The sequence below is a fragment of the Telopea speciosissima genome, chromosome 4 (assembly GCF_018873765.1).
Source record: "Telopea speciosissima isolate NSW1024214 ecotype Mountain lineage chromosome 4, Tspe_v1, whole genome shotgun sequence".
In the NCBI taxonomy this organism is placed as follows: Eukaryota; Viridiplantae; Streptophyta; class Magnoliopsida; order Proteales; family Proteaceae; genus Telopea; species Telopea speciosissima.
Window position 1 is genome coordinate 16,108,825 of NC_057919.1, and position 128,709 is coordinate 16,237,533.

A 128,709-nucleotide genomic window follows, 5' to 3' on the forward strand; every position below is an offset into this window, starting at 1 on the left:
CTGGTCCCACCTATGAAGGTTTTGGAGCCAGAAGGGTGAGTTTGGAGTCAGTCCTAACCTTTGGCATTTGCCCTAGCAGCCTGAGCCTTTTATCATTGCTTCAAGCAAGGGCCACTATAGTAGGTAAAACAGTTTAAGGAATAAAATGAAAATGCATAGCTGGTTCAAGAACTAATTCCAAGGTCATTAGTTAAATGACCTAGAATGATTTAATTATTAAATTGACCACATCTCAAAGAAAAAGAGAAAGCCAATCTGTCTCACAGGGCTGAGCAATATCAGTGCAATGAACGCAAACTTAGAAGAATTAAGAGAACAGAGAATGGCCAAGTTGAGTCAAACAGTCACTGCTACAGATTACCATATATCAGAATAATATAACATCCAAAACCCTGAGCCTAATTGTTCTAAGTGTTTCTTTAGGTGCTACATTTATTGAAATTTTTTTCATTTTTTAGGAATTGGAAATTAATAAACCATAAAAAGAGAGGATTTCATCTTCTTGACATCTTACTACAACGATTTACTTACAAGTTGAAGTTGGAATGAATGCAAGAGTGCCAAAATCAGTCTAAATAAGTAACCAAATAAATAGCTATTGATCATTTTGCTCAAATTAAGTAAAGAAGAATAAACATACCTCCAATCAAAACAGCAACTCTTGTGGTTCCTCCACATTGGCCAGACATGTACTTTAAAGGGTTGCAACTGGAAGGAACTGTTTTTTTTTTTTTTTATAAACGAAAATGGTTAGAAGGGATAAGTACAATCCAGGTTGCAAACAAAATTAAATTCCGGCGATCGGAAAATTACCTTTCCGGCAACCAAGTCCGGCCTTGAACCCATCTCCCTCGAATCCATCGTAGCAGCGGCACCGGAATCCTGGTTTTCCGTCGTAAGACGAAGTAACTTTTGTACAATTTGCATTTTGAGAACACTGACACAGCCCTTCCAACCACCACCCGAGCTCCACCTTCTGAAACTCAAGCGAAACCGAGGAGTTCATATTCAAATCAACGAATACAGTAGAGAACAAGGATTTACAGGGGCTCTGATTCACGTATTCGAAAGTCATGAAATCATCCTTCCTCTTTTCGCTCGCGAGGCAGCTTAAATTCTCGTTCTTGGGTTGGCATGTATTCCACCCAAAATGAGACTCCACCAGCGTCGACGATACCCCACACTCGGAGATGTGAGGGTGACACTGATACAACAATAGCCCATTTTTCCATGTCAATGCGTAGTTCCGACCGAAGAGCTGTCTTAAGGGTTCAATCGAACGGTTGCATTCAGCTAGTATGTTGACCACAATACTCTCTGGGTTGACGCTCTGTACTCGAAAATCGCCGATCCGGATGTCACCATCTTCGCTGCAATTTAGATGAATTTCACAACCGTCGGAGAATCCAAATGGGAAAGGAAGTAGATTCCTCCGGCCATGGCCGCAGGATCGGTTGCAAGAAGAGTTGGAGGCGTGAGCAGCTGCTCTTATGGCAAGAATGGAAATCAATAAAAGAAGAACAAGATTCCGATGATTTAGTAGCATCTTCAATTGCCAATATTCATTTTCTTTCTTTCTTTCTTTCTTTCTTTCTTTCTTTCCTTCTTCTTCTTGAAGCTTGACGAGTCTATGTAATTGATTGCTCCCGACAGCCAAGATAGTTAAAACCCAAGCTCAAAGTTGATTTTCTTCCACTAATCGGTAACTCTTTATTGCTGCTCTGGCCCAGTTGATCAAAAGCTGCATTTTGCTAAAGTCTACTAGTAGTAATCTTACCTCTTCCTGCAGGTCTTGAAGAAACTCCGAAATTTCTCTGCGATAACGAGCAGAGAAACCACTAAACGTTTTGTCTTCACTCCTCTCTTCCTGTACTTCCTTCTCGCCTAGCGCGGGTGTCTTAAAAGAGAAATCGAGAAAACAATGGAAACTAGAACGTCCAAAAGTAGAATACGTAACAACCTAATTTAATACATCAAAACCTTACATATTCATTAATGCCCTTTGAAAAAGAAAGTCAAGGTAGGCCAAATTCGTATAATTAATCGCCGCTCCATGAAGACCAAATATTTATTTGACCAGTTTTAAATTTTTATTATTATTCACTGTGTGGAGAACTGTTGACGTTGATTAAGGTCGGTGATACTTGTAGATTTCTCTCATGTGACAGAAGATTTTATACCCATTTTCCTCCGCCAAAGGATCATACCCAAGTCGTACTTGAGCACCTGAACCCAGAATTTGCAGGGAAAGAAAACAGAGTCATGGCTTCCTTTTCATTCTCAGCATCTTTTGCTCTGCTATTAACCAGATTCAAATCCATACTCTATTACAATGGCAACCCCAACTGCGGTTTAAGTAATCCCATCTTTGTCGATCTGATTGCTTCCTGAAGCACCATCATTCAATGAATTTCCCAACTGGGTTTCATCAGTAGTACCCAAATTTCTTGAGTCGGCGCAATCGAAGAACACCCCCAAGATTAGTGGTGGTGGTAGAGGTGGAGTAGAGAATTACAAAATAACCTTACGCCGCTTTGTTATTCTCGTCCTATAGCCTTATAGGCCAGGGCATGGATACATTTCTATTTGGGAGAATGTTCTCTGTTCTCTGTGCCGGGGGTGTAGCCTGCTCCCAGACACATGGGGATCGGTGCAATGACCACCCTGCCCCTTGAGTGGCAGGCCCAAGTGTCTGGGAGCAGCCTGCACTACGGCACAAAGAACATCAACGCTTCCTATTTACTTGGTTTTCTTTTCATAATCGACCTTAAACAAGCTAAGTGACTAATCATGTAATAATCAGTCCTTAAATGGGCCATAAACGAGTTGTAATTGGGCTAAATGGACTTAAGTGGTCTAATCGACCTATAAATGGTTAGTTATCGTTTAGTCACAGTATTCTATTAGTCCTAGTCACTACCTTGCATCAGGAATTCTAGATTATTAACCGGTCAATGCTTGAGCCTGACACATTTAGTAATTGATCGGACCGGTCTCAAGTTTTGTGCGATTGGTTTAGATGAGTCCTACTCGTGTTGATCAACTTTTGACACTACTAGTAAGTGGCATGTTTATAACTTTATACAACCTTAGAGACTCTTTTAATTTATGTAACATGCTCTTTTCTGTTAAAATTTGACCAATGAGATGAGTAAATAACCCTTCGTAATATAAACCTGCCAAATACTTTTCAGCCTAAGGTGAGGTAGAATCTCTTCGGATCCAGATTCTCTATTGTCGAGTTGTCCGATAGGACCGTGCTGCCAAGACACGGTGAGACACGTAATGATCGCCTTATCCCTATTCGAGCGGGGGTAAGACGGTCATTGCATGCCTCACCGTGTGTTGGCAGCACAGTCTTGCCAAACAGTACGGATAGAAACCGTTAAAACCGCACTTTATATAAAATAATTCTGATTTTAAGTGATTCTTATCTGATGCGTTTTTTATTTCTACCTTGCAAAATATGCACTGAATCGAAACCGCACCATTGTACAGGGGCATTTCGGTACGCCCAAACAAGTTGAGGCGTATTTGAGATATAAATGCATTTAATTCGACCAACGGTTCCTCAACTGCTTTAATAACTGTTCACTACGAATGTCTTTATCCACGTCCATGTTTAAATTTTCTGGGTGGATAAGTTGTTGTTGTTTATCCGAAACAAGGCCTTCCGGTGAAAATTACGACTCCACGTCCGCCCAATAAAATCGAATATGGAGGGCGCTACTGTAGCTCGGGTGCTCCTAAGATTGCAGACGCTGTCATGTCATGTTCCTACTTTTATTTTGGCCCTTAGGCTGTCACATTCGCTATCATGCTCTCATTTTTTTCTTAGGGTCTTACATAATCACAAGGTAGATATTTTTATATTCCCTGGGCTTACTAAACTAACGGTAGACCCCACACAGAAACTGTTAGTTTGGAATTCTTCTACTTGGATTTATAGTGAAAAAGTTTCGAATAATGCCAACTCAAAAATAAAATTGTACATCCCCTCATGTATCACTGTTCATGTGAAGGGATGATATGTCATAAATATCCTTCTCCTTTTTTCAGATTCTAAAGGGTTTTCTTAGTTCGCCCAAATCTACACTTGGACAATATAGGGAACCCTCTCCCGTATAATATAATAGAGCTAGTCTCTATCAATTAAGAGTACAGCTAAATGAAGGATCTGGATTAATATGATCTAATAACACCGTACCTTTCTGATGATCAAAGGAACTCACGTCTAGGTTAGGACAGGGTTTAAAAATTTTCTCAAATAATTTTTTGAAATTTTTATTGAAAGGGTTTATCGAAGTAGATACTATGCATAGTAAAATATAACGTATCATTATTTGCCATTGACAATATATCACTTAGTCCATTATAAGTATAAATGTGATTGGAAGAAGGCTTTAAGCGAAGGTGTTGCATAGTTGCTTGTCAAAGGCGTGGGGGAGAAACAAGAATCTAATATGTGAAAATTTTCAAGATAAAAATATCTCATTTCCATTAATGTTATTATTCTTTAATGTATCATGTAGGTGGATGGCATTATTGTTTTCATAATTATTATTATGGTAGTCATGGAAGGCTTGTCTTCACGGTCATCTTTTAAGTCAAGTGGAGTGATCACTTCGATAATGAGATATTCAATAAATTGTGTAGTTGGTAGTTGGGAGTTGTCCTATACATGAGAAATTACGAGAGAGTTGTTTGAAGTGGCATGATCATGTTCAACAGAGGTCTAGAAATACACTAATATGAAGGTTCAGATTGATGGATCTAAATAAGCTAGGGGCATGCCTAAAACAATCCTAAGAGAAGTATTCAAGAAAGACATGTACAGAGTGAGACTTGTGTTAAATATGACCTCGAATAGAGTCGATTGGAAAGCTAAGATCCATGTCGTGGACCCCATTTAAGTCGATTATTGCAGAGTTTTTGTCAACATAGATAGTTTGACTGTAAACTATCCAATGGGTGTCTTTTGTAGCCAACAATTTTTCTTAGTACTATTTCGACCAACTTGAGTATCATGACTAACTACTAATAAGGGTGTCAATCCATTCAGTTTCGGTAATTTGATCTGGTTTTGGCTCGGTTTAAGAAACAAAATATAGAAATCAAAACTAAACTGAATCGAGAATTGGAATACATTTTGACAACTAGAACCGAATTGACTTGATTTGGTTTAGTTTTGATTTTTATTCAGGTTTGTGTTCAGTTTCTTAGTGGGTTTTAATTTGGGTTTATATTCGGTTTAGGTGTTTTTTTAAAGTTTGGGCCAACTTTTTTACACCTTCACCAATAAAAAACCCTTATATGTTAGGATCATAGTCCACCAAACTTTTTCCAATCACTAAAATGGAAAAGAATTTATCATCCACTTTTGATTAAAAAATTTAAAAAGAACATAATTTCATACAATTTCTTATTCTGTTTGAAAAATATGTAATTTAGTTCGGTTTAACAGTTTTAGGCATAAAACCGAAACCAAAATCGAACCTAGAAAAGATTCTAGCTTTAGAAACCAAAACCAAACTGATTTAAGTCGGTTCAGTTCGATTCGATTTTAAATGGACGGTTTGGATTTCGATTTTCGGTTTCAGTTTTAAATTGACATCCTTCTCCTAATGAACTGTTTACCGAACGCATTTATGTCCATAGGTAGACAGTCCTCATGTGCACACTAACAAGTTAGAAACATATGGGCCTCTTCATGACATTGCTCAGCTTCACAGCCTTCACTCTCAAATATAGAAAAGGGTTTTGCTCAGGGTTTTAAAAATATCGTAATCGGGGATGGAGTCGTTCATAACCGATTTTGATCCGAATCATACCCAAAGTGATCCGATCTGACTGTTTCTAAGTTCTATGGGGGTAAGAATAGAATCAGCTCAGGAACTGGAAACCAGCCTATGAATCAGTCCGATTCAAGGTGGATTCCAAAGAAAATGACTAGAAATGCGCTGATTTCGATCCAATTCTGATTCAGGCAGTGACAATTAGGAATGGTGGAAATTGGAATCACTTTTCGCTCTGAATTGATTGATTCACCTATCTGATTCTCAATTCTTGAAACTCTGGCTTTGCTCAAATAGGATCTCGAGAACAAGGACACATGTCGATGCCTATCAGAGTATGCATGCATGGCTCTTGTCTTAAAGAATGGATCATCTGCACATATGTGCAAGTGAACACACATATAAGAGGTAACCACTTGTCCTTTTTCTTAGGGGAAGAGTTGTTTTTTATCTAAGAGTATGGCCCCTGCGCCAACATGGAGACCAATAGGAATGCACAAGGAAGCATAAATAGGGTTGGGATTTTCGCTTTTCATGGGGGTTAGGTCAGTCAATTTACCCATCATGCGTTTGGGTGTAGGAATCACTCTCTCGGACAGAGTTCTTTTTCCCATATACTTATTGGAGTCCATACAATTCCTTGTTTAATATAAAAAATGATGTTTAAAAATAGGGGAAACGATCCGCAAACAGATGATTGACCGTTTACAAAAAAGTGAGAATCCCACACATATTGTTTTGATAAAGAGAACGCTACCTGGTCATGTATGGCCCGCAGCCCCTGCGCCCAGACACAGGATTGTGCGAAATGACTGCCATGTTCTTGAGTATTTTTGTCTGTCCATGGGGTCACAACGGTCATTTCATGTGGCCCTGTATCTGGCGCCAAGGCCACACGCGACTAAGTCGCATTCTTTCTCCCTATTTTATTTACTTTAAAATATGGGATCAGACCTTTTTTTCTTTGGTAGAAATTAGAAAAAATAGTTCATTGATTAGAAGAAAGGTCAGTAACCCAAACTTATAAATAAGGATCATTTTAGTCATTAATGATTAATGGGAAGCAGTTTTCTGTCTGCGAGTGTAGCCAACGCCAGCAGTCCCATGTGTCTATCTCTCTCCTCCTTAAAACCATAGTACTATATCTCGCGATATATCGGTATCTCGGGCCTACCGAGATATCCGAAATATCCGAGATATCGCGAAATATGACCGAAATATTGCATTTTTTCTGCAATATTTCGGGGGTCCATCTCGGGGGGTTTTTGGCCATATCTAGGCCTGAAACTTCATGGACAGCCTTATTTAAGCTTAATAAACACATTTAAACCATAAAATTGTAAAAATGTGAATTCAAATTGGTGTTTTGGGCTTGCACCCTTGATTGACATACGGTCGCCGACCCTAATGTATAAATAGTTAAATACACATAGATTAGGCAGTTAATATTTAATAATAGTATTTAACTTCATCACATATCAAGTTAAAGCCAATACACATTGATGAGTGCCATGATTCTCATAAACTCCATAATATTCAATAACTCGCTTAAAGCCTTAAAGGCAATACACTAAGTGTCAAAGTTAGTAAGTCACAAGACTCGCAACTCGCAAGTCACAACTCACAAGTTCATAGATCAATGAAATCACAACTTAAGTTACAAATTACAAGTGCTAAATCGCTAATAGTAGTTCTTGTGCCTCCCTGGATCAATCCCACTCATGCCTCGCCGAGTCGACGTCCATTGCTCTCTGTTTGAAGGACATATGTGGACCACGGTATAAAATCGGAGAAGAAACGAGTGTAGTCATCCACAAGTGTCACGTAAATGGAATCATCAACATACTGTAGGTAACCTATCCTAGGATATAAACTAGGGTTACCAATCGATCCAATCCGTGAAGAAGATGATCCACTTGTGATATGATGTTGGCGCGCGCAAGAGGCGATGGCATTGGCGCATGTATGGTCGGTGAGGTTGGTAGTTAGGTCCGCTAGGGTATGCAAAGATGTTATTTACAAAAGATGATCCAAGATGTCCTGGGTGGGACGTAGTCATAGTCCCCTACCCCACTAAACCGCCCATATGATGATGATCCATATCTATATCCATCGTAAGGTTGTGATGCACCATAATCCGATGCCAATGGAGTGGATGTGCGAAAATTAAAATAATTATTTAAGAGCAGAAAAATAAATCCGACACCGTGAAGCCGTAGATCGGCCATTGGTGTCTAACATATATTTAATTCATTACTATCTAAGTCATATTACCCCTAATTATTTCCTATTTTAATTGTAGGAAAATGAATTTTTAAAATCAAAAAAAAAAAATACATATGGAAAAAAATTTACGACCTTTGTGAGGCTATAGATCGGCCTCCTGTCTAACATATATTAATATCATCACCATCCAACAAAATTTGTACATAGTCTTTTCAAAAAAATAGTTTTAGAGGAATAGAATTTACCTTAAATAGTGGAAAAAAGCTTGGATGATGAGCTTAGATGACCCTCCGATGAGTTTACCGGCGAAAATCCGACAACAATGTGCTTGAACAATGGCTAGAGTGTTGGATGAGAGCTTGGAAGAGTGGAAAAATAGGCAAAAGACTGAAATTCCTTAGCAAATGCAGCTCTCGGTCGAAATATGGACCGAAATTTGCGAAATATTGTATTAAAGCCCCCCTTCACGTGACACTTTAAGCCAAAATACCATATTTCGTCGATATCTCACGAGATATCGAGATATTGTCGATATCTCACGAGATATCGTCGATATCTCACGATATCTCACGAGATATCGACGAAATATGGTATTTTTTCATTTCGACCTGATTTCGCATCTCGGTAAGCTCGAGATATACGAAATTAAGCGATATTTCGGCGAAATATCGCGAGATTTTGAACCATGCTTAAAACAAGGGAGCAGAATTGTCTTTTCATAAGGGGAGGAGAGAGATAGACTCATGGGACTCCCGGACAAAGTTCTTTTTCCCATGATTAGTTGATGGTAATCGTGCAGACTCTTTGTTACACCAGCAGCACAGAAGAACCTCTTCCACATGGATAAAAGGTCAAATATTCTATGTTAGGGACGTAAATTACGCCCAGACACATGAGATGCATAAAATGACCATCCTACCCCTGAATGACAAGAATACCCAGCCCATATAAATAAAACTCATAAAAGTATTACTAGAAACGTTTGAAGTTTGACCTGATGTAGTTCCGGACGGCAGACGCTGAACCAAAAAAGTAATAGCTCAAATCATTATCGGGTGGCGAGTTAGTGGGGAAATTTTTTTTTTTTTGTTTTTTTTTGGTTTTCCTTTTTGGTTTTTTCTGGCATTAACTTTGTAAAAAAGGCTGCTCTCGTAGTCTCGTGTCCCTAAGATGTCGTTTGAAACTCCCAAATGCAACGTTGACAAGTAAAACGGCTAATCCAACATGTGTTATTGGTTGATCCACAACGCAGTCAACGAATAAGAGATCATGACTTTGAACCACCTTCGTGCCTATCCCCATCCCCATATATGAACCAAAAGTAAAGCTATCTAAATATCAAATGGATTTCCTTGGTGAGCTAATTAATAATTTAATATGAGAGAAATAGTTTTCTATGCAGGAGTGTGGCCTACGCCAATAGTCTCATCTGTTTCTTTCTCTTTCCTTTACAAAACAAGATGCAGAGGTGTCTTTTCATATGAGGAGGAGAGAGATAGACTCGTAAGAATGATGGCGTAGGCCACACCACACTCCTAGACAGGATTCTTTTTCCCCTTTAATATAATGTGAATGGTGAGTATATTCCATAAATGTGTGTCACATAGACCATGCATAATTGCATAGCTTTAGTTGTTCTTGGAGGGCATGGTTCTAATGAAATGGTCAAGGGTAAAAAGGAAAAGAAAAAAGTAGTTGCGACCCTCTTGGCTTTGACGAGATGTTCCCTAAAATAATATTGAAAAAGGGATTTTCTTATTTATATTTGACATCTTCAAGGTGTTAAATAATTTCTAATTTTTTTTCCCTTTTTACTATGATACATAAATTTTTAAATAAGGGTAATAATGCCATTTTACATGCATATTCGAAAAATATGCATGAAATGACCTCTTCTGATAATGACATAGTGGTATGCCATTTTTGAATTATTTTGAAAACCCCTTATATCCTTATCTAATTTTTTTTTAAGAATAACACAAGTGCCAATTAAAAGAAGATAAGTAGTTTTTTGTCCGAGAACATGACCTACACCAACACTCCCATGTGTGGAGGAGATAGACTCATGGGAGTGCTGACGTCACACTCCCAAACAGAGTTCTTTTCCTTTAAAAGAAATTGTCAAAATACGCTTAGAGATGTAACTCATAAATTCTTTTGAAAAAAAGAGGTAAGGTGCTACTTCCTATTAGGGTTGCAACAGGGTCCTAATCTTATCTCCCGATTTTTTATAGGACCCACTTAAAGCCAAAAAGAAATTTCAAACAAAAAAAAAACCAATATTGACCATATGATTGGTCAGAATTATTTTATATTTTTTGGTAAAGCTCCTACTAATCCTATCTAAATACTCTTTGCTTTTATTTTTGGCCTAAGCTTTTGTTCATTTTATACCCTCTCATGTGACAGTATGTTGGCAATTACTAGCTTCTATGATTCGAAGACTCATCAATTTTCGAACCCTACTGTTATCCGTTACTTTCAAATGGGTTTGAGGTTGAATCAAATTTTTTTTTTTGTTTTTAAGCAAACCATTTATTACAATGATTTTTTTTTTAAAACCAAATCCATTTTATTAAACAGTTCCGGTAATTAATAAAAGGTTTTAAACGATTTCAATTTGATTGTATTATCGGTTTAGACAAACGGTTTTAAGAACTATTTGCATTGAAATCCAACCGGCCACTTCTTATTCTAGTCAAAATGAATGTGGCAGATCGGAGGGAAATCCATTCTCAAATCTTAACAAACACATGATTTAAATATTCAATTACGGTCCAAATTTGACATATAATATCTAATATTGTCATGTCTTAGGGTTTTTTTTTGGTAAAAATCTTGCGTTAGTTGACATGGTAAATTAATGTACACAAGAATTATAGCAAAAAAACCGGGTGGACACAAGAATACATTATTAAATGGTTTCAAAACTGTTTGGTTAAATGGTCTTTGATAACCTGAAATTCCATACGCTTGAGAGATTTAATCCGGGTTAGAAGTAGAGATATTTTAAAGGATGAGTTTTAGGGAAAATGCTCTTTGTACTGGTGACACATGGGGGTAGGCGAAATGATCAGCCCACCCCACTGAATGATCGAAATGGTTGCTCCATCCCACTCCATGTGTCTGGGCGTAGTCGACACCCCGTTCACTCCTAGGCTGAGAACTTCGCCCCTTAAGTTTCGTTTCAGTTTTTCACGCAAGGTTGACCAGAGAGAATCTCTTTGTTATTGATGATGGGAGACTATGAGTGGATTTTGGGTTCACCATTAACTCTTACATCCTTTTTTTTATGTGGTCCAAAAAAAGGTTGGCTCAGTGGTTGGTAAAGTGTTGGGGTGAACCGTACACTTAGACGTCCTAAATTCATACCCCACTACTCTCACCTTGGGCCAGCCATCATGCCGCTATGGTAGAAGGTTAATTGTGACAGTAGGAGAGGTGGCCGTTCTGTTGCTAGGGGATTAGTTGGATGTAATTTTTTATTTCATGGGGAAAAGGAGCCACACGTCCAGATAAGATTCTTTTTCAAATTGGGCTCCCCTCCACCGAGTGGGGAACCCAATGAGACATCTGATGGCTGGGCTGTGTCACACACATCTTGATGCATGCCCAATTAATAGTTAAGATGTGTGCGACACAGTCCTGCCGTCAGATGCCTCATTGAGCACTCATTGGATGATGCCCTCCAAGAAGAGGAGCCGGATCCTTCTTTTTTCCATTTAAATATTGCTCTTTTTCTTTTTCTTTTTTTTTGGGGGGGGGGGGCAATTTTATTACAATCTTCTCAGGAGTCCCATAATTATCAAATTTCAATCCGAGACAAACTCTCAAGCATAGAGAGTAAATGCGCATTCAGAAATTCCATATTATAGCAATGCCAATTCAAAGTAATGAAATTTTTAGGTTTTCTTATTTATTGATTGGGTGTGGGTGGGGGTGCGGGTGGGGTTGGGGGTAGGGATGTAAACGGATCGGATTCGGATCGGATACGGATCGGATGTGATCGGAGCATGATATTCCCTGGTCGAATACGGATACCTCTAAACGGATTCGGATGCGGATCGGATTCGGATTTTCGACCATCCGTTTACATCTCTGCCTTGTGTAACCCGGACCTTCCTCCCCCTAGCGGATACAATTCACTCTCAATCCATATCTCTTAGATCATGATTCTCTTTTCATCATATTCTAGAACTTATTTAATCTTCAAAAACCCTTGAAATCATTATTTACTTAATTTTTTATTATTAAGTATTCGGATTTTTTTTCGAACGGATTTTAATCGGAGTATTCGGATTATTTTCCGGATATCTCTAAACGAATACGGATGTCCCTAAACGAATACGGATGCGAATTCGGATTCGGATTTCGGTTATCCATTTACATCCCTAGTTGGGGGAGTAAAAAGTAATGGTTGGGTTGGACCCATATCTGAGGCACTTAACTTGTTTGGTATTTAACTATTTATTACCAAAATATAAAACTTGTTTGGTATTGAAATTTGACCACTAATTTGGGTGCAAGGACTTCCATCACATGGGTTCAGTCCAACATATCGTCAGTTTTTTTTAAAAACAGATCAGAATCAGCTAAATAGGATGATTCAACTCAAAATCGACCAGTACCGATTCCGATTTAACCTCGAATCTATGTAAAGTTTGACTGTGTTAAACCGCCTCTTGACCAAATCCAACCAATAATGGATTGATTCTAAAATATTTCAAATTAAAATCGAATCAAAATCAGCGGAAACAAATCCCTGTGCCCAATTTTCAATCCAGATTGTAGACCTTGAACATATCTGCCTTAGGACAGAACTTAAAACTATGATATGCAGACATGTATAATGATTGTTGCTTGATCATGTAGCCGTGCACCAAGATGAGACTAACGAGAACACGTGCAAAGACATCAACATGGACGGAAAAAGAGAAGTAAAGGATTGATACAACAGTCATAATCATCATCCTTGTTCCTTAGTTGAAGGTTCAAAGAACAACCAATGCAGAATCAAATGTAGTGTGCATCCCTTGACCAACACCATAATTCAAAATTTTCTCACCTTTTTTTTTTTTCCATTCTAAAATCCAAACTAGAGATGATGATGACGACGCCGATGACAACATCTATCATGGTCTGAGGAAGATAAAGACTTTCAACCGAAAAAAAAGGGAAAAAGAGGAAGATAAACACTAAAAAATATCCTAAAATAGAAATATTTGTTACATTGAGTTGTAATCATTTAACTTGGATCAAACAAACAAGATAAAAGGTTATCAAAAAACAAAAACAAACAAGATAAAAGACAATTATTTAATATATTTATATGATTTTTTTTTTAAAATATGTATGTAATATCATTTCTGTCCCTATAGTATGAAGACATTAGTCTCCTAACAAAACTCAATACAATAACCAAATAGGTAAAACCCCTAACATTGACAAGTCAACTAGTCAACACCTAGAGTTTTTCTAAGTTTCTTTGATAACAATGTAACAAAAAAATTTTTAGAATTTTGGTCAGGTACCCAAATAGAATTATTCTGAAATTTCTCTCATATATATTTTTTTGAACAAAATTTCAGCTTTGAAATAAACTGAAATTTTGGAGCCTTATTTTTATAATAGTTTTTTTTTTTATTTATTTATTAATTTTATTCTTTTTTTCTTTTCGAATCTTTATACTTGAACTAGTGGATGAAATATGGCCAATATTAATAGGTAACTGACAACTTAACGAAAATACATTACATAATACAATTTTTAAAATATTATGAATTATTAAGTAATAATATAACATAGCAGGAGTTAAATAATCAGCATTAAATAGCCATTTAAATATTAAATAATGTTTGCCAAATGAAAGGTGAAGTAAAAAAATTAAGGATATTCAATTGCTGTGGGGCAGTTCACTTAAGTGCGAGGGAGAAGAAGTCCCAGTCTCAAATCGAAACACTGATCCTCGTCCCCCCCCCCCCCCTCCCCTTGTTAACCCCCATGGATGTGTAGCAGCCACGTTCCTGCATAGAGAACACCGACACTATTTTTTAACGTTCATATTCTTATATGATATTTATTTATTGTGTTGTGTATATTACAGCATATCTTTAGACGGGTTAATTAATGGTTGGACTTTCATGAAAAATAAAATATAATAAAATAAAACAAAAATGGTAGTTGGATCCTTGGACCATGACAAAGATGAAGGCCAAGCCCATCTAGACCTTACAAAGGTTCAAGGCCCACGGTCTCCCTCGCTCGTCTTAAGTTATCAACTACAGACAAATTCACTGTCTAAACTCAGAAGTGTCATGTTTTATATATGACACTATCCTTGGTGTCGATTGTATTGGCACCAAATCACCAAGTAGGGAATAAAATCCATAGGGCAAACCACACTGGTCCCCTCACCCCAAACAAGCAAAATAGTGCCTTGAACTCTCCTTGGGGGTGGGCACAATGACCACCCTGCCCCCCCTGAGTGGCAGGCCCATATGCCTGGACTCAGCCTGCACTGCAACACAGACAACATTTCTCCTAAAAAAATATAGGCAAGAGTTGGGCATGCCACCAGCTCCAGGTAAGCTAGCGGCTGTGCCCAATGAGGAGGGGGGGGGGGTGTCATATCTACAGAGATGTGAAGAGAAATAGAGACAAGCTGAGCATAGCATCGGCCTACCCAGCTTTTATCCAAAATTTAATTTAGAAAAAAGGTTTCCCAAACATGCCACTCCATGAATATCATTCTTGTAATTTAAAAAAATTTTGCAATGGTTTTGTAATTGTTTTTCTTTACGGTGTGGAAATTTAACCAATGAGATCCGTGGGAGGTCCACTATCAATTTCATCCACCCATGTATGCAATTTGGCAAGAAATTGTGATATAAAGCCAACTTTTTTTTTTATGAGAAAAGGAAATATATTAAAGGAGAAAACGATTACATCAAAGGAGAAATGGGAAATTCTTAACGATTACACCACAAAAACTAAGCACTAGTAAAGTTTATAGTAGCTTCAGCAAGTTCAAAAAAACTATCTACAAGATTCCAACTTAAACAAGATACCAATGATTGTACTGATAAGATTTTCAAAAAAAAAAAAAAAACCCCCTTCAATTATTATTATTATTATTTGCTATTACGGAAAGCATGGTTTGAGACTTTTGAGGAATCAGGGTATCAAATTGGCTGGATCAGCCGATTTGTATTAGTATCGGTAGAGACTGATATTAATTATTAGCCGGATCAATAAGGATCTTGAGTAAAAAGTTTTTAAAAAAAAATCTGATATTTTTCTAAAGAAAACAGAAGTAAATCTGACCGAACCAAATCGATACAGGCTGATCCGAATCGGTATTGGAGTGATATCGACAGAGACCAATATCAATCCCGATACTAATTACTAAAACCCTGATGGAAACACAGATTATATCTCCACAAAGAGGAAGTACTTTGAAATTGCGCAGTACTAAAATGTTACAATTCAGTGAAACTACATATAAACAATTCAAATGACACCTCTATAGATGTATTTAAGATTTGTAACCTTCTTTTGATATCTCTGTCTCAAAAGTTTTTAAAAAAACAGATTTTTAAAATAATTTAGAAGTGACTTAACATTATTATTATTATCAAAAACTACCATTGACTTCCCCAATCGATTCTAGAATCTAACTGTCAGCAGATTGGTGTACAAGGGTTCAACACTTCAGATTACTGACCAGCGAGAAAGAGGGCGATTAAACAATATTGAGGCTCTAAGGGGTGAGCCGCTTCGAGGAGCAAGAGCAGGGATGCAACTAACAACCAGGAATTACCAAAACCAATACCCAGGGAACGGCTTTCCATCGATTAGTAATGCATGGAAGAGGAGATCAATAACCAGAGCAGGGATGCAACTAACAACCAGGAATTACCAGAACCAATATCCAGGGTACGGCTTTCCATCGATTAGTAATGCATGGAAGAGGAGATCAATAACCAGAGCAGGGGAATTCATTCCCAGTTATAAAGATGGAAACGGCCAGACTCTCTATCCACGGATTAACAACTCACATGATCTTTCAATAGTATGGGCAGTTCTTAATAGTAGGGGCAAATTATGTTGAATCACTCTACAGCGGCAGGGGGAATCAATAGTACGGGAAACAATTCCAATACCCATAATAATGGGTCGTTCATCTATAGAAGGGAGACATCTAGAGAGACCTTTCGAGGGTACGATACCAACCTACCAAGAGAAGGAAAATTATATATATAAAAAAAAAAGGGGGGGGAAGTTTCTATATGCCTTACTAGACGGCTCCTTGCCACCTGCTTATCCCATAAATGATATGAATCTACAATGTCTCTGTCATTCCTCATTGCTGAAATAGGAGAGACATCTAATAAAGAGATATACACAACCCACCTTAGAGGATCCTTCAGGGAAGAAACATGCTCAGAAGCAAAATCTGTACCAGCCCTACCAGAATTTATCCAATTCTAATAATACACTTCTTGATGATGCTAGACAAGCCCAACAGGTCTAAGACGGATATGACTCCTCAGACTCTAAACCATTTAGACTACCACATCTAAAATATGTAAACCAATAGCCAAGGATCCAAAATATGCAGTCTTCCATCCCATCATCAGACAATGAACCTTCTATGCTCAGGAATCTGCTTCTTCCCCTTCCACTGCTGATCCATCCATCTTCGCCCATCATCTCCCCCCACCCCACCCCCCACCGAGTTTTAAAAGAACGGAATCAAGAACCGGATCGGTCCTGGCCAATCAGATTGGAATTGGCCTGGATAAGCTATTGGATAGGCTTTAAAAAAAAGTGAGAAGGTTCTCAGAGCAAGCAGCATTGATAAACTCACCAACGAGGTGTGTCAAAATGATACCGTGCATGCGAGGGCAGCAAGGTCATTTCATGTTTAGAGGAGAGAGAGAGAGAAACACAGGGATACTAGTGTAACTTGCACCAACGGCTCAAAGAAGAAAACAAATAAGAAAAACCCATTAAACTTTAGGATTGGGCCGCAATCGAACCTTGCAGTGAGGGAGAAGTAATTGTGGAAAAATTCAGAAAAATGGTGTTAGGGTTAAAGAGCTCACTCAGAGAATCAGAGAAGGTGCAGGGCAGCCAATTCTTGACGCTGAGAATGGCAAGCAGTTGAATCACATTCAAACTGAAGTTGCCAGTATTCTCAGCAACTCCTGAGTCTCCTGGAACTCTCTGTACCTCCACCAAGTGCATTATTAGTCATTAGATCGAATCTCTTTCCTCCAGTCTTCACCAACTCCCCCACCCCCTGGTTCTCTTTCCCATCCCCTCTCTTTCCCTCTTCCTCTCCTCCCCACCCCTCTGTGTTTCCCTCCTCCAGCTCCCGTTGCAACACCCCACCCGTCCCTGCTTTCCCTCCCTCTCCGCCGCCCGTCCATCTGCCTCTTCTCCCTCCCTCCCTCCTCCTTCTCCAGCTGGCTCCGATCGCCCTTTCTTTTTTTTTAATCACATTATAGTGACACGTGTCTATCATGCTGCTGCACCACCTACCCACCATGTTGACATGGTTTTTTTAATGTAATCAGCTGGATCAGCCCACATTACCTGATCCACTTACTTCCACTCTGCAACAGTGGGAATCAGAATCAGCCTCCACCAATCTGATCCCGATTCTTAAAACCTTGCCCTCCCCCCCCCCCCCCAACCCCTCCTTTTTCTTCCCCAGAGAGTGAATCTTCAAGTAGGGATGGATCTTGAACAGTATATTTGCATTCCTCATAAGAGAGTGAGCAAATGAAGTGCTTAATGAACAAATAAACGACTGCTGGATCCAGTGGCCAGGTTTATCAAATCAACAGATCAAGTAAACAGGAAAACACATGGAGCAAGTGGATTAAGAAATATCCCTAGTCGATATCAGCAGCAACCCAGAACAAACCCCCCCCCCCCCCGGTCTTGGCACTAGACCTAACAAAAATCTGTTACTCGTTACATAATGTGAGGGAGATTTAACTAAGTTCCAAACTTTACCTGTTTAGTTCTTTCTGTTTTTTTTTTTTTTTGGGGGGGGGGGGGGTGGTTTACCTTGACATAGATATTTGACTCTACCTAAAACAAGGGAGGATTGCCCATGGATTGGCCACTATTGAGCAAGCTTTGAGATTGGTCTGCTTGTTCAATATCAGTTTCTAAAACAGTAAAGGATCCACAATTTATATGACTGATTTAAAGAACAGACACAAAAGATATAGAATGGAGGAAACAACAGGAAACCATCATGAATCAAAGACCTCAGCCTTATTTAATTATTTATTTTTCACTATGAACACCTTGGCCCTGAATGTAGGTAATAGCAGTATTCAGACAAGCAACAAAACATTCAGTCAAGAAACTAACATTCACGGATAAATCATAAAGACAAATAACGTTCATGTATAAAAGAAAATATTGACCTTTTTTAGTACAAAGGTGATCTTGTCCCATATCAACAACCTGATATTAATACAACTTGAAAATCACAACTAAATACAGGGTAAAACCCCTGGCTACAAAAGGATGTTAAACATACCTAAAGTTGAAATCTAATGTTTGTGCACCCTCTTTTACAAAATATTCTCATTTCTGAATGACATCATTTTTGGGCGATATTCTGGTGTACTAAATGCACTATATCGTATGCATCCTGTAATTCTCTGTCATCTCTCATCATCTTCCATATGTTTCTTTTTCTCTTTTCCCAATCCTAATCTTGTTGAGCTTTTAAGAAAATAAAATTCATCCAATTTGAAATAATTATTCAAGGTGTACTCTATGGGAATACTACCTGTTCTGATCAAGTCATTCTGGCCTAGAAGAGTGACACATCTGGAGGTGGCCCGTACACAGTCTTCCATGATAATGGAATGACCCATCCACCGCCTTCATTCCCTAAACAAGGCAATAAGAACCAGGCAGTCCATTGTAAATTATTACTCGAGACAAAAAATGGAAAAGAAAAATATTTGGTCCTCTGTCAAGGAAAGGCAACCACACAGTCGAAGGGACCAGGTGAGGTCTCACAAGGTAATTGCGTAAAATGAAAACATATAGAAATACTATTCCATTCTTTTCAGTTTGTTGCACTATATAATTATATAACCATCCAAAATGCTTCTTAAATTAATCAAAGAAAAGTTCATACATACCAGATGTTCTTTTACTAGTATTCATTCATTGTTGTAGACTTATAGCACATACTGTTTGTGTTATGCTATACCAGATATTTAATACCACCCCCAAAAAATATAGGATTTGTGGGTTTGGGGACCCTAATACTATTCATGGTCGTTCTTTTTCACTCTTATTTGTATGTGCACCAATTTATTATTGCACACTCAGAAGTAGTAGATGCCTTTTGGGTTAAACATTCCCCAAAAAGAGACCAGATGGAGAACATTAAAATTTTCAATATTTATAGATAATCCTCAGAGAGAAAGGTGATGCATCAAACAGTTAAAAAGATCCTCTTAAACTGATTCTCATCTTATTCAGCATAGAAGAGAAGACTTTGCCCATCTATTTACTCAAAGCAATGTGCATTGGGACATAAGATGGAGAACGTCACATCTAAGATCTGCTTCTATCCACATCTAATTTAGCCAGGACTGGATCTTAAGACCATCTAGTTTAAACCAGATTCAAGATCAGCATGTGAGATCTCATTTAGATCTGGATTCGGGCCTGGCAGGACTGTAATTATTATATATATATATATCTTACACATAAACATGATTAGACTGTAACATACTAACATGAATACCCAGACCCGACTGTCAATCCATTTTTAGGGTTGGTCAGCATAATGGGTCAGATATGGTCCAGATTGGCACTCAGCTCTTGAAACTGTACAGATCCAACCCATACTATGCCCTAAGGTGCATGTAGGATGTGGTGAAGTGAAGGTATATCACCTAAGCTTAAGATGTGCATGTAGAACGACAAAGAAACCCAGATACATAAAGCTGATTGCAGTACCTTCGTGCATATTTTTGCGCATGAATTTGAAAAAAAAAACAAGAATACAAATGGACACTAATAACTGAGAAAGTTTAGTTAGGAGTTTAACAGCCCAAGGATCTAGTTATCAAGCAGTTAAACCATGACTATTCTCTCAGTTCTTACCCACTCCTGTTCTTCAAGAAGAACAATCCCCAACGAGAATATGATGCAAATAAATCATATAATTGGGCTTATTTTAGTGAAAATAAGTTTTGGGCCTTTAGTCCCATGGGTTTTCATTGTAATGGGTGGGCCTATAATGTGGGTAGAGGCTAGGCATACGGGATTACTTAGTTAAGTGTCGTTATTTCTTTATTTTAATTGTTATTAAGTGTGTTAGTTAGGCTGGAGTAGGATTCTATAAGTCCAGCCTGTTTTGAGTCAGTTTCTTAGTCAGTTTAGGCTACCTTATCAGTTAAGGTCTGGGTTAAAAGCCTTTCCCTTTTAGTGTAGGGATTCTAATTTTGAGTCTTCTATTGATTACTGAATAGCTTTTGCTGCTCTTCTTCTCCATTGAAGATCTCTTGTAATAGATCAAGAAACCCCTAGTGCGTGATGCCGTGATTAAGGAAAGGGATTGGTGTTTGATCCAATTGACACCTTGTGGTGAGATGCCTGGGTGGATCATTCAATTGTTCGGGTTCTTGTGCTGCTGATGTTCTACTGGTTGTGTTGATTATTTGATGCAGTTAAGATTGTCCAATTGGGCCTCATAAAACTTTATTTTGGCCCATGGTTGGGTTCTATAGATCTTATTAGGCTTCTTATTTTTGGGTTTATTGATGTAATGGGCCTAATTTATAAGTCTATAAAGTGGAGATAGTCTTAGTACACGGGATTAGTAGTTAAATTGAGTGTTTGAGTGTGATTAGGATACTTAATAGCTAGATGGAATTCTGTTTTGAGGTTATTTACTTATTGAGTGTATTAGAGTGATTAGGAGTCCTTTTATGAGTCAAATTAGGAATTTTAGAAGGTCTATATATATATGTAATACATCCCCCATCACAGAGAGATGATTTGAGTAAAGAATATGATTTTTTTTAAAGAGTTTTGGTTCTGTTGAGCAGTGTATACGGGATTGGTGTCCCAAATCTGATTTCTTCTCTTCTCTTCTGTTATCTTCTTCTTTCTTCTTTCTCCCAAGAATATCGATCTCATCTCTCTTCCTTCCCTTTCCATCAATCTTATTTCTTCCCTTGCAGTTGCTTCCTTTCTCAGATTTGATTATTGGGCCTACTTGCATCTGAGATCCTTAATCTGGATTTTCAGATTGCATCATTATTCTTCTGTATTCTTGTGACATTAACAAGTAAGTTAATCTGGAAATTCCTGCAACTAGAATCCTTGTTTCTAGAAGATTACATGCTACAAGTTTTTTGAGATTAAGCAATCCAACCGTTAGAATCTTTTCAACTTTTGACCTAATGTTCTTGAACCTAATTCATGAACTCGATTTGAATTTCAGCATATTCTGATCTGCTGATAATTTCTAAACTTATTACCCTTCTCCTATATCTGCTAGATTGTCCCTATAATCTCAATTATTCTTTGATTTAAGATCTTTTTTTTGGCAACAGTTTTAAGTCTTTCAAATTCAGTACTACATTAGAATATACAACATGCAGAAGCTTAAAACTGAGCAAACTCACCTCTGAAATTGTCAGTGCCTAGCCCCAGAAGTTTGCATGCTGCCTCTGCCAACTGGAAAGAATCAGGAGTGTTATCTCCTTCTGAACAATAGCTTAATATGCAAGTGACCTTCAAACCTTTTGCCTGATACCATAACAAAAGAAGATTGCATGAGGCAGACTCTCTTTGCTTCAAAGAAATAGAGCATGTCGAAAAACTTCTTGCAAGGGGACTCTATACATAAGGTTGAGAGCTCTCATAGCTGGAAGAGAAAGTTTAATTTGAAAGATTGAACAATGTGCAACAAAAAGAAATTTCGACTACAAAAACTCTGGAAAGAGGTAATAAAACATGAAAAGCACCCAATTTGACTAAGATGTACATAATCCATTCTAGAAGACTAGAACTTCATAAATATTTGTCATGAACAAATAGAGAGCAACGATATATAAGCCATATTATAATATCCAGGTTTACCTCTTCATTTTGGGGACATTGTCACATCTAATCCAAAAGTTCCAATACCAAAATAATTTGAAAACTTCACTTCATGGTTTCTGACCCCTCCTTTTTTTTTTTTTTCGCATAGAGAGAGAGAGACTTAGGTTTTCTGACCTTTTCAATCAGGATTGACCAGGATCAAGCATAAAAAAGGGTGTACCCAGTGCACGAAGCTCCCGCCACTGCAGGGTTTGGGGAGGGTCATGATGTATGCCGCCTTACCCCCCGCTTCGCATAGAGGCTGTTTCCTGACTCGAACCCGTGACCACTAGGTTGCAATGGAGCAACCTTACCATTGTGTCGAGGCCCACCCTCTAGGATCAGGTATATATCATTAAAAAGAAAAAGAACAGGGCAGCCAAAGAGGAATCTTCATCTGAAAAAGACTTGCCTCCAACGAAAAAAATAGTAGAACATAAAAAGAATACAGATTATCACATAACTACAATGATGGTTTTCTAGAAGCCCAAGGGATTAGGTTCAGAAACTCAGTTGAAAACTATAATCACCGTGACAGGTTTAGAAACCGGATTTAAAGAGAAATTTAAGGGAAAAAGGACGCCAACTGGTTACATGGTTCCTGCGCCCCAGACACAGGACCACGCGAAATTACTGCTCAGTCCCCAGTGAGTTAAAAAAGCTCATTCAGTAAAATGTTCCTGCACGCACTCTTATCGACCCCCGTGCTGGTGCAGGCACTAAACGACCAGACAGTGATCTCTTGCCCGAAATTTAATAACATAAAATCAAAGATTCAGATATGATCCAAAAGCTAGTCAAATACTCTATTCAGATTAAAGAATAGAATATCAAAACCTGAAGTTAATCCAATGGTCTGATTCAAAGTTACAAAAGAATCTTATTTGAGATAGGACTTTTCAGAACTAAGAATTGATACCAGTGACTGGGGCAACTACAGAACAACAAGTAAACATAGCCAGATTAAGCCATAACAGTAGGAAAATTCAGAATTAATATTAGAAGGACAATCTGAGTTATGAAGTAAAACAGAATTCAATAACAGCAACCAGATGTTAGGTAAACAAACCTGAAAAATCAGAAATTCTATTACTGATAGGACTCTAATGTTCTGAAGTCAGATTCAGATTCGCGGCAAGGCGACCCAAGGCGGTGGAGGGGTTGCCTAAGTGCTTAGGCAACAAGGTTCCCGCCTAGGCGACCAAGGCGCCCAAGTGTTATTTTTTATTTCCCCTCTTTTCTAACATTATTTAGTATGCTACAATATATACTTTATATCATCAAAAATCAACATTAAGCCACATCAGGGCATCAAAAATCAACATAGAACTAGAAGACATCATAACTGAAGAAGCAAGCTATTGGAAGTTTAAAACAATCAAAACATACATTTGGTTTATACTGTTCTTGGGATTGGTCATTGTCCTGGTATACCTAGTCTCACATTTGGTCTATACTGGTATACCTAGTCTCACTATTGCCTTGGAATTGTTTTCGAGAGACATTCAATGCAAGACTGATTAGCAGTTAATTTCTCCTCTCCCCAAATGCAAGAAGCTCAAGCTTACTCACCTTGCCTTTGCTGACGATCTAATGATCTTCACCAAAGCCAATCTCCTATCCATTGAGACCACTATGGACTGTTTGAATCATTTTGAAAGCTTATCTGGCCTCAAAATCAATCCAAATAAACCCCTCTTGTTCCTGGCTGGTCTCTCTGAGGCTGATAAGAGCTCTTTCCAAGCTAGGACTGCCTTCCCCCTTGGTTGTCTTCCGGTGAAATATTCGGGGCTGCCTCTTATTCCAGCAAAGCTAACTGCGCATCATTGCACTCCTATCCTTGATATTATCCGCAAGCGTCTTCAACTTTGGAAAGGCAAACTTCTCTCTTATGTTGCGCACCTTGAGCTGATTAGATCTGTCCTTCAATCGGCTTACATCTATTGGTCTGGTGTTTTTGGGTTTCCTAACTCTACTATCAAAGAGCTGGAATCTCTCATGTGTTCTTTTCTTTGGAAAGGATCAGATTCTTCTTGTTTCCTTCGCCCTGTCAGCTGGGCCTCAGTTTGCCTTCCCCTTAAGGAGGGAGGTCTTGGCTTGAGAAGAATCAAGGAGGTCAACTCGGCAGGTATAATCAAGCAGATCTGGAAGATTGCTGCAAAGAAGGATAGTATTTGGGTGGATTGGTTATATTTGGGAATCCTGCGAAATGACTCGATTTGGACTGTGATTCTTCTCCAGACGCCTCTTGGGTTTGGAGAAAGATCCTCTCCCTTAGGCATTCTGCCTATGGAAGTATCTTCTCTATGATCGTTGATGGAACCTCTACAAGACTCTTGCTTGATTATTGGCATCCTTGGGGAGTTCTTCCTTTTGTCAGCTCTAGAGAAATCCACAGGATGGGCTTTCATAGACACTCTCTTGTTGCGGATATTATGGATCAAGACGGTTGGATCCCAGCTCCCTCCAACCTAGTAGAAGATATTTGGAATGCTCTCCCCTGTTTCCATATCAGATCCTCTAGATCGGGAGAGTCTACCCTCTGGACGGCCTCTAATTCAGGTCTCTTCTCCTCCAATTCGGCTTGGGAGTTCATTAGAACTAGAGGCCAACAGGTCCCTTGGTACAGGCTTGTTTGGTTCAAAGGTCGTATTCCCCGCCACAGTTTTTGCTCTTGGAGAGCCCTATCTAACTGCCTTCCAACACAATCTTTTCTCCTCCACTGACAGATCTTAGTTCCGGCCTCTTGCTGCCTTTGCTGCAATGCTCATGAAGAAATCAATCACCTATTCTTTGAATGCCACTTCTCTTCCTCTATTTGGTCTATATCCTCGCCAAATGCAGGCCCAAAAGTAGAAGAATTCTCCCCTTTCTTCGTGAGTGGCACTGGGTTGCCTCGTCCTTTGCTGGAAATTCTATTTGTGATGCTATTGGAAAACTTGCCTTCAACGCTGCAGTCTCTCACATTTGGATGGAGCGCAATCTTAGGAAATGGACCTCCAACTCTAGATCATTCAGTCACATTTGGGATTCCATCTCCTTTGAAGTTTTAAGCAAAGTTTCTAAGTTTCCCCCTTATTGTACCTCCTCTCCAAGGAGTAGGCACATTGTTGTTTCCTGGGGCCTCCCCTCTCCCCCTTCCCCCCCCCCTTCCTCGTAAGAGGTGCTTTCCTTTGTATTCTTTCTTTATTTCCCCCTGGGGGTTTCTCTTTTGGTAATGAATATTTATTCACCCAAAAACAAAATTTGCTCTCGATTTAGAGAAATGTTTTTGTTCTTTGAGAAGTTTGACTGGTAAAATGATTTATTTTTACATGAGACTTTTTGTATTAGGTAGAACACAAAACCAGCTTTCCAACAAATCCAAGATTGCTTAAATCTGATTTATATTGAAGGAGTTATGTTCTGGTCAAACTTTATTTGATGTACGCGAATGTTGTCAAAATTGCACTAAATGAAAATATTTTTTATATATCAAAACAAATGAATATTTTACCGCATTTTTGCTTTTTAGCAATGTTTTACCATATTAAGATTTATGGAGAAAATTTCACCTACAGCCAAAATCCGAACTCCAGCATTAGAAAGTTGAAAATTTCACCTACCACCAAAAATCCAGTTTTTATTCTTGAACTGGGAGGTTGACTTTTTATCCTTTTGGAATTTGATTTTTTGACTATTTTTATTAGATTCAAATAGGGGGTATTTTCTTATTTATGAATACTATCTGAAGTAAATGAAATAACTGTTAGCATTATTAGGAGTTCTTTTTTCTTTAGTTCAAGTTGTGTATTATTTCTTTACTTATTTGTATAATCCAGCTTGAGGGGGAGTGTTGGAATATGTAATCCAGAATACCGTGGGGATATTCTGGTCCTTTTGGGATAGTTTTATTCTTAAGTTATTAAGTTTAAGTCGGCTATGTGGGCTTTAGTCCCACATCGCCTATTTCAGTCCCTTTGTAACTTTCCCCTCTATAATAAATAGAGGGGCTTACCTATCAATGAAAACAAGTTATTCAATTCTCTCATTCTGTCTTTCTAACCCACGATTCTGCCAACATGGTATCAGAGCAAGTCTGATCTAGGTTAGAAAAAGAGAAAAAACCCTACTCCATCTCTTCAATCGATCTCTCCCTTCTTCTCTCTTTCTCGGCTTCTCCTTCTTCTATTTTTTTTCTTCTCATCCTTGTAAGGGGGCAGCACTAATGAGGTAAATACAATATCCAATGATTTAGTTACTGCCCTCCTCCATTATATCTATTTTTTTTTCTATTAAAAACTGCTGGAACCATCTCTGCAATTTGGAGTTTCCCAGAATTCTTTGGAGATCAGAACCTTATCATCATAGAAGGCTGACCTTCCACCATTGGAGCTCCCTTTGCTATCTTTTCCAGCACCTTACTACCCTATTCCAATGTCCTACTTCCCTTTTTTCTTTTTCTCCATCTCTCATTAACCATTCCAGCCCCTACCCTAATCGATCTCAACTTGTCAAGGTTTTGAAAAACCCTGACTCCAATCGATTTTAGGGTTTCCTTTTTCCGATGCAACTAAATTTTTGGGGGTGATTCCCTACTACTACAAGCCCTACTCGACCTAAGTTTGGACCCTTTCTGATGGCTGGATTTGTTTCTACAGCAAAACTTCCTTAACCTGCTAATTTGATTACCTACTAAAAACCCTAACTTTCAGGTTTCAGTTTTTGCTAATTTTTGGAGGGCTGATTACTTCAACTACAAGGACCACTCGACCTCAGTATTAGCCTCTTTCCAAGTGTTTGAAGACCCCTAACCCCAATCGATCCTCCTTTTCAGGGTTTTACAAAATCCCGACACATCGATTTTAGGGTTAGGGTTGCTTACTGCTGCTGGAGTTTTTTGGAAGTTTTCTACCATCAAGAAGGACATTCTACTTCAACTATTCAAGGCTTGAAGAAGTTCTATTACACAAGATAGCTGCTGCCCTATTTTTTCTGCAATTTTTGGTGTTTCTCCCTTTTGAAGATCAAGTCTCAAATACAAATAGAGATTGGTTATTTGTATTGGAGATCCATTCAAGCTGCAGAGGACAGCATCTATTCAAATACATCATCAATCTTTAACAAGTCATCATCAAATTTTTTTTTGAAGCCCCCTTCCCTACAATCAATCTCAACTTAAAAAACCCTGACTTTAATCGATCTTAGGGGAAGGAAGGGATGTCCTATCTTGCTGATTTTTTTAGGGGATTTTTATCACCATCAGAGGAGTATTTGACCCAAGTTTCAGCATCAATCATGGATTTATTATTGAAAAAAATCAGGTTCATCTTATGGCTCGATTTTTCCAATTATCACCCTATTTTATTGATTCCTATGTGGCTGGCTGCTTCAACTACCTATTGGATCTGCTGAGTTATTATCTTATATTTGCTAGTTCTATTGATTGGCTTCTGTAAGCATGACTGGTTGACATGATATTGCTACCTTTATGTGGACTACTGCAGCCCTATTATTGAGACTGAGTATCCTTCTATTGGAGATCGAATTTCTTTCATTGTCGAAGACTCGAATCTACTACCTTGGAGATCAGCTTATTTGGGATTACAACAGTGTGTTCCAAGGTTATTGGTTGTAACTACGAACCTATTCGGTTGTGTGAAGCTCTTCTATTGGTTCATATCCAGCTTACTTTTGGAGCTTGATCCAAGCATTCATTCCTAAGTCAGATCTGATCCAAGTTTTTGTTGAAGCTTATTACATCAATTCTGTCTAGATATCTTTGACAGTTCTATTTAGCATGTGAGAGTTTATAAATTGGAGTTTTGCACACTTGTTCTTCCTTGTTTGAAGATTGATCAAGCCTTGAAGATTGGAGCCTTTCCTTACTCCAAATCAGATCTGTATACTAATCAGATTTGATTATTGGAGTTAGGTGTTTCTCCCCTGCAGGAGTTTCCATCAAAAGTGTTTGTTTGATCGTTTGAAGATGGTAGACAATTTCTATGTTGCATTGTTTTTCTCCATAATCCATTATCCCACTGCTTCTTTTCACTTCATCACCTCCCATATCATACCTTTGGCATATACCCATAACCACCTTGGAAGTTTATGGTATTCTGTAAATTGCCATTTCTTCTCTTTCCATTACCCTTAGCACCTTTTGGAAAATTCTGGAATATTATACTTTTGCACTGTTTCTTACATCATCTCCATTTTCTGTCCACGTGTACTACTACACGTGAGGGGGGGATTATGTACAGTATACCTGCAGCCATTGCAGAAAGCAGAACTTACAAGAACACTTGGTGCAAAACATAGAAGATCAGTGTTTCCACCATTGCTATTGGGTATCCTTCATTATTGGGTTGAGTTTGCCGTAAGGGGGAGATTGATATTAAAGTATTGAAGATGTTTGGTTATTGCCTGCCTATATGAGGTTCTACAGTTGGGTTGATTTTTTCCGCTGCTTGATCTTTTCTGCTGCTTGATTCATCTGCTTGTTACCCTAGTTACTTATCAAGATTATCATTCAAAGAGTCATCACTGGACAGCAATAGAAGATTGGTGAAAGCGGCCTTTTTTGGAAGACATTCCAGTCCCGGATTGCTGATCAAGTTTGCCCAAGTTTTGAAGATCTATTTTTTCAAGTTCTTGAAGGTTTATTTGGGAGCTACATTCATATGTCAAGCTGGATTCTACTGCAACTTAGTTTTTTCCCATTTTGTTCAAGTTGGGCATTAGTTTCTTGTATGCGCCAACTTGAGGGGGAGTTTTAGTTCAAGCTGGGTATTCTTTCTTTACTTATTTGTATAATCCAGCTTGAGGGGGAGTGTTGGAATATGTAATCCAGAATACCGTGGGGATATTCTGGTCCTTTTGGGATAGTTTTATTCTTAAGTTATTAAGTTTAAGTCGGCTATGTGGGCTTTAGTCCCACATCGCCTATTTCAGTCCCTTTGTAACTTTCCCCTCTATTATAAATAGAGGGGCTTACCTATCAATGAAAACAAGCTATTCCATTCTCTCATTCTGTCTTTCTAACCCACGATTCTGCCAACAATAACAAATATAAAAACATTTACTGGCATAAATAAGGGTCTAAGGGTCTAAGGCGTTCAACACCACTAAGGCGGCAGTCGTCTAGGCCCCCAAAAAATCTGCCTGGACGCCTAGCGGCGCCTTGACAACTATGATCAGATTTTAAATCTGTAGTGTTTTTTTTTTTTTTTTTTTGGGGGGGGGGGGGGGTAGATCTGTAGGTAGGTTCAGAAATCAGAATAGGGTCCAATTGTGTATATGAAATCAGAATTGAATTCTTAGCAGTATTAAGTAAGAAATTTGGATTTCCAGCAGCAAAATATAAGGTATAACTGGACAGAATCAAAGAATTACTGAGCTGATTGATGGAGTAAACAGTGAAGAAGATTTGAAAGAAAGGAGAAGTAGAAGAAAGATATGGACCAAGCATCCCACCTGGAACAAGGCTGACATTCCATCAGCTCATGGTTCAAAAACTGAGTTTCAGTACTGGTTTTGCCCAGTCAAAAAACCGAGTTGGGCTGAGATCTCTGCAAGTTGGTGCATTGTATTTTTTTTTTAACTCAGTAGCTGGTTTTGGTTGGTTTTTTACCAAGTTTGGTCATGAAACTTGGTATACAGCCTATTTTGGGCCATTTAACACAATGACACTATCAGAATGTCCCAAATCAAAGTCCAAGTAGGAGTTTGACTTTGGACCCTAGTTTGGTAGGCTAGGATGTACTATTAGGCCCTATTCTACACGTAATTTAGTAATAGAAAGCAATCAAAGCATACAATTAGATAAAACAACTTAAATAAATATTAGAAATGCAAAAGTGTAAAATACATCAATCTTAACATATACGTCTATCATCCCAAGTCATATTGCCGAATCAAGTATTCCACTGAATGTGCCACATACGATTCCCATATCATAGTGCTGCTAAAGAATCACACATAGTCTTCTATACAAATCATATATGTGTTGCCATCAACTAACTGAAGGTGCCCTATCCTAGGGTATGGAAGAGGCAATTGCGATGGGATCGATCCACTACTACTGTCACTAAGTTATTGAACTACAATCGGTATGTATGGCTGGGTTGGGACTATGAATGTCGTCCACAAAACTTGACCAAGTGCTCCGACTGTTGAACTCATGTGCAGAGTGCATTGACTACGGCTGGCCAAACTAACCATAGCCACTGTATTCGGAACCAGTGCTCTCATGGCCATACTCATAGTCATACTGAGGCTACGATGCATGCCACGATTAACGCTCACTAGTAGTGTCTATACTCATGCTTCGAAACTTTCAAGCATGATACTCATGTCCTCATCCTGAGCTTGTGATTGTTTGCGACGCGGGCGTCTCTTGTACGTAGATTTGAACACATTTTTTGGAAAAAAATAGATTTTGGGAAAAATGGTTCACCTTGGACTTGGAATGTTCAAATCTCCTTCAAATCATAAGATTCTTGATGTAGATCAACGTTTCCATGCGTTTGATGAAGTTATGCGATGATTTCTATCAAAAATTGCGAAGCAAAATGAAGTTTTGACTCAATTTGGCACAACAGAGGCAGTAGGCACCGAGACGATCTAGACAATTGAGTCGAGTTCTGTACATATTTATATGGGGGTTAGGTGAGATCTCGGTCGAAACGAGATCTCTCTCTTGACCGAGATCTTGGCCGAGATCTTGTAAACCATGCATTTCGCCAGCCATCTCGTCTCACCATTTCAAAAAACCGAGTTATTAGCGAGATCTCGCCGAGTTCTTGTTCCATGCATCAGCCATCCTTAGTATCCCACCAAGGGTTGTTGCATCCCACAACAGAGAATTCTGAATCCCATAGAACATAGAGGCAGCAAAAGCCGATTTTATTCAATAGCAAAATCATGAGAGGCTTTAAGCCTTGCATTGTTTATATAAAAACTAAAAGTGTACTTACAATAGGAATGGAAAATGTACTTCAACTAGGAAACTCTATCCATAATAGGAATAGATGTCCCTTATAACTAAAACTCTACCTTAACTAGTTAGAATAGATGTCTCACACGATTAAAACTCTATCCAAATTCCAAAGTAAGAATAGAAGTTCTATTCAGGCAAGACTCTATCATACCCTTAACAACCAAGTAAATAATAATTATTTAATGAAATAAAATACCTCAAACTAACCTAATAAAGTAAATCCTGTATTCCTACCTCCTACCCATAATTTAGGCCCATTAAAGCGGCCTATTACAAAGAAAATCCATTGGACCAAAGGCCCAACATATATATAACCCAACCCAAGGCTTATCTTATTTCCACAAAAATAAGCCCACATCTGTGATTTATCTGTATCATACAATCCCTCCTAAGGTACAAATACAATGAATCTCTTGAAAGCTCATCCCTTGCAAACAAATCAGCTATAGAGTTACTATCTCCAAGCCTCCATAGGAACATAATATTCCTTGCCCACAAGGACCATAAGAATTTGATGGAACCCATCAATAAGTAGCTCTGAATCTTCCGCAAGGATCAGATCACACGCTGACCCTAATTTATTGTAGTTCAACGATTACATTACAATATTACATTATATTTTAACATTGTTGGACTTCAAAACAATACCTTGCAACAAGAGAATATTGCAGCAAAAGGCAAACTGGGGAAATAATCTTCATCTCCTAGTTCATCTTCGATGGATAAATTGTCTTCTAGCAAAGAATTTCCTTTGGCCAGATCATCAAGATACTTCCAGCTCCTTTGAACCGGATTGTACTCTTGCAGCTTTTTCCACCCTATCCTTTCACAATCATTATCTGTTCCATCCATGTTGGCAGTTGAAAGGTAATAAATCTGCATTTCACTGAGACAAAGGCAGTAGTCATGCCAAGACAAAATAGAAAGTTCAAAACTTGGGCAATAATAGAGAACTACTGAGTACTAACTGATGAAATGTTCCGTTCACATACCTTAACATATCAAGTTTCTGCCTTTTTCCTGAGTCTAAGCTAGAAAGCACAATAACATGCTTCTTCCCAGTGGATGCTGCAAAATTGGCCAAATTCTTCGCAAATTCAACCATCATTCCCTGTGATTGTTGATAAACCATTAAGATAATATTTCAGTACTTAATGGGAAAAGATTCCTTGGCTTGGATTTTTTTTTTTAATAAAAACAAAAGGTGGTTACTGTCCCAGAATTTATCTTTAATGACTAAAAACTCCTGGATGTGGGCTCCACCCACAGAGAGCCATGAAAGGACTGTGCATAGAACTAGTTCCCCTATAAATGTAGCTTACACAAATTGCTCAATAGCTTATGAAAATTGGAGGACAATAATCCCTATGGCTGTACTTGAGAATCATATCTTCATGGAAGGACAGATTCATGCTCCCTTCCTAATTGAATAGATTGATTCCCAGCTCCAATCAGGAGCACTTGGGATTAAACAAGATTGGTATGGAGAAGGCATACAAATTTGTTACCGGGACTTTCCTTGATTACTCCCTTCATGGGATAGATTTTGAAGTTATGTGGGAGGAATTGGATTCATGTCTTTCCTTTTTGCATACAATGAATGGATCTCCATTGTGTTCATTTTGGAGTAACACAGCTAATAAAAAAAGGAGATTCCCTTCCCCTTCTCATTACTGCTGTCATGCAAAGTGTTAGTCGTATGCTTCAAAAAGACCAAACATGGTCATGGTCCATAAGGATTTCAGTCTAGTCCTCAGGAATGATGATATCACACTTACAGTTTGCTGACAAATTCATCATGTGCAAAACAAACTAATAGAATATTGTAGCATATGATGCCTTCTCCTCTATTATGAGGCTTTTAGTGGTCACACTTCATTTTTTCAAAGAATGCACTCATTCCCATAGGAGAAATAATTAATATTGAGGAATGGTAGGTATTATGCACAACTGAGTGGAAACCGTGGACTTGGCTGTATTTTGGATGCAAACTTATTATCTGCCTTAAATCTGCACTCTAGTGAAAAAGGATTCAAAGGAAATTGGCCAGATGGGGAACTGGATATTACTCAGAAGGCAGCAAGCTGACCCTGATATGCAGTGCTCTCACAATTTTGCCAATTTATAATATTATATATCTCTTCAATGTTCCAAAAGTCATTGTGAAAAGCTGGAGTTGCACAGCATGAGATCCTCTGGAACAGAATGAATGGTTCTAAGCATCCTTTTCCCTCCAGATTATCCAGTGGCACCAGCCTATTAATCAGACCAACTTGAAGTAACACAAAGTGCCATAAAATAATAATTAGCATGACATTTTTTTATGCAGATAAAAGTTAAAACAAAGAATTGGGCTTATTTTAATGGAAATAAGCTTGGGTTGGGTTATATATGTTAGATTATATGGGCCAGAATACCGTGGGGGTATTCTGGACTTTTTCTCCTTTTTTATTATGTCTTGTATGTGTGGTTTAGTCCCACATTGCTTATGTAATTATTTTCCATACCTCATTATGAATATAAATAGATGTGCTTGGGATGATAATTAATCATCCAAGCATTCAGCCTAATTCTGATCTCTTAACATGGTATCAGAGCAGATCTCGAATTAGCCCCCCCCCCCCTCTCTTCCATTCTCGATTTCAGTTCCTTCTTTCCTCTTTTTTATGCAGACCTTGTAGGAAAGGGAGGAAACAATATGTATATCATACAGGAGCTCTACAACGGCGGACTATCCAAAGGGGGACACGGGTGGATAAATAATTTTTTAACACCTACCCGCTCCCAGGGGGACTCGATACCATGACCCTTGACTGCTCTGATATCATATTAAGAGATCAGAATTAGGCTGAATGCTTGGATGATTAATTATCATCCCAAACACATCTATTTATATTCATAATGAGGTATGAAAAATAATTACATAAGCAATGTGGGACTAAACCACACATACAAGACATAATAAAAAAGGAGAAAAAGTCCAAAATACCCCCACGGTATTCTGGCCCATATAATCTAACAATTTATGTGTTGGACCTTTAGTCCATCGTGTTTTCTTTGTAATAGGTCACTTTAATGAGCCTAGAATATGGGTAGAAGGAAGGAATACGAGTTTTACTAATTAATTAAGTGGGGTCTAGTTAGAGTTCTATTCCTATATTTTAATTGTAATTAAGTGTTAGTAGTTGGATGGATTAGGGACAACCTTGTTTTAAGCTTCTTTCCTTTATTTTATGCAGAGTTTTAGTCAGTTAAGACTACCTCCATAGCAAGCTATTGGCTGGAGGAGTTTTAAGCTTAGTTTGAGCCTGTTTTTGAGTCATCCCAGCACACAAATTTAAATGAAGAAGAAGTTTTCAGCTCCATTGGTATGTAGATTTCAGGCTAGCTCTGGTGCATTCTGAAGTGTTTCCTTCTGTATATTCAGGTGTGCTGCTGCTGTGATTATTTTAGCAAGGAAATCTGATCGATTCCAGTGAAGCTTGTTGAGACTAGGCACTCCATTATTGGTGCCCATACCAAAAATTTTAGACCAGTCCCATGAGCAAATATCTAGTAACAACTAGGTCCTATCTACAAGAAGCCAAATTACCACAGCTAACTCCCAAGGATGGGGGAAATAATACAAGATATTTAGATTGGAAAGGAAAAAATATTAGATCATCAACAGATCCAAAAAACTTCAGAAAACAGGGATCACAACCGTATTGGTGCATGGAGAAGGGCTGGAGACAAACAAAAAAGGAGGGAAAAAAGCCCTCGGTGATGAGAAAAACACCACCGAGGGTGGCGGAGAAAGGGAGTCGCGACTCCCTGCCTCTTGGTGACGCTATAAGGGAAACCGAGAGAGAGGGAGGAGCAAGGGAGGTGGCGGCGGTGGTGAGATGGAGGGCCGACAGCGGTGGTAGGTGGTGGCAGTGCTAGGGAAAGAAGAGAAAGAGGAGCGAGAGCGACGGCGGCGGCGGGAATCCCTAGGTCGATTCAACCTGCTCTGATACCATGAAGACTTTGGGAATTGTGACTTGTGTCTATGAGATACAGCCCACCTTTATTTATAATAATAAGAATGAGAGTACATAGACAGTAAAGCCCCTAGGGCAACACAGCATAAAACCCTAATGACAATTCTACCCTTATACCCCATATTACAACAGATATTTATATAGGCAAACTTCACAACAATTGAGCAGGCAAAGCAAATCAAGAGGTGAGTGTGGGTTTCTCTTTCCCCCACTCCCTCCCCCCCCCCCCCCACCCAAAATAAATTTTGGGGAGTTCCGGTCTTCTTTACATTCTTCTTTTTCCTGGCCTTTAGCTTTAACAAAATTCAGTATAATTCAGAAAGAAAAATCTTGAAATCTCTTTATGGGTTCCTTCAACATGTTCCATTTATTTATTTTTTATTTTTATTTTTATTTTCGAGGTAGCGGTGGGGTAGGAATTAATGCAGCACAGTTGGATAACATTAGTGAAAGAGAAGGGAGAAAAACATTGGGGTTTGAGGCAATACCTTAACAACAGGGGATCTTTGCTGTATAAGAGTCAATGCATTAGAAGGAGAATCATAAGCTGCAAGCAGAAAGTATAATGTTATGCTAGGCTTGTCATATCAAGAGCAACAGAATGGTGTATGTTTCAAAACTTGAATCACTCTATTATCACTTGAAAGTAAGTCCATCTTATTTATATCCAAAAAAAAAAGTCCATCCTAACTGTGATATGAAAAGGTTTCTTGAATTTCAAATTCAATGGGCTCCCATCACACATTCAATTAAGAAGAAATTATTCCCATAGAACAACAATGACTTGCTATCAACAACTTACCATTGAAAGGCAAATATACACAGGGAGCTAGCATACATCATAAGTTCTACTTCCGCATAAGAAGTTTCTAGTGCGAAAGTTGCAGGTAAGAAACTTAAAATGACAATCTTTACCATCTGCAACAACTGCATTGCCTTCTACTACAATAAACAAAGTAACAGTGCCCATTTCTTCTCCACTTTTTTTTCCCTTTTTGTTACAGACGGAAGTTTATGATTATCTAATCATGTAGAGTTTTTGCATGTGTTCAATTTGTGACCCGACTGAATTATGGTCCTTAATTTTCCTCTTTCATTAAAATTTTCTAATCGATAAAAGCAACTACTACTCATCATTAAAGGTGCCAATTAACAAAGGGGAAAATTGCGCCAACAAAATTAAAAAGAAAAATACAGGAAGCCCTTGCCCTTTTTCTATCCTCTCTAATCACGTTTACAAAATCCCTTCTCAAGTCTGAGCATGTTAAAGTTTATCTTACAATCATATTACCAGGACATAAAGAAGGGGGGTGGATAACTAGAAAAAAAAATACCTTCAAGAGGTAAAGCAAGAAGGCCTTGGGGATCAGGTCCATAGGCGTCGTTGCCAACGCAGGGAAGAACAAGGGGGTCGTCCAAATAACCGATTTTGTCCGCTCTCATAGAAGAGACTAAGAGATCAACTGCAAGCTGCCCGACGTTTCCAATGGATAATGCAGGCTGAGCCCAAAAACAAAAACAAAACCTTAACCATGATTTTTATTAAAATCCAAGTTCTTGATGTTAAAGTACGAGATGGAAAACAGTTAAAAGGAAAAACACTATACTTCGTTAAAGCGAATAAGGGAGCAGATACACATGAGAGAGAGAGAGAGACTGTGTGTTAATATGAGATGAATCACATATATTGAGGAATGAGAGATACCAAAATGAGAGTGGAGCATTCTTCGTGGAGGCTTTTCCCTTCTTCCAGTACGAATTCCATCACTTCGTCAGGGGATAGAGAGAATTCTCAGAGTGTCACAGAAGGCGCACGCACACGCAAGGGCTGATCGTTCCCAACTCCTCAAGTCCTGCACCGTAACATAGCAAGTGGAAGTGCTTGACCTGGGTTGGCTTAGTTAGTTCTTTGATCAAATAACTACCTCCAATCCTACTTTTGGTTTAGGCCCTTGTCGGTAACCTAGATGGGCCTCGATGCTTATTAGAGAGGTGATATTACTTATTAAGCCTTTACCAAAACAAAAAAGGATATCTTATTAAGCAATTATTGGGTGTGGGTTTTTAGTCCCACATTGGGTGTGTGACTGTGGTCTATGTTGTTACTCTACAGTCCTAAAAGTCGATTAACCTTTTGCATCTGACTTGTGGAGTTTGAAAGTAGTCGATGCTTAATTCGTAAAGGAAGAGCAGTTCTCTTCTAGTTAGATAGAGAGTTGAGTTTGTTGGCATCTAATGTAATGGGTATCAAAAGATACTGTCCTTAAGGTTTTTAAATGGCTCTATATACGTATATGTGTGTCTATTTGTATGCATATGGATATATCAATATGTATGTTTATGTGTTTGTATATGTTGACCCCACACACACACACGACCTTGACCCATACAATATAAAAATATATGTCATTGACACCCACACTAATCCAACTTGGCTTGGTGCGCATGTGTGAAAAGGCACCCTTTACCCAACTCAGACATCCCCAACAAAGGATACTTTCCTTTTGAACCCACATCCTTTATAAGTTCTATACATTTGTCCTCACTTTTGTTTGTGAGCAATGCACGACTATTCTCTTAGTTGTTAAGTTCAATGCAATGACACTGAGGGAAGAGGAAAAAGAAAAACAAAGGAAGGATATGTATTTTGAACCTTAATTATAACATTTCTTATCATGAAAGTAATATGAATTATATCAAACATAAGTTTCCCCAACTTACTTATGTACATGCCTGATGATTTATTTATTTATTTATGATAGAACACATGGTTGATGATAACGTATAGGATAAATGTAAGGGTGTCAAAGTTCAACTTAAATTGACCAAAACTGACCAGTTCAATTCAAACAAAATTGAACCGATTTTTTATTTGTTTGATTTGAGTTGGGGTTTAATGGAATTGGTAGAAATTGAATCTGGATAGATTGAATACACTGATCGAAACCTAAAACCAAACTGAACCGAGCCAAATAAAATACTAAGATTAGATTGATAGTAAACCTATAAGAAATCGAAACTCCCCCTCCCCCACAAAAAAAAGAATGAGGATTTTCCTACAAATTTCCGTATGTATCCATGTAAATTTGAAAATCGGATCGGATAGGGCCGAGTCCAATTGTCGCCTGATTACAAACTGCTATAAAAACCCAATAGGAAACTGGACCAAATCAAAACGAAATAGAAAATTTGCCTTAACTGTTTGGTTTTGTGTTGACCTGATGACAAATTGAAACCAATTCAGCCTGATCAAAACTAGACCGAACTGATTAATTGACACCCTTCGGTAAATGTAAAGATTTTATTTTAACTGAGAAGGTATGGCTCTATGAGTATAATGTATAACCATTAGGCATTTCCCAATCCTACCCTCCCTCATGTTCGAAGGCCTAGTCCCTACTCCTAAGCGTGGGAGCACAGTTGTAAACCCATAAATCGAAAGGCATTCTTTGTCTAGGAGCGGAAGCATTTGTTTGGGTGCCATTTTCATTTCATGGGGCCAATGCGATCATTTTGCCTTCCTATGTGTCTGGGCGCAGGGTCAACACTCCGGGTCAGAGTTCTTTCCCCCACCCCTACCATAAATTTTGGAAGAGCAAAGAACAAAAAAGGAGAAGGAGGGGGAGGGGGGGGGTGAGGAATTATCATATCACTGGGTCGTTTCGGGTCCAATCTGCCCGGCCGAACGGATTGACCCGTCTGGCACATCGTAGGCGGTTCAGGCTCAGCCTCTCAGGGTTTAGAAAAAAGAAACGATGAATTCAGATTGGTAGAACTAGAACGCCTCCATCCCGAAACCCCAACCTGCAAGCTGCAATATTTGTCTCAGACAAAGCGGGAAGCCAGTGAGAGTTTGGAATCGATGTCGGAGAGAGATGATGACTCCGATGCGCCCGAGGAGTTCACCTCCGAGCAGGTCCATACGCCTTACTTTCCTACACTCTCTCTTTCAATGGAGTCTCTGTTTTAAAATTCTTCTTCTGTTACCCGAAAAATTTTGTTACTTGCTGTTCTGAATGTAATTCCTTTCCGTCACATTCTTTTTGGTGTTTTTGTTGTAAAATATGCAGGGCATGCAACAAGATGAAGAGATACGGATAGTTCAGAGTCGAAATAAAGCCAGGTATGCTTCTTCTTTTCCGATTACTCATCAAGAAAAGCTTTTTCTTGTTGGCTACTCTTTTTTAATTATTACTACTTATTTTCTGTAGAGTTTTATTATGCATATATTTCTCATGGAATCCATTGGGTATGATAACGCAAATTCTCGCCGTCCTTAGTAGTGTTTGTGAACTGAACGTAACAATATCACAATCGCCACTGACTCTGTTTTCAAGTAATCGTTTACATGTCTTTGCCTATTTTTGTGGCTTAGTAAAGAAGAGATATCCTTATGGGGTGTTATTACAGTACCTTGAAATTTGTATTTATGCTCCTTCCAACTAAAAATTGGTACCAATGTAAGTTTTGATCATCTGCAAAGATTCACGGAGTTTCTGAGCTATCAGCTATGCAATATTGGAAACTATCATAGCAACATGAAACTTCTGGAGAGAAGTGTACTTGAGCTATCTCAGCTTTATTAACAGGTACTTCATGTTTCTAGAATTATAGTGCTGTGCATGTATGTTGTAAAGGGCAGCCAAGGGAGTTTGGTTGCAAAATCAAGTCATTTGGATTATAACAATTAACATTTCACGCTGTCGCCCTTGGATTTACATGTGGTGATTAAGTAAAACAAAAATGAAGTCCATCCTAATTTGACCTTATGAATGATTTAAAAATATCAGGAATTTTTAGAAATCATTGAATCTGTGTAATGTTTACTTCACTTTTTGCGTAGATCCTTCTGTACACACTTTCACCATTTCGTTAGTTTTTAAATTTTTGTTTTTGCTCATGTTTGTCACACATCCGCCTCTAACCTAGTTATGGACGTAAAAATCTGGTTTTCTTCCCTATTAATTACAATATAGACTTCTTCCCCCCCCCCCTTTTGGTTCATATGGTTATGTTTGGTATTTGAGGGCTAATATTTTTTTTAAAAAATTTTAGTATTATTTTAAGTTAGTTTAAGGATAATAAGTTGTCACCCTTGGATTCTCATTTTATTTGGGAAGTTGGAATAAAGTTCCAGAACTATTTATGTCACTTCTCTTTAGGCCAATTCATAGCAATCAAAACTGTTACACCCCCCCCCCTCCCCAAAAAAAAAAGAAAAAGAAAAAGAAAAAGAAAGTCAAAACCTGTCTATTAGGATGATTTTGATGTAAGTTCAAATATTATTCTGTTACCTTTCAGACGAGCAAGATTATTTCAATCCAAGTTGAATTAAGAGATTTATGGCCAAAATGTTGGCAGGAAGACCATCTATGAGAGGGGTTCTATCTTTCAGAGCTTTAATTTAGTCAGAAATCCAAGTTAGCGTCTTGTTGAACAAGAAATAGGGATGGATGGTTATTCCCTTACCTATAAATATGCAATCACCTTTCTTTTTGAGAAGAAATTTTGAATCCTGTATGAAAATCCAAATTTCATTTATGGAGGATTTGTAGGTTTGAAGATGACCTTTTTGTTTTTGAATAATTGGATTCTCTCTCTCTCTCACACACACACACACACACATTTTCTTCCTTATGTTATCCTATCTAACTCTGTGTCATTTGCTGTCAATCCCAATAATTTGTCTCCATCCTGAAGCTGTTGATCCTTCTTCAGGCCTAAATGGAAATTTCTCAATAAATATGCAAAAGTATCTTGAGACTCAAGAATGTATGAATTATAATCAAGGCTCTTAGATGGCGGTTGAACAATATGTACTGCCTTTCTTGATTAACACCATTATTTAGGGATTTGGGAACCAGTTGGAGAAATATCAACAAATGAAAATGTTAACCACTTCCCTAGATCAGAAGGATAGACTTGTTTGAGGGGGAAAATGTTCTGTGAGAAATGTCTTTTCATGTGAGAAACGTGTTTCTTGAAAAGTTTAATGCTTTAAGTTTTTTGTTGAGGAAAAGGATGTGAAATGCATATCGTAACATAATTCATTAAAAAAAGATAAAAATAAGAGAGTTGTAAAATAACTGAGTTATAGGTTTCAGCTAAGACAAAGAGCAATGCTCTTCCCAGGGGGCTGAGAATGTTCAATAGAAAGTGGGCAGTTGTTTTCATTAGCTGCTGTAGTTGATATATATTCTGGTTGGCAACAATGATTAGGTGACATGGCCCTTTTTTTGGGGTGGGGGAGGGGGGGGGGGTTGTGGTTGTGGTTGGGGATTTAAATAGGAGGATCTCCAGTCTCCACGAATTACATGAAGATGAATGAATGTAAGTTTCTTAAAGAGGAACGCTTTGCCTACACTTTGAAGGTTTTGTCGTTCCATAACCTTGCATTACTGTGACACTGGATAACTTAAGAGCCAACTTACTGCTTCAAGCTCCGGGCACCAAGCTACAGTGAAGGTTAAACAGCCTGCTGTCCATGCGGAAAGTGAAACTGCTAGCATTCAGCATGACAACAGGTGCAATGATGGCATTCTCCCTTCTAAAAACCATCATTAAGGTTCCTAAGACCTTATGGAGTCACTTAAAGCCTGTAAAGTGCATGTCAGGGGTTATAGGTGCTGCTGTGTACAAGGAGGGTGATGGCATACCCTTCTCTTTAGGAGGATCTTTAGTCTTTGGCACTTTTCCGGAAGGAAATATGAGCAACTGGGCCCATTGAAAATACATATTTGAGTGTACGCTTTTAAAAATGCATACGGCCTTAGATCACTGTTCCAGTGGTCAGCTTTCTGAATTATCCAGTTGGATGGCCTGATGGTCCAACCTGGAATGATCTTCATGCTTCAAAACCATAGACCTTATGGCATTTTCAGTCTTTGACCTTGACAGTCAGACCACAACCTGGTTGTCTGGTCCAATTATTTTTTAAAAGCTGTGTTGAACTTTGAATTCACAAACCATCAGTTCTTCCTTCACATCATGACTGGTCTAGTTAATATATATGTATGCCCTCATTGCGAATTGTCTTTTAAATTGAGCACTACTGTTCTGTGGATTTATCTTCTTCTAATCCCCTGGAAATGTAGATCTCAGTTACCTCAAAATCCTCAAGCTTCCTAAATATCAATTGTTTTAAGATCTTATCTGCCTTAAAACTGAAATATTGCATCTTATTATTTTCATTTTCTTTTAGAAAAGTAGTTCTTCTTCACGCAGGAAGTGATGACCTTTAGAAGAGCCTAACTTAAAAAAGTATTTTAAAAGATTGTCATTGGACTAGTGGCAAGGATCCATGTAGCAGACCCCATTTAGCTGAGGTTCTCCTGAGTCGCTGGGCTGTTCCTCCTTCCTCTTACTTTCATCTTCTATCTTTCTTTTTTGTATTTATTTTCATTTTTTTTCCTGTGTCAACTTCCAATTTTCATGTCTCGTCTCATTTCCCATCCCCCTCTTCCCTTTTCTTGATCCCACCCCCCTTTTTTTTTTCTTGTTTAGGCAGTAGCTTTTCCTACTTTATTTTGTTTGGATCCATGTAGCCAACCCCATTAAGTTGGGATAAGGCTGAGTTTGTTGTTGTTTAAAAGATTGCCATGGAGTCAACATGCTGAATTCACTGCTCATCAGGATACGAAAATGACTAACATCAGCTGTTGTATGATTGTATAACTATGCATTATTTACCAAGAAGGAAGGAATGATTTTTTGTTTGTATAAAACACTATCTGAAAATTACTAACATCAGCTCTTGTATGATTGTATAACTATGCATTATTTACCAAGAAGGAAGGAATGATTTTTTGTTTGTATAAAACACTATCTAATTCATATGCATCCATGTGTGTGTGTGTGTGTGGGTGGGGGGGTGTTAATCCGTTTGGCAAGAGAGCTTCTGAACCTGAAGTTTTTTCTGTCTTAATCTGTCTATGATGTCTAAAAGTGTTGATTTCATTTCCATGGATCTTATTTTCAGCAAACACCCCCGAGGAAAAGGGATTTCATTGAATCATGCATGATCTTAAATTTTTTATTATTAATTATCCTTGGATCTGTAAGTAATTTCTGGTATCTTTGTAGGGTTGCCCGGGAAGGCAAAGAACGCCGGAAGAGGTGGGCTGAAAGAAAAAAGCGACAACCATCAGAAGGTCATGGAAGTGTTGAACATGAAAAAGAACCAGATCAACATGAGGAGGGCCAGGAAATACCTGGAATGCTTCCGAACGACATTGTCAATCTACTTGCAGCTCGTGAGAAGTATGTGATATTGGCTTCCCCTGTGTGTGTGTGTGTGTGTGTGTGTGGGTGTGTCTGTCTGTCTCATGAATTCGTCTACATGCAGGAAAGTCTTCTTGTCAGACTCTGAGGAAGAGAAAGTTGAGGAGAAGCCCCACCCAAAAAAGAAAAGGCACCAAAGCTCTGGGTTAGGAACCTCTTTCTTTCCTTTCTGAAGTGATAGTTTCTAATTTCTTTGTGGGAAAAGGCTGGGCACACCGCTGGTGTACCGTAAGCTAGCACCCCGTCTTTCTCTCTGTTGGCCCCTTTGAAATGACCTCTGTCCCCTCCTATATGATACCCATCCCGCCCCCCATTGGTGCTCCCTGCTAGTTTACCGCACATAGGCAGTGTGCCCAACCCTCTCCCTTTCTTTATTCATGATAGTTCTTGGGTTGAATCTAATAGCCTTTGATAATGGTTTGCAGGCTGGAGCCTGTGATTTTGAAAGACATACCCCCAGCCCAATGCTTGCAGAACTCCTTGGACTTCTTGAAGCAGAGGAAAATGCAGGTTTCTAGATCATCATCAGTTTTGAACAACCCCGACCAGGCATTACGTCTCCTTTCGACATGCGGCTTACTAAATAAGAAGTGAGATGTTAACTGAGCTTTTGTAATTTTTTCAATAGTATTGTAAGTTGTATTTCCTCGACATTTTGCAACTAATTATAACAGCTTGAACAATTGGTGGGGCCAAATTGTGCCACATGTCACTCTCCGTAAGCTCGTAGTCTCCCTTTGTTGTCATATGGGTATTTCAAATCAACCTCCAAAATGAAACAGTCCCTTAGGCCTTGCTGTACTTGTTGCACTCACTAGACTATGTTGGGACACACTTAGGTTATGCTTGAGGAATGAAATTCAGAAAACGTTCAAAACAATAAAGCAGCAGGTGTGAGAGAGAGAGAGAGAGGGAGGGAGGGAGATGCTCATCCAACATAGGAATGTTCTAAACAAAAACCCCGTAGAACATGTTCTGATCGACTTTTAAACACATAAATTGGTGTGGAAAAAAATAAATCTAGCTTTGGCAAAAAGAAAGCTAGACACAAGTTTGGTCACCAATAATAAAAAACTGGGCTGATGATCTCTGTGCCGTAGCACAGCCTGTGCCCAGACACATGGGCCTGCCATTCAGGGGGCAGGATGGTCATTTTGCCCACCCCTAGGTGTCTGGGTGCAGTCTGCGCTGTGGCACAGAGAATATTTGACCTAAAAACCTACACATATAAGGTTTCATCTCACCATGCCGCGACTTGGCTCAGTCTGATGGAATCCAACCCTTGAAATTCATATTTGACCATATAAATCTCATTTTACTTTTTTTTCATAATCAATGTGAGACGTAAGATTTTCCATTACTTTGCTTTGCTACATGTCATGTCTTCAAACTTGTAAGAGACAAAAGTAAGGGAAAAAAAATTATTTAAAACTTATTTTCTTTTGTAAATTCATTTAACACGATATGGTGGTTCCTTCCAATGGACCAAGGGATGGATTGAATTGATTCTTGATCTACATTATGTATCTATAAAATGGAGCGAATCAAAGTCTTTAAACAAGGTGCCACCATATTAATAGGACCCAGTAGCTATACCTTTTGTCAAGGATTGGCTCAATGGAATCTGACCATTTAAATATCAAGTTGGTCTAATGTGGCAAACTACTGTTGAATTAGCTTACCAAAGAATGTCCCCTTAATTGATGAATAGATTTGTTTTTTTTTGGTGAATAATTAATGAATAGACCACCTCAAATCAATTGTAACATTGAACTTGTGGTCAAGATCAGGTTCATCAGTGGGATCTGACAAACACATGTATTTATATAAATGGATTCTGACCGCACAACTTGGCCAAGCTTCAAATTTACTTCAACATCATAGGCCATATTAAAGGGCAGTGTGTTCTGTTGTTTTGTTCTTCCGTGAGCACATAATTACATTGTAAGTAGTTCCTTCATTTGATGCGTTAAAAAATAAAAAGAGAATAAAGGTCCTAAGGGTGGATGGATCTACTTTGCCATAAGATCGGGTGTTTCCAATCATTGGGTGGATAAGTGACTCTTTGGATTGAAAAACATATGGATTGAGATTCCCTTCATCTATGGTGAAAGAATAATTCCTTCATTTTTAGGTATTGTTACCATCAGATGGCTATAGGCATGGTTTTGAGTATCGGTATCGTATTACCCGTATCGGGTGATACATACCGGTTTTATATTTAACCGATTCTGATACTATGTCGAAACCATATTGATCACTTCACTCATGATGAATGAATTCTTTCTTCTTTGTGGGTGAAAAAGGGAAACTTTCATCCAAGAAAAAAATATACCACCAAGTAGAGGTTGACGTAGACTACATGCACACAAACAAACACCACACTAAGAAGGCCTATATGTGGGAGTGCAGTTGGTTCGTAAAATTGAGTTTATTGAGGAATCCTATTGTAGTTGTTCCAGCATTTCTCCAACTAGTGACTTGAAGTATATGTGGGAGGATCAACTATCAAAATGGGCGACCATGAAAACTAATTGAGAATAATTGATTTTTTAAAGATAGAATAAAGTTTTCCTCCACCCTATGATGAACATTCAGCCACCATGCACCCTAATCTCCTAGGGTTCACAAGCTCCTATTAAGATTTAGTATGTTTTTCAAAATATCCTCTTGATACCCCAACGTGTATCTGAACCCACCTCGGTAAATGAGATAGGACAAAGTTTTCCTCCACGCCTGGTGAACATTCATACCCTCCCCGATACCCCCGTGTGCATTTGAACTCACCTCTGTGAATGAATTCTCATTGATCATGGCTGAAGAAATACTTGATCCTTTACGATCTGTGACACCTAAGATCTGTACCTATTAAGTTTTTCTTCACCTAGGGTGAAATGATCTTAAAATATAGCTCCTAGAGGTTAATTGCATATTTAGCAAAACCCTTAATAAAACTTCCTTAAAGTTGACAAACCCAAATGCAATTTCCCTTCGTGAGTATTAATAAACTATGTACTGCAGTGTTTAATTTCTTGTTGTATTACTTGTTTAAACTAATTAATTTAGTAAGCTTTATACCCACCAAAAAATAACTCATTAATCAGGTCAAGGGAGCTGCTTAAGATCTAAATTCAAATAATCAAGCCTTTATTTACTACTGTACAAAGTGAAGAAAAAAACAGCCAAAGAAACCCTCACGAGTGGGAATCTGAAGCAAGAGTGGTTCTTTTTTTTTTCCAAGGAAACCCTCACGAGTGAAAGCAGCACCTACCCCCCCTCTCTAGCTGGGGTGAGAGGCTAGGGAGCAGAGAAAGCATCGTCGAGCCAACTGCGGTGGCGGGTGGAGCTGGATGAGAAGGGGGAGCTGACCAGCGCCTGGAGGGCATTCCGGAACTTGTTCATCCGTTTACGGTGACGGATGCGCCGGAGCACCTGGTCTTTGTTGAGGGCCTCCGTGGTGTGAGCTGGCTTCAGGTAGAGGTGGCCGATCACTGTATGTGGGATTTCTGCTTCTTCTCTTTCCTCCTCCTCCTCCACCACCACTACCGTGTTGCTGTTCACCGTCCCTTCTTCTGAGACTAAGAGGGTTGATTGGTTTTTGGAAACGATGGACGCCATTCTATCTGTCCAATAACAACTCCCAAAATAGAGAGAGAAACAGTAATTGGTTATTTTTGTCACTTAATGTAAACTCTAAAACTGTGAAGTTAACCTAAAATGGCTTCTCTCAAGTATATGGGTAAACCGGGGGAAAGGGGGGTTGATTTTATAGGGAGAGGGGAGGGAGGGAGTAACTGTGTGTTTAGGATTTAATTTTTTAGGAGTAAAGTTTTCAAATGGGATTTTGGACTTAAGTGGAATATTAAATATGGTTGATTGGTCGGTGACTTTCGGTAAAGCTTCTAATGACCAAAAAAAACAAAGAAGATTGGTCGGTGAGTTGGGTCATGTGAAGAGGTTGATGGTATTGGACTCCGGATTAGTTCTGTAAATGGATAATCGAAAATCCGAATTCGATCTGCACCCGTATTGGTTTCGGAACATCCGAATTCGTTTAGAGATATCCAGAAAAAAAATCCGAATATTTTGATAAAAATCCTAATCCGAATACTTAATTATAAAAAATTAAGTAAATAATAATCTTGAGGGTTTTTAAAGATTCAACAAGTTCTAGAATATGAGGAAAAGAGAATCATGATCTAAAACTATGGATTGAGAGTGAATTGTATCCACTAGGGGGAGGAAGGTTCGGGTTACACAAGGCAGAGGTGTAAACGGATGGTTGAAAATCTGAATTCGATCCGCATCCGAATCCGTTTAGAGGTATCCGAATTCGATCAAGAAATATCCAAATCCGAGCCGAATCCGATCAGTTTACAGGCCTACTCCTGATCCACTCCTCATATGGGGAGAGGGGTTACCCGCCCCCCCTTATCTATTTAATGGACATGTGTCTAAGCCATTGTTTCCTATAGGGTAGCATGGCCCTATGCGTGCACGGATCAATGAGAGGCATAGCATCAATAGAGGCATCATTTCGCATTCATGGGGGGTGGGGCAGTCATTTCACTCCATGTCTGGGCAGGCCACGCTCTCCCATAAAAACCATTTTCGTTTATTTTTATTAAAGGGAAAATAACAATATCTAGTAGCATGGACACAATCCAAGATGAAATGATCGCTTTGCCCTTGGTGAAATGCAAAAATCCCATCCTTGTTGAAGCCCCCATATGCCCTATGATTGGCCCCATGCTGGCATAGAGGCCACACTGCCATGCAGAGAACCATCTCCCTTTTTTAAATATCAAAAGGGGAAAAAGACTCTGTAAATGAGTGTGACACCTGCGCCCAAACACAGGATGAGGCGAGGCGAAATGACCGCCCTGCAGGTCTACACCCCATGAAAGGCGATATTCTTGTCCCTCTGGATGCTTCCATGTGTGCTCCCAGCCCTCATGCTGATGCAAATGCCACTCTCCCGGATAGAAAACTCTTTCCCATGTAAAAAAAGTGGGATATCCATGCTCGAATCTAGGAGGAGAACTCAACATATGTACAGAAATCACATGTAATTTACAGTTGATCAAGGATGGCATACAATTCAATTGTTATCCTTTTTATCAAGAAACGTTTGGAAAAATCCACTAACAATTCTTCTTGCTAAAGAATTAGGAATGCATCGGCATAGCCGTCCATTAACATAAGCAATCATCCCTGAGAACACAAAACTGCAAATCTCCCCTATCCAGTTAAAATTCACTCTTTTCTGCTCTTTGTTGGACACAGGGATAACCTCCTTCTTACTCTCAGCACCCTCTGATTTTTTCTTCCAGTTGATGGAAGCCATTAGATTATCAGATTGCTCTCTCAGCATTCGGATAGCAAATCTCACAAACAAATGTTCACACAAAGTCATCACAGTAGGTCCAAGTTTCCATTCCTGTATAAGACTATTGGATGAGAAATTTATGAAGAGGATTAAATTATGTTAAATCATAATCATAGAAATGATTTTCAAGTTCAAGAGGGAATTCTTGCAAGCACCAACAAAATATGGAGGTACTTCACAGAATGAGACTATACATAAGAAGATTTTGAAATCTTAGAGTGAATTATTCATGAAATCAGGTTGCTCTGCCAAAGATTAGTATCTGATTGGAAGCTATTCCGCAGTTCAAAGCAGGGGGATGCAGCAACAAATGCTTGTATGCTTTCTAATAACCCTTAAGGAAATCTTAATTAATTGACAGATAACAAACTTATCTGCTTGTTCCGAGTGAGAGGATACAGAATTAGCATATGACTCATGACCGTCATGAAAAGATCCAAGCATGGTTTGTCAGTGATTCCTCCCAACCGCAAAGGTTCTTCCATGTACATTACATAGGAACTGTTTGCTGAGGTTGGCATCTCTTCTGATTTTGTAGAGTACTACTTTTAGGAAGCACTTACTTTGATTCTTACGGAAAATGAATATTTACAGCCAATGCTCCCAACAAATAATGAAAAGTTATTATTAGAATGAGAATGCTCAGGGGACATCAGAAATCCATGAGAAAAGATACAAATGCACCCTAAATTATGAAGAAATGGAAAAGAAGGAAAAGATGCGAAACAACTTTTCCTCTAAAATCTGTTCTTAAGTTAGACTACACTTGATGAGGCATAAAACACCCCACCAATCAGAAGCGGCCACATGGCCGAGCCGAGGTCATACCAAGAACCGAACCGAGCTAAGCGGAAGACCAGGCTGACCCGATCTGGGTAAACCCTACTGCTTGGCCGAACTCGTCAGACACTTCCCAGTCAACCAAACGCTGAGCCGAACTTGTACGGGTCCGACGAGGCCGACCTAGCAGGCCGAGCTCTTTTGCCGATCTCTGGCCTCACGGCACGACAGATTAGTACTCACCCAAAAATCCCCATCACGGTTGAGCTGCACGCCTGCCGACCCCATGGTCCTGGCCTATGCAGGTCGGCCTCGATTGGAGCACCGCAGGGCGGCAAAGCCCACACAACTAATGATGACCCTCAGGTCATGTGGGCCGAGGCCGAGCTCTTAGGCCGACCTCTGTGGCCGAGCTCCGACGCCGAACTCTCCACGAAGGCTACCAGAGCGCCCCACCGGAGATCACGGCGCCACGTAAGCACCACCCGGGAATCATGGGATAAGAATCGAGTCACGATCTCATCGCGATACCGAATCACACTCCCATTAGGACTCTTACCTTAACAAGAGTCCGACCCCGAAGGAAATTCTCCACTCTACTCCGCTCCGCGGGGAAGAGCCTTACCAAACAAGGACTCTTACCATACTAGGACTCCTCCAACCACCTCATCTCCCTCTATAAATACTAAGGTATGGAGCTCTATTGCTCATCTCGCTTTTTACTAGCTGTTACGCTGTTGCACTGGTGATCTAACTTGAGCATCGGAGAGTCCTAGGCCGGAGCCACACTGGTTCTCTTGTGCTTATTACTTGGTCCTTGCAGGCTCATCCGTGGGCGAACCAAGCGTCGGAGATTTCCACACGCAACAACACTATACTGATAGAAGTTTATGCAGGACCATGCTGCTTCTGCTATTTATATTAAGTCCATTTTCCTGCAACTAAAAGGGCCAAGTGCAACTTGGGTTTTTTATGTGGGATGTTAATGGAAAATGTACTAATCAGGGGCCTGGTAATGGAAGTGGTTGCATTAGGGATCAGCCAAGTAAGCATCTCACAGCCTAGAGTGAACCTCATGGCATGTGGCCAAAATATTTACGCTGAACTTATGGCCTCACAGAATGGGTAGAAGCTCTTTGAGAAATCACATTCAAATAACATAATTGTTGATCATGACTCAAAAGTTGATACCATGGATCGAGGGGATGTTCCCCAACTTGGCATGCTTGATACTGATAGTGGCCTGGTTTAACATTTTAAAATTTATTCTTTGACTCAATGCTAGTTTCTTCAGAGAACCTCATAATGATCTTGTAGTATTGGATTTGATTGACAAATACTTAACTATATAAGTCAGTGAGCATATTCCTCCTAAAGTCGAGAAACTGTCTTCCCATAGGCCTACTGTAATCTTCAATATTACCTTATAGGTTTTCAAGTTGACTGGGGACTGGAGACCAAAAAAGCTTTCTTGTAATTTTCATGTGTTATTTGGATCTCTTAATTCCTAGTTTGTAGTTGATGCAGGAGAATCTTGGAGTGGGCCGACTCAACTGGTGCACTAGGTTCATTAACGAGAAGAATTGATGCCAGAAGGTCAAGATGCAGGAAAAATCTCGTGCATGAACATGAAGACATGCAAAAGAAATGCAAACACTGAGAATAAAAGACGTACTCTCTTTTTGCTAAGATTTATGTGAAAACTCAGTATTTCTTGAGATTGCATGTCTTCCAATGAAATGTCTTGGATATGTAAGTATATAACTAATAAAAGATACTGGCTGAAAATAAACCATGAAACAAAAATATCATTTAAGAATTATCCAGGAGAAGCACATGAAATCCAAGCAAAGGACAGAGAATACTTACACTTTCTCCTTGCAGATGATGTAAGGAGCGAGAAGTTGTTGAAGATTCTCCTTTCAATAAGCCCTTGCTTACAAGGAAGCTCTTCATGCGGTCCATAATCTTATTTATGAGGGTACTGTTTGGTGGAAGGTTTTTGAGAACAACCTGCCAAAACTGGTGGATTAGTCATGAAAGTTTCTGAAAATCAAATATAGCATTGGTGGTGTAGGTGGGATGGGTGTTATGTTGGGCAGGAGCAGTTAGACATGGTGGAGCACTTAGAAAGAGTGTAGTGGTTTTTGAAATTAACTTCAATGAAGGTTGCATGCGGCACCACACTGCTGTTGCAGAATCTAGTCAGCAAATATCTGATACTGATAGTTCCCTTCTAAGTACTAATAAAAGTTTCAGCAAGCACTTATTTGTAATACAAACAAAAGTGCCTGAGAAAAGCTCGAAGTAATTTTGCAGCATGCAAGATGAACAAGTCAGAAGGCCTCTATACCTTTAGCCAAAAAAAGTCAGAAGGCCTCCACTGAAGCTATAAGGTATTTGTAAATATTAAATAAATAAAAAAAAGGATCTGGAAAGGGAATCACCTGATTTTCAGTAATTTTCACTCTGATATACTCCTGTTTGTAGGTTGTATCCAACATAGCTTGTAAATACCCTTCGATATATAACTGCAATTTAGTTTCCGAATAAGTTATGTAGGCTGAATTCAGAAATGGAAGCACAACATAGCAGCTAATAATCTTATTCCGCTATTAGGAAGAAAGAAACATATTTTTACCAATTTTTTTCTCCCCTATCTGTGTGTACAGTGTGGTAGCTGAGCAGTATTAGAAATGCACTTGGGAAAGCAATTTTCCCAAGATAACTTACTTTAACATATGACTATAAATTAGAAATACCCTTGATCAAAAGTTACCTCATCAATTTCAGGACTTCGATCAAGCTTAATTTCTCTATCAGGGCCTCCCCCCATGAAAGCAGTTCCCAAAAGTGATGGCTCCATTGCTAACTTCAATATCCCTTGGTGAAAGCCATTTACCTAGAGAATACCACAGAAAGCATCCAAAATTGATGTAAGTGTTTTGTACTGAATTCTAATACGCTCATTAGAAAAATAAACCAGCCAATAGAAGTATTAGAGAGTGCAAAAGAGTTGCATTGATGATAAAATTAAGGATGATCATACCATTCCATTATAACCACTTGCTTCTGCTCCCTTCAGAACAGAGTCTGATATTTCAGTAACAGCAGCAAAGAGTACATTTGACCCTGCTGTTCTCATCTGTAGAACAAATTTTGACTGATAATCTCTTCAAGACTCATTCAGTAATACTGTTCAATCTCTATAATTTCACAACTATAAACTTACAGTTTTGCTCAGGTCATCAGAATATCGTTTTGTCCCCGAAAACCCTTTAATATTAATGCATTTGCTGATGAATTTGAACATTCCTGTCAAGAATGCAGGCATTCATCAAGAAAAAACATTGGGATGAGATTCAAGATTCTGGCATTGTAGAGATAAGAATAGCACAAAGATAAATCTGAAATAAAATACCTGTGGAGGGATATGAAAAATCACTAATGAATCAGAGCCCTTTGGGACCAACTGTTCTGAAAGCAGACTACATTTTCTCTCTTTTCTTTTTTTTTTTTTGGTAGAAAATTTTCTCTTTCCTAATAGGCTCCATCTTTGAAGCCACAGTCTTTCTTCTAACTAAGATTTATATTCCATGGTTAAACTAAGATCTGCCGACCACAAGCTATACCATTCATCAAGCAACGTCCTTTCCCCAGAACCCTCTCTATCTTCCACAAGACTGTGTTATGTGCCAAAAAAATGCATGCTGAGTAGACTCATATGATGGTTTGACATCTTGCATCATTCTTGCACACACTACACTAATGCATAATTAAGTACCCTCGTAAGGTATTTTCATAAACCCAGATCTCTATGGGAAGAGTCAAGTTTTCTAATATTCCATTTTGAAGATTGGATAATTGCAATTCTATACAATCTCAATGAAAGAATTAACCAATTTGTAGACTTCAGATCCTCAGAATGCGAACTATCATGGAGCCAATTTCTTTTTTCAGTACTATCATGGAACTGCTTGATTTGGTAATTAACCGCTGCAGATACCAAAATCAACACTCACAATCAATAGGCAGGTTCATGAAATCTTCTTCAGGTTCTAATGGAGAGCGAGAATTACCAAATCTTATTTTTAGCCCTAACCCAACAAAATTATCTCTACTTGTATATTGTAAAATGTAACCAACCTGAAGTGTAGAGAATTCCGTTTTTATGATCCAATATATTACCTTTTTAATTAAGAGCTTTGACCATGACAACATAGGCCCTACTTACTGATGATAATGTTCTTTAGATTCCTAGACCATCAAGGAGTTAAGGTTCCTAAAGTATGTTGGTAGTAACATGCAACCCTTTGTGCACAAATATCTTACTGGTCAATTATCACTATAATAGTTTAACTGGTCTGTGGTAGAGCAGGTGAAGAAACTAATTAAATTGAGAAACATGAGAGAGCCAATGAACGCTACAAGAGGAGCGGACAAAGTCGATAGTACTGCTTGGAAAGTGCCTCTCATAGAAAGAACCAGGTAATTCTGTGATGGAACATGGCCTGAATTTTCACCCCTCTCCTTCTTTAGTTACTCATTTCTGCTGGCAAGGTCTTCAAAATAGTTTTGAATTCATTTCTTGGAAGATTGAGGAACACTTGGAATTCAGATGAAGAACAATTCCGTTGATGGCATGTTTCATCAATAGCATCAATAATTTCCAAGATCACAAGTAGCCAAGTAGGTTGTTGGGTCCTGAAAAACAGCCAAACCTAATACCCGCAATACAAATCTAAATGTTCTTCTACTGTAACTGATAAAAACTTGTGTAAGATGCCTTTACCACTGCAATGAGCCATTGCCCATGTCAGCATCTCCTCCTCCTTTACAAATGTTGCCTGGCAACCTGAGGATCATGTCTCAGGTTGTCGTAGGGCCACTCCTAGTTTTCCATCAAGAATATAATAACATCTAACTCTGCCTTGCTTAGGTTCATGGGTTACAATATCTCTGTACAGTAGCAATGGGATAAATTCAAGATAGATAACAATGGCTGGTTTTGGGGTTGAAATTTGGTTAGGTATAGTTTAAAGGTTCCTATAGTGTAGAACATAAGAACCATTCAGAGATTTAGGAATCTGTTGAAGTTCCATAAATAATGAGAAAAATTTATGATTTATTCTTTGTTAGTTGCAGTTCATTTGGTAGATGAGACTAACAAAAGAGGCAGGATTTCAAGTTCTAAAGTATCTAGAGAATATGAATAAATAACCAAATTAAGAGAAATAATATATAACCTGAGGGCTTTAATTGCAAGTCAATCCAGCTGCTGTGTAACCTGATTCTCGGGTTCTGATGACAACTGAGTCATTCCTGGTTGCATCTCATATTTAAGTAATAAGCATCTCACTTTCCTTCTACCAAGAGACAGAGAGTGATATGACAGGAGTCTAAATTTCCATCTCAAGGAATGTAAAGGAAGAGGGGTGACCAGTGAGGAGTGGGGGGTTGCTGGGTTGGGGAGGGAGGGGGATACCTTTGAAAAAAGTAGCATGTACTGTAAAGTGTAAACTGTTACTACAAGGGTTTTACCGTTTTAATAATCCGTTCCCGATTCGGATCGACCTGTATCGGTCAGATCGGACGGTTTTACTACTATATTTCAATAAAAAATGATTTATTTACATGTTTACCCTTGATCATTATTCCTGGATCAATATTCTATCGGTCAATAATCGGTATCAATCTCTATCGATACCGAGATGAATCGGCCGACCCGATACCAATTCCTTGAACCATAGTTACTACTTACTGTTGGTGCTCGAAATAACAGATGAACTTCATAGTCCTGTAATTTTAAGGGTGTGTGGCAAGATCAGGAGAGATAGAGTAAGGAATGATTGTATTAAAACCGGTGGAAGTTGCACCAATCCAAGACAAGCTTCATAATTGTCGCTTGAGATGGTATGGTCATGTCCAGCAGAGACCTTTGGATGCACCGGTAAAGAAGAGTGACTAGATTCAGTTTGAAGGGACTAAAAGAGGTAGGGGCAGGCCTAAAATGATTATTAGAGAAGTGGAAAGAAAAGATATGCATGTGATTGGATTCGATCCTAGTATGACCGCAAATAGAGTTACTTTGGAGGACAAGGACTCATGTAGTTGATCCCTTCTAGGGGAATGTTCCTGGGAAGCCTTTTACTTCTTTTACTTCTTTCTATTTCATTTATTTATTTTACTGTCATAGCCTCTATCGGATCCATGTAACCGACCCATTTAATTGGGATAAGGTTATAGTTGTTGTTGTTGTTGTAATTTTTTTGGTTTTTCGATTCAAGATAGAGCATACAGAAACCAAAATCGAACTGAATAAATTGACTTTTGGTTAGCTTTTTATTTGGTTCGACTCGATTTGTATTCAATTTAAGCCATATTTTAATTGTTTGCGATAACTTTTTACATCTTTACCAACAAAAAACCCCCTTATTTGTGGATTTTTGTTTGCTGCTGTGCCATCATGCTGCACAGCAGCGGACATGTGTACACAATGGGTCCCACTGTGTATACATGGCCGCTGCTGCGCTGCACGATGCGCACATCAGTGCCTCTGGTACTGGAGCGGATAAAAATCCCTTATTTGTAGGGCTATAATCTACTAAACTTTTTTCAACATTAAAAAAGTAATTTTAAGGGAATCAATCGGTTTCGTTTTCCGATTCAAGATAGTACTTTGGTTTTTTGTTTTTTTCTATCTAAAAGTAAAAACAAAAAGGCGCCCAGTTCTGCATTATTGCTGGGCCCGAATCGTGGGCTCTTTGTCCCCATCACTGTGAGCACTTACTCTAGGCAAGACAAAACCAAGGCGGCCCTTTTTTTTTATGGAATTGGAGAGCATTGTGAGCACTTACTCTAGGCAAGACAAAACCAAGAAGGCCCTTTTTTTTTATGGAATTGGAGAGCATTGTGAGCACTTACTCTAGGCAAGACAAAACCAAGAAGGCCCTTTTTTTTTATGGAATTGGAGAGCATTAATAACGGGGAGGGGAGGGGAGGGGAGGGGAGGGGGATAGGGGGTGGTTTGAACTCATGATCTCTTATTTGAAGAGTTGATCTGAGGAGTTAATCTTTTGCCAACTTAGCTGACCCCTTGGTGTAAGAAGACCCTTAAGAAATCTGCCTCGCACAAAACCACTCACTCTTACAACACATCCCCGTACGGGATTAAAGTTTCAAGACTCAATCACAAGATCGGAAAAGAGCATCTCAATGATTGCAATTTACTCACCAGGTCTTACGTTTTTACAGACCAAGACCACGGTATTTTGATAAAGAGGCCAGATCTAAACAACGTAAGTGTGGCATAAAAGAAAATGTAGTCAGTTATATATGGACTGCAATATGAAACACTAAATCACTTCTTTTATGGACTGCAATATATGCTCTCGTGTCAACCTTGCAATCAGTTACCAACTTGTATACAGAAGGAAGACAGCATATCATTTCATAAGATGAAAATTTTGTACATAATATGCCGTACTTCGTTTCTTCATGGATTGCAATAAACTCTCCCACGAAAACTAGAGCTCAAAAAAGCAATCATGTTTAAGTCTTACAGCCGCTCGAATGTAGGAGGAGAACTACATTATGTACAGAAATCACAGCTAATTTACAACTTATTTACAGTTGACCAAAGGATGACATACAATTCAATTGTTGTCATTTTTATCAAGAAAACTTATCAAAAATCCACTAACAATTCTTCTTGCTACAGCATTAGGAATGCATCGGCATAACCGTCCATCCACATAAGCAATCATCCCTGAGAACACAAAGCTGCGGATCCCCCCTTTCCAGTTGAAATTCACTCTTTTCTGCTCTTTCTTGGACCCAGGGACTATCTCCTTGCCATCAGCACCCTCAGCACCCTCTGATTTTATCTTCCAGTTGATGGAAGCCATAAGCTTATCAGCTTGCTTTCTCAGCATTCGGATAGCAAAACTCACAAACAAATGTTCACATAAAGTCAGCACTGTAGGTCCAATTTTCCATTCCTGTATTATAAAACCTATGGATGAGTTATTTATGAAGAAGATAGAATTAATGTAAACATAATCACAGAAATGATTTTCAGGTTCAAGAGGAAATTCTTGCAAGCACCAATAAGATATGGAGGTACTTCATAGAATAAGACTAGACACTGAGGATTTTGATATTTAAAATCTTAGAGCGGATTATTCATAGAATTAGGTTGCTCTCTCAAAGATTAACATCGTTAATTGGAAACTATGCTAAAGCTGTATACCAGTTCAGGAAGCAGGTCAAAGCAGGGAGATGCACAGACAAATGTTTACTCTTAGGCCCCTTGCTCAACATTCCATTTCTACTTCAATTGATGATGGGGCCTCTACTAAGCTCTGGTTGGATAACTGGCATCCAGCTGGTGTGCTTCTTCTTCAGGTGGGAGACAGAACTGTCTACAGTCTGGGCTCTGACAGATCTGCCATGGTCTCGCATATCATTAGAGATTCTGACTGGAATCCCCCCTCCTCTCCTCATGTCCTGGATCCTATCTGGGCTGCTCTTCCTCACCTTCGCAGGCCCCCCTTGGAAGGGGTGACATCGCTTCTTGGACAGATTCTCAGTCTGGCTTATTTAGTTTGAAATCTGCTTGGAATCTCGTCAGAGCTCATGGAGATATAGTCATTTGGAACAATGTTGTTTTGACTCGCCCAGATATCACGTATGCAGTTGGGGTGGTGAGTCAGTTTATGCATGCCCCCAAGCGTGGGCACTTGGATCCTGTACACCGGATCCTCAGGTACTTGAAGTCCTACCCAGGAAAAAGTCTTCTATATGCCAAGTACAACCATTTGAGAATTGAAGGCTATGCTAATGCTGATTGGGCTGGATCAGTTTCAGACAGACGATCTACATCAGACTATTGTACATTTGTGGGTGGTAACTTGGTCACATGGAGGAGCAAAAAGCAACCTGTGGTGAGCAGATCTAGCGCAAAGGCAGAGTTTGTGGAGATTCCTAGCAAAGGAAATAAGGAGGGAGGAAAAGGCATGAACAGGTTTGTCCCAGGCAGTTTGGACAATGGAGGAGAAGTTCGGGTGACAAGAGCACATGTCAAAGTACTTGAGAGGTTTTGGGCCAAGGGATATGTAAGGTTGAATGAGGAGAGCTATGGGGCAATGGTCTGAGATGCTAGGGGGGTGTCAAAAGAGGCATGGGAAGATGGGAAGGCAGTTAACCAAGCTTCATTGACAAGGAATCTGTCCAATTTGCAAGCAATTCTGGAGTTCATGAAAGCAGTTCCTAACAGAGAATGGTTATTTTACCTTTCCTAACAGAGAACCTGTCCAATTTGCAAGGAATCTTAATTCTTAGTTTGTAGCCTTTTATTATTTGAAAATTTTTGTTTCTGTCAGAAAACTAATCACTTCCAATAGGTTCAGTTACGAGAAGAATTGATGCCAGAAGGTCGAGATGCAGGAAAAATCTGGCACATGAACATAAAGAGGTGAAAAAGAAATACAAACACTGAGAAATAAAATCTGTATTCTCTTTGTGCTTAGATTTATGTGGAAACTCAGTATTTCTTGAGGTAGCAATGCCTTCCAATGAAACGTCTTGGATATATAATTAATGAAATATGCTTGTGCTGAAAATAAACAACGAACCAAAACCATCATTAAGAAGTTTCCATTAGAAGCACATGAATTCCAAGCAAAGGAAAGAGAATATTTACGCTTTCTCTTTGCAGATGACGTAACGGACGAGAAGAAGTTGAATGTTCTCCTTTCAATAACGCCTTGCTTACCAGGAAGCTCTTCACCCGGTCCATAATCTCATTTATGAGGGTGCTGTTTGGGGGAAGATTTTTGAGAAGAACCTGCCAAAATTGGTGGATGCGTCATGAAAGTTTCTGAAAATCAAATATAACATTAGTGGTGGAGGTGGGTTGGGAGTTTCATTGGGCAAGAGCAGTAATATAGATATGGTTGAGCACTTAAAAAAGCAGTGGAATTCGAAATTGAATTCAACGAAGGTTGCATGCGGCAGCACACTGCTGTTGTAGAATCTAGACAGCAGATATCCGATACTGATAGTTCCCTTGTAAGTACTAATAAAAATATCAGCAAACACTTATTTCCAGAATATGAACAAAAGTGCCTGAGCAAAATTCGAAGTAATTTTGTAGCATGCAAGATGAATTAGTCAAAAGGCCTCCATTCTTCTGGCTAGGCCATCAATGCTTTTTCTCCTTGACTGAAGATGTAATTTTTTTTTTTTTTAATTTTTTTCAATGTAAAAAACACAAAGGGACCTGGAAAGAAAATCACCTGGTTTTCAATGACTCTCACTCTCAGATATTCCTGTTTGTAGATTGTATCCAACATAGCTTGTAAATACCCTTCGATATATAACTGCAATATGGTTTCCAAATAAGTTTAAATTGGCTGAATTCAGAAATGGAAGCACAACAGCAGCTGGGAATCTTAATTTCCTGTTACGAAAAACAGAAATCTCTCCCCTATCTGTTTGTGCAGCGTGGTAGCTGAGCAGTATTAGAAATGCACTTGGCAAAAAAAAATTTTAGAATTTAAAGCAAGAAAACATGGAAATATTCCAAAGATAATCTTATATGACTATAAATTAGAAATACCATTAAGTCAAAAGTTACCTCATCAACCCCAGGACTTTGATCAAGCTTAATTTTTCTATCAGGGCCACCCTCCATGAAAGCAGTTCCAAACAGTGATGGCTCCATTGCTAACTTCAATATCCCTTGGTGAAAGCCATTTACCTAGAGAATACCACAGCAACCATCCAAAATCAAGTTAAGTATTTTTTACTGAATTCTAAGACTCTCATTAGAAGAAAACCAACCCACAGAAGTATTAGAGAAAGCAAAAGAGTTGCACCCACAATAAAATTAAGAATGCTTATACCATTCCATTAAATCCACTTGCTTCTGCTCCCTTCAGAACAGAGTCAGATATTTCAGTAACAGCAGCAAAGAGAATATTCGACCCTGCAGTTCTCATCTGCAGAAAAAAATTTTGATTGATAATCTTTTCAAGACTCATACAGTAATACTGTTCAATCTCCATTATTTCACGACTACAAAACTTACGGTTTTGCCCAGGTCACCAAAATATCGTTTTGTTCCCGAAAACCCTTTTTTGTCAATGCATTTGCTGATGAATTTGAACATTCCTGTCCAGAATGGAAGCATTCATCAAGAACAACAATGGGAGAGTTTCAAGATTCTGACATTGAAAAGATAAGAATAGAACAAGATAAATCTGATAAAATACCTGTAAAGGGATATGAAAAATCAGTAATTTATCAGAACCCTTTGCAACCAAATGTTTTGAGAACAGACTGCATTTTCTCTATTTTCTTCAATCTTTGAAGCCACAGTCTTGCTTCTAACTAAGATTTATATTTTACTCCTTCTGTCCCACAAAGACTGTCCATTTTGACAAATCTCACTGATGTCGTTGATTACCCACTAATATTGAAAGTTTCCAAAACTATCCCCGCTAGTCTCTTTATTGTTCATTTTGTTTTGCTTTTTAAGTTCTAATAGACCACAAAACAAAGGGTAATTTGGGAAAGAGAGAAAAGCTTATTCCATAAAATGGTACAATGGACTAACAACTTAGGACAAAAAAAAACTAAAAACAGCACAGTTTTAGTGGGATGAAAGGAGTAGAGTTCATTCTTGCTGGTGACTGTTAGAATGTGTGTCTCGGTTGGAGGTCCTTGGGTATTCATGGACCTCTGTACTGTGGGATTATGTTTCTAAGTAGTTTAGTTTCTTATTGTTACCTTTCCTATTGTAATTAGACTTTAGCTTCCTATTGTGATTAGGCTTTAGGCTTAGTTAGCTAAAGAGTTTTATTTCCATTATGTAATCAGTTCAGTTTACTAAAAATACAATTGGCTGGTGCGATAGATAATTCTATTTTCCATCGCACAGCCTTCTCTCCTATCATACAACTTCTTCCATCTTGTTCCACTCCAAACCGTAAATCCAACTCTTTTCCTAATTCCCAAAACCCGAAACCCTAACCCTAATTTTCTGATTTTATACCATTAGCTTCCCCTAGCTTTATCATCTATCACACTCACCTATTATTCTAACCTAAACCCTAAAAATTGGCCTAAACTTCAATTCTGCCCTATTGCAACTGCAGAACCAGCAGCCCCTTGGTTCCTTTATCACTAGATCCTAGATACTTGGCCTCTAGTAGGTCCTTTGCCTATCTAGAGCTACATTACCCCTTCTGCTGATTCCAAAGAATCCTAAAATATGAGGAGTGGATGCGTGAGAATGATACCCTCCTTATCTGGTGTTGAACAGCATGGATAAGGCTATTGCAGCAAATGTCATGTTCCATCCCACTGCCAAAGGAATGTGGGATAATTTGAAGTGAACCTTCTCCCAAGAGAAGAATATATCCCGTGTTTATGAGTTATATGATACACTTGTTACTTTCAAGCAAGGGGACAGGTCCTTAAATGAATACTTTAAAGCCTTTACAAGTATAAGAGAGGAGCTCAATATTCATCAACCTCTTACTACTAATTTGGAACAGTTGCAACTTCAGCGGGAAGAATTTTATGTTGCAAAGTTTATGGTCGGCTTGCACTATTGCAACCTGTTGGTTGCGGATTTAAAACTTGGAAACAACCTCTCATGTGATTTTTTTTTTAAATATCTAAAAATTCCATAAATCTTATCATACTAGAACATCACTAAAACCAAAAGAGCGGCATAATCATCTATTGTTTGGATATCTAAAAATTTATTTTCATTCAAAGCGACCTTAATAGCGTTTGCACACACCAAATAGGGTTTTGACCGGAACATTACTCTATTAATATAAATCAGATTTAAGAAGTTTAAGACTTGTTGGAAAGCTGGTTTTGTACCCTACCTAATACAAAAAGACTCATTCCTATTGCTTATTTAAGTTGATTTACTCGAATTATATGTGTTTAAATACTAAGATTGTATGAAATAGACCATATTAGTATATATATACAGTGTAGTCTACCAACCTGAGGTCCGAAGTCAAACTACCATTTTTGGTCTGATTTTTAAAAATCTAAGGGTTCCACTATGTTTATAGGGCCTAAAATAGGCTGTCCTACAAGTATCATGACCTAATTAGATCATATAGCCCCCAAAACCCAAGTTTGAAATTTAAAAAAAAAAAAAAAAACAGTTATGACTGAAATCTTGGTTTCGACTGAAACATCTCAATTTCGGGCCTAACCAAAACCATGCCCAAAATCGAAACCTCGAACCTTGTTTCTAGGTCAATAAAGACCATATAGGGATCCTTATTGCAATTTCTAAATCTTTTATGGAGTCTCCTAAGTAAATAATAACTTATGTCGTGGATCTTCTTGGCATAAAACCAAATTGGTTCCCCGTAATAATAGTTTTTTTTGTCTCAGGTGGGTTTCAATAACCCTCTCACATAATTTCACAGTATGACTCATTAGTTTTATGCATCTATGGTTATTGCAACCCTGAATATCACCTTTATTTTTGTAAATTGTAACTACAATCCTTCTCCATTCATCTAGCATTTTCCTTGTGTTCATAATCTTATTAAACAGCTTGGTTAGAAAAGATAAACTACAAATTCCTAAGTTCATCTACACTCCTATTGGGACCTCATCTGAGCCTAGTTCCTTTGCCTACTTTCATCCTCTTTATAGCTCCTTTTACTTCAGACACCCTAATCTTTCATACATATCTACGACATATGGTGTCTTGATGAGTAATGCAGCTTTCCTAGACATTATTACTCGAAACATCTTTTCATTTAGTAGGTTGTAAAAATATTTTTCCATCTCTCCTTAATGTCCTCATCCCTTATTAGTATTTTACCATCTTCACTTTTAATACATCTAACATGGTTGAGATCTCTACTCTTCCTTTCCCTTATTTTGCCTATCTTATAGACAGCTTTCCCCCCCCCCCTCCTTTCCTTTGTGCTCAGATTGTTATAAAGATCTTCATATTTCTTCACCCTTGCTTTTCCCACAATCTTCTTAGCTTCATTTCTAGCACATTTATACCTTTTTAGATCTTTTACATCCTTGGTCCTTTCACATGTCTTAAAACTAGCTTTCTTAGTCTTAATGGCTGCTTGAACCTCATCATCCCATCAACATGTCTCCCTAGAAGAATAATGTTTTCCTTTCAATTCACCTAGGACATCTTTAGCAACCTTCTTAATACAAGTAGGCATCTCGTTTCGCATCATATTAGTATCTTCATCCCCACTTTCCTTGTTTGACCCCTTTATCCGTAAATGATTTCAAGATATCGCCTTTGAAGCTCCACCACCTTATCCTAGGGCAAATAAGCTCACCTTTCTTACGATTCTGTGTAATGGGGCACATATCCATGACTACTACTAATCTATGTTGTGTGATTAGGCTCTCCCCTGGTATATCCCCATAGTCATTACATAACAATCTATTGGAGTTTCTAGTTAGGAAGAATTTATTTGGCTACTATGATTCCCACTTTTGAAGGTAACTAAATGCTCCTCTCTTTTAAAATTACCATTTTTAAGGATACATAATATAATTTTTACGAGCACAATGCTAACCATAGTAGAACAAAAGAGTAGAAATTATCATACCTATGGTGAATCCCGGAAGACTGATAAAGCCACTTGAAGGATCAAAAAATACATCAAGCGAGGATGAGGCAGAATCATCAAAAATAGAAGCAAAAGCTGGTGGGAGCAATGGACTTCCTTTCGCAATATATATGGCCCGCAGAGCATACCTAGAGAGTCAATTCAATCTATAAGGCAAACTTATTTGAATGATGAAGCCCTATATAACCCAGAATATACCACATGTAGCACAGGACACGAAAATTATCTAAAAGGCTCACCACGAATAATGCCGTGCACATTTAATGAACAATTCACGCACTGTAACCAAAGCATGCGTAACCAGGACTCCATTGAGCTCGACAACCTTTTTCTTTACAGTGGGAATCTATGAAAAAGTATCAACAAAAAAATCAAGCAAAAATAAAGCAAAGGTAAGTGAACAAAAAGGGAAATGTAAGTAAGAAGATGGTGTTGCCAGGAAGACAAAAGCAAAAGAGCAATTGTCAAGTGTATAGAACCAGACAAATATTATTCCATGAAATATTCAGAAACACCTTTATCACGCTATGCAGTAAGGATCTTAATGTCTCTTGAGATGAGGTATAACTTGAATATGAGTCTCCAGGAAGAAAGGTTGCAACAATCTTTACCAGTAAATAAAAGTAAACATTAGTTGGCTGTTAAAATTTTAGTAAACAATGTAAGGATCAGTGAAGACATAAAAGAGATGGACAGTAAAAAAAGTCGAACCTTTACTGGATGGATCTCAAAATGTTTAAAGTAAAACTGTCGGCTCGGAGCATTTGAGTCACTGAGTGATGTTCTCCAAAATGGGACAAGTCTCATCAGTGTCTCCTCATCAAGGTTCAAATCCATGGGCTGTGGATGAGCAGAATGTTTTAGTCAAACGATATTCTTTTTTTCCCTTTCTGTAATTTTCACAGCTACTTCTATGCAGAAACCCATATAAATGCATATTTGTATGAGAACATTCAGTATTGAAAATCCTAATGCCAATTGTTGTTAACTAACAATAGAAGATGGTTGTAACTTGTAAGACAATACAAAGATAAAACTATAAATGTGCCACCCAGTGTTACCTGCAAAAGAATGGAAGAGTATTTAACTTGTGTAACATTAGAGTTGGTCGAGAGTAGGATGAAGACAATACGCAATATGTCACTGTCTATGTCAGAGTAATCCAATTGATTTCTCCGAAGCACTGCAGCGAAGGGTGCTCCTATCCATTTTTCATCCACATTTACTGACTGCATTGTTCAGAGATGCAAAAGCTATCAGAAAATGGAGAGAATACACACTGAATTGGATTATTTACTGAGTACCTACTTTAAAGCATATCATTGAGGTCACTAGATTTTGAGAAGGATTCTGGAATGGAGAAATTATTACCTGTACTCTAATTTGATTATATTTATGTTGAGCAGTAAACATTGAGTCCACATTAATGTTTCCAAGTCTTACAACTAAAAGCGGGGAAAAACTTGCCATCTTGCTTGCATCTACATCCTACATAAAAATAAAGTACAAGTACCAATTTTAAATAAATAGAACTGTTTTACCATCAGCCTTAATATAGTAGAAAGGGAAACATAAAAGAGCAGGACAGAAAAACAATAAAACAAGACAGCGATGCTCAGAAAATTGTAGGATCAAGCCCGCCATATTGGATTTGCAGGCGCTACATGGACTATTAAAATTAGAGTACAGGTGTTTGCTCCATAAAGACTTGAAATGAGTAAATATAAGATCAAGAGATTCCCAGCTATTATCTAGCTTGTGCTTGTTCAGGAGGAGGGCTTCTGATAGTTCATGATCATACGTCCTGGGACCAATAAGTAATTTGTGATCATGGATTCTGATACCAACATGTACATCAATTTGTAGGGGAATAAATGAGGTAGCCTTGAGTTGATAATGATGTGAGACCCAGACAAGGAAAAATAGGGCTAGGTGACATTAGCAAAGCAGACTATGCAAAATAGGAGCTGCAACCATTTCTCACCAGTGCTGATGCAAACACTGACATGATACACATGCATTTCAACGTAAATCTATGATGTTTTTTTCCCCCCTTTTTCCAGACAAAAAGAGAAGGGGTGTTAGTGTGTGTGTGTGTATGTGTCTGTGAGGACTGAGGATTAATAGAATTGCAGAGTTAACTACTACAATAAGCTGGAATGATCCATAGAGATAAGGACAATAAAGAAAACTGATGTTTACATGAATACATACAAATATTTTGAACAGTAGATTCAGTGCAACAACAATAATATAGTTATTTATACTAAACTTGACCTCATTAGCCGATCCCATTAAGTTGGGATAAGGCTGAGTTTATTGTTGTTGTTTTACTCAACTCAACCTCATCCCAGCAGCCTAGGGTTTAGAGAAATACTTATATGATGTAAAAATAATTTTAAGACACTTAAACACATAAAAAATGTAGTAAACTCCACCTCGAGTTCCCGTACCCTAAGTTTTGGGATTGATTGAATCCGGCACCTCATATTGGTGTTGGGTTCTGATGTTGTTCCCATGTCCATGAAAATAGCTAGTGACTCTAGCTATCCACAGATTTCATGGTATAACCTAGGTGACAAGCATGCCCAAGACGAGCAGTTCCCTTACGTGTCAAGTCTTTGGCCCTCCAAATGTTATATATCTTGAGCATTTCTTGTTTATAATAAGTTTCTATCATATCATTTTTACCCTCTTTATATTTCATTTTTAGGCATTTAAAAGAACACACATGACACACCCGGAAAATATGGCTCAGCTATAAATACGGTGCTCACCTTGGCCCCCACCTAGGCACCATAACAGCTATTGTAGACACATACACACTAATATTGCGGAGGTTAAGCTAGGAAGGCCGTAAATATCCCCCTTTGATTTCCTCCAAACAATCTGTGGAAACTCGCTAGAGAACACTCAACTATATTCCTATTTATGCAAACAAAGAAGATAATGCAACCTTCTACATCAGGCCAAACATATATTATGACTGGTCAGAAAATTTAGTGGTCAATAATCAAAATATTTTAACTGAAGACTGACCTCTGTTCTGTTCTCGAACAAGTGGACAGAAAAGTAGGAAACTCTCAGTCGAATCTTTGCTCTTGGCTGAATCACTGAATCTTCTTTACAACCATCAGAAAACTTACAAAGTCGTAGAACCCGTGTAGGACCATCTGCATATACTTCAAATCCCATCTTTGACATCTCCAGTTGATGGGGTTCATCTAAATTAGTTCTTTGATCTCCTAGCTTCATTTCCAAAGGTAAATGAAATCCCAGCCCTCTATGTTGCCTTTTGAAGAATGGTCTCCAAGCCCGGATCTTGTCCATGTTAATTTCACATAATAGATGCAAACCTACAGAAGTAGACCAAAATACACAATAAGGTGATTAAAGAATCTCACAAGACTTCCCTAACGAGAACCAACTTATAGTATATGGATGGTAGAGGCAGACAAAATATAAAAAACATAATACTGATCCTTCAGGACATAACAGATCATGAGAAGTATCATAACAGATTCTCCAATCCATTAAATGCCATTGTCATTAAAAGAATAATTTATGCAATCCCGGGTCATGAAACCATGCTCTGGGATTGCTGTGGGCCCACAAGAATACCAGAAGTCTCAAATTAAGAGTTTAGTGACAGACTGGTATCAGGAGTTCGAACTCCCTCATAAGGCCATGGCTAGGTCTGAATTCTAGGCGATAGATCTTTCAAACCCAGGCCACTGATAATTAGTTAGCAGGTACCAGAATAATAGGTAGTTAAGAGAGATTTATCACAAGAACGGACCTGGCGGAAGGCATTCAACCAGCAACAATAGATTTTTCGAATCTCCCCAACAGAAAGTCCTCTTGGCCTCAAGCTTGGTAGGGTAAGTCGCCTATAGATAGTGTTGAATTATTTATCCACCCGTGTCCCCCTTTGGATAGTCCGCCATGTTAGAGCTCTTGTATGATATACATAATGTTTCCTCCCTTTCCTACAAGGTCGGCCTTTAGAGGAAGCGGTTCCAACATGGTATCAGAACAGGCAGGGGTCACGGTATCGAGTCCCCCTGAGAGCGGGCAGATGTTGAATTATTTATCCACCCGTGTCCCCCTTTGGATAGTCTGCCGTGTTAGAGCTCCTGTATGATATACATAATGTTTCCTCCCTTTCCTACAAGGTCAGCCTTTTAGAGGAAGCGGTTCCAACAGATAGGCATCCTACAACCAGAATCTTAGGACGAATGTGCAGGGAATGAGAGAGATCAATATCAGTCTTTGAGCTATTGTAGAACCGCTAAAACAGAGCAAGGGAATGAGTGAAGTGGCAAGAATGTGGAGAAACAGAAAACAGAAACGAAGGTAATGAGAATAGAAGGGAAGGAGAAGGAAAAGGAGTATAGAAGACTCTCGGCGAGGGTAGAACTGAACCAGAGAGACAGGACCATTCCAGTATTTGATTCACATGGATTCTCCAATCTATAGCCACTAACAGCTTTTTGCACATAGTATCAGCCAAGTTACATAAGGAAACTGATTGAATAATCCCTATATAACATACTAAATCCAATAAGGAATTCTAGGAAAAATCTCTCCCCTTTGTCAAGCATGCAATGCAATTAAGTACATGAAACCCAATTTCCTCCACTGTTACTATACAACAGAGAAATGGGGGCCCCAGGCTCATATTTGTAACAGCAAACCCAATGACTTTGGTCTATTGCTTGCACATATTAGTTAAAAATCTCATTTTTCAATAAATTTATCCTCAGCATAGATTCACTAGTTCCCCTAAATTCACAAAACCTTTCAACTAAACCTAACCTAAATACATCTAAATCATAGGTCTGAGATTGGACACTTCCTTGTGAAAGGTCTTAGTTATTAAAAGTCTATGGTTAGGAAAATAATGTAATCTTATCTAGGGAAAAACTAGGGAAATACAAAAATCTTGGCACCTGAACAACTTTACTTGTAAGCTGAAAAAATGCAGCATAAAATATGTTAAAAAATTTGATCACAGAGCAAATACTCAAAAAATGAGACATAAGAGAGTGAGAGAGTTAAGTTCCTACAGGAAGTGAAGTAACAAGTTCAAGCCACCATAATTTTGATTGACTACATTTGTAATGCCCTGCATTACGATAACACTGCTTTAATATTAATTTATTTTGTTACTGGTAAGAACAGTACAGGATTTTGTAGAAAATACCAGCACTACAGGGTGTTGTTCAGATTCTTAGGTAATATAATAGTCCTTGAATTAATATTATAATGTTATTTGAATTGTTTATTAATTTATTAAGCATGATATCTAAGTTGAATTATTATAATATTATTCTAGTATGTTCAGAATATTTTATTTATAATTATCATTGCATTCTTTACATGATTGTCGTCTGAATAGTGAAAACAAGTAATAAGCAGCTGGATTAGTATTAGTGAGCCACTTAGAGGTACTAGTAGTGATTAGGAGCTTAATTAGAACTTAGAAGTAAGCAGGTGTGTGAGCAGGTTAAGTGGTAACAGGTGTGTGAGCAGCTTAAAGGTGAGTAGTACTTAATCATGATTCGTGGAGGATTTAATTATGATTAATGAGGGATTAGAGGTGGCTTAGCATGATTGGACTATGTGTCCAACTTAAGGGCTGCCACATGGTGCATGAAGAGGATGAGGTTGTGATATAATTAATAGCCACATGGCAAAAGGGTGAGGTGTAATCAAGGGTCAGCCACTTTGTTTGACCAAGTCTAAACAGCCACCATTTTCATGGCCAAGGTGGTGGTACCATTGGCAATAGGAACCCAGCCACATGGCTAGAAGGAGGTGGTGGCCATGGACCTGATTTGACTAAGTGCACTAGTGGATCACATGGTGGCCTTAGAGGCAGCCACCATGTGCATGCTTAAGTAGGTGGTGGCAAGGCTGGGACAGTAACATAGTTGATGTAGATTCCAAAGGCTGCTGAGTTCTTGAGTTAGAGAAAAGAAAGAAAGAAGAAGAGGAAGATGAGGAAGAAGAAGGAGAAGCAGAAGGAAGAAGAGGTAGGTTATTAAGTTGGATTTTGTTTCTTTTGATGTTAATTAGGTTGCCTAGCTAAGGTTCTTAACAAGCTGTGGTTTCTGAAATCATAGGTATTTGAGACTTGTACGATTGGGTTCATAGTTTGAAGTAGAATTTGAAAGAAGTTTGAGCAAGAGGATAGAAGTATCTAGATTTCAAAGGTAAGTTCAAAGGTTAGACTTGATTGTTGTTAACCGCTACTGTTTTGATGAGTTTCTAATAGAATTTAGATTCTGTTCTAATAGGGAATTAGAGTATGGTAAGCTGAGCCAGTGAATTGAAGAACAGCTGACATATTTGTCAAGGCGGCGCTTAGGCGTCCAGGCACCTTGATTGACTTGGGCACCTTGGTCATCTAGGTGGGCGCCTTGGACGCTTAATTGGTTTCGCCTTGTTTTTGGACCTTCTCCAATACCTTGGGTCACCTATACGCCGTGACTATGCAGCTGAGAGAAATTGATTAAGGAAGGAAAATTTGAAAAATGATGTTTATAACTGTTAAAATATATTGTAACCCTATATGTATGATTATGTAATTAGCATGATTCACCTCATTGGGCTTTTAGCTCACCCTATTTATATGTTGATTTTATAGATGACGAGGCTGGAGGGTATGTATGTATAGCTCCAGACATTGTGGGTTGCAAGTGCCCGGGGTGCTCGAACCTTAGGGATAGGGCTGAGTAACCGATGAGGACGACTCCTTATACTTTCTGTGTAGATACTGATGTATAGGATGTTAAGAAGGAGCGGAAATGTAATAACTTTTGAATACAGAATATAGATATCTTGCCATCAGTCTGTCTTTTTGACTTTATACATTCAATGAAACTCTCTTGTGTTTACTCTTTGATTAAGACTTTCACTTTGTATGTATGTTATAAGAGAGTTGTGTTAATTGTACTGGTATAATGGATAGTCGTTTGACCACCGCCCGTGAGGGCAGTGCCTTTTGCCCTGACCAGGCTTGGAGTCGTTACAACATTGGAGTAGAGGGTGCACATAATTCAATAAAAAAACTTGGGACCTGAAGAAGAGGATAAGTAAAACATATAAGCTGGTAGCACTACATACCAGAAATTTGGATAATCAGCTTATGCGGCAAATTCAAGTCATCCCAGACATAATCAACTGATTTTCCAGGTCCTATAAACTCCGACTCCAATGAGTTCTGGAAAAGGAAATTTAAAGTTGAAACAGAAAATGAAATTCTTTAGTATGGGATTTCCCATTCATACTTACTAGGTAAGTAATTAATAAAGTGAGAGAAATTTAATGAAAACCTTCTGGTAGTATGTGATGGGTGCATCTAACAAATTTTCTATCCGATATGGTAGATTAACATTTGGCGGTTTATGGAAATGCAAAACTAGCGTAGAACCTTCTTCTACCACGTGGACTGCTGCAAACTCTGTTATCTTGTTTCCTTCCATAGTAATAGAATTTGATTGATGATCAATAGAATCCATGGATCTTCTGAACTTGAGGAAAAAACGTCCTAGCGAACCAATGCATATTGGCCCAGACCAACTCCATCCATCCTCATTCAACCGGAATTGGATGAACATTTGCGAATCATCATTTGCATTTCTGTGCTTTCTGAGCAAAGAATCAAAGAAGCTGATTTCTTTCCTCTTGCTTGGTCTAGTCAGTTGTAATGCCAACTTCTCGTTACTATTAACAGTAATTACATCATCTGTGTGATCCTATCAACCACAACAAAAGTATGTCTGTATAAGAAAATAGCATCTTTGGAAATTGAACAATAGATATCAAATATACACTGGTTACCAACAAATGAATGAATGAAAAATGGATGTAGCTAGAAAATACCTCCAAGTAACATTGCCGAACAATGATAACCTGTAGTGATTCATTGAATAAAACATATCTCGGGACCATGGATACCACTTGGGAGGGCACAACTACTCCACTTGGACATGGTTTCAGTGACAGTCCCAACTTTGCAATACGTTTAATGTCAGCTCTTTCTTCAACTTCCAAGCATACCTCTGTAAACCCTGACAAAACATCCAAGTCTAGCTGTGCTTCAGATGCATTTTCTTCCAACAATTTGAGGTGTACCCTGTTGGACCTGGTGAAAGAATTTCTATGAGATATCCATCACAAGGCATAAAGAAGCATAAGATTAGCAAGAGTTTGACTTTGTATCATAACTAAAATTTCTTTTAAGTATGAGATGCGCAGGCATCTTGCACCTATGTTACCCCAACATGTTAAATGGGAACAGTACCTAATTCTTACTTTGACCTTTAGGAATTATGCTATGTTTGGTTGTCAAGAAAAGAAAAGAAAAGGAAAGAAAAACATAAAAAGACAAAACACATGATGACACAATGATTAATTTATGTGCATCTCTCTCTCCTCAAATTCAAAAAGAACTTGAATTTTTTCTTTTCTTTTCTTTTTATTTCCTGCCAACCAAACATAGCCTAAATAGTACACCTGTGTCACACCTCTGATGCAGTCGAGGAAGCAAAAGAATGGAACAAAGTATGAAAATTTAAGATAGACTTACTGTATGGCAAATATAATTAAGCAAACACAGCAACCCAGACTCGAGCCTAGATTGAAATAGAGAAAAAATCTAAATAAGCTGCTGATATATTAAATAGATAACAATCGAATGACTTGCTCGGTTTTTCAGAGAGATGATATAGGTATCAACTTGGACAAAATCCCTACTAACCACTCTTAAACAAAAACATAACTAACCCCTACAAACTTCTAATAACTAGGGACAATAAAGTAATGTCAAACACAAGTTGAAGGGACCCAAAGGCTGCGTTTATTTCGCTGTAAATATTTCCTGGAAAATAATTATTATTTCTAAATTTGTGTTTATTTATTTATGCCATTTGACATTTTTTTGGAAGGACATGACCAAGAAGCACATTTGAACATGATTGAGTGAGGTGACAAATCCAGCTGCATGGTGGGTGGAGTCCTCCATGGATGCCTAAAGTACCAATGATCAAGATACCAGCATTATTTTGGGAAAACAACATCCTGAATCAACTTTTGGTACTGTATTTCTGTTAACTATTTTCACCATTTTCTAATCCTCATGCAATTTGCCATTGATTTTTAACAAATCCTGTAAACATTTTACAGCACAAAAACCGCAATCAAAGTATAAAAAAAAAATCACTAAGACTGAAAAATAAAGTGGCAGAACCCTCTTCACCAAAGATTTTATCTGCTGCTGTAGGGTGTCTTTTCTAATCTCTTCTCCTAGCAAAAACAACACTCACAAGGACTGTTTGGCCTATATGTCCAGCTGCTGCCTCATCTTCGACTGATCAAAAACTTGTTTGACCTTGGATAGACACAAATATGCACAGGTGCAAAAATAATAGTTCTGGAAAATTGTAGGCCATAAACTTAAAAGCCCTAATCAATGCTGAATCTTACTTGAAGAACCATGATCTGGATGATCTTGGGGGCAAAAGCAATCCAAGCTCAGGAGGAAGATCGAAACCAAACTTATGAACTCCTTCCCTGCATAAGTTATAGGCTATTACATATCGAGTTAGACAAAATTATAACATTACATATTATCCATTAGAACTTGATGGTTACCTAGACAATCGATTCTGGAACGGTTGAAAGCAAAAGAGGGTAAGATCAGTGCTATTGTGCAGCGTATAAGGCGTATATATTGTAGCCTGCATACGTATATTATTTGGTCAGTTTCTCACAATACAACCAAGATAGACATTGGGTAAATGTATATAAAGAAGCATAAATAGTGTCCCTACATGACTATTAATGCAGTTTTTCATAATTCTAAGACATTATGTGGAGCAACATATACACGATAAGTCAACAAGAGTAAAGAGGGTGTTGAAAACATTAGCTCCTACGAGTAGTCAAGTAGCTACTCTTGTTTGGGTGGTGGCCCTAGCCCCTAGGTAAAGCACTCACTTTGGACAATCTTCAATCAAGGGTCTTGCTGATAGCAAATAGGTGCAGTTTGTGTCTCAAAGAAGAGGAAACAGAAACACACGTGTTTTTGAACTGTATGGGGGCAGGAATGGTGTGGGAGTATTATTTGGGCATGTTAGGAGTCCACTGGTTGTGGCCAAGCACCAAAGGACGTAAAACATATGCTTTTGCATTGGCCGAGGAGTCCTTTCGGTAAAAAGGTGTTGGTGTTATGGAATCTGTGCCCCTATGTTGTGCTATGGGGTTTATATAAAGAACGAAATAGAAGGATCTTCAACGACCACTCCAGATGAGTCCCCAGATCTTGCTGACATTGGCTTTTACCTAATAGATTGGGCTCTTTCAACTAGGATTTATCAGGTGCCCCGATGGGGTCTTTTGTTTCCAATTGGTTTTCCTTATTAGAAGAGTGATTTTGTATGTGTGGGGGGGGGGGGGTGGAATGTTAATGGTTCGCTATTTTTGGGGGGTTTCTTTTTGCACAGTTGCAGATATACATGTAGTGTATACATCACCACACACAACTTCAGTCATGAATGGAAGCATCTTTATTGTTGCTGATAAAAATTTTAAAAATAAAAATTCTAAAACTCCCTACGATTGCTATATGATCAAATAAAAAGTTGGGGGGGGGGGGGGAAGACAAAGCCTTACCTAATCAACGCAAGGACAAACAAAAAAGAGGAAGATCCCCAACAAAAAAAGTGCACTAAAGAAAGGGGAGACACCAGAACAAAAAGCAACCAAAGCCAACCAATGCGAAGAAAACTATCCAGGATCCATTGGCTCACAACAAAGAGCATGACCTCTGATATCCGAGCTTAGAGGTGTAATCCTCTCTGGGCAGGCCAAGGAATAAGCAATGTAGGGACGCTTCTTAGGAAAAGGAGGGGAGCTAGGGTTATGGCGGCGAAAAACTCGAAGGGATGAGGGAAGGCAATAGACTGGGGCACAGAGTGGGGGAACCCAATGTTGGAGATTAGGCCCAAATGTGGTTGAGCCGGGACACACGAGGTAGAGCAATGGATCTAATGGCTAGAAGGATCTGGCCCATTAAGACCAGCAGGATCAGCCAAAGAGAAGCGGATGGTGGGCTGGGCCTAAGAAGGAATGGCCAAAGGAGTAGGGACCACAGGAGAGTCCACCACAGGGGATCGTGGGACTAAAAAGGGTTTGACTAGTCTTTTGAGGAAGGGGGTAATCCCCAGGCTCAAAGGGTCAGGCCTGAGAGAAAAACGACAGAGGATGGCAGCTGGGGAGAGAGACGTCAAGGAGAGGGAGAGGGTCCCCAGACTGCAGAAGGGTTTCAGCCTTTTAGGGCAGGGGAAGATCAATCGCCAGAGAAAGCGATCTTGACGCAGAGGTCTCCTTTTCAAGATCAACTGCAGAGTTCTCCCACAGATAGCGACTGGTCAGGGCACTTCGATCAGATGGAGAAACGAGAGAAGAGGAGGGGTCAGCATCACTGTCAGAGCTCGAGGCTAAAGCTGCAAAACTGTTTCAACCAAGGGGCAAAGCTGAGTTTAGGTTTTGCCCAATAGACAAACCGATAGGAGAAGTCAAAGTCGGAGATTCTCTCGGCCGATGGTGTTTCCGACGGGGTCTGGTTCTGGTTCTTCCATGGGAGGGTAGTCTATGCGCCAGAATGGTGCTTTGGTCTTTGGTAGTGCCTGGTTGGTCGACAAATCACCGCTAGAAACAGGGATGATATTATTGGCAATGGTTTCTTCAGGGATCATAAGGGAGTGAGTTCTCCCACTGGAAAGCAGCCAATTCTGAGCAAGAGATTTCCATTATAGAGGTACCTTCAATGGTGGCTTCATCCCCAGCAGCAGAGGTCTTTGGTTGGCAGAGAGAGGAGGCGTGGCCGAATGTTTTGCAGATCAGACAGTGGCGCGGTGACCAATCGTAGGCAACATTTTGCACAAAAGAGTGACCGTCTTCTTCAACGGTGATGGTTGAAGAAGAGATTCATCTGCAGAAACTTCAACGCAAATACAGGCGAAAGCGAGTCTATCCTTCCTACTAGTTCTGGCATTTGAATGCAGGGGGGTACCAGGGACAGACCTGACCAAAGTTAGGCCTTCAGAGCACCAATAATGGAAGGGTAGCCCAAAGAAGGAGATCCAGAGCGGGATAGAGGAGAGGTCAACATGCTGGACCTGGATATGGGAGTCCATTGTCGCAAAAAAAATTTGGTTTTCGACCCACCAGCCACGGTCCTCCTTCCAGGACACGATTCTTATCATTGGAGTTAGAGAACTTGAAGATGAACAAACATTCCCCAAAAGGAAAGTCTCGAAAGGCCCAAGCGGTCTCCACTGTTTGGAAAGAGAGAACTTTACAATGTGGAATGGTGGGCGGTTATCAATGAAGTGTCCAATGAGAGCATTTTTCCACAAGGAGGCTTCATCATCAAGGAGACCTAAAGGGCAGAGTGCAATCTTAGAGCCATCGACAAAGGAAGGGGAGACAAAGTGCAGAGGGAGACCATCTGAACAAGAAGAGCGAGCTAGACCGAAGAGGGACTTCCAAGCAGGGCGAAGAGGGGAGGTAGAAGGGGCGAGAGTGATGCAAATTCATCACCGCAATGGGCTTCTTTTATTAGGAATAAGTCTAAGGTTGGGTTATATACATGTTGGGCCTTTGATCCCATGGATTTTCTATGTAATAGGCCACTTTTATGGGCCTAAAATTGGGGTACATGAGTTGCGGGATTAGCCCTATACTTGGTTTATTTTCATGTTTTTAATGTTTTAAATTGAACCGGTCCAAAGCTGGTTTGAACTTTGAACCACTGGTTCAATTTAAGTGATTTTATTAGTTTTTCTTTTAGTTGTTTAGTTGGGTTGGATTAGGACTCTATTTCAGTCTATTTCAGTTTCCTAGTCAGTTTAAGTTACCTAGTAGATTAAGGAATGGGTTAGGCCTTTCCTTTTTAGAGTAGGAGTCTAATTTTGAGTCGTTTATATAAGGTTGTAAGGGGGTCAAGTATTGAATACGAATATGATTAATAAAAATAGCTTTTGCTTGCTGCCACTGTTGCTGCTGCCTTGGTCCTTAGTGAGTGTTGCCTTGTGGACTCTATCAAGGTGAAGGGGTTGGTGGATCTCCAATCGACTCCTTGCATCTTGTAGATCGGGAGCTCTCTTTTATCCTTCAAAGCTACTGCCATTGAAGACCTGCAAATCCAATAAGTACTTACAATTTTCTGCAATCAACCTTCTTCTTCTAATCCTCCAACCCAAGCCCTACTTATCCCCATCGATCCATCTAACCCTAGGACATTCACAATTCTGTCCAGCTCCAGAAGATCATCCTCTCCATTCGATCCCAATTCCAGTCCCATCCTAACACTTAAACCCTAATCCCTCCTCACCTCCATTAAAACCCAAAACCCTAAAAATATGTTTAGACCTATTCAGCCATCCAAACCTTACCATATTGCAATCGAATCATCCCCTCGCTGCCCATAACATTCGACCCAAAGCCCTGGCCCAAATTTCACTTCTAAACCCTAAAACTCATCACACTCATCTTCCCCAAAACCCAAAACCCGAAACCCTAATTTTCTAAATTTCAAATTTTCATTCAAACATCTTTAAACCTTCACTGTTAGGTTCCTATAAACCTGCCTAGCTTTTCTAAATAAGATCCAACCCCATTACCCTAAGCCTAACACTAGTTTTGACCTAATTCCTCAAATCTGCCCCAATCAGCCAGCTGTTTAGGAAGGTCCTAGTTACTTGGCTCCTAGTAGATCTATCATCTATCTAGGACTACATTAGTGGGATGGCTGCGGAGAGTGAGAAGGGGAGGGAGGAGCAGAGGAGGACAAAGAGACCTAGCTAGAGGGGCCAGTCATGGAGGCCGAAGAAAGCAGGGGTCACATGACAGAAAGAGAGAGAACAGATTGCCCCTTTATTCTCACCTGCGGCTGGCTTTTTCACCCCGATTTCTTGCCGCAGTTTCAGACCCTCATTCGACCAGAATCTTGTTTACATTTGACCAGTGGAATTTGAGTTCCAACTATTTTTTCAGATCTGGTGTAAACAGTGCCCTGTGATCCTATTTATAGAGTGGGATTGAAACCTACTGAAAGGATAATCCCACTCCATCAACTGCTAGAACTCTCCATCCCAGGCTTTGTTCTGTTCTATACAACTGAACTCAACTGCGTTTCTTTTCTTTTTATAAATATATCTTCTATTTTGCATAAAAATGATAGAAATGCAGGAAGAATGGATGAGACAAGCAATCATCTTTCATCATGATAGCATGTACAGGATTTATGAAACAGAAAGAGCTTTTCATCCAGTGACTTGTTAGAGCACAAAATGCAAAAATAAATTACCTCCAATATGCCCCTCTCTCCACGTGATAATCTTAAGGAAGCAAATAACTTCCCATCGTTGAAATCCAAGTCTATATCCAAATAATGGACATCGGTTTTCTGCTTGTGCAGCTTCTTAACCCAATCACCACTGTTTACTGGTTTGCAGCTTGAATTAAACGCAGTTAGAGTAATTGTGAAATATATTATTGCAGGATTTGCATACAAATTAGAAGTCGACCCGCATGGCAGAGTTGCTTGCTTTCCAATACTTTCACTGCCTTTAGTGATACATAGATCTGCAGCAAACACTCAAATTTAAGGGGAATTCAAAAAGATTAAAAATAAAAAATAAAAAAATCATAGAGGACCCTTGATCAAGCAGTGTTTGAATTTTTTACCTGGATGTTTTTCAGTTAAAAGCACATGTATCTCTGTTTGTAGGAGATTGCAGACCTGAACTGTAGGGAGAAGAATGATTTCTTTTTGTTCCTGCAATGCAACTGGTTCTTGTACATCTATAAAATTAAAAGGTTTTATAACAGGTACTCTTCTCCCAATGCTCTGAATCAGGAAATGAATATTCGTGAAAATTCCGCCTTCAAAACTGAGAGAACATTGTGCTGTACTTAAGGAGTATTTCACTGGGTCAACACCAAAGGTCTTCCTGAATTTGTAGTTTAATTTATCAAATATTCCAAAGAGTCGAACGGCCTTTCCACCTTCCAAATCTTCAGACCATTCTACTGAAACTGGTTCTCCCGAATTTCCAGAGTATTCTTTGATCTCAGGTCTAAAAGAACATAGAAAATTACCTGAAAGTTGACACATAAAATAAGTAAAAACTTCTCAGGGGAAAAGCAAGAATTCAGACAAAATTAATAAAGTAACATTTCCTGGCTTCTGCTTAAAGCAAGATCGCAGACATAATATAGAGGGAAAAAGGCATCTGTAATAGTACATACATTTAAGAACATTAAGTTTTGTTGAAAAACACATAACATGGACAGAATGGAAAGATCTACTACAGAGCGAGGTTAAATAAAAAAAAAATAAGGTGGTTACAGTCTTGCGAAGGTGAAAGTTCCAATTAGTGTTAGGAATAGTTGTCAAGGCACTGCCTAGGTATCCTGGCAGGTTTCCAAGGGCTGGGAGTCGAGCATTATTCTAACTTAACAAGGTGGTGCCTTGGGACGCCTAGGCATTGCCTCACCTTGGGACACCTAGGTTTCTGGGCAGTCAAGTTTTTTTTCTTCTACATAAGCTATTTCTCCCTGTAAATAATGCTGTTTCGAACATTTTTATTGGATTGTGTACAAGTTTGTGTATAGGTGAGAAGAATGAAATCATTTAGTATCCAAAAAAACAAATTAATTAATTAAGAAAGAAATCGAACTTCCTTAGTTCACTTCTCCTGTTTACTTAGGTTTTTCTCCCCTCTAAACAATGTTGTTTCTAACATAATGCTGTTGCTGTAATGCTGTGATGATGCTGCTAGATATAGTGGCAGTGCATAGATTCAATCTGTATTGTTGTTGCAGTAATGCTGTAAGCATAATTATATTATTGCTATACTAGATATAACGGATACAAAAATAATAATAGGGCAGCTTGTCGCCTAAGCGCTTAGGTTGCCCTCCAATGCTTTGGGTCGCCTAGGCGCCTTGACAACTATGAGTGTTACTGAAATTTTAGTCAGTATTACAACTCAGAGACTGAATCCATTGGCTGAAACTATTCAAATACTAATCCAAAACACTTCACAAGAAACTCTTAGACTTGATCATGAATCTGAAAATTTTTTGGGTCAAATCTTGAAATTTAGTTGAATTTATATATTGTATTAGACAAAGGCAGCATTTCATGGTTTTAAAAAAAGAACTGTTCTCTCAAACTTGTAAGTCTGAATTCACAGGATTCTTCTGCCAAGTATTGCCATCATAGAAAATCCATGGGATGGTGATCACATCATCCACATGTCTGCTTGCAAGCTCACCTGATCATATCAAATAGCAAAAAAAGGTTTCCAAGGGTATTTATGGAAATACATATATAATAACTAGAATACCCTTTTCTGTTCATGCAATCGGTCAGTTTATCACCTGCAGTCATGAGCGGGTGATGCACAGTGATTATCCAGATCTATATGTCTATTCGATAACGAAACCTCTACGAGCCAGATGCAGGGTTCTCATCAGCCACATACCCCATCCTATATCGCAAATGTCACTATGAGTAGTACCAACTTTTCCAGGTAAGTAAATAGATTTTTCAGATATGGGATGCGAAGTCCCCAAAAAGCTCGGAAAGAAAAAACCAATATACAAAGTACTGCAACCTGGACACTCTGAACAGAAAAGCAGTACAAGTTATATAGTTAACTTCCAAATTATTTACCAACTACATGACCAAACAACCATCATAGCTGTCTCCAATTCTTTTGATTTTGTGCTGGAAGTTTTGGAAAGGTACATGTTACCACATCACTCCAACGTTCCAAAGCAATTTAGCAAGTGAGCAGGAACTAGCCATTTATGAAAGCTAGCTTCATGCTTAAGAAGTCCCTTTGGTTTGGAACATGAACTGATTATAATAATAAATTGCAACAAATATATCTCTCAAGGTTAGATCTATTTACTCCTCCAGTATGACCCCTGGCACCCTAATGGGGTCCTCTATAATTTTTTTGGGGCTAGATCTATTTACTCCTCCGGCATCCCCAAGTCTGCCCCCCCCCTCTCCTCCATTATCTCTCAAGGTTCTTGGTCCCCCCCCCCCCACCTCTCTTCCCCTCATCCTCTCCCAGATCTGGCATTCCCATCCCCCCTCCCCATCTCATGTGGACAAGGTTACTTGGCTCCCCTCCCCCAACGGCCTTTTTAGCTTTAGATCTGCCTGGAACTTTGTTAGGACTCATGCCCCTACTGTCCTTTGGCACAAGCTAGTCTGGTTCAAAGGTTACATCCCTCACCATAGCTTCATGGCCTGGAGAACCCTTATCCTTTGCCTTCCCACCCAAGCCTTCCTCTTCCTCCAAAGAATCCATGTTTCCCCTTCTTGTATCTTTTGTTGGAGCGGTTCCGAAGACATTGACCACCTCTTCTTTGCTTGCCCCTTTTCCTCTACCATATGGAAGAAAGCCCTATCGTTTATTTGGCCTCGCAGCAGTAGATCCTTCCCCTTTGCTAGAGAGTGGCTATGGCTGCTCATGACTTACCCTGGCTGTTCTATCTGGGACACTGTTGGCAAGCTTGTGTTTGATGCCGCTCTTTACCACATTTGGATGGAGAGGAACCTTAGGAGATGGACCTCCAAATCTCGGTCTTTTGACTCGATTTGGAAAGCCATCTCTTCGGATGTCTCTTCGAAGTTGAGTTTTCTCCCTCAAAAGCACTTTTTTGACTCCCCAAGGAACAAGCATATTGTTGATTCCTGGGGTTTAGATAGTGCTCTTTTACGGCCCTATTCCCCCTCTTAGTTTGGTCTGGGTGATGGGATATCCAGGCATAAAGCAGAAAAAATAGTCCCACATCGGATATGAATGGGGATGTGGGTGGGTTAATAGGTACTTGGGTACCCCCTCCTTAAAGGCTAGCTTTTGAGGATGAGACCCAAGTTCCTAACAAGTGGTATCAGAGCCGGGGCGTGGAAATTCCCGTTTGGCTAAGGATTCTCGGGTTTGATCTCAAGTGCCACGTCAGCTCCCGCGTGGAGGGGGAGAACGAGATCTCAGGCTCCACGTTTGCCTTCCGCGTGGAGGGGGAGATTGTTGGGATATCCATGAATAAGACAGAAAAAATAGTCTCACATCAGATATGAATGGGGATGTGGGTGGGTTAATAGGTACTTGGGTACCCTCTCCTTAAAGGGTAGCTTTAGGATGAGACCCAAGTTCCTAACATGGGGCTTGTTTCTTCCCCTCCCCCCTCTCCTTTTCCTTTGTATATTTCCCCCCCCCCTCTTTTCCTCTCGCTTTGGTAATAGATTGTTTATTCACCCAAAAATATATATATTGAACGCCAGGCAACTCGGGTCTCGGTACCAACTTGGCTCTTGGAAAAACCGAGTAGAGTCGAGATCTCGCCGAGTTGGTGCATTTTTTTTTTTTGTCGAGTTAGGTAAATACATAGTAGATGGGTCATTTCCATGGGTCAACCCGAGATCCGAGATCTCGCCAAGATATGTCGAGTTCTGTTGAGTTAGGTGAGGTATTTAAGTGGTAGGTGGGTTAAAAAATGGGTCGAAACTGAGACCCAAACCGAGATCCGAGATCTCGGCGAGATATTGCACTTTTGAGACTCGCAAGTAGTATCGTCTCGGTTTTTTCAAAAACCGAGAAACTCGGCGAGATCTCGCGAGTTCTCGAACTATGACTCCTGGCTTTAGAGAACAACCACAGATCTTTCAAAATATTAAAACTTTACAATATTTTTATGACTCCTCTAATGAACAGATCAGTATAAACTAGAAAAACATATCTTATGCAACCAACAGCTTACAGATGTAGAGGCTCTAAAAACAAGGGCCAGGAGAAAATGAGGCAATCAAAGGTCAGAGAAACACCAGAAATAACAAATATCTGTCGAAGCCATGGTCAATTATCTGGAACTTGAACTTTCAGCCATACAATCATCATAGTATGTCATCAATGTGAACGTCAAAGGGGTCAGCTACAGGTTCCTAAGAAATCCAAAAAATGCAGAGAGGGGAGTAGAAGGTTCAGACTAAATCAGTGGATCAATTAGATACTGAGACATCGTTTGAGATATTCAAGATCACAAATGAGTTGGAGTCCAACTAAACCACTTGCCTGCACTTCTGCAATGGAACATGTAGGGAGAGTAAGGGATTAACGAACAAATCCCAGGTGGTTTGAGAAGACTTCACTACAGTGTTCCTTCACTGTCTGAATTTCCCATCCATCCAAGCCCCAATACATGAATGAGTAACAGCTAATAGCACATGCAAATCTGCGCCAAACTCATTTTGTAAAACCCAAGCTGTAGTAAGAATGAATTTCTACTCACCTCCATGCAGAGAGTAATATATCTCAAGGGGGAAAAAAGTAAGCTAAAATGAAGAAAAGCAACTATCCATTGAAAAAAAAAAAACTAGGTTTTTGGAAAGATGAATGAGTCAAAACTCAAACTTGGAAAGACAGCCACCAAGAAAATGATTAACATTCATCATAATTTGTGAGAGACAAAATAATAAATAAAAATGACTGATGTACATCATACTCGGCAATAGTCTTAAAATAATAAAAAAGATAATAAGAATAGTTCATGCTTACCAAGGCCTAATGAAATCAATGCCTTCTTTGATCCGCCAGATGATTTGATTGCATCAAATGATGCCATAGAATCGTCAATTGTATCCCCCATCCTCAGCAAAACCGAAGCAGATTCAGTTTCCTTTTGTTGAGGGCGCCGAAATCGTAATTCCAGAGAAAAACCAGTTTCATTGTGTATCTTTAATAGGGGAGAAACAGTAATAGAAAGACCATCCTGTAAGTTACTCAACCCCCCCCCCCCCCAAAAAAAAAGAAAAAAAAAGAACAAAAACAAGTTAGAACAACAGAGACATCCTCAGACATATCTGTCATGAGAAGGCTATCTCAATTCTCAATACCTCAGTTTCATTTGAAAAATCGACAACAACAAATGGACCAGGGAAGGTTCTTGAATCTGTTTCAAGGATTCAGAAGAAACGTTAGGGGCAAAGAGAAATCTGATGATGCAGAGAAATTAAACAAGGATTGGCAATCTGATGAAGTTTATAAAACAAATATGTGACAGCAATGAACAGCAAATCTATCATATATCTATCCCCAAAAAAAATCTATCATAAGGAAACTAGGGCATAAGAGACAAGAGGAAAAAGTCAAATCAACTCAACTAAGCGGTATCCCAACTGGAGGGAACTTCTTTCACTACAGTTTTTGCCACATTCAGTAAGGGTGAAAGGGTTTGGCTATTGTGCATTCTCCAGATTTACCCAACATCCTCCAAAAAAAATACTTAAAATATACCTTCGGTTTTAGCCAAGTTCTTTCTAGCCTTGCAAGATCAGATGGGACAACTACAAATTGGAGATATGAGATCTGAACTCCCTCATACTGTTAAATCCCCTAGACACTCCTAATAAATCACATATGCTCAACTGCAAACTGTAATTGAGTCTGTTTAAATGGTTTTAACTTTTGGTTTTTCATATAGGATCTGACGCAATTCCCCTCTATCAAAGTCTAGTCCTAATGAGGCAAAGGTGCTACTGGAGTTACACAGTCTAATTAAATTCTCTAACTAGCACAATAACCAAGCAAAGCAATAAAATATACAGCATACAGCAAATTAATGAAGGTACCTTGTAATGATAGTATACGTGTTCTCCAAGCAAGCACTCGGGCATTCGAAAGAGAAACATGAATTGGAGAAGTTGAAAACAATCCAGGCATGGCAAGCTGGATGGCCACAAAGGATTTATTTTCGGGAAGCTGATTTCTTGATACTACAGACCTGAAACCATGGAATAATCACGAACGTTAATCAGTCCACAAAGAATGTTATGGAAAAATTTTCCTTGGGTAGGGGAAACCGCTTGCAATCAAGACTCACCACCTAAACTCGGGGCAAGGACCCAAAATAATATGACTCCCAAAATAATCAAGTCAACACCAAAAGAACTAGGAACCAAACAGGTTATGGGATTAGAAGGTGCTAGTCACCAACACATATGGTCAAACCAGTCTAATTAATGTGCTTACAGATTTTTCTATTCATTAGGTTTTCCATGCTCCTAAATCCTAATGCTACCTAGATTTATCTATGAAAATCTTACTCAGATTAGTATTCATGTTATACATCTTCAGATTCTGCTCCTAATGCAACTAGTCTCAAGGAATGACAATTTTCCCTACAGAGATAACCTTTTTTTTTTGGGGAGGGGGAGTGGTTTGATGGCCAACAACAAAAGAGGTATGATTGATAGTCAGAAAGATATACACAGAAGACAATTGTATAAGAGTATCTCATGCAGCCTATTAACAAAAACATACGAGAATACAGAAAGATATGCCTCTAGACAGCAGACTATCAAATCTCCAGGATGACCGGTCAGTCGAATGCCCAATTTAGTGCAGTTGGTTCATACTAGACAAAAATGGAGATTGTGTGATGTAAATACATCACTCACTAAAAGAGGTTTATTTTAATGGGAATAAGTCTAGGGTTGGGTTATATACATTTGAGCCTTTGATTCCATGGGTTTCCGTTGTAATAGGTCACTTTTTATGGACCTAAAGTCTGGGTAATAGTGTTGCAGACGGGATTAGCTGTTTTAATTCCTTAGTTTTATTTTATGTAATTAGTGGTCATGTGATCACTTAAGTGATCATGTGACTTGGTTAAGTGGTCATGTGACAACTTAAGCGTTCATGTGACTATTTATTTGTTTTGTAAGTTGGGCTGGATTAGGACTATATAAGTCCAGCCATGTTTTGAGTCTATTTCCTTCAGTATTTCAGTTTCCTAGTCAGTTTAGGTTACCTAATAGGTTCAGGATTGAGTTAGGCCTTTCTTTTCAGCGTAGGAGTCTATTTTTAAGTCTTTATATAAGGTTGTAAGGGGTGCAAGCATTAAACACGAATTTTGATAAATGAAAAGTTTTTTAAAGCTCTTCTTCTCAATTGAAGATTTTTGTCTTGTGTTTGATCAAGGCTGGTGGGATTGGTGTTTAATCCAATCGACACCTTGCGGTATGAAGCCCGGGTGGGTCGTTCAAGCTCTCTTTGTTCTCCAATGGTGTTCTACATCCAAGTTCTGGTTTTTATTCAAGGATTTCATTCAAGCAAGCTGCTGTCTAAGAAAGTCTGCAACAACAGTAAGTTTGAATCACCCAAACCCTATCCATTCTTCTTTTAATCCTCTAAACACCCCAAACCCTAAATCCTCCTTTTTTTGTTTTTCCTCAAAACCTTAAATCACCACAGACCATTCCAGCCATCTGGATCGAATGCTCCTCTGCCCCCTTGGAGAACTCGATCCAAGTTGCAGCCCTAACTGACCACTCTAACCTTAGAAACCCCACTCGCATCTCTTTCCAAAAACCCAAAACCCTAGAGATTCCTTTGATTCTGATTCTAGTTAACAGGCCTAGACCCATTAAACTTTAACAAGACCTTCACTGGAAGACTCCCCAACATCAACTTGACCTAACCCAACCATCAAACCCTAGACCCCACTAAACCCTAACCCTAATTTGACAAAATCACCTATTTTGACCTTAGCTGAATTACTGCTCAGATCAGATCTGGTTATTTGGTTCCTAGTTTGACTATTCAAACCTAGGAATACATTATTGTGGAATTTTGTAGACAAGGGTAGTTTCAGCAAAAAAGAGTACTTTACACAAACATAGAATTAAAGACCTAAACCACTTCAGAAACATTCTTGTAACCATTAAGTATCCTCATTTCAGTTTCCATGAAGTGATATGGTTTTTAAACTAGAACCCTATACCCAACTATTCTGTATCCAAGATTCTAAATCTCAGTCAAAGCACAAAACTGCAAGTTTCGACCAAAACTGATCCGTACCAGGATTCGACCTTGTTTGGACAGGTTTGGCAAGTTTCACAAGTTTCGACACTTGGTTTTGACCAAGAGGCAAGAACTGGGAGTTTCACAATTTTGACACTGCCAAGGGGGATTTTGCCAAAAACATGCAGTTTTTTGCCAAATCACTTGATTGTTTCCTACTTTTTGGCATTCTTCTAAACCCTTTAACAGCTTGGATTTGTGTGGTTGGAGCTTTAAGGTAATGGTTTCCTCCCCCCCCCCCCCCTCCTCCTCTAATTTTTGGAAGAATTAGTACAAAGACATAGTGTTTGGCACAAAATATGTCATGGGGATACATATGTTCTGCATTCAGAGGAGCATCAACGACATCTTCAGTGGTATGCAGCTCGTGGATTAGACCCGGCAAGAAACTCCATATATCAAGTGGTGAGTGTCGTATACTTGTATTTCCCTAACCTAATGTATGTTTTGATGGTTTTTATTGCATATTTATATTTGCAGTAGCTAAATTATATGTAGTCAGTATTTATAATAGGACTAGCGTACAATAACGTTCAGCTTATACTAGCAAACTTGGGTCTAAACCATGAGTACCATTTTGGGTGTTTTTTGTGTGAAACTAATTCACGGAATAGGTGTAAAATGGTAAAAATAGGCAGCACAAAAAAATGGTCAAAAACCATTTTCTGGGCCTCAAAACCTAGATTTCACATGTAGCCCAAGAAAATCCTAGGTTTCAGTCGATACCTAGGATATCTCGGTTTCGGTCAGTTTCGGCCGGTGTCGAAACCGGCCTCTAAAGTGACACCTCGATCCTTGTCTGTATGCATAGATCCATTTATCCCTCAACACATCTTGTTCAGCATAACCAAGATGACCACTGTCAGGTCAAACCAGTCCCATTCTTTATCACACATTATTCAAATTTTTCCATATGTACATAGAAGTGAATAGAAAAGGTTTTCATAGAAAGATTTTATTTCAATGTTGGAAAACTTTAGGAAAATATTGTGGAATCAATAAAAAAAGCATGAAAGATAAGTACCTTAAGAAAATTGAAGCACACTGCTTTGCAGCTATTATTGCATCCTGATTATCACAAAAGTGACAAATAAGGCTTAAACCAGATCTATTTTCTACCTGCCACAATAGAAACCATCAACCATGCCATCTCTTATCCTGAATGCATTAAAAGAGCTTGAGAAGGAAGGCATATCAAGTAGAGCAATTCGATTTCTTGTAAAGGGATATGAAGTAAAATAGCACAAATAAATGCCAAACAAATATACATAAGATGTAGAATTATAGTGATGGACGAGGGAGGATGGAAAATCCCTATTGTCTGTCTTCTACTATTTAACAGTAACCAATTTATTATGACTTGATAATGATTTCCATAACATGAGCACATATGCATCTATTGCAGCCAATAGGCAAGGCGACCAATCTCCACCTCCCCCAAAAAACAAAAAATAGTGGTACATTACATAATAGACGGGGTAGGGAAAGGGCCAACTTTAGTAGCCATATAGATGCATATATATATATAGGGATTTGCTTATTGACAACCCTTAAGGGGTCAAATAATTTGTAACCTTATTTTTTTGTCCTTTTAGCATGCCACTTTTTTTTTCAATGAGGGTAAATCCAGTCATTTCACATGTGTACTCGAAAAATGAGTATGACAATAACATCTTTTGAAAATGACATAATAATAAGTACTTTCACATTATTTTTAAAAGTACTATTATACCTTTGACTAAAAAAACTTTTAGGAATAAGACAAGGTGCATTATACCTTCCAGTCATTTCACATGTGGTTGTAGCTTGCACTCTCACCAGGTGCATTGTTTTACCTTTTTGGTTTCTCTAGGGATGAGTAATAGGATTAAATCAACTCATGACCTTTTTATCTCCAGGTTTTTTAATGCTTCCGTCATTTCTTCCCCTACTTTAAGACCGATTCAAATGTTATGGATAAAACCAGATCCGGGTTGGCACAAGTTGAACATTGATGGTTGCTTTATTGGAAATCCAGCGAATGCTAGTGCTGCTGTTATTCTAAGGAATGACTCTGGGAATCCTTCAGGAGCATTCACAACCTTTCTGGGTGTGCATTCAAATTTCTATGCGCAGGTTGCAGCGTTCTTTTTAGGATTAGATCTCGCAAAAAGTAATGAAGTTACTCATCTCTGGATTGAAAGCAATTCTGCTACTGTAGTCACTTGTATTCATAATCAGAGAATTCCTTGGATGTTTCTTCAACAATGGGAAGCTGCTAAACATTATTTATCCTCTGTATCATGGAAGATCATTCATTGTTTCAGAGAATCAAATGCAGTGACTGATAGCCTGTTATTATAGCCAAAAAAGGAGCGGCCAGCCAAGCATCTGCTACGTGGAATACTTTTCCTCCTTTTGCTTGTAACAAGATCTTATGGGATGTAATGGACCCTCCTAGATATAGATGCGTATCTAGCTGATTTTTTTTCTTTGGTTGGTTTGGCTTGTGTAATCTGCTGATGGCAATGCCGAAGGTGGAGAGCAAGTACACTTGGCACTTTCATTCTAAGTTTTCTCAGGATTATTCTTGTACATCCTTTTATACATTAATTCAATCATTGCTGACCTTTAGCAAAAAAAGGAATAAGATAAGGGGCAATCAAGTCAAGTTTTAAATACACCTATAGAGGAGTCATTTAGACAGTCCCATAAATAAATAAATAAATATATCATAGTTGTCACAGCGGTTAGACGACCCAAGGCATTGGAGAGGGCAAAAAATCAAGGCAACACCAAATAGGCGTCCAAGGCGCCCGTGATGCAGATTCATCACCGAAATGGACTTATTTTATTAGGAATAAGTCTAGGGTTGGATTATATACATGTTGGGCCCTTGATCCCATGGGTTTCCTATGTAATAGGCCCCTTTATGGGCCTAAAATATGGGTAATTAGGTTGCATACGGGATTAGATGTTCTACTCCTATACTTAGTTTTATTTTCATGTTTTAATGTTTTAAATTGAACCAGTCCAAAGCTGGTTTGAACCAGTGGTTCAATTTAAGTGATCTTAGTAGTTTGTCTTTTAATTGTTTAGTTGGGCTGGATTAGGACTTTATTTTGAGTCTATTTCAGTTTCCTAGTCAGTTTAAGTTACCTAGTAGGCTAAGGAATGGGTTAGGCCATTTTTAGTGTAGGAATCTAATTTTGAGTCTTTTATATAAGGTTGTAAGGGGGCCAAGTATTGAATACGAATTTGATGAATAAAAATAACTTATGTTTGCTGCCTTGCTCTTTTGAGTGTTGCCATGTGAGTCATATCAAGGTGAAGGGACTGGTGGATCTCCAATTGACTCCTTGCGTCTTGTAGACCGGGAGGATCTACCACTCATCTCCTTGCATCTTGTAGATCGGGAGGACCTAATTCTGATCTTCAAGCTGCTGCCATTGAAGATCTGCTATACAAGTAATTTACTGTTTTGGCAATCAACCTTCTTCTCCTAATCCTCTAAACCCAAGCAATCGATCCCCGCTGCCAATAATCAATCCTTGCTGCCTTCCTCATCCAACATCTAAAGCATAGATCCATTAGAACCCTAAAACCTGCAACTATTCTTCTTCTCTTCTAGAAGGTCACATATAAGGTGATTTTCGTAAGAATTCTGCCCAGCCAAATCTAACCGTTAGAATCATCTCAAGTTTTGACCCAATGTTCTTGAACCTAATTCATGAACTCAATTTCAGTTTGGTGCAATTCTGACATGCGGATCAATTCCTGCTGTGAATTTCCTATTCTGCCCTTATTGTTATATTGTTCTTCTGAGGTCACAATTAATATACCTATTCTGCTGATCTGTTATTGCTGATTCTTATAAACTAAATTTATATTCGATTACTGAACATAACCCTAATTTCTGATCTTTGAATTTCCTGGTTAAATTACTGTTTTGCTCTTTTCCTAGTTGTCTAGGATTACGGAAATATATTTGTTTTGCTTCAAGCAGTATGCTGTAGTAACATAAAGAATAAAGAACCTTGCAGCAATTAGCGAAAATCATCGAGCTTTTTACAGCATATGGACCAGCCAATTTCAGCACTCCAACCATAAAGAGAATTATGTCCAATGAAAGCTCGGTTAAAGAAATGTCCACCTACAGCATAGAATAGGATTGTTTTCAGTACTTTATAAGCAACAATACTAGAATAATTGGATGAAAAAAAATTTATTCGATCAAGTTTTCAACCTGTTTCACTCTGAAGTAGAAATGTACAGGAACTCCACTGGAAACAGTTTCTGAACCCTGTAATGCAAATCTTGAGCGGTAGTAAATACACATGTCAACAGGGTAAACCATTTCTCTCCTGCATTTACAAACGCATGCTGAGTAGGGAAGTACTCTTCTACCTTAGCTAAAGTTCAACTGAGACATAAAGGGAATGATTATAGCTTTCTTTTGTACTTTGACACTCACCATGAGTTTCTTTGGGCATCAAAATAATATGCCACTGCAGCAAGTGTGCTTATAAGTCTGAATTTAGATGATAAAATTTGTACAATTAATTGAATATTATCGATGCAGCACTGAATGAGTGGAAACCTATCATTTGCATCTGAAAGTTCATGAACAACTGTCAGAGTAACCTTGTCAATGGTAATATCTATATGTTGGAGACTGCCAGCATCCCTAGAAGCTTGATCTTTGACCACATGTGAGTCCTGCAAGTTGGTTACTGAAGCCCCAGCAGAGTCCATATTCAGGCTTACAACTTCATGTGCAGAAGAAAAATCACTGAACACCTTCATCTTGATTGGATGTCCAGGCTTCCTTACAAACTCCGGAACCCCATCAACAAAAGCCACAGCACAATTACTCTTCTTGTTCACAAGTTGAAAAGTATTTTTAGCACGTTGATTGTAAGGCTCTAGGTCATTATCATCCTCACAGCTCTCAGGATTATAAGTATAAGTAAGTATTCTCCAAAGTGCTCCACTATCACTAGCGCTTGAGATGTCGATAAAATCTGACCCCGGACGATAGTTCAATCGTAATGGTTCCCCTGAATCGCTTTTAGCATGCATTGATATTAAGAAGAACCATGTCCTTTGTTTACAATGCTTAACCTAAAGATAAGCATTTTAGAAAATTCAGAACGCCATGTAAGCTCCATAAACAACAGAAAGAAACAATTAATTAAATTAAGCAGGAAGACAAGTAACAGAATGTGTCTAGAAGCAATTTTTTTAGTAACATATTTAGCAAATTAGTACTGTATATGCCTACTTTGAGGATAACAGCTGAGACGATTAATGAAATTTTCAGATTAGTCAACTCCTTCAAGTTTACTATTCTCAACTCAACACCATCAGATAGATCAGAAAAGAAAGAGATATGTTGGATTATATTCCAGACATTCTAATGCAAAGTAAATCTCGAACCAGGGAAAAAAACAAGTGGGGGATCAATTGCAAAAAGATCGATGTTATAGGGACGAACAAGAACCAATAACAGAAGATATGACTTGGGCATTCCACCTAAGCCTCGATCAGCTTCCCACTGACCATGCAACAAAGCCTCTCCCCTTGCAACTGCATCTCACAAAGAAAAACAGCACAAAGCCTCATCTTTTCTTTTGTCTAAATCGTTGGGGGAGGATTCCCTACTCTCATTTATAATATTGAAGTAATCCATTAAAAAAATAGCAACTCTATGTGATGTAGATTCGTCACCGAAATGGGCTTATTTCTTTAGAAATAAGTCTAGGGTTGGGTTATATGTATGTTGGGCCTTTGATCCCATGGGTTTTCTATGTAATAGGCCACTTTTATGGGCCTAAAAGAGGGGTACATAGGTTGCATACGGGATTAGCGCAATATTTAGTCTATTTTTATGTTTTTAATTGAACCGGTTTAAATTGGTTGCATCCAATTGGTTCAATTGGTCTAATTTAAGTGAAGTGATCCTATTGGCTAAGAGGTTCTTATATCCTATTGGCTAGTAGGGAATCTTCTTTATTTTAAGTAGTTTAAGTTGTTTTTAAGTCATTAGGACTCTATTTTGAGTCTATTTTAGTTTCCTAGTCAGTTTAAGTTACCTAATAGGTTAGGAATTGGGTTAGGGCTTTCCTTTTTAGAGTAAAAGTCTATTTTTGAGTCTTTTATATAAGGTTGTAACGGGGCAAAGCCTTGAACACGAATTTGATTAATGAAAAGCTTTTTGTTTGCTGCCATAGCTGCTGCCCTACTCTGTTGAGTGTGCATCCTTGTGGTTCTATTAAGGTGGAAAGAGACTGGTGGAATCCGGTTGACTCCTTACGCCGTGACGGCTGGGAGGATCTTCTTCAATTCAAAGGTGGTTCTATCCTTCACATCTGTTCAAGCTGCTGGCAGTGGAATCTCCAGTAAGTTTGACACCCAATTTCTTCTTCTAACCCTCTAATCCTTTCCCCCAATTGATCCCCTTTATTTTTTGTTTGAATCCCATAAACCCTAACTCCATTAAACCCTAGATCTTGCTGTCCAGTTTTACAGAATTTTCAAAACACTTAAAACTCTATAATACCTACATTATTAGAGTCCTATAAACCTGCCTAGCCATACCCCCTAAGCTCCCTTTCCATTATCCTAACCTAAGCCCTAGATTTGACCTAAAACTGCAATTCTGTCCTACTGAAACTGCAGAACCAGCAGCCCCTTTGTTTCTTGTTATTGGTCCTGGTTTAATTGGCTTCTAGTAGGGCTTTACCCTATCTAGAACTACATTACTATGTGTGGAGGGTGCTTAGCCTCTAAGAAAGAAAATAAAAATAGACTCTTTCTAGAAGGAGGATTCTTAGCTATTACAATAAATAGAGTCTTACTAATTTGGCTATTACAAGAAATAAAAGTAAGTTCATTGCTATTAACTTAACTAAGAATTTGTTTTTTAACTATAAGAATGAAAACTAAATCAAATCTTCAGCCAAAGAATTCCAACAAGATACTCCCAGATCCACACAATATTCCAGCAAGTTATTCCAAGATCCATGCACGATCTTCCAACAGGGGCCCACCAGATCTTCTATAGAATAAGCCATGTTAAACCGTGGGATAGGTTAGGTATGTTTCACGATAAGGAGAGTCCTCTATCGTGGACTCTAGATGAATGCTACAGTTTCTAGAATGTTATCTAGTTACTTATGCTATTTCCTTGTATTCCTAGTTTGATTAGATGTATTGCTGTTTTCTTAGTTAAGAGTTTATTTATGATATGTATTTTCCTATTCCTAGTAGGAAAGTCTTCTTGTAATCAGCAAAGTTACAAATAAAATCAAAGGGGGAAGGCCTAGCTAACGATTGCTAGCCTTCTCCATCAGTCTCTTTCTCTCATTCTCTCTTCTATCTTTTTCTTGTGGTTGCTGGTCTATAGATCTGATATTGTAACATGGTATCAGAGCTCTATTAATCAGTGATCATCATTCTCAGTTTCCTGATTTGATAGCCTTTCAAGCATGGAAAAACATCTCGGTTTTGCCAGCTACCGAGACGAGATGGCCAACAACTCCAAAAAATCCCCGGTTTCAATTCATCTCAACCTGTTTCGACCAGGTTTCGAGCAAAACAGTCCATATTTCAGAAGTTTTGACCTGAACACCTATATAAATTCATTTATCCCAATCGAAACTTGAGGACACCTGGTTCGAAACCAGGACAGACACTTATTTATGCCAAATATCATTTAAGTAAATGTTTTTCATTTACTTAAGATGTTTTCATAAATAAGCAAATACCATCGTATTTGAATCCAATACAAATAGTTAAAAAAGAAATCAAAATCCAAAAGGATAAAAAGTCAACCCCCCAGTTCAAGAACAAAAACTGGATTTTCAGCGGTAGGTGCAATTTTCAACTTTAAAATGCTAGGGTTTTTCTCAAATTTAAAAATTACATAAATCTTAATATGGTAAAACATTGCAAAATCATGGTTTTCTCCCCCCCCCCCCCTCACACACACAAAAATAAAGAGAACAATATATCCAATATTGTTTGAGATAGTAGACAATAATCATTACAACTATGATGGAAATAGAATCACTTCATCTTAATTTGCACCCTAATAGCGTGTATCATTGTTTATATAACAGGGCAAAATCATTTAAAAGGATAAGAATTAGTATATCACATTGGTGTCCACAAGATAGCAATATATGAGTACATTATCAAAACTGTATCTTCAAGAACACTGTATGAGTTGAATGCAATGTGAAGAAGTGAAGACCTACCCTGAACATAGCCCTTTCTCCAACAAGAGAATAATGGAGAACACCAACTAACTGGTACTTGTTTACCACAGCTTCAACTGCAAGATACATATGCTGGTGGACATCTTGGATTGCAACAATGGCTCCTGTTAAAACCCATGATCCTTTAGTTTGGCTAAAGGTCTCCAAGTTTGTGAAAACAAGACCACAAATTCAAATGGAAAGATGTATGAAAGCAAAATACCATCAGGAATTGTATCTCCAAAATCATTTTCCCGTGCTAAGTCCTGGGACCAACATCCTTCTTCCAGTTCACCAGCAGTCTCCCCACTGAAAACCCCCGATAAGGGTGAAAGAATAGAGAAGAGCATCTGAGGAAATGAAACAAGGGAGCCAAGGACAATAAGATACACCTTAGATACCCAACATACTCTGAAAATAAATATCTATAGGTGGATAGCATTCCCAAAATGAAAATATAGAACTGCCTCCTGCAATTAATTTTTTATTGTGTTATATGAAGTAGTGATGCATGGTATTTGAGCTCAAGCAAAAGAAATATTGAAAAGCGGGATGAAGGAAATTGTGAGATCACAAAGATCAAAAACTTGAGAAATAAAAATCATATGAGCGGGGGAGCAGCCAGTAAGCTTATCACACACCTAGTATGGCCACTGAAAGCTTATAGTCAAACAACCAATCGCACTGACTGATGGGAAAATCAAAACTGAGAAAAAAGAAGAAAGATAGTAGGGCATTGCTCACCTGTATGTCAGACAAAGAGATTGTGAAATCAAAACCAGAAATAGAACCACACCCAACCCAATCATGTTTCAAGCATGGAGGACCCACTTCATCCCTTGTCACTGCCTTCTCAACCAAAAGGGAAGATTTTGCATGTTTCAAGATACAATTATTCATATGATTGATCAAAGGAAACGAACGGCCTAAAGTGTTTTCCTCTGAAGATTCTCTTGGTGGAACAGTAGGACTTGAAGAACTGGCTTCATCAAAAACCTGTGGGGTGTTCTGTGAATGATGAAATTCTAGAGCAGGATCACCAGACGGAGAGTGAGATAAAAAACTAGATGAAGCAAATGGGAAATGGGAAATTTCAAACTCCTCCATTCTTTGATCCACAAAACTTTCATGAAGACGCAGGGAAAGGATTGTCAGACGGGATAGATCAAATAAGATTTTTCTTCTTAAGTTCACATATTCAAGGTTCAAATGAAAATCAGCTTCTAATACAAGTTCCCAAACTCCACCTGCAAAAAAACGGAATAAGCATGCTAAGATATTTGATCAACACAACAAGAATCATCCATAAATAAGAGAAAAGATGCATACCAGAAGATTCATCAGTAGCAACAAACACAAGATAAAACTCAGAATATCTAATTGTAAAAGCCTTCAACAGCTCCCATTTGGTCTCTGGGGATGCATTGCATGTCTCAGACGACAATTCTGGGGATACTGTGCCTTCAGTACTTGTCTGTATAGGACAAGTTCTCAATCTACTAGTGCTGTTTCCAGGTTCAACTCTATTATACTGCTTCGCTGATGAACTGTACACCCATGATTTCACCATTGAAGAGAGACTCACGATGCACTGAAAGTACACCGTGAAACAATGAACAAATGTAGACAAAGCCGTAGTTTCAAGGAGTGCATGACCACCCTGTCCAGAAACATCATGTTTCATTCTCATTAGAAACAGAAAGCGGCTACAATTCTCAACATAATACAAAATCACAACCGGAAAAAAAAAAACCCCTACTTCCAGAGTCTTAGTGTCAGTGCCAGGGGGAAGAAAGGTTTAAAGAGGGTGATCTAGAATACACCTAAAAGACACATAATGAAAGGAACAGTCATCTCCATAAGTTAAGAAAAGCACATCAAGAAAACAGCAATAGAGAAAGACGGGAAGTCAATAGCATATCGCCAAATAAAACATGAAAGGCAGCACAAAACAGATTACTAATGTATTTCTAGATCACTATAAGCACCTGGATTTTCCATGAGATTGCACGGAATTCTCCACAAATAGAAAGTTGAGAGAAAAGCTTCTTTGGTTTATGTGCTCCAAGAAGAAATTTCTTTAAAGCACATTCTCCCATAAAAAACTCGCCAAGTTCAACAGTTATGAGTAATTGCAGACTTGGTGATGCTGCTTGAATATTTGAAGTAATCAACCGACTGCGTCCTTCATGATTAAAACTAGAAGAATGGACATTTGACATTTCACTAACAAGTTTCAAAGGAGAACTCTGCATTATACAAGAACTATTAGCATCAGAAGACGATCTGTCAAGTCCATCTTCGACTCTTCCCAAAGCTAAGGCATTCCTATCAGAGGTAGCCCATAAATTCAGTGCACAGCTGGAAAGGGAAAATTCATATAAACTGTTAGGAGATTGATGAAGAAGATCTTTCAGCTCAGAAAGATCATTATAATGTCCCAGCTCACTCCAATATTGGAAAATAACAGACTGGATTCCTGCCAATTCAGTGAGCACTTCCAGTTTTCCTTCCTCCCAGGATATTTTTATGCATGATTGCTGTAAATTGGTCGCAATACCACGTCCAGCCACATCATGCATGGTCAGCTTTTTATAACTGGAAATACCATAGGCTTTCATATACTTTTCGATAATATTGTTTCTCCTAGAGTCATGCAGAACAAGATCCAGTGATCTCAACTCAACAGTCGCATCAATGCATAATTGTGTGCTCTTAAGAATCAAGGAGACACCCTTAGCTTCTGACATTGATGTATCTCCATTTGCTTCCAGTTTAGTAGATCGCAGGTCTCTCTGCATAAATTCTTGAAAATTTACACCACCATCAGAGTCAGGACTGGTAAAAGTATATGATACTGCAGCAAGTATATCTTCAACTACCTGTTTTTTGGGGGGTCCATTAACCATAAAATGGATTAGAGTAGTGGACAAATGCAAGCTTTGACTACGTTAACTAAAGCTGCATCTTCTTGTCTCTGAAAATCTATGTTAAGATACTCGAGGATCACAAGTAAATATATGTAACAATGCAGCAAGAGGGAACTGAAAATGCCCTTATATTTCTTCTCAATATTATTAAAAGAAAGAAAAGGAACAAAATAAATTGCTGAGACAAAACCCAGATCAGAACAAAGTGATGTATATACCAGAACAATATAAACCAAGATATTGAGAAGTCAATGTCTTTAAAAAAACCAAGAAAAAAAAAAAAGCACTAGCATTTACAATGCAGAAAAAATACACATTTCAAACGGATAATCCAATAACCCAAGTAGAACATCAAATAGGCTGAAGACAAAATAAGGAAATCAATCGAAGATGCTACAAACAGGTGAGATGTAAAGAGGTGCTGAATATTGAATCACAGAGGATAAGAATATGCAACTCGCTGAAATTTTGTTAGTTATTGTCGAGGAACTCATCCAAGGAGCCTTGGCATCAAACATGTCATGATCATCCCAAAATTACAAGAATATTTTTGCTCACAGTGGAAATTGACGGTGAGCTTATGAATCTTGATCTCACATTTTTTTGGGGCGGGGGGGGGGGGGGGTGTGAGAATTCTAGTTTCACATTTAATAAGACTAAATATAAACAAAGAGAGTTGCATCAATAAAGGCATTTGATCATAGGCAGTTAAATGTTTGTTAGTAACTTAAAGCCTTAGGACAAAAGATTCCAAATTGGCCTTACCGAAAGAAGAGGTGAAATGGGCTGCCACTCGAGGCTCTCCCTCCCTGAGTTCCGACCTTCAAGGCCAGTTTCCCTGTGGTGGTGCCGCCACCACCCAGGTCCTCCCCTTGACTGACTTCATCCCCTAACCCTGATCTCCCTTCTTCCTCTCCCACCCCTCCTCCGATTGGTTTTACTTGGAGTGCGATCTCCAGCCATGCTCCAACCCCAGCGAGAGATGGCCTCCCTCTCCATTACATTCCCCCTTCCATTTTCGAGAGCTTCAAAGTTGCCCACTGCCCTCCTGGACTGCTTGACGATGAAGCCAGTCTTTGGCATAACTCACTTGTTGTCCACATCATAGGCTTCACACCACCGTTCCACATTGTCATACTGTCCTTAACCAAATAATGAAGATTGCAAGGGAATATCCAGATTTACCTCATGGACAACGGATTTTTCATCTTTAAGTTCTCAGACAAAAAAGACAAGGTTCGTAGTCTTGAAGGTGGTCCATGGCAAGTTGGGAGGAAAGTAAGAAACCTATCTTTCTCCGTCAATGGAACCACCACTTGCAGCTGCATCGAGTAGACCTGACAACCATCCCCTTATGGATCTCTCTCCCAAACCTGCCTCTTCATTTCTGGTGCATGGAGGGGTTGAGCATAGTGAGTTCGGTTCTAGGAACTCCCCCCTGTACTCATGCTAGAATTCAGAGGAAAGATCGCCATGCCTACGCTCGCATTTGTATAGAAGTTCCAGCAGACGAACCATTGCCTTCTCCCATTACGGTGAATGATGGAGATGATTTCTCCTTCCAACAGGAAATTGTATACGATTGGAGTCCCCCTCACTGCTTGGTATGTAAGCTCTTTAGCCATGATTCCAACCTATGCTCGCCCAAGACTGTTTCGGATGTTCATGAAGACCTCCCTTCAACCTCTATTGCTGGCATCCCCCACCCCACTTGAACCATCCCTTCACCCTATATCCTCCTCCCCCATCGAACCTCACCCAAAATTCTAACCCTCTTCGTGATACCCACCCTCTTAGCAAAGGTAGATCAATATCTCACCGTCACAGATGGCAGGGCACCAGGGGTATTCGGGCTTCAGGTTCTCCGAGAGGACACTCAGCCAACCATCAGATCTTACCAATGGTCCATAGCTCAGCAGTGACTGTCGGTCACAACCGTTTCACTTCCTTGCAGTCTGACAAGGATGCTGCCCTCAGCTCTGCTCCTGAGGCCTCATCTGCTCCGACCATAATCAATCCGGATGTTCACCCTTCGAGCCGTTGCTCTCCCATAGGTTCTTCTACAGTCGATAAAGCAAGATCCCCTCCTGGGATTCAATCTTCCTCGTTTCAGACGAACACCAGTATCCATCTTCAGCAACCCACGATACCTAAGAAAACTGCATCTTCAGTTGACAATCTTACCCTTTCCCCTTCCATTACTTCCACTACTACTAGATTTCCAACGCTTTCCCCTCTTGTGGGGCCCAATCATCACTCCCCTCATGTTCCTTCCTCCCCTTCTAATGTGGGTCCCAGACCTCCCTCGTTTTCTAACGCCTTCAGGACTTCTCCCGCCCTTCTATCCACTCACCCTTTTAGTCTATCCACTAATGAGCCTTCTGACCCACCCATCCATTCCATTGTCCCTAACCCATCTGCCCCTTCTATCTCCAGGCCCATTTCTCTCCTTGGTCTTGGCCAAGTCCCTGTTGTCCCTCCTCTCCCCACCCCCTCGTGTCTACCACCGGCGCGACTTAAGTTCCCCCCTCTTAACCTAAGAAGCGGCCCCTCGGGGACTATCCTCTCCCTCCAAGGAGAAGTTTTTGCCTCTAAGTATGGATATCTGCAACCATATCCTTTGCCGAGATAGCTTGTCATGGCATAGTGGTCTTCTTGCAGATTAGCCTGTATGTTGGATTATGATTAGGTTTTTCCTTTTTGTCCTGTTGTGGTTCCTTGAGATTCTTCCCCTCCCCTCTTGCAGGCCCTAGCCTCCCCCTTTGTAAAGGCAGGGTCTTGTATTTTGTTTGCCCTCCCCCCCCCCCCCCTTTCTCTTTCCTTTGATAATGAATTTTTTATTCATCCAAAAAAAGACTAAATATAAACAAAGGGCAAACATAAAAACTTGAAAGAAGCAAGAATAATTAAAACACCAATAACTAAATTTCAAATTGAATAGATACCCTTCTAACCAATTAAAACTGAGAAGGCTTATAAGTAGAATCCTTGACAATACTAGTCTACTGAGTAAGGGTAAGGTTTTAGGGGCTAATCCAAGTTTAGAAAAAGCAAATTAACTTTTTCTACCTTAATTGTCTTGACCAATTTCTTGCCACTCATAGATCCAACATAATCTTCACATTGGTGTCTTCTCCTATCGACAGATATTCTGTTGAATTGTTTTTGAGGGGCTTATAGCTCTCTGCAAGCTGTGTTATATACTTCGCTTTTGTTAGAAGTAAGGGGGAGTCGTGAATAGGCTAGCGTCAGCCCCTATTCACGATTCCTCTATTGGGGGTATTTTTGTCTATGGGTGTTATTTTTTTTTACCCTATTTAAATAATATGTTTTGGGTGCAGTCAAACTAACGGCTGCAGCCCCTATTCTGCAGAATCTCTTCTTCCTCCTCCTCTCTTCTTCTTTCTTCTTCTTCTTCACTTATCTTACATGGTATCAGAGCTAGGACTGTAGAGGTCGATTATTCATCCTTAATCCTCTCTCTGTTCCTGTGTTTTGATTTGCATAAGCTTGCGGATTTGAAGACTCAAGGTTTTGGAACTTCTCGTGGTCTCATCTTAAAGGGGATGCAGCACCCTTTGCTGCAGTTTTATGGTTTTATTTGAGACTAGTTCATGACTATATTAAAGAACTAGGTCTCAGTTGTTTATGTTTTGGATTTGGATCGAGTTATTGGCTGGCGTGTGTTGGCTGTGATTGATTGGAGGTCATAGAAGGTTGTATCACCTTGCTGTCCTACAGTTTCAGAACTGTTTGCAATTTCAGAGGTGTTTGAAAGTAAGAAGTGGTTGCTGTCCATCAGTTTGCAAGTTCAGAAGTGGTTACTGTCCATTAGTTGCACTCTATCCGTGACTTCTCTGTGAAGATTTAATTTGGTTTACTTCAGCATGGGTGATGCAAAGACTACTGTGACAGAACTGTCCACCTCTTCTCATCGCATTACCGAAGGGAAACTTGAAAGGATTTCTAATTTTCAGCAATGGAAGAAGGTGATTCGATTGGCCTTGACGGGGCATGATCAACAGGATCATCTCACCAAGACAAAGCCTGAAGGAGGCATGACATGGGATACGGTGGATGCAAGAATATTCAGTCAGATGTTGAACTCAATGGATAATCAAATTGCAGACCTGGTTACTCACATTGACACAGTAAAGGACTTATGGGAATATTTGAATGTCCTCTATTCTGGGAAGGACAACTTGTCTCGGATTTATGACCTGTCCCAAGCTTTTTATAAGGTGGATCAGAAGACTCTGACTGTAACCCAATATTTTGCGGAATTCAAGCGACTATATGAGGAGCTGAATTCCATTCTTCCTATCACGTCTGATGTGAAAGAGATGCAGCAACAGCGAGAGCAGCTGGCAGTTATGGTATTTTTGGGTGGACTTCGAAAAGAATTTGAGCCAGTACGGTCTCAAATCCTCGGTGGGGATAGAGTCACCACACTTTCAGAAGCTTTTTCAAGACTTTTACGGGTTTCTCGTGAGAACAGCCAAGATTCCTCTCATGGTAATGAGAGTTCAGCCCTTGCAGCCTTTCCCAACCATGGGTCCAGTGGTGGGACAGGTACGGGCAGCAGTGATGGTAGCCGTGGTCGTGGGTCAGGGAACAGTAAAGCACCCACATCCGATACTTCAGAGACTTCAGGACGGGTGCGCACTTGTCATCATTGTGGCAAAGCTGGTCACATTCAGTGCTTTTGTTGGAAGCTTCATGGTAAACCACCTCAGTTTGCAAATTCAGCCAGCAGTGATCCGGTGGTTACCCCTCCTTCTAAGCCTGAGGGTAAAACAGTGACTATGTCTGATGAAGACTATGAGCGGTTTACACAATTTCAATATTCTCAGTCATCTCAGTTCTCCACTGCTACCCTAGTTCAGCCAGGTACTGCTATTGCATGCCTATCATCTACTTCTCGTCCCTGGACTATTGATTCAGGTGCTTCGGACCATATGACTGGAGCATCAGGTATTTTTTCTTCATTTCGTGAATCTTCTTCCAATGTTGTGTTAGCCGATGGGTCTCTTGCTAAAGTTCGGGGTACATGCACTGTGCATGTTACCCCCTCTTTGTCGTTGTCTCTCGTTTCTTACTTGCCCAAATTTCCTTTCAATTTATTATCTGTTCGAAAATTTACCAAAGCTAACAATTGTTCGGTTACCTTTTTTCCTGATTATTGTGAGTTTCAGGATCTCCAGTCGAGGAAGACGATTGGTAGAGGTCGCGTATCTGGGGAACTGTATCTTCTTGACGACGCATCCACTGTGGCGTGTTCGAGTGTGGCACTTCCTCCTCAGATTCACTGTCGTTTGGGTCATCCTTCATTGCAAAGTTTGAAGATTTTAAATATTCGGTTTCAGTCCTTGTCTAGTTTGCAGTGTGAGTCTTGTCAGTTTGGGAAACTTCACCGTGTAAGTTATCCCCCTCGAGTCAGTAACAGGGATGTCCAACCCTTTTCTTTAGTTCATTCTTATGTGTGGGGTCCGTGTCCTGTTTCGTCTGTGTTGGGTTTTCGTTACTTTGCCACTTTTGTAGATGACTTTTCCAGAGTTACTTGGATTTATTTAATGAAGGATCATTCTGAATTATTTTCCATTTTTTGTACTTTTGTGCTTGAAATTCAGACTCAATTTACTACTTTGAAAATTCTTCGAAGTGACAATGCAAAAGAATATTTTTCTACTCCCTTTAATGAGTTTATGGTTCAACATGGGATCATTCATCAGTCCTCTTGTGCGGATACACCTCAACAAAATGGTGTAGCTGAGAGGAAGAACAGACATTTGATGGAAGTTACTCGATCTCTTTTATTTGAGATGAAAGTGGCTAAAGTTTTTTGGGCTGATGCTGTTTTGACTGCGTGTTATCTTATTAACCGCATGCCTTCTTCTGTTTTGGGTGGTGGCATTCCATATTCTTTGTTATTCCCTTCCCATCCGTTGTTTGTCTTACCACCACGTGTTTTTGGGTGTGTTTGTTTTATTCGGGATCATCGTCCTGGTCGCTCTAAGTTGGATCCTAGAGCTCTTAAATGTCTTTTCGTGGGATATTCTAAAACCCAAAAAGGTTACCGGTGTTATTCTTTTGATTTGCGAAAGTACTTTGTTACCGCTGACATAGTTGTCATGGCGTCCTGGCGTTGGGAGAGGGGGCATATCGAGCTACGCCATGGTGGATGTCAATATATCGTTCGATATGGCTTCCATGGCGACGCCATGGCGTCGCCATGGACGCCATACCACGATATGTTGGCATATCGGTCGATATTTGTACATATAAAAGTTAGATTAAAATTTTTTTTTTTTAAACCATTTAATAGCTTAGATGCTTTGCTCCAAATCACATACACTAAAGAAAGACTATTGCTATCAAGCTTCAGTAAATAGGTTAGCCTATCATTTGATTTTTACTATTGCTTTCAATTATTTGATAGGTTAATCTATATTTTCAATTTTTCATACTTTCATATACACTAATGGATATTAGTTACACTTTCATGAATTAAACCATAGTGGCATAGTATATTAGTAGTAGTGTAGTACACTTTCATGTTGATTTTTGATGTTATAGGACATATATTATAGCATACTAAATGACATTAAAAATACAGAAAATAAAAAATTAAACATGGTCGACATGCTCGCCATGGCAACGCCATGGCGGGCGACATGTCGATATATCGACGTGACACCCTTCCACCGACTTGGATCGCCGTGACGCCGTGACAACTATGACCGCTGATGTCTCCTCCTTTGAATCTACTCCATTTGTTGCATCCTCATTGCCTGCTTCAGAGATGGACGATGATCTCCCTCTTTATGTTGTCAATACTTCTTCTCCTGTGCAGGATCCTTTGCCTCCGGTGCCACCTCCAACAAAACCACTGGCTGTTTTTCATCGTCGCCCACCTGATGCGCCAATACATCGCATTACACCTATGGAGAGATACAGTACCCAGGCAGCACCCTCTACCACGTTATCCTCGCCTTCAGATCCCACTTCAAGTACTTCCTCCCCTATTACTGTACCTCCTATTTCTGATCTTGATGTTCCTATTGCTATCCGTAAGGGGGTTCGAAGTTGTACCAAATACCCTATTGATCGTTTTGTGTCCTATGCTCGTTTGTCCTCTTCTTTTGTTGCTTGTTTGTCTACTATTGACAGTTATCCTATTCCTAAGTCGGTGGTAGAGGCCTTGGCTCACCCTGGGTGGAGGGCTGCCATGACTGAGGAGTTATCTGCTCTGAAGGACAATCAGACATGGGATCTTGTTTCTTTACCCTCTGGTAAGTCTGCTATCGGTTGTCGCTGGATATTTGTGGTGAAGTTTAATCCTGATGGGTCTGTGGCTCGGTTGAAGGCCCGTCTTGTTGCTAAGGGCTATGCCCAGGTGTATGGTGTGGACTATCTGGATACTTTCTCTCCGGTTGCAAAGCTTACTTCTGTCAGCATTTTGATTTCTTTGGCTATTATACATCACTGGCTGTTATTTCAGCTAGATGTCAAGAATGCGTTCTTGCATGGGGACCTCCTTGAGGAGGTGTATATGGAGCAACCTCCTGGTTTTGTTGCTCAGGGGGAGTCTGGTAAGGTGTGTAAGCTGAGGAAATCTTTGCATGGGCTGAAACAATCACTGCGAGCTTGGTTTGGCCGCTTTACAGATGTTGTGTTGGAGTTTGGTTTGACTCGGTCTAAGAGTGATCACTCAGTGTTTTTCAGGCAGTCAGATGCAGGGAAGATATTTTTGGTAGTTTATGTAGATGATATTGTTATTCCAGGGGATGACTCTTCAGGTATTGAGAGCTTGAAGACATATTTAGGACAGCAATTCCAGACTAAGGACCTGGGACAACTGAAGTACTTCTTGGGTATTGAGGTAGCACAATCAAGGAAAGGGATTTTGCTCTCACAGCGAAAATATGTGCTTGATTTACTTTCAGAGACAGGATTACTGGGTGCTAGGCCTTTGGATATTCCTATGGATCCAAATGTGAAACTCATGGCAGAGGATGGGGATGTTCTGGATGATCCAGAGAAGTATCGAAGGCTTGTGGGGAAACTCAACTATTTGACTATGACTAGACCTGACATCTCTTTTCCTGTCAATGCACTGAGTCAATTTATGTCCGCCCCTAGGACAGCTCATTGGGAGGCAGTTATAAGGGTGTTGCGATATATTAAGAATGATCCAGGGCGTGGTCTCTTGTATTCTAATCATGGTCATAGAAGGATTGAAGGATTTACTGATGCGGATTGGGCAGGATCTCCTATTGATCGAAAGTCTACTTCGGGCTATTATGTCTTTGTTGGAGGGAACCTAGTTTCATGGAAGAGCAAGAAACAGACTGTAGTAGCTCGGTCTAGTGCAGAGTCGGAGTATTGGGCTATGGCTCATGGCACTTGTGAACTAATGTGTATTAAACAGTTGATGACTGAACTTGGACTTGGTGATGATTCTCCTATGCTGTTGTGGTGTGACAGTCAGGCTGCTATTCAGATTTCTGAGAATCCAGTGTTTCATGAGAGAACGAAACACATTGAGGTCGATTGTCATTTTGTTCGTGAGAAGCTGCAGCAAGGGATTATTTCCCCTCGCCATATTCGCACTGGGGAGCAGCTTGCTGATTTGTTCACCAAGTCTTTGGGGAGTATGAGAGTGAATTACATTTGTACCAAACTAGGCATGATTAACATCTATGCTCCAGCTTGAGGGGGAGTGTTAGAAGTAAGGGGGAGTCGTGAATAGGCTAGCGTCAGCCCCTATTCACGATTCCTCTATTGGGGGTATTTTTGTCTATGGGTGTTATTTATTTTTTACCCTATTTAGATAATATGTTTTGGGTGCAGTCAAACTAACGGCTGCAGCCCCCCTTCTTCCTCCTCCTCTCTTCTTCCTCCTCCTCTCTTCTTCTTTCTTCTTCGTTTTATCTTACAGCTTTCAAGTACAAAACTCTGCACCATGGAAAGCATAGCGAGTAAGGATGCCAAATGCATTATAAGCAGTAGCTTGCTTCAGTTTCTTTTAGATGTCCAGTTCGTGCATGTAGGAGGACAGGATCGGGAGTTCGTTTGCTTCATGGTTGTTATTGACAACAGTTAATTCTTAGTTTACTAATAAGTACTTAAGGGACCATTAAACTCGGTCTGTTCCTGTGCGCTGATATTTAGCTCATTCATCTCAATCTCCAGTGCCACAGTTCTTTGCCCCTTTTAGGGAGGACATTCCTTCCCTGTATCTTCTTTTGCTTTCTTTATACAATAACTCAAGTCACCAATCAAAAGAATTTTATACTGAATATAAATAGCCCTTCTCGCAAAACAAATCACTATTGAAAACAACGTGTCTTAAGGAAGGGAGCATTAATTCATAACAAAAAAGACGAAACATCCAAGCATCATAAGAAAAAATATTAGTTTCCGAGATCATTGTGGGAAATGAGAGAGAGAATAACGACAGTTTGACATCCTATCCTAATTCAAGGGATACAAGATTATAGATTCACCTTGAAGAAAATGGACAGCTCATCAATGTACGATAAAACAGTGAACCCCGTAATCATCATACACAAAGCCACTGATAAAGCAGAAAAGGATGTTGTGAATGAGTAAAAAAAGTCCCTGCAAGAGATTCATTATATGTCACACAAATCTGCAAAGGTTTTCATATACCATGATTCCTATGAACACAACAATCTTTCTAGATGAAGGCACTGTAAGAATTAGTCATGAAATGGCTTAATATATTAAACAGAAACCACAAAAGCTCTAAGAATTCATGTACCAATAAATGGCCAGTGTCAAAGTGTCTAAAAGCAAATGATCCACGCTGCCATCTAGTTGTGAACAAATTTTTACCAGATAATAATTAACTGTTGATGAAAGCTCAAAAGGAGGTCCATATATTTTTCTGTTTCTTTTAATCAGTAACAATATGAGATTTTATTAGAGGTAGTATGTTTCTGGCACAACCTTAAACAGAAGGGTTTCTCCCACACAAGCTATTACTGCCACGTGACAGTTCCTCTAATACCCAAATTTGATGGATATGTTGTCCACATCATTATCTAGTTGTAAGTAAAGTTATGGACCAATTTGACATCTCCACATGTCCTTATAGTTCTTTGAGAATCAGATAGGGTTGGCAGTCGATCTCTTCCCTTTGCTAGTTAGAAAGCCAATCTATACAACCAAAACATAACATTGGCAACTGGCTATTAACATGTAAAGCTGAAAAAATAAGAAAGCAAACAAACATTAAAAATAAAATTAACGGTAACAGTAATAATAACAAACAAAAACAGTTCGTGACAAGAACAATACTGATGCAGGGGAAAAAATAGAAACAACACAAATACTGCAGTCGCATCAGAAAAAACAAAAAAAAAAAAACCAGCAGCAAAATGAACACAATAATAGCAGGGAGTATAAGTACTCAGCAGTATTTAGCAGAGTAATCTGGAAGATAATATTGAAGAAGAACCAAGAAAATTTAGCTGGACTCATCCAAGCTCGTGTGAGGGCTGTTGGTTCAAGCAAGCAATCAGAGCTGCGGAAATATTTACAAGAAGATGAAATAACACCGAAGGTGGCAGGCCTTTAACATTGCTCTAATATAGCTTACATAGTTGTCAAGGCAGTGGAGGGGGTGCCTAAGCACTTAGACGACAAGGCGCCCGCCTAGGTAATTTGGTCTTGTATTCATTCTAGAATATTCTCCTCCATATTATAAATAAAGAGGGCATGTGTCACATGAGAAACAAGTCATATTTTCCCAATCTCGAACATTATAACAGCAATTGCAACTTTTCTGGAGACCTTGAATGGTCATCTTTGTAAGTAATGCCTCAAAAGGTTATCACATCTTTATGCGGCTATTTTCATCTGTGTCATTATATCACTTGCTGACAGATATTACATTTTAATTCATAATTCAAAATAGCCCCAATTTGCTTTTTCTGCAATCTTCTGGGTGATTTAATTCATAATTCAAAATAGACCTACTTTGCCATCACTAATGACTCTTCCATGTGCAATGCCTTGTTTGTTTAAGATTAAAAAATATGAGCATGTTGCATGCGCTTGTTTTTAGCATATAAGTAGAATTCTATAATTTCTAATATGCTATTTGGGCCTTCGTTATTTATTATAATAGTACTAGTAAATATAATGGATACATAAAAAATAGAAGACTAGAACGCCTTGGTCACCTAGACATTGCCTATCGGCCACCTTATTGCCTAAGCGCTTAGGAAGGCCCTCCAACACCTTTGTCGCCTTGTCGCTTTAACAACTATGATGGCATTGATTAGTATGATTGTAAAGTTATAATGTAATCTACATTTCTGCTTATTAAGTGTATACAATGACATTTTTTGACAATGTATTGGGGATTTGCAACGTTAAATGGTTTCACCATAGATCGAGATCTCGATTTTCCAAGGGGTCGAGACAAGATGGCATACGAGTTGAAAAAGTGCAACAACTCGAGGGAGATCTCGCAAGATCTCGAGAATCTCAACTCAAACTCCTTTATATGAGTGTCAGATCTCGAGATCTCAGTCGGAATTCTTAGTATACAGACACCTACCTATGCAAACCATGGTATACAGACACCTATTTATGCCAGAAACCAGGACAAACACTTATTTATGCCTAATATCATAAGTAAATGTTTTTGTAAGCTTTCCAACAAATCCAAGATTGCTTAAATCTGATTTATATTCAAGGAGTTATGTACCGGTCAAATTTAATTTGGTGTGCGCGAATGCTGTCAAAATCGCTCTGAATGAAAATATTTTTTTGGACATCAAAACAAATGAATATTTTACCGCACTTTTGGTTTTTAGCAATGTTTTACCATATTAAGATTTATTAAATTTTCAAATTTGAGAAAAACCCCAGCATTAGAATATTGAAAATTGCATCTACCGCAAAAAATCCAATTTTTGTTCTTGAATTGGGGGGTTGACTTTTTTTCCTTTTGGAATTTTATTTTTTAACTATTTTTATTGGATTCAAAATAGGGGGTATTTGCTTATTTATGAATAATATCTTAAGTAGCATTTACTTAAATGATATTAGGCATAAATAAATGTTTGTAGGCATAAATAAGTGTTCGTCCTGTATTTGTCATGCTCTCCCACTAAGTGAAACTTCTATTTGGACTTTGTTTTTGCAAAATCTGATAGTGGCATTGTGTTTAAATGGCCTAAAATAGGCTGAGTACCAAGTTTTAGACCCAAACTAGGTCTAAAACCCACTGAAACCAGGTTTCGAGTTGAAAAAAAAAATGCACCAACTCGACCGAGATCTCGGTTTTTCCCAGGGTCGAGTTCTGAGTTTTAGTACCTTGGGTTTCACAGCTTGTTAATTGTGTAATGCTACCAATTTTATATAAAGATCTTTATAACAATCTGAGCACAAAGTAAAGGGGAAAAGCTATCTATAAGATAGATAAAGTGAGGGAAAGGAAGAATAGAGATCTCAACCATGTTAGATGTATTAAAAGTGAAGATGGTAAAGTATTAATAAGGGATGAAGACATTAAGAAGAGATGGGAAGGTTATTTTTGCAGCCTACTAAATGAAGACACTTCGAGAAATAGTATTCCGAAAGACTGCATTACCCATCAAGACACCACATGTCAATTACTACATACGAAAAGATTAGGGTGACTGAAGTAAAAGAAGCTTAAAGGAGGATGCAAGTAGGCAAGGCACAAAGCCCAAATGAGGTTCCAATAGAAGTGTGGAAGAGCTTAGGAACCTGTGACTTATCTTGGCTAACCAAGCTGTTTTATAGGATTATGAGCACAAGGAAAATGTCAAATGAATAGAGGAGAAGCATCGTGGTTCCAATTTACAAAAATGAAGGTGATATTCACATCTGCAATAACTATAGAAGCATAAAACTAATGAGTCATACTGAGAAATTATGGGAGAGGGTTATTGGAACCCATCTGAAACAAGAAACTACTTTTACGGAGAACCAATTTGGTTTCATGCCAGGAAGATCCATGATAGAAGCTATTTACTTACTTATGAGACTCATGGAAAGATTTAGAGATTGCAAGAAGGATCTCCATATGGCCTTTATTCACCTAGAAAAAGATTATGACTCCCTAGAGAGTTAATCTGGCAAGTGCCAGAGAAGAGAAGTGTCTTAAGTAAATGTGTGGAAATAATTAAAGATAGAGTAAATTACTCCCCCCTCCCCTCGATTATGCTCTAATGACAAACCCCTGCCCTTGGTTTTGAGTAATGACTCTCCCCTCCCCTGCATTCCCAAGATTCTAACAACCGTACCCATTCCGTTAAAAAGGGCTGTTAAGTGATGGGAAAAGACTCTAGTACCCTTTTACAGTTTGTCTAAAAACCCTATTCTAACTTCTCTCTCCTTGCTCTATCGTCTCCCACCCGTGGAAACAAGAAAGGGAAGATGGAAGTGCATCTTTCACCTACTAAAATAGCCATTACCGCAACAACCTGCAACACATCTCTCTCTGCAACTGCTTGGACGTGCATCTTCCATCTCCGCTTGGACCTACAACCAACTCCCATCTCGGTTATTCTCTTACGGCTTGGACCTGCAACCAACTCCCATCTCCCGGCTTGGATCTGCAACCAACTCCCATCTCGGTTATGTCGTCGCTGAACAACTTGATGAATGATATTCTCTGCATCAGCGATTGTCGCATTAACATCACCTTGAACCTCAACCAAGAAACGACGAAGCAGCTCAGCTGTCATGTAATTCCCCCTTTCGGAGTATTACTTGAAGGCATTTCTCACGTCCGCCTGTGGCCCTGCCTCGCTATTCCTGAACTTTCTCGTAAAGCAGAAAAGCATCTTATAGCTCCCCATTTCCCTAATTACTCTCAAAACTCTTAAAAATCAGAATTTAACTCAACACAGAGCTTTGTCCTTCGATTTTACTGCTCTATAAATAAGATAATAAAGTGAAAGATCTCTAAATTCGTCGTTCCTCTTTTTTTTTTTTTTTTCACTCTGCTACTCTTCCTCTTCCTTCTTCTCTGTAGATCGATCAGTCACAGCAAAGACGCAAATCTGAGGTAGTTCTTCCAATTTCCACATCATCGAGGTAGATCGATCCCAAGTTGTCTGGTACGAGAATCATCAGAAGCGAAAAACCTTGATTTTTCAGATCCTGGAGCTCCTCTGCATTCAATTAATAAAGGTACTCTTTGGATCCTAAAATCAACATTTTCGGAGTTCCTTCTCAACACCTCCCCCTCCTCTCCGTTTCCTTCTTTTTTTTTTTCTTTTTTTTTTTAATTACTTCTCTTTTTCCACAGATTTTTCCTATTTTATTAGGTGGGGATATTATTGGAACATTACAAATATAAGGGCAGTTTGGGTTTAAATGAATATAATTAGGGTGATGTCATCACTTAACAGCCCTTTTTAACGGAATGGGTACAGTTGTTAGAATCTTGGGAATGTAGGGGAGGGGAGAGTCATTACTCAAAACCCAGGGGAGGGGTTTGTCATTAGAGCATAATCGAGGGGAGGGGGAGTAATTTACTCTTAAAGATATGTATGATGGTGTGATAACAAGTGTAAAATGGAGGGGGGTCAACGTAGTGAATCCTAATTACAATTGGGTTACATCAAGGATCAGCTTTCAGCCCTTATCTGTTTGCACTTATCATGGATGATTTAACCAGAGACATTCAACATGAAGTTCAATGGTGTATGTTTTTTGCTGATGAGACAAAAGAAGGGATTAACGCCAAGTTTGAGTTATGGAGATCAACCTTGGAATCAAAAGGTTTTAAGATAAGAAGAATGAAGACAAAATATACAGTGTGTAACTTTGGTTACACTAGGACGGACACTGAGGAGGTGAAAACTGATGAGGGAGATTTCGTAAAATGATTATTTTAGGTATCTGGGCTCAATCTAAATAAAGAGGGTGATATAGAGGATGATGTTTCACAGAGAATTAAAATAGGATAGATGAAGTGGAGAGGTGCATCCGGATTGTTGTGTTATCGGCGTATTCTTTTAAAACTTAAAGGAAAATTTGTATAGGACAATCATACGACCAACTATGATGTATGGTGCAGAATGTTGGCAGTTAAGACGCATCATATAAATAAACTCAATGTAGCGGAGATGAGGATGTTGAGATGGATAAGTGGCAAAACTAGGAAGGATAAAGTAAAGAATGATCGTATTAGAGTTGATTTGGGAGTAGCTCTGATACATGATAAGCTACGAGAAAGTCATTTGAGGTGGCATGGCCATGTTCAACCAAAGTTCAAGATCTCGTCTTGTCTCGCCATTTCGGGCAAGTCGAGATTTCCAAAATACCCGAAAGTTACCGAAATTTTGCCGACATATGGCATTTTTCTGTCATATTTCGGCAGTCCATCTCGGTGGGGTTTTGGCCATATTAAGGCTTGATACTTCATTTACACCCTTATTTAAGCTAAATAAACACATTTAAACCTTCATATTGCCAAAAAAAGAACTCAAAGTGGTGTTTTAGGTTTGCACCCTTAATTGACAGTATACGGTCAAACCCTGATGTATAAAGAGTTAAATACACATTGTTTAAGTATTATACCGAAATTTGGACTTTTTCATTTCGTATGGTCATCTCGTCTCAGCAGTGTCGAGATATCCGAAATATCGGCGATATATCGCGAGATTTTGAACCATGTGTTCAACGGAGGCCTTTGGATGCCCCAGTACAAAGGAGTGATTTGATTCAGATTGAAAGAACTAAAAGAGCCAAGGGCAGACCTAAAATGACCTTGGGAGAAGTGGTGACGAAAGACATGCATACCTTAGGCCTTGTATCAAGTATGACCTTGAATAGAGCTGATTGGAATTTAGTTGGGGTAAGGCTCAGTTGTTGTTGTTGTTTCCAATTTTATGGTTCTTCATTCCTATCTCATATTTTAATTTATTTTCTTTTAAAGTTGTATGTTATAGGACTAATTATGTGTAGAATAGGGCCAATAAGCTATATAAGGGAAAGGATACAGTAGGCTACGATATACACTAAAAACCTAGGGTCTGAAGCCAAACTACCACTTGGGGTCTTTTTTCTAATCTAATGATTCAAACATGAGCAAACATGCTTAAATAAGCACTACAAGAAGTTTCAGAACAAAATTGCATCATTTGGCCATCGAAATGGCCATTTCACGGTTCATTTCAGTTTCAACCAAGGTCAAAATCCTTGCCGAAACCGAAATAAGGAACCTTGGAAGAAAGGTTTCAAAAGTCAAAACTATGACGAAAGAATCCACCAAACTCAAGGTTTTGAATGCAGTTCTTAGGGAAGGTCAAACACACTATGAAGCTAGACTGCTAGAGTTTTAGACGACGTATCAAATGAAAAAATGAAGAAGCATGAGAGTAACAGAGAAGAAAAAGATTTATTTTTGTAAAAAAAACAGAGCATGAGAGAGAGAAAAGAAAGAGGAACATGGAACCGATTCAAAAGACACAGGAAAAGGGTTGAGATTTTCCTTTTTCTATCAGATTCTCACATAATCCTGAAAACTCCTACTAAAATTTTGGCCAGCTACAAGGGCAAATCCTGGTTCAAAACAGAGATCTAAATAGCTTGTTCAGAAAGATGAGAACAACAGGATTTGTAGAACAAGGCCAGACCTACGAAATCCCCGATTAGAAGCTCGTTGGTTCTTCTCCTTCATCTGTTCTCAAACCTATATAAGTTTAGAGGCTTTTCTCTGCTTCTTAAGATACCATCCTTCATTCCTTCTTGTAATCTACTAGTTCTGGTTCTCTACAGGCCTGTGACTTTCAAGAAGCAGGGTCATCACTCATCAATCCCATGCTTAGTGTGAAGGCATTTGCATAACCTTGATTCTTTTAAACTTCCCAACAGTAAATTTCTACTAGCTAATGAAAACGAGGAACATCATCAAATGGAAATGACAAGAGCACAATATTGAATTTGCATAATTTTGCTACTAAGACATCTATAAAACCAAACCTTCAGTAAGAAATTACTCAAACTGCATTCGTAAGTGAGTACATTAGAATTGACAAGGACCAGAATAACAAAATCGATTTGAAGAGATGCAACATGGTTCCTGTAATGACCAAATGTATGTATCAATAAAGTTATGAGCAAACCAGCTGGAAGAGTACCCTAAGTTGTTGTTCATCATAGCCTTCTTCGACAGTAATAAACAGAAATCTCAAGTCCAAACAAAGTGCCCATGAAGAACAGTCTAAAACAAGTTCAGCCAATAGATAAGTTCATAGGATATTCAAGATACATAAGAATTGCTAGCTCCAACCAAAAAATATATCAAAAAACTGAGAATGAAGATAAAACTCATACTTGAGCACATGCATGGACAAATAAATGAAGTTATGTCAAGATTTTCAACCAAAGACAAAGGAAGTGCACAAATATCAAATGGATATGGGATTTTCTTATTGACACCCCTTAAGGTGTCAAAAAATTTGTAACCTTACTTTTTTGTCATTTTAATAAAACACATTTTTTTCCAATAAGGGTAAATCTTGTCATTTTATATGTGTACTTGAAAATGTGCAAGAGAATAACAACCTTTGATTATGACATAATGATAAGTTATTTTCTAATTATTTTAAAAACTCTTTTTTACCCGACTTTAAAATTTTTTGGGGAATAAGATAAGAGCAATCAAAAGAAGGTTACAAATTCTAAATAAACCTATAGAGGTGTCATTTAGAAAGTCCTAATGGATATTGTGCATATCAAATTTTCATGTTTTTTAACAGGAGAAAAAGGAAATGGAACAGAAACTTCAGAATGCCTACCTGCAGGATGAACACTGGAAGGTTAACTGTGGTAATACAAATACTTGACACTGTAGATTTTTTTCAAAATCCTCCAAGTAAACATTTAAACCATTAATTTTCAGGCAAGAATCGAGTACAATCTGCCTTTGAGAGACATAATTATCATTTGGATCTGCTTTTGGAATATCTACCGGCCGAGGTCTCTTCAACCGGCGGCACTCCAATCTCAAACCATCTAATCTTGGTTCACCAGGCCGGGCTTCCGACTCAGCTCTGGATGTTGGCCAAACAGCAAAGTCGATGCCATGGAGATCTAACCCAAGGAATAAATCACCAGGATCTTGAGTAGCAACATGATTGACATCCTGTTCTCTGCCACCGAGCATACCTTCTTTCAATGATAAACGGATATTAGCACCAGCTACGAGTACTCCAACTTCTATGTTTTTCTCCGGAATCACCCTGAGTAAAACCATCTTCATTCCACCACTGCAGGATTCATAATAATCATTCCATTTGATTTCTGTAGACTCACCATCAATTCTAACAGAAAGTGGATTAGGCCCTGGCATCTCATTGCTTCTAGTAAAAAGAAGAGAATGCTGTAGCTGCCATTGTATCAGAGCAATAGACATTACAGATGAGTACCCCACATGACAGTTTAACTTTCCCATGGTCAAAACACATTTCAAAAGCCCATAATCTGGCTGCTTGAAGCATGGATCCATTAAAGAGCTTTTGATCTCACAGAGAAGGAAAGGGTTCTCCAAATTTTCGGTGTTACTTCCCCCAATTTTTTTGCAAGTTCTTTTCCACTTTAACCATATTTCTTCTAAATGATTTTCCAAAAGTAAAACAGAATGCGTACAAGTAGAATCAGCAGAATCAGTCATATCTTCTGAGACAACAAACTGTGGAGCAGGCTCGCTCCAAAGAATTGCCCCTGAATCATTAATTCTCCCAATTATATGTTCTTTGAAAGAGTGGTTTGTTTCTTTCCTCAAATTTTTCTTCATTATGGGAAATCTAGAATATGACAAGGGGATAACTTTTAAATCCCCACAAGCCAAGGATAGAGACTGCTTCGTGTTGCATGTTGCATAAGTCAAGAACAATGCTTCAGTTGCCAGACAAAATGAAAATAAATCAAAATGAGATATTTGAATATGCAACCCCAAATTTTCAGTATCAAGATGGTGAAAGGAACTTGCAGGGGAGAGAGTAATTGAAAATTTTCCAAGGTATAAACTGAAACAACGCTGGAAAGAGGAATCTTGAGAAACAACTTCAGGAAGCCCTTCTTGTTGATCTTGATCCAAGACCTTACTCAGGAAAAGAAAACGTGTTATCGAATAGAATAAACAGGACATCATTTTCCAAACAAGAGAGAGCAATGAGAAGAATTTGGTATAAATATTCCCTACTAACTCAGAGTTGTTACATTCAGCACGCTGTACATGCAATGCTGCTCTGTGACGTGCTATTCGCCGTGCCCGTGCAACAGTCTCTATTGGAAGCTTCTTCTCAATTTCAGAAATTACCTTCCACTGGTGCTTAACAGAGCTCGCAAATTTTCTATCCTGTGACATCCTAATAGCAGATCTTTTGACTATTTTCTCTGAAGAATGTCCAACTAGAAATAGCAAGGACTCATAAGCACGGACATGACGTAACCATAGGCCAGCAATATCAACTAACTTATGAAAGGAGAACCTGGAACTTGAAGTCAAACAATCAATTCTCCTTGCAACTGTTTTCCATAGTTCCTTACCATTTCTAGCATACTTAACTGTTTTTGAAGATGAAATATCAAAAGCAATAAGGATAGCAAGATCAGCTGGAGAAAATGTAGAATTTAATTCTGGTATACAAAGATCAACGTCTACAACCTGAAGATTGATCAGTCTCATAGAAGTGAAAAGATTCCAGGAAGCAAATACACAGTTAACATGGTCTTCTCTCTTCATCCTAATCTCCAAACCTCTACCATTAAGAACCAAAGAGCTGTCCCTTTGAGGCACAAATAGTGCACCAACAAGTCCTCTAAGCAAACAAGCATGCTCATGGCTCTGACCTTCCAGACTAAGCTCCTTTATCTTCAATGAACATGCACCATCTATGACAGGCAATTGCACTTCCAAATGAATATCATGCATTTGTAACCGACAATGCTTGAGTATAACATTTAAAAAAGAATTGGTAAGCTGATTTCTTGCAGAATCGATGACGGAAATCTTTCCAATGTTCTCATGCAAAGCAGTGCCCTGAAGTTCACAACAAATGTTTTAGTAATTTTTTTTTAGAAGTAAAACCATTATATATCCATTACTTCTGCTTGCGAGGAATAATGTGTGGTGCACGTGGCCGTGTTTGTAGATGTGTGTGCGGCTGAGGAATTGTTTAGACAGAGAAATTTTTATCCCATGCTCCAAGAGAAGATATGAATAGTGAAAATCGTAGCAGACTAGGTGTAAGTCACCATCCAATCAAGGATCACCTCCTGGACTGGACCTGAACCCAAATCCCAGTTGATAGTTTTCAGACTTTTTAGACGAGTAACCATTGCACATATAACCATTCTAAAGGGGATAGAGTGCCCACAACCATCAAAATCAAGAACGCAAATAGAACTCACATACCTGTGGGTCAATGACAGAAAGAATCTCATTCATCTCCTTTCTAGATGAGTCAGTCCAGTTCGGCACCTGACGCGAACATGTCTCCTCAACCGGTTTCCTTGGGGATTAAAAAAAAAATAACAGATAAAAGAATCCGTCAACCCAGGATAAATAAGCATAGTCGTTAAGAAGACGTTGTATCAGAGATCTTAATCTCAAATAGCACAAACTAAAGTAGAGACCACACCTTACTGAAAGTGTAATATCAACCCCATGCACATCGACTGAAAAGGCGGGAACCGACCAGTAAGAAATTCCAACGGTCATATGTCTAACCCTAACGTTTTCGAAAGATAAGCATGAGGTCTCGTCGATTAGCTGGTTGAGAGCAAAATTGTCGAAATGGAGGTTTTCCACACTCCCATGTGACCTCAGGAGCCCTAATTTGAGCTCCAACTCTGGTTCTTCTCGCAGCCATGGCCGCAACAGAGAACAGAGCTTCGATCGGATAGTGCGATCGAAGAACATTTCCAGAAACAAGATTCGAAAATTCAGGGCAAAAGTTGTCCGCGAAATCGTCCTTTCTCCATTAGAGAAACTGAAATTCTGTAGATCAAGTGAAGCAGATGTTCGATTCTACAGTGGTGATGCCAATCGCGGTTATGGCAAATGGCGGTAAAAACATAACAGAAAGAAGCAATCAAACACTATCTATCTATCTATCTATCTATCTATCTATCTAGTAGGCCTATGGTAAGTGATCGCTCTCTCAGGGAAATGCACTCTCTCTCCTCTGTATCGGTTTTGCTATCCTACCATCTCTCGCGTCTTGGAACTGTATGGCGGCCGTATGGGTCTGTGGACTAGAAAGGGCGGCGCAAAACTGCACGGGTCCTAGAGAATAGTTCGTCGTCCCGCTCTAGCTACCAATCCGAAGTCGATCATATCCGTCCATTCGGGATTTCGGGGATCAAGTTGCTCGGCTTGTTTAGCAGGTTTGTCTAACAAGTAACATCCCAAGTCCGTACATGCAACACAACTGAAGCCCATTTTTTCAATTTCTCTTTGTATGTGTGGGCCGTGGGAGTGGGTATGTGAGTCATCGAGCCCAATAATAGGAAGTTTGGAATAGAAATGGAGAATATGAGCCCATTACGAAACAACAGCTACCATGACTAAGTGGCACTATGGATGTATATATATGGGAAAAAGATTGCTATACTGTCCTTGCATAGAGTCCTTTATACCCTCCTCACATTATAACAGTGGGACCTACATTGATATTTCTCTCCACATGTCAGTACATGAGTCTATGTGATAGAAGACCAGGCAAGCATCCAACGGGTATAATTTCAGCTTAAAATAAGTAAAGGAAGTAGCTGAAATTACAATAGATTCCATTTTATATTTTATATTCATCTCCATTTGATCGAATTTTTTGGTAGTTTTTCTAAAACTTTGAATCAGATTTTCAACAACTTTCTTTGTTTACTTAGGACTAAAGTGTTACAAAATTTAGAAAGTAAGGGTGCATTTGTACAAATGGGCAATTTGAGGAGGGCACTTGAAAAAAACCCTTAAAATAAAATAATAGTACCACTACATGAGAATTTTAATCTATCAAGCCTGTAGACTAAAACAACCATTATACATCATACTCGAATACCAGAGCACAGATCATAAGGTGATATGAGAAACCCTAATAAATAACAGTTTTTTTTTTTTATAACAATAAATAACAGTTGTGACAGGAACTAATTAGAAATACTAGTATGTCATCTAACCAGGAGAACTGAAACATTGTAAGAAAATCTTTAATCATAATTATAATAGCTTACAAATTAATTGAAGATGATTTCAATTGGGTAATAATTAAGAATAGGGGAAGAGAACGCCACCCGGTCGCACAATGCACACTGCCTTGCACGCTAACTAGGGGTGAAACAGGGCCAGGTTGGGCCAGGTTTTTTAAAACCCTAGCCCAACCCTGAGTCCTCTTAGTTCAACCAAAGCCCAACCCGGCCCAAGGTCGGGCAGAGATATCTCAGCCCAGACCCAACCCTGCAGGGCTCAACCCAGCCCAACCCAACCCTGATTGACCCTGATCAGGCCGGGCTGGGCCGGCTTGACCTTGAATGACCCTAATTTTTGCCATTTATATCATCCTATGCATTAAAAAAATGAGACACATGTGCTTGGGTATTGGTTTGTTTCGTACTCAATTGACTATTAGGTTTTTATTTGGATTAAAAAACTTAACCCAATCTTAAAATTGTAAATATTTTCATTCAATAGACGATTAGCCTTTTTTGGGTAAACCAACAGATAATTAGATACTAAACAAAATTACAAAATGTAAAGCATAACCTAACACAAGGCCTGGCCAGGCTGGGCTTAACCAAAAGCCTCAACCCTGGCCCAACCCGACCCTGACCTAGGGCCTAAAAATTTAAACCTTAACCTGCCCTCAGGATTGACAAACCCAACCCAGGTCCTGTTCGGGCTCAGGGCGGGCTCAGGCTGACAGAGCCAAACTTACACCCCTAGCCCTGACATAGGGTCATGTGAAAATGACTGTCGCACCCCCTTGGAACCCCGGAAATGACCAGGAGTGCGGCAGTTATTTCGTGGGTCCTGTGTCAAGGCACAGGGACGGTGTGTCTGGCGTGACCGAGTGGCGTTCTTTCTATGATGATGGCTTAAAATATATATGGGTAAAAGATCTCTACTTGGTGGTGTTTCTTACGCCCTCTAACAGGGCACCGTGAAATGATGTCTCTATCCCCCGGGTAGATACCCAAGCATGCTCCCCCATTGGCCCAGACGCTTGTGTAGAGACCACACGACCAAGTAGAGATCTTTTGCCCAATATATATAATCAACAATATCATCACTTGCTAGATCTTTCTGTTGATAAGCAATCGGGTTACCCGAATGCACAGCAGAATCAGATCGGGTATTTACCTTTGCATTTAATTTTGAGATCTCTTCCCATAACAAAAATTAAACGAGAAACATAAATTACCTGAGAACTGCAAGTGTAGTTCCTCCTCCAGATAATAGTTCCTTCACACTCGAGCAACGATGAGAAAAGGTTCAATTCTTGAATCCCCAAATCAAAGCAAAGCCAATACGATCACTCACAAGCGAATTAGGGTTTAAAAAATCCTAACCACACACCATCACTTAGAGAGAGAAAGAGAGAGAGTTCGGCCAAAGGGGGACTAGACCAGTTCGGCCATGGCAGACTGATCGATCCCTCCTGGAGTGCTTGTATAATCACAACCCCAAACTTGTTGGTGAAGAAAACTTGATTTGCAATCCAACTTGCTTCTAAAGAGGGAAGATGTAGAATTTAAAAATGATTTTGGGGTCCCTTTAATTATAATCAATATTTTATCAAATAACTAATACTGTAATTAATAGACCAACAACCAATTTTATTTTTTCAATTAAATGTCATGCATAATTAAACTCTTTAATTTGCACATTAATCCCTTCACTAAATAATATCTCATGATGGGCTTATAAGGCATGTAATTAAAAACAGTCAAACCCCAATCCATTGTACATGTCTTTAATCTAAAATCATGTGATCACAATCGAACAACTAAAATTACGATTAAACATTATTTAAAATAATATAATAAAATATTTAATAAATAAAAAATAAATTTTATAAATAATTTACAAAAATACCACTAGATCCAGATTCCAATCAGATTGATCACATGCATTCTCTTTACTTGATATTCCCTAATCAAGGGTAGTGGATTCCATGTTGAGCATTTCTTTTGTTCACGATGCATCATTACGAATTCAGCACATCGATATAGTCCACATGACATTAACCATTGTTATACCAAAATCCGAAATGTAACACCGTAACGATAAGGATCACTCAGGTCAGAGAGCCATTGGTAACAGGTACGCATCTCTCCTTAATACGACAAGCAGTAACACATGTGATAATTTATACCAGATTCTTTTCTATACACACAAATAATGTGTGTTACACTTATGCCCTGAGAACCACTTTTCTAATGACATACAATGTAACGACCATACGAATATGATACCCAACCCTATCCCTAGTCGAGAACCATTTTGGATATGGAACAAATTTATAAGCTCGTAAATAAATTCATGCAATAATAATAATGGAGAAAGAACACTAACCGGTCGCGCAACGCGATGTGTACCTGCATCCAAACACAGCCGTGTGCGAAATGACCTATGCATTCCTGATCCTTTCCACCTTTCCAAAGGGATGCACTGGTTCACTTCGTGTGTGACTATGCCCAGGCACAAATACACACCATGTTGCACAACCAGGTGGCATCATTTTTCTCATTAATGGAAATTAAATTTATTTATTTCAAAATGAACCGAATTTGTTGGACACACTCAAACACTTACTTATTTCCATAGCTTTTAGTAGACGTTGTTCTTTCTTTTTCTCATATAAGGTTTACTGTGAGAGAGCCACATGTAGATCTTGTATGGTTACAGAGAAGCAACCCTACTATACCCCCATTTAACCAAAATATCCATCACGAGAATGCTTGTCATATATTGATTGGTCCACAAGAACAAAAGCAGAATGAGTCTCATGCAATAAGTGCCAAACGAAACTCTTGATGTCTTAAGATAAGATAGATTAATACAAATTAAAATAAGGCACGAAATCAAGAATAAGTTAAGGTGGGTTAACACTATATATAGACTTCTTCTCTTGATATCTCTCGACGTGTGGCCTTACTTTAAACTAACGTGAGTGACTAATAAATATGGTCTTAGAATTTTCTACAACCACAAAACTACGTGAATACCTTTCAGATGGTTTATGTGATCTCATTCTAAGATTTTAAAAAAATTAGTACTTTATATTTCTACCTTCCCACTATCATAGATTGCTAAATTCATACTACTTTATGTATATCTGATGTCCTTCATGACTTTTCTATTCACCTAACAATACTAAAAAAATCTTTAAAAGGTAAATGACAAGTGTGTTTGGTATCTTTAGAACAATCACTTAAAAAATCAAAAATGAAGTTGTCTCCTCCATAGTTGGCGTATCTTATCATGTGTTATTGTATTGCATTATATAATTGGGATATTGAGATTAATGTGAGAATGGGTCCTCCAATAGATACGTACGAACCCTTTTCGATCTCATTTACATTATAAAAATTACATGATTGAGTGAAGAAAAATATCTGCATTGTCAAGTGTCAACCTTAAGGAAATGACAATTAATCCAACTCTAAAAGTAAATAAGTAAGGCTAATCAACTATAATGTAAATTTTAAACAAACAAAAATGGAAAGTTATTAATTAACCATCCACCCTATTCAACTAACTCAAAAGATTACTCAAATATAAATATAAGCCAAATTCTCCTTCACTTTACCAATTATTATTTGGATTGTAGTAAAAGGAAAAGGATTCCTACATACTCAATGTAGAAACCCATTATTTATATATCCTTTGTTTTTGCCACATGGACAAAATTTTATGATATTTCAACCACCGGATAGATGGAATTTTTTTTAGATAATCTACATATAAAAATTGATGATCTATCTCAACCAAATACGTCTCCATGTATGGAGATTCAGAAATTTATTACAATGACTAAGAGCATCATGGTTGTTAATCGTAATTTTAGTGGGCATGTAGGAACCCTACAACATGCATGTAGAAATCCTACCCTAACTAATAAAAAAAAAGGTCAATTTGATAACAATTAAATTAAATTAATCCAAATTTCAAAAAACAGTGGGAAGGAAAAATAAGCATGCATGAGTATATCACTAATGGGGTGTCAACCGGATGGGTTCGGTCGAGCCTCATAGTGCTTAAAGCCTGCATCGTGATCACATGTTTATATAATTGGGCCGGGCTTGAACGAGCTCGGTCGGGCCTCACGGGGCCTAAAGCCTACATCATGATCGTTCGTTTATATAATTGGGCTGGGCCTAAATGGGCTCGGTCGGGCTCAGGCTATAATCGAGTGATATAGTTGGGTCTTAAACGGTACAGAACTGGGCTATGGGCCTATTTAAATATAAATTGACTTTAAACGGTCCAGCCATTTCCGAGTAGTGTGATGCTTGATTTCATTCCTTTCCAAATATAGGATTCTTGAACCTATCCTCAAAAAAAAAAAAAATCTTTGATTCATGACTCCACCTAAGTAATGTTCTAACTTTCAAAATCCTGACAAGTGACAACCATTTCAGTCGCTTTGTTTGCCTCGAGACTTGTATGCCTTTTTTAATACTTTGAACTATAATTTCTTATTTTCTTTGTGTTCTCCGGGATGCTATTGGAGTTGGTGAGGAATCCACTATGGTAATTAGTGCAACATTTCATGTAAAGTATCTCCAATCTAGTAAATTCCATATAATTTCCTCTTAATTTTTATACACAGGTAAATATTGACACAACCACACAAGGGAGATCGGAAGAGGGAAGGGGAGGGGTAGTTTACAAGTTAAAGTTACGCGTTAGGTCAGGCCTAGAATCAATCGGTCCAACACCCAATCAGACACTTGACAAGCTAGATCCCCACATCGGGACTTTCCAACTAGTAAACATGTCGGACCGGACCTGGAATTGACACCCACATCACTAATAGTTGACGAAAAATGTGTATTGACTAGTTAAACAAATATATTATTGTCAGATTCATCAATATATAACCGACCCCATGTATAGTACAAGGCTTAATGAATTATGATGTGTGAATTAAAATTATCAGTATTGCACTCATTCATGTTGAATTGTCCAATTCAAAAACTTAAGCTAATTAATAGTTAATACACATTTTTTTGTAAAATATTAGTGCCGCTAAGCAAGTACTACTTTGCAACTTCCACTACTGACCAACCTTGCAATGTACTTAATAGCATGCAAATACGTGGAGGTTAGCCGGCCTCGATTAACATATCAACACGTTTACCAAAAAAAAAAAGATTAACATATCGACACGAACACCTAAATAATTGAATAGATTTTACCCTCTGCTTGTGTGTTGGTTGCACGTGTAACAATGCTATTGGAGGTTTACAAGAATGAGTAACATTAAGGTATAGACTTTTTAAAAAGGTGACATTAAACCGAAGCACGTGGGGTTATGTGAATGGGAACCGAGAAACCGAGTAGTTGGGCGGTTTGTGTGGGCGGACCATTTCTATAGTCTTCCTTCCCTACACATTGAACTTTTTCGAGTTCGTACAGACACTTATACGCTACAGAGTTTGATGAGAGACGTGCAGCAGGGAATTCCTCCTTTGCAACTGAAACCAAATCGTTCAAGTCACTCTATACCTAACGGTTCAATTCAACATTTCAACCCATTCACGTACGGGGAGGGGGAGAAGAACTCTATGTTTTCGCCGCGTGCCTAATTAGTTTGTTGCCATACTGTACCTAAATTTTGAAATTTCAACGGTCCATAATCTAATATAGTCTCCGCCATAAATTCCTAAACGGTTCGGACACTTTAGCAGTTTGACCTAAATTTCCGAATATAGGGATTTAACACTTGGCATAGTTTTGTAAATTAATCAAATCAACTTCAATTTATTAAAAGGTATTACACTTGTCAAGGTTAGCTATGGCGCGTATATTGCGATTTGGTCTATTTTGCATAACGACCATGCTACGACCATAGTGGTTTGGTTTTGTGTCAGTTTTTTCCTATTTTTGGGGAAAGCTTCAGATCTTTTCGATATTGTGACACTTGGCCATTTAAAGAGTGAAAAACAAATAGATAGATATAATAAGGTCATGGGAGAGGGTTCCCTATAGTGTCTGACAACAGACGGAAGGGCATTTACGATAAATCATCTCTTCACATAAATAATGATATGTGAAAGCGTGTGCAATTTCATTTTTGAGCTACTGTTGTATATAATTTTTTTGCTTAAAAATATTCGTCATTTGATGATTTGGGTGTTCTTCTGCTATTGATGCATTCTTTTCAAATCCTAGCTCATCTAATTAACAATTAAAGGAGTTTGACCCATGGTTCGTAATCCTAGGATCGATCACGGGATTGGTCAACAGTGGTCAAAAACTGGGATTTGTTGGATCGATCATGAAATTGGCCAATATCGGTAAAAATAATAATAAAATTTTAATAAAAAATAGAATAAGTGTTATACTTGTATAGTTTAAAGTTAAAATAAACACATGTTGTAAGTCAAATTATGAATATAAATGTAACAATTTCAAAAAGAAACTTTTAAAGTTAAAAAAAAATTCACCCCTTGCACGCATATTGGATCGGATGAACTGACCGTTCCTCTTGATCTAGTAATTCGTTCAAAGATTGTTCATCTCTTAGGATCAGCCATGGCCAATATCGATCCGATTTGAACAAACCATTCCCGAGATTACGAACCATGGTTTGACTTCTAAGACAACTAATGGACTATATACGGTCCCGGACAAAACTACTACAATGGAGCTTTAAAGTTTATTATAAACTAGAATTTGGCTTTACCTGCAGATTCTCTGTAAAGTTCTTATTTTTGGTATTAGCTGATAATTTAGTATTATCGGAGATAAGGATTTTGAGCTAAGCTGAGTTTGCCAATCATTTGAAAAGTGACAAGTATGAATATTTAAAAGGGAAAAAAAAACTCATCCAATAAATAAAAACGAAGACTACCATTACTTCCAAAATTAAGAAAAGTTCCGGACTGAAGCTTCTATTTGGTTTCCGGGGTGGGACTTAATGTTAGGGTTTCCCCGCCTAGCTTATATATGGTCGTTTGGTGAGGAAAACTTAGCAAAAAAATCCTTGCGCTAGTGAGTGTAGTATGCATCGAACGGTTGGAGTTGTCCTTGAGATACATGTCAATAAGTTCCAATTGTTTGATGCACGCTGTAGAGGAAGCCCAAGTATTTATAATATTTTCTTTTAAAATACACTTTACAGTTAAAACATATTGGAGGTTACTCTTTATTTTTGAATATGAGACTCTGTTCTCCCTAGTGTTTATTAATCTCTTTACTTTTCCATCTCTAACATCCATTAGTTAAGGAATAGAGCAGTCTTTGAGATAAGGCTAAAAGCTTTTTCACAGTCACACTGACCATGAATGCCATTTTATTATAACACACTTAGGTTGCATTTCGCATGAAATTGACCCACGATAGAGCGCCCATTCGCTTCACGCGTAGGGGGGCAACGAAGGTCAATTCATGAGACCGCAGTGGAGTGGATCAATCATTGATAATAGACAGAAAGAGTACATTGACACATATTGCTTGATCGCTTGACGAATGGCTTTCTACGACGTTTGATATGCTTTCTCATAGTAGATTTTGGGTCTAGAATGCATTTTAAAACAATAAAATAGAGAAAAATCGGACTTCAGAATCCATACCAAACACTGCCTTAATCTTGGGGCATTCTTAGCATTATACTTTGATAATACTTAGATAACAAACTTTAGTGTGGTCAAGGAAGATGAGTGCATACTCTCATTATCATTTCTCTATGTTATACAAAAGCAAATTCAAGTTTCAATATGTGAACTGCATGCACCACGGTCGCTTAAGTCAAACATTAATTTCATTTGAAAAATTGGTGTCATCAAGCTTATCTTAAAAACTTAATCCTTTTCCACTTAACTGCATGATTTACGATGTATATAAATAAGTAGCAATGGCAATATACATATTAAAAAAAAAAAATAAAGGTGCTTCTTGTTGTCGAAAATAGTGAAATGAGAATTATAACTTTCTTTTGATTTTCCCTTGTCTTAATCTCTAAAGTTATTTAATGTAGGTGATAAAGTATAAAACACCCCACCAATCAGAAGCTGCCACATGGCCGAACCGAGCTCTGCCGAAAATCGGGCCGACCCG

General features: G+C 38.8%; 4 protein-coding genes across 13 annotated transcripts in view; 1 reads left to right on the forward strand and 3 right to left on the reverse strand.

Moving 5' to 3' along the window:
• The window catches only part of LOC122658184 (wall-associated receptor kinase-like 14), a 3,334-nt gene extending 1,780 nt beyond the window's left edge, over positions 1-1,554 (reverse strand). Inside the window, exons 1-2 of the mRNA XM_043853095.1 lie at positions 814-1,554; positions 641-718 (exon numbers count right to left, since the gene is read on the reverse strand). Of these exons, the coding sequence (XP_043709030.1) occupies positions 641-718; positions 814-1,546 (811 nt within the window). The 5' untranslated portion in view covers positions 1,547-1,554. The remainder of the gene's footprint in view (positions 1-640; positions 719-813) is intronic.
• A 16,741-nt stretch (positions 1,555-18,295) lies between these two features.
• On the reverse strand, positions 18,296-36,979 carry LOC122658880 (proteasome assembly chaperone 2). Its single transcript, XM_043854029.1, has 7 exons — positions 36,874-36,979; positions 36,503-36,668; positions 35,657-35,715; positions 32,139-32,257; positions 31,795-32,032; positions 21,707-21,830; positions 18,296-18,944 (listed from the first exon to the last, which is right to left on the reverse strand). The coding sequence occupies exons 1-7, from the start codon at positions 36,931-36,933 to the stop codon at positions 18,865-18,867; spliced, it is 846 nt and encodes a 281-aa protein (XP_043709964.1). The 5' UTR covers positions 36,934-36,979; the 3' UTR covers positions 18,296-18,864.
• Positions 36,980-38,944: 1,965 nt separating this feature from the next.
• Positions 38,945-44,085, forward strand: LOC122658881. Its single transcript, XM_043854030.1, has 5 exons — positions 38,945-39,084; positions 39,239-39,291; positions 43,251-43,427; positions 43,513-43,593; positions 43,874-44,085. Exons 1-5 carry the CDS (start codon positions 39,031-39,033, stop codon positions 44,040-44,042), a joined length of 534 nt encoding a protein of 177 aa, XP_043709965.1. The 5' UTR covers positions 38,945-39,030; the 3' UTR covers positions 44,043-44,085.
• A 4,417-nt stretch (positions 44,086-48,502) lies between these two features.
• LOC122658879 lies at positions 48,503-119,528 on the reverse strand. 10 transcript variants are annotated; one of them, XM_043854022.1, is made up of 37 exons: positions 119,066-119,526; positions 118,840-118,936; positions 116,219-118,464; positions 107,909-108,023; positions 97,458-98,351; positions 96,799-97,129; positions 96,214-96,716; positions 95,693-95,819; positions 95,470-95,594; positions 91,683-92,332; positions 91,455-91,572; positions 91,245-91,361; positions 88,254-88,348; positions 84,997-85,148; positions 84,262-84,317; positions 83,924-84,137; positions 79,032-79,445; positions 78,652-78,929; positions 73,932-74,017; positions 73,764-73,850; positions 72,162-72,423; positions 71,612-72,034; positions 71,403-71,499; positions 67,311-67,627; positions 65,643-65,759; positions 65,333-65,500; positions 64,983-65,111; positions 64,787-64,876; positions 64,511-64,617; positions 64,251-64,399; positions 60,710-60,792; positions 60,525-60,620; positions 60,257-60,379; positions 59,916-59,999; positions 59,321-59,464; positions 57,480-57,617; positions 48,503-48,747 (listed from the first exon to the last, which is right to left on the reverse strand). In XM_043854022.1, exons 1-37 carry the CDS (start codon positions 119,344-119,346, stop codon positions 48,550-48,552), a joined length of 9,711 nt encoding a protein of 3,236 aa, XP_043709957.1. In that variant the 5' UTR covers positions 119,347-119,526; the 3' UTR covers positions 48,503-48,549. The 10 variants fall into 10 exon arrangements, with proteins under 10 accessions (XP_043709957.1, XP_043709956.1, XP_043709955.1 ...); XM_043854021.1 differs by lacking the exons at positions 57,480-57,617; positions 59,321-59,464; positions 59,916-59,999; positions 60,257-60,379; positions 60,525-60,620 and adding exons at positions 51,487-51,630; positions 52,065-52,148; positions 52,397-52,519; positions 52,667-52,762 and having other exon boundaries at positions 48,503-48,888; positions 119,066-119,528; XM_043854020.1 differs by lacking the exons at positions 57,480-57,617; positions 59,321-59,464 and adding an exon at positions 51,487-51,630 and having other exon boundaries at positions 48,503-48,888; positions 119,066-119,527.
• Between the last annotated feature and the right edge of the window lie 9,181 nt (positions 119,529-128,709).

Excerpts from the sequence above, each read along its gene's own strand:
- LOC122658880 (XM_043854029.1), bottom strand. The coding sequence starts at position 36,933 with ATGGAATTCGTACTGGAAGAAGGGAAAAGCCTCCACGAAGAATGCTCC. Across the intron at positions 32,258-35,656 it reads AAAGATCCCCTGTTGTTAAG|GGAATGATGGTTGAATTTGC; the intron begins GTATTGCCTCAA and ends CAACAATCACAG. Across the intron at positions 32,033-32,138 it reads CAGAAACTTGATATGTTAAG|TGAAATGCAGATTTATTACC; the intron begins GTATGTGAACGG and ends CCTTTGTCTCAG.
- LOC122658881 (XM_043854030.1), top strand. The coding sequence starts at position 39,031 with ATGTCGGAGAGAGATGATGACTCCGATGCGCCCGAGGAGTTCACCTCC. Across the intron at positions 39,292-43,250 it reads CAGAGTCGAAATAAAGCCAG|GGTTGCCCGGGAAGGCAAAG; the intron begins GTATGCTTCTTC and ends GTATCTTTGTAG. Across the intron at positions 43,594-43,873 it reads AAAAGGCACCAAAGCTCTGG|GCTGGAGCCTGTGATTTTGA; the intron begins GTTAGGAACCTC and ends AATGGTTTGCAG.
- LOC122658879 (XM_043854019.1), bottom strand. The coding sequence starts at position 119,346 with ATGTTCTTCGATCGCACTATCCGATCGAAGCTCTGTTCTCTGTTGCGG. Across the intron at positions 85,149-88,253 it reads TGTGCTTCAATTTTCTTAAG|GTCTGTAGTATCAAGAAATC; the intron begins GTACTTATCTTT and ends CCATGGTTTCAG. Across the intron at positions 65,760-67,310 it reads TGTTCGAGAACAGAACAGAG|GATGTAGATGCAAGCAAGAT; the intron begins GTCAGTCTTCAG and ends ATTTTTATGTAG.